Source organism: Accipiter gentilis, chromosome 30 (assembly GCF_929443795.1).
Source record: "Accipiter gentilis chromosome 30, bAccGen1.1, whole genome shotgun sequence".
Classification (NCBI taxonomy): Eukaryota; Metazoa; Chordata; class Aves; order Accipitriformes; family Accipitridae; genus Astur; species Astur gentilis.
The window spans coordinates 9,441,788-9,575,892 of NC_064909.1; the positions used below are offsets into that span (position 1 = coordinate 9,441,788).

Consider the following 134,105-nt stretch of genomic DNA (forward strand, 5'->3'; position numbering starts at 1 on the left):
GCCGATCCGTCCCTCTGGGCTGCCGGGGTAGCAGGCGTGCTTGGGGACCCTCCCGCACGCAGCAAGCTGGCAGGAGCAGCAGGGCTGTGACCAGCTCCTCATACTCGCTCCTGTACAGCTGTTTATCTGGGAGAGATGGAGCCTTCAGAGGGGAATGGTCGCCTCCAGCTTTTCCTTTCAGGGCTGCCTGCTCAGCCTTCGGACGTGCCTGAGTGCCATGATCTGCGAAGTCTGCACGCAGCCTGCTGAAGTCACCGAGGCGGCAAAGCAGCTAATAATTAAACAAGCTTTTTTGATGTTACTGCTGGAGAAACGCTTCTGTAGCAAAGCACTAAGGAGAATACAATGCTCATTTACATCGAAAGAATATCCAGATACCGGAGGTAAATACTGGCCTGCATTTAGCATGCTAATTTCTGTGCTGCTATCTACTTTCCCTGACAGTTTCAGTGAGATCAGCAAGTTCTTCAGCCCTCTTAAAAATTCACAGGGCTGTTGCCGTTAAAGTGAAAAAGGGAAGTAGTTGCATTTCCAAGATGGTCTCTGTTTGGGAAATTTCATATGACCACAACTGTAGCATAAAATGTGCACAGGCATCTATTTGCACACAATCTTGGCAATTACAAGCGTGGTCATCTTCCCTCTAACTGAGTGACTGTTAGAGGTATCAGTTTAGGGCACACGTGTGCACACGCAGAATAGATACAGTTCAGGAGGAAGGTTAAGAGCAAGGATTCCTTCTTTCCTAAGTCCTGGGAAGACACTGTTGGCTGCCTGGTGCTGGAGACTAGTACAGTGGTCAGACAAACAGTGTAATAGCCTGGGCTTTATTTGTTCCAGTAAAAAAAAAAAGTAGTGGGACTGAAAAATACAAAGGAAATGGAGCAGACAGACAAGATGGAGCAAAGACAGCAAGCGGGGCGGGGGGGGGGGGGGGTCAAAAGCAAATAATAGGCAGAGTTAGTTATTTTTACTAAATCCAAGGTTCTTGCTTCCTTCTGCCAGCTTCACTTGTTTGTTGGACAGCGGGGGCAGTTTCTACAGGTTTCTCTTTAGCTAAAACAACTTATTAGTAAGATGTATTATTTGTAATAGGCATAAGGGTATCATTTTATAAAAACATTCTTCTTCAGGAAGTAATAAAGCACTTGCTCAGTTTAAAGTCTGTCCTCAAGTGTTTTTGCTGGATGGGTGTTATATTCATGTGGCTTTATTCCACTGAATCATCCCCAGGGACAGTAGAAATGAGGGATGGTGGGGAAAGAGGTTTGGAAACAAATAAACACTCTAAATCAAAAAGGCAGGACTTTGTATGCAACCCAGGCCACAATAGCATCAATGGCTCCCACAGGGCCAGGATTCCTCCTGCATTTACAATCGAAGGACAAAGCCTAATAATCTTGCCCTAGCTTTGCATACTTCAGCAACTTTCCTCAGTTGTTTGCAAACCTCTCAATTCATCAGTGTCTGACATATGGCAGCTGTCTCTCAGAGCTGCTGAGTACCCACACTATCATCCTTCTGATGTCACCCAGACCTGATACATAAAGGGCTTGTCAGTGGGGGAAATGCTCAGCATTTATGTAGAGCTTTTAGTAAGACAGTTCCTATCGGGTTATATTTTGCCAAGAAGGACCGGTTTCTTTGGGAATCCCCTATCCTTCACAGATGCTCTAAGGGAGATGCAAGAAAAATTTACTGATAATCTCAAGGGCAAGTTCTCAAGTTATTGCTCAAAGGTTGATCATAAGGAGCTGTAGCATTGATATGACTTTAAACCCTGACTCAGAGATTCTCACATTAAAGACTCCTGCCTAAACTGTGTAGTGTCTTCTTGAAAACTAGTCAGCAGTGATGGAAAGGTTTCAGGTCATGGATAAGCCATCTCATTCCCCAATATTCTAGCCCTGCAGTCTGGCTATCCCCTGGCTGCCAGTGTCTTCTGGCAAGAGCAGCCACAATCACTCAGGTCCAGGTATTGGAAATGTTTCAGATGTAGATGAATAAAATATGAATGAGGATCAATATGAGAGACAATCTGGAAGTAATATGCTGCAAAGAGATGACCCTAAAACAACAGCTGAAGGGGTCAATGGACTTTTTATTATGATATTTGGCCCAAATTTTGCAAAAGTTTCCCCATAACTCACAGGGAAGAAGCGATTGTGAAATGGGTCCTAAATGAGAATTCTCATTTGTAACACCTACCTTGTAAAAGCAATTACATGGAAATCCTTTGCTTCCAACAATGCTGAATTAGGGTTAATGTTTCTACCATCCCAGACAAATTACAATGAAACCCCAAGTAGCTGTAAATAAACTATTGTTGTTTAAACAGCCACTCTCACTCCCAGTGCCAAAGGAGGATTAGCTCAGACAAAATAAAAAAGGGGGGAAAGATATCAAATACTATTATTTGATACCTCCTCAGTAATGTATATAAAATTACTTAAAATTACCCTTCCTTTTTGAAGAAGTAACCACTGCCTAAAACAAATAAGCAAGAGTGACACTAGTCTGAGCAACCTTGCTGAGAAAGCAGAGCACCAAGTGCATATAGGGACAGGCTCACCCTGTTAATTCAGAGTGAACTTCCTCTCCTGTGAAGGGAGGAAGTCAGGCTACTGGGCTGTCAATCAGAAGGCTGGTATTAATTTAAGTAATAAAATTAGAGGGATAGAAGTTGCCATGGAGGGATTTCCAGTTTACCTAGTGGCCTGCACTGGTGTGTTGCAAAGGACAAAATAGCTGTACCAAGACAATAATACATCAGTGTGGGTTTGTTTCTACTAGCTACACGCTTAAAACAAACCAAAAAACTCACTGCCAGGTAATGCAAGTTCCAAATATGAGTTTCCTTAGAACAACTCCCAGGCTGAGAAATGTCTAGTGTTCTTTTCATGCATTTATTATTATTTATTATTTACCAAGGGCAGGAAGGGACCTCACCCGTTATCAGGGGTCTTAAATGTGTTGCGTGCAGTTAGGGACATGCAGTGCTGAGACTGGGTACATATCCTGTTTCTCAGCACTGCTGAGGCTGAAACAGAACAGGATGATTTACAGCATGATAGAGAGTTCTCCTGACATTAAATAAATGAGCAGCTACTCTTCTTCCAGGCCAAGTCACCAGGGAGAATGAGCCTGTAAATGGGCAAAGAGGCTAACTGTTTTGCATTTGCTTACTAAAAAGAAGAGTGGAAGACAATTCTGTGTTTGCATATGGTGAAAGCTGTCCTTACCATTGCAAAGATTTGATTTTATTCAGTGCTTTTCTTGTTGATGCTTCAGATTTTCTGTAAGAGAACAATTGGTGATTTTACTGTAGGATCGCTAAAAAATATTTGTTCACAGCCTGGAACTGTGGGATACTGGATTAGGACTAAAGCTGACAGCATCTCTGGTAGTACATATTTGTATGATAATAACAATAATAAATCCATGCAAAACATACATAGTTTTTCTCCAACTTTGTACCAATACCAATTGGTTACATACAGTATATCTTTTCATGTCCACTAATAACTCCAAAGTTATGAAGAGTTAAATAAAATTATTCAGCACGTACATATCTGAAAGTACTTCACCACAGCATAGTAATTTCTTCAATCCCACTTTATAAGGGTGATTTTTTTTTTTTTTTTTTTTTTTTGAAAGTTGGCTGTTTGCCCAAGCTGAAGATGTGGAGAAACAGCCTGGTACGGAGTGCAGGGGCAGGACCTGGAGCGAGCCTTTAGAAACAACTCCCATTTCTGACAGAGAGTTTTGCATGCAACTGAGGCAATGCAGATATGTTAGGCTACTTGCAAACACTGCAAATCATTGCAATAATGCTGAGCTTAGAATTGACCTCTGTAGCAAGTGCTATTTCACTTCCATAAAGTGGCCTTGCAGATGGAATCTAACCTGTAAAAAAATAGGATTAAAAAAGGAAGTGACCATTAGACCATCTGGTCAACTTGAGCCAGGCGCTAGGATTTTATATAAGAAGTTACTGCAGAGCCAGATTTGAAAACAAAACTCATGGTTATTGCCTGGCACAAACCCAAGGCTGAGTTCCCTGGCTGGGCTTTGCCATTCAGTTGAGCTCATTCCCTGGAGCACCAGCAGAAGGCCACACTTCCAAGGCGGTGATTAACTCACTTCTTCTTGCCAACAATTAACTGTCTGGTTTGCACCCACAGCCATGCCAGCAGCAAGTGCAAATTAGCAGCAGTTACAAGATGAGTCTTCCATGGATTCTTTTAGCCAGAACATGAGATGGCAAAATGAACATGGAAGGAGGTTAAAAACATGCACAAGTGAAGGCTGTGGTTGCTCATACACAAATTCCATTCTAAGCTTCTGAAACACGGTTTCCAGGGCTCTGCCCAGAGAAATGCCTCAAACTTGGGCAATGCAGTGTCTAGATTTCAGTCTCTTACTTAAGATTAGTAACTAGAAAATATAGTTCCATGCCCTTTCCCCTTTTGATAACACATGGAGCTCCACTGAATGCAGCTTTGCACAGAGGTGATGTCCCCCTGTAGCCTCCAGTTCCATCTTGAGACCTCAAGCACTGAGACAGGAATTTGGCTTTGAAAAAGAGTGGGAAATTTAGAGCAGGGAATTTTACTCATTGCATCTTACACAGAGATTTAGTGACGCAATCTTGGTTGCTTACCTGTATTCATCACATTGCTGATCTGTGCCCATCACATTGCTGATCTATGCCCGTCACCTTGCTGAAGCTGACTGAATTAAGATTGGTGAAAAATGATCTTACACCTGATGAGAGTGAGGCCCCAGCCTGCCTAGGCAGATGGATCCCTTTGAGCACATCATACAGCAGCAGTTCTCTGATCACACTTGTCCCTCTAGAAACTGGCACAATGGTGAGATTTTCCTAGCTTTCAGTTTACCTGGGGAGAAATATTTAAATGTGCCCTAAAGGTAAGTCTGTAATAATTCTCATAAAAATATGTTATTTTTCCAGTCAACTGAATACTTCCTTGATGATATCATTTTCTTTAATGCTACTGCTTCCTTCTGCTTTTAGTAGCAACCACAAAGTACTTATAATCCAGTACAAGCTAATTACGTGGATCATTGCCATAGGAGGTATTTGCTTCACCTCCCAGGAAATCATTGTCTGTCATGATCTGCCATTTGCCCTGATGGCTTTGTTTATGTTATCATCCATGTCTCAGAAAGTCCATATTATCTTTCCCTAGTGGCATCTAAAGATTGATTAGTAGTAGTCAGAAGAGACTTTACATGGCAATTAGGACTCAAGTCGGTCAGTGACTTTAACATTTGCATTTGCCAGGGAGGGTTTTCTAAACCTGATGACCTAAATAGCCATCTAGCTCTGGGGTCACTGGAGTGTTCCCTGGTGGTCTAGGAAGAGCTGAGACGTCAGGCAGATAATATTGCTTCTGTTTGCAATTGGATGATAAAACGCATTATGAGCAGAAAAAAACGCATTCACTATTCCCTAACACTACATACAACTCCAGAGAGGTCTGTGTGATGCCCAAGCTTGCGAGAGGGCTATTGATGTAATTCTTGTCAAGGAAAGTCCGATTTGGTAGAAGCTAAGATTGAGAGCTCTACCTAAAGTGGCTGTCTTCACTTCTGTTGAGGAAGATGGATCGTTTGTTCCTGTTGTGCCTTTGGCAATGCTCCTCCCCAAATAGCAAACAAGTGTAAGTATTTACAAATGTCTAGTATGTCTAATGCTAATGAAGTTGAAGTCCAGCCAAGAGTTCACTGAATTTGAAGGAAAGCTTGTCATTGGCTTTACTGCACTTCTGTTGTGTCCTTGGGACTTCAACTGACACAAACACATGCAAAAATTTATATTATGTATACTCTTGCTTCTGATGACCTTGCAAGAGCAGGACCTGCCAGAAGAGCTGATTAAACAGTAAAAAAGTATTTAGCAGCTATCTTTGCAAATAAAAAAGTTTTTCAGATTAGTATGAGTAATGGAAAAAAACCCCTAGCTCTAGCCAAGTATTCAAGCACCTGCTTAAGTACCTGCCATAGTCTTCATAAATCTGCACGTTGCATAAATTTTACCACAAAGAACTACATCTGAAGGTTGATAGTGGAAGCTGCATTATTGGTTATTACTCACTGAATGTCATGTCCAAGTCAGAATTTCAGCTGTCAAGGAAGTAGACATAATGCATTGAGACCAGTCATATATTCACAGTAGAAAACAATGCAGTAATAACTGGGCCCATAAATTACCTCTGCTTGAACCAGTAACAAGCATCATCCATCAGTAAAAAATTAAAGCAGTCAAAAAGGAAAGTTAATTAGCCAAAAGTTTTCATAAATAAGTTATGTTTTTCTTACCGAGAAAGAGCCTACACTGAAAAATAAGACTATCTGGACCTAGCTAATTCTAGGTGTCTCTGTAGCCTTTCTTTTCCCTTTATATCATAAAACTCTGTCATGAGTCCATTTTGTAGAATACAAAGGATTTTTTTTCCAACAAAGCTTCATCCTTTCATGGCAGCTGAGCCTCAGAAGTGCACTTTGCCTTCAAAATAGTATGTCAGATAAAGGCACTGTTGCCTCTGGTATAGTAACTTCCCAGCATTGCTGATCTGGCTGAAAGCAAGATTAAATGGAAAAGCAGTATAACAATATGTGGTGTTATGCTATCAGTCTGTGGAGCTTTTTAAAGTTGTAAAGATTAATATTTAACTATCAGCTAACTTTTAAGGTAAATATATAAATAAAACTCACTTCTAATACCCAATGTGGATTATACTGTATGTAGCCTTAATTAGGCCAAAGTCTTCCACGGTGCTGAAGTGCCTATTAAGCAGGCTCCCAGGGCAGGCTTCAGCTTCTACGCCCAATACACTAGCTTTATAGCTACTAGGATTCCTCTGGCTTCCCACAAATTACACAAGGAAAGAATAAGACAAAGACATGACCCAAAGGCTGTCACTGTACTATTACTGGGTCCAGCTGTATTTTAGACTATGAACGCTAAGAAGCATTGCTTACTGGGAAACAGACTTCATCTTTATCAGCACAGCAAGGGGTAACACACAGGCGCTAAGGATGACGAGCAGCATAAGTGAGGAGCAGTCTCTCTTTTTCGGATGAAGACAAGAGCAATAGCAGGGAGCTTCTGCTCTGCACTGTTTCTTGTACCTGTGGGTAACTGCAGGAGATTGAGTCTTGCAGTGAGTGCCTGTGAACCGGCTTGTGCCACTGTTAGGACCAGATCGCTTCCTCCGGGGTTACTCACCAACAGTAAGGCAAAAGTGTGAGATTCCCTATGATAAAGTGTTTTATAATTGTTCCAGAGGGATTTATCTCTCCACCTCTTCAGTGATATAGTATGGATGAAATGACCTATTGATATTTATGTTGAGGAAGAAGCTTGATAGTCCTCTATATTTACACCTGATTTCCTCTAAGCATTTTATCTGCCCAGCTAGCCAGCACTTTCACACCATTTAAGTGCTGTAGTCACATAGAATGGCCTGCTCAACTGACTGCAGAGGGGACAGTTGACCAGGCTAATCATTAAATAAATTACTTTGGTAACTCACCGCTATTTTCCCAGTAAATTCCATTCCCTAGTACGTGTACAGCTGTCCAAAGCAGAAGACCAAAGTGGTTGCACCACTGCCACCAAAAATCTGCCCAAAGTGCAGACCTGTACAGCATCCTAATGTTGTCTCTGAGCACCCCCCTGTGATGAGTCTGTTACAGAAGGGAACCTAAGGCCCAGGACAAGGTCACATACGAAGGCTGGAAATCAGAGATCTGCTCCACATTTTTCAAAAACGATGCAACTTCCCCTCCAGTCTATCCTTGAGCTAAATTATATTCTATGCATATAAAACCTCTGTAACTTCAGAGGTCACTTCTATATATCATCTGTGTGCCCACAACTATACATATTATTAAAATTCCTGATATCTATATTAAACATCAATGAATTTATCTCACAACATTCAACAGAGTACACCATTATCATCCTGTAAGGCTTAAGCTGTACCATACACATATGTACAAATTTACCTTCACTTCTAAGAGATAAGTATACCCATCAGCATGATGGTAATGTTTTGCAAGCACTCTATAAGCAGTCACTATTCCCATAAATGTTCTATTTATTTTCCGGAATATAATTGAAAATTACATCCTGAATATGATTCCAATGCTACACACATGCTCTGGCAAAACCAATTATGCCTTTGTAGGAAAATGTGAATTTCAGGATTCCAAAGCAGAAATCCTGAGAGAGAACGAAGACCATCTCCAGGATGCCTTCCCCTATGTTTGACAGATACTGGTTGGAAGTTCTTATTTAAAAAATCTCAAGAAACACTGCATTCATCATATTAGAGTGATAATACTTCAAGAAGACATTGTGAATAACGCAGTTTAAATAGCTTGGTGCTACAGCTGTAACTTAAGCTGTTCTAATTTATTACTGCCATTGTGATTGATACAGTTTGCACTCTCCATAGCATTTCTTATTCATAATAGTGTAATTGTTAACGAGGACTTTGATTCAACTATTTTTATAAAACATGCATAAAAGATGCAAAATGGCAAATTGGAGATAATTACAAGTAATTGCACCGGCAAGTACTAAAGCATCTGTAGCCTAAGAAAATCAGCATCTTGCAGCAACACACTTATGATTTTCTGAAACAAAACAGGTAAAAATATATTTAAGTCAGATCTTAAATTTTGCATGAATGTATCAATAGACTGAAGGAAATTGCCAACAATTACAGGGCAACAGTGCCATCTTGAGGTCAATAAAGAATTAAAGGCAGAGGAAAGCTGCAGGTATCACTGAAGGTATTTTACTTTTAAATGCAGAAATTATTTGTTCCATCTATGTGTTCAAAGAAAAAAAAAAAAGACTCTCGACCCATTTTCTTAGTTTGGTCTTGTTAAAAACAAAGCATTTGCAAACACCAGCCATTTCACAATGCAGCCTTTCCTGAATCAATTACTAATTTATTTTCTTCATTGTTTGGTTTCCTCCTTTCACTAATCAGTACCTGCATTTTGCAGATGACAAAGCATGCAACAAAATTCTTGCATCCTACATATTTTTTTAGATTAGACTAACACCACTGCATATTCTACCCTTTGATGTTTTATGGGCTATACAATAAAGATCCACACGAAGGCCAGTGGAACTGCATTGCAGATTTTCCGGTTGAAGCACAGAACAGAAAAATCTGAATGTACAAACATGGTGAGAAAGCAGGGATTCACCCTCCAAATACGTGTGAGAATCTTCAACAATATGAAAGAATGCAGAAGGAAAGCTACACTGATCCATATAGCACAGCTGCTTTGGCTGTGCATACCTGCCAGACATTTCAACCACACCTAGTGCTGGCGAATGGCCACCAGAATAGTGGTAGTTTTAGACTAGCAAACAAAATGGTCATATTCTAATTCTTTTAAGCAAAGGATGTGGTGAAAACAGTAACCACTATACAAGCAAATATGATAAGCTTTGCTGGGTGGTTAGGAATCTGCTAGAGCAGAACTATTGTTTGGTAACACAAGTACATGTCTATCAGCAAATATGCCAAATTAAATTGATGTTTCAAGTAAGAGTCTCTTTTTTCAAGTAAAAACCACCTAGAATACCTCCTTAGATAACATTCATAGCCCAATACGGAAACAAATGTTTTGAAAATTAGCTGCTTTCTAAGAATGTATGTTTTATGGCATTTCAACCAAGAGATGAAAATTTTTTATGTAAAATATATGCCAGACTTTTTTTTTAATTCGTGAGTCTGAGTGAGTTCATGAAACTTACACCACCTTAAGCAAGCAACTCCCACTCCAGCAGAGAATCGTGAAGGGAAAGATGGAAACACTTCATAAGCCTCAAAAAAATTAGGATTTGCTATTCAAAGTACAATTGCCCCTCCCCAAAACACAGGTGCTAATACTCTGGATGGTGTGTCCCTTCCAAGACAGCAGTCTCAGGAGATCAGGTTATAACACAGTTTCAAGACAAACCAAAGAAGGTATCGTTTCAAATGCTATGCCCTGAAGCAGGCCTTTCAGGAGCTGATGGAGAAGCCATTCAGCTGCCCAGGCAGAAAGGAGTATAAACTCATCAATTATGCTGAGCTGACCCATCCCACTCATTAGCCAAAGACATTACACTAAATGTCTGCTTTAATAGGTCACCTAGTTAGTAGGAAGAGATAACATAAAATCTCTTTTTGCTCTTTTGATAGTTAAAAAATATTTACAAGTGCAGACAAAAAAGCCAGTTTTTCCACATATACAAAATATCAATACTTATTTTACCAAGTACTGTACATTGCATACAGCATCATTTTAACCTACAGATTATGAATCTCTGTACATATTTCATCTGAAAAGCTTTTCACAGCAGATTTAGGAAAATCTGGTTTACAATATTCATTCTTTATATTTGCAAAAGAATAATGTATGGTAAACAGGAGGACGAAAATATTTTTTTTTTAATAATACAGTTTGTTCAGTTTGTTTGATTTGGTATCAAAACTACCTGTTTTTGTAATGTAATCTCTTATGCCTTTATCATTAACTACCTATCATAGACTAAGAGTTTGTCTAACAACAGTTAAAATAAATTTTCAGTAGGTTCCAGCTTAAGAGGGAGGCACAAATATCTTCCTAAACATTTAATCATTTTTAACATCCATGTTACAGTTTCAGCGCATGCCCAAGATTTGTCTGCTCTTTAGTTGATAGTTTTTTTCCAGTTCAGACAGTGCTTGAGCCCGTAGATTTGCAGCATATAGACGTTTCTTGAGATCAGAGCATTTCCCTTTAGAAAGGGGATAGTTTTCCAAATTAACAGGAGGCACAGCATTCTCTTCACTTCCATCAAAGTGTACTTTCTTTTTGTTTGCAGAAAAGGGGAGCAGGAGTGCATTATCTTAAGAAACCAAAAAATAAGTAGTGAATTAGTGCATCTTTCAGCATTCATTGTTTAGCTTATGTCTTTTAAAGCTATTAACCATTTTGCTATCTACCCTACAGCTTTAAGCAATCTAATTAAATGCACTTTAGTTCATAGCAACAATTCTTTTCCATTTTTTTTGAGGAAAAATTGAAAACAAGGCTTTTAAATGATTGTGGTAAAAGGATATATGCCAGTGTAGTTTCTACGGTGCACCTCCCAACACCTAAGGAAATATTAGTTTACATAAGGAGAAAAGACATGGCCTTTCTTCTGAAGCACAGAAATTAAACAGTAACATAATCCAGTTCCAAAAGGAAATGGAGAATTAGGGTCTCAGCTACTGAAAAACCTTGCCTTTCCTTCATGGCAGGGGGCAGACCCAACCTGTCCAGAGGTCTTTCTACATTACCCACATTGTTCCAACTCTAACCTTGTATTAAGTCAATGGGGTACAAACTAGGCTCTGATTTCATGATTAATGAGTTTAGGTGCATTAAAAATTAACAAGTTACTTTCGCTTCAGCCTCCAGAACAGGAATTTTCATAGTATAGCTGTGTTTTAGCTGTATAGAACTGCCACAATCAAAAGGCAGTTAGTTTGTTTTGGTTTTAATGACTCAGGGTACAAAAACTACCATCAAAAGCTATTAAAACAGCTGAGTTGCCTATCATAAGAGGCAATTTCACAAGGCTCAACTTAAGGTGTGATTTTTAATTATTCTTTTTTTAATCAAAGGTCTAACTATCCTAATCTTAACACTGCTGAAGCCTTAATTTTCAATTAATTAGGCTAGAGCAAGAGTGGAATAAGCACAAAAGAGTGAGCAGTACCAAATTGAAGAGGCTAGTGAATGTTTCAGCATTTTGTTGTTTCATGTCAGTAAGCTATATCTGTTTTAACATTAAATCCTTCCCTAAGAATCAGAACATCCCTGCAAAAATAGGGTAGTGTCTAGCAATGCTGTCTTAGAACCCAGGATTTTTGGTATTCCATTTCAATATGAAGTGAACCACAAAACTGACTTTGAGGAGGAATTAGGGATCCAAGAGATGTGCAAGATGCAACCCAGTTGTGAAAAATACAGTAATATTTGAGAAACTAAAGATAACAGAAGCAAGTGGTCTTGGTAACATATTGGAGAAACACTTAGTCCATTCCTATCAGAACAGGGAGAATTTGAGAAACACTATTACAAGAGTACCATGGAATGAATTGGAAGTGTAGCAAACATTGTGACAAATGTTTAATCAAGTGATCTACAGACATTGCAAGATTTAGTCAGTCTTGTAATAACCATATTCACTTTTCTGCATTGTCTGTCTTGAGGTTTTAACTACTTGAAGTGGTTTTGCCCATCTTCAAAAACTAATACCCCTGTTAAGGTCAAAGTATCACATAAAGGGGTAGGAGATGCAGAAGAGAACAGATGCAAATGCTGAAGCTCATTGACCTTCAGTCATCCAGTGGTAGAGGCAACATCAGAAAGCCCAAGGCAAGTTTATTCTTAATTTTGATACATTAAAGAATATAAAGTCAGACAATATATTGAGAAACAGGTGGAATTCTCAAAATTGACAGGAATGTTAGAAATGGATCAAGTACCACTAACTTCTGGTGGCATTTTACTTGTGTTCTTTCCTGCTGTGATAGGCACTTCTTGAAAAAATGCAACTTCAGTTTTATTTGTATGAGAGGCAGTGACATGCTTATCCTGTTTTATCTGACCAAAACTAAATGAAGAGACTGTTGCTGCATGTCAAAGAGTGTTCACATTTCTTTGTTCTAGAGTACTACTTAGGACCCAGCCACTTAACTATTCTACCACTATTTCAAAATGCATTTCGATACTTCAATCATTTTTACTATTAAAAGGTGGGTGCAATGAACAAACAATGATAGTAAGGACAGAACAACTGAGGCCAAAGTGAGTGTCAAATACTTGTCGGGTAATAAACACTGTAAAACAGATTGGACTACAGCTAGTCAGGAAGCATTATAGCACATTTTCAAAACTGTTTTGGTTTTTGTTTTGGGTTTTTTTCTAGTGAGTTAAACTGGAGTATGATAATAGCAGTTTGTATTCTTCAGAACTTACACAATGCACCAATCACAGCTGGGTCACTTGCAACAAATATTATTTCCCACCTTGAAGTTTTTGGAAGTTGAACTAAAGCTGAAGTGATTAGACATGTGCAATTTTATTAAAATTAACTAAAACAAAGGTCTATAAAAAGACATTCATAAGTAAAATAAGTGCAGCTCAGAAACATTTGGGTTACAAGTCAGCACTTCCATTAGCTTACCATAAGAACCTAATTTTCAAAACAGCGTAAGACCACAGTGCTGACAGTGGTAACTCATACTCATGGTTGAGCATCATTCATTAAGTCTTTTTGCAAAGTAGAAAATCAAGAGTCTCTTCCCAACCATGCAGAGATAATTGGGGTTTGTATGGCTACAATGGGACTAGGTACAGCACGCTGAGCATGAGGGGCATTCTTCTGGTCACACCAGCCTACGTTTATCGGTGCAAGTGGCTTCTTGCATATTTCCATACCTGGACCATCTGCACAAGCTAATGTCCTCTGCTGTTTGTAGAGATTGTAGTTCCTCATCAGGTTTTCAGCTCTGTTTTGAAAAGAGAAGTTTAAGCTTTTTGTTGTAAGATTGTAGAGTTTCTAATATAGGCAATTATCGGTTAGTAAGATACCTAGCAAGTTTGTCCTCTGCCAGTCTCTCTCGAACACAGAGTTCCCGTTCTCTCTCTGGAAGTAGAAATATGGTAGTATGCAGTGTTAAAATGTAAATGTTAAAGTTAGAGTGATTGTGCATGATGGATTTTCTTGCAGAAAAAGACAGCAGTAATAAACTGTCAGATGCACCATTTCTGCTTCTATGGCTCTAAACAAGAATAACTGCTGTGTAGATATACCTTTGTCAATGCACCGACAAAGCACTGGACAAGTACTCTGAAATGCCAGGCACGCTCCCCCCGCCCCAAACACTGCTATAGCTGCAACAGTGAAGCTATAGCAGCTTTCTATTCTGCACATGAACTCATGGCACACATGACACCAGTTCTAAATATTTAGATACCAGATACTGTAATTCAGCTATGACTAAACACCCTGTTTACGGCAGCAGCAGCTGTTATTCAGGCTCAGAAAACAATATATATGGTTAAAATCTGTATTACAGAGACTACTGCATATACAAAGACATATTTTATATGGGCAGGAAATCCCAACACCTGAAGACCAGCCGTCTATAGTTTCACAGGTAAGCTACCTGTAGGGTACAGCTTTTATAAAAGCTGTTGACAGTTTACTCAAGTATATTTTGCTCCAACATCAGGCTCACCTTAGGTTATACGTTAGTAGAGCCAATATTCACTTACACAGAGTAGGTGAAAAGCAACCTACACTGCACAGTGCAGAACTATATTCATACTCCATTTTTCTGCATACTTTCCTGATTGCCACTCATGTTTAATAATCTTCCCAAACCAGACTTCTATATCCAAACTGTCAACTATATCTTAAGTAACTTAAAACAAGAACTACTATCTATGAGTAAAAGCCCAAGCATTCTTGTTTCAGTCTTTAGACAGAATTTTAGTAGTGAATGCAGGAGTACAATATCCTTGTGCATTAAAATGAGAGTTTTGAAAACTGTCTACCTTTCCTTCCTCTGCACTTATTCTTTTGAATCAGAATCCCATTGCCACCCCCTTCCCAAAGTGGAATATCATACGCTCCAATCGTTGCTCTCTGTCTTTAATGGCTTGTTCTCGCTCCTGTAATTGTTGTTCCTTCCGTTTCAGCTCATTCACTGCAGCATCTGAATGCTGCAGCCTTTCTGGCTCCCATGATCTCCGGCCTCTTTTATCAGAATTTTGTCTTTGTTCTTCTGTCACCAAATCTGCTATCAAGGGGTGCTGCAGAATATCTTCAACAGAAGGTCGGCAATAATCCTAAAGGAAAGACATTACCAACAGGTTCCATCCGTAACCAAGAAACGTTAAGGCCAGGGATTTCCAAGCAAGACCCACTGCAGGTAGAAACCAGCTGAGGTGCTATACAGTGAAGGAGAAGTTGGAGAAAAATGGAATTAGGAAGGGGTAGCACAGCCAGATGACAAAAGTTGAGGGAGAAGGCTGTTACCAGCCTTCAGCTCCAGAAGCTCAAAGTGGCTCTCCCAGCCCAGGCACCTGCTCCTTTTAGAGCCAGAATGGGGTGGTGAGCCTACAGAGGCAACTGTCTATAGGTTCTGGAGCTAACACTCCACATCTCTGCCTGTCAGTTGATTCTTGAAGGATCCATACCTGTTGGAGACTTGGGTTCTTGTTACAGCTTTGTTGTCTCATGCAGTATTCTTCTCAACATCCCCATGCCAGCCGTGGGGGGCGAGCTATACATTAGCCATATGAATCGAAACCCGAAATGGAGACAAAACAACCCCTTCCAACTTCCAAACACATTGGAACCATTTTAGCCCTGAAGTTATAAGGCCTTGTTAAACATGCTGTTATGAAATTCTCTATAAGCCAATACTGAGACAGTCTTTTTGCATCCTGTGAACCTAGCATAACACTTCATCTGCTGCCTTTGTTTAATGGACTCAAAGCACAATTCCTTCCTCCTTCTCCTACAAGTGATATTGACAGTGATGACAAGGTGATAGCAACCACAATTTCAGATCAGTATGTTTCTTAATTGAGAAGAAAAACTAGTATTTCAGTACTAGTTCAAATTATAGGTGGAAAAAATAGTAATTGACTCTTACCTTTACATTCAGCATCTCTTTGAGAAGTTCATTCAACTGCTCTGAGTAACGATATGGTATTCGTCTGAACTTCCCTTCCCTTATCTTTTCTGCCAACTCCTTTTGGTTGTAAGCTCTAAATGGAGGCCTGAAGAAGAACATTTTTCTTGTATTCTTTCACTAGTTTTACAGGACTTATTCTCCATAAAAATGTATCAGACTAAAAAAAGCCACAATAAAAAGTTTGTTTTGATGTCAAGACCAATACAGAAATAAAAATCTAGGACTCATCTCTGAAACCTTTAAGCTTTCATCTATACAAAATTTAATGATACACGCATTAACAGCTAAGTTTCCACATTAACTACCACACTACTATACTTACGAGAGAGCACATAATTCATACAGGAGACATCCTAGGGACCAGATGTCAGATTTTTCATTGTATGACATGTGGTTCATTTGTTCCTAAAGAAAGAGAACAATCGTAGGTTTATTAACCAAGACATTGTTCTACTATTGCAGGATAATCAGCTACTGTTCAAACCTAAATTAAACCATTACTTACTGGAGTTAGTTTTAAGATTCTAACTTACTTAATCTCCACAGCTACTCTTACTAGCAGGATTTTAACAAGTTACGGCAGTACTACGCTGTAGAAGACTGAAGTGTTGCACCAATCTTCAGCTGATACAACACCATATTTCAGTCAACATTCATCTTTCCCTCACAAAATGCACCATATCAGGGAAATAACTCATTCTTGCTCATTTCCACTACAAATTAAAATCCTACCATCAAGAGGTAATTTAATAAGCTCTTGACCTTAACACTATGAAACATAAAAGTGCTCTAGCTTCCCTGTTCCTTTTCAGGAACTATATACTCCAACATATCTCTAATATTGCAAGAATACATCAAAACTTACAGAGTGAAGAGCAACTTTAATTAGAAGGCAGTGACGGAGTGGGGAAGAAAGATAAAAATAACTGCAAAATAACCTTGGTCTCCAGAACATATAGACTCCATGAAAAGAGTCACCTGCATTTAAGACTAGGAACTCTTCATTAAAACCTCCCAAACGTTCATGGACTCTGAGACCAACACTGAAGAAAACAGATCTTGGAGGGACAAAACGGAAGATAAGGCACAGAAGGGAGGTCTTACTGGAGACATATAATATGGAGTTCCAACAAAAGTTTTGGCAAAGCTGGTGTCATGGTGCAATATTCTAGCCAGTCCAAAGTCTCCAAGTTTCACATTCTGCTTGCCATCTAGAAAGACATTTGCCGGTTTTAGGTCACGATGCACAGTGACTCCACCATCACTCCGTCTGTGACATTCCTTCAAGGCCAATGTCAATTGAGTCAACACTCGGAGAACAAAGCTTTCTTCCAAGTAATGCCTGAAAGATGAACACATTGTTTAAAAAAGATATTCTCTGAGCATACATCAGTTTAAGTAGCTGCTGCCAGTCCTAGTTCTGTAACTTTTTAAATGCTATTATAAAACATCACTGAATCAACCCCAGCACCCTCATAGAAAACTAACAGCAACAGGCACCTACATATGCTATTTTAAAAATGGAAATTTAAAAAAAATCACTCCAAATATGTTGGAAGACATCTAGACTTTTGTTGCAGCATCCCTGTAATATTTCCTTCCTCCTACAAAGAGTCTAACAAATATGTAGCATTTCCATTACTTACAACACAAATATCAATTTGATGCTTTTGTGATGAGATCTGTCCCTCTCATCACTTATAACAGTATATTGTCAGCTGTTCATAATGAGCAACATACAACAACAACAGAGCCAAGACAGGACTGATTTTTAATATAGCCTTCCTTAAATGAAAACACTGATGTTTGGGGACAACTGCAGTACCATTTTAGACTATTCTTACAAAGTGACACATGTGGTGTCACGTACTTGTTTAACCCAAGAATGTGAAAACAGGTATTATACTTAAATAGGCTGCTAAGTCTAAGATTAGACCAAGGTAAAGTCTCATCAACTTGGTGTCTCCACACGCCTTATATACAGGCACATAAAGTAGCTTTTAACATCATGTTCAGAATCACTTTTCCCTTTCATGTATTTTGGCCTTCTAACAAAAAATAGGGTGCAAGTGGTTTTACTGACGGGCAAACCAGAAGTACCTCACAGATCAAGCTACCGATATGCAAGAACTATGACTTGCTAGTTTATGTTTTCAACCCCATGTATAGCATGGCATCCAGAAACCCTTCAACAGCTTCTGCCTTGTAATAGAGCTCAGGTTTTTTACTATTTCAACATAAACATCCAATCAGTTGGTGCGTTCATTGGCACAATTCCCATTGGTGTTGTAAATTTGTACAAAACCTTTCACATTTCAGAAGAGTTGTTCGGTCCAAAGGATTAAAGTTATGAAAAGGAGATACATTTCACTTTTCTTTTGATTTCCCAAGATACTTAATGCTGGATACTCCAGCACTGCCACAAACAGATTCCACGTGCCTTTCTTTTGTGCACCTTGCAATTAAGCTAGCCAGGTCACCACCATCACAGTACTCCATCACGATGTACAGGGTGGTGCTGCTTCTGTCGATGATCCGATCGTAATACCGGACGATATTCGGATGTCTCAGCTCGCGAAGCAAATTCACTTCCGAAACAAGCATTTGTTTCTCTGCCTCTGTCATTGAGCCATAGTCAAGCTCCTTCCACACCAAGATCTAGGGAGGGAAAAAGCACCTTAGGGAGTGAGGCTTTTATACACGAGCCAGACCTCTGCGGGAGCGGGGAAGAGGGGCTTTCAAAGCCGCTCGCTTATCTCGGAGACCCGCCAGCACCCAGCTGAAACGGACAGCACCGGCACGCTACGATGCCGATGCCCCAGCCCCCACCGCCGCCGCCGCCGCCTCACCTTGCCGTCGGCCTTGCGGCGCACCTTGCGGCACTTGCCGTAGGACCCGGCGCCGATGGTGAGCAGCACCTCGTAGTCGTCAGGGCGGCCGGGCATGGCGACGCAACCGCCACAAACTCGCGGGGGACCGGCCTCGGCACCCGCGCTGTTTAAACGCGCCGCCCCTCCCTCCCATTGGCCTGGCATCCCAGCGCCGCCCACGTGCGTCGCCTTCCCATTGGCTACGCCGCCGTAAACAGCGACTGCCAGGTTACGGCCGTTACAACTGCCGGGTGGCGGTGCCAGGGAGCTCTCGCGAGAGCTGGGGCTGCGCTATTTCCCGCTTCCCCTCCCCGCCCTTCCTCCCTCTGTCCCGTCCCGTCGCGTCGCGTCGCGTCGCGTCGTCGCTCCTCGCCGGCCGGGGGGCTCCGGGGGACGCCCTGCGGGCGGGGCTGGCGGCGGCCCGGCGGGGCAGCCCACCCCGGCGGGTAGGGCACGGCTGGCGGGGGCCGCCCCGGAGGCGGGCAGCCCCTTTCCCCGGCGATTTCCCAGAGCGAGGCGGGCAGCGGGTGAGGCACTAGGCGGCCTCTCGGGGTTCCGTCAGGTCGACGGCTTCTGGTGTCCTTTCTTTCGGGTACTGTGAGGAGAACAAGCTCTGAAATTACCGGCGAACGAACTCCTGGGGTTCCCCTCTTAACTACAACGGCGGGGGGTCGCGGCCCCGAGCCTCCCGGCACCAGACCCAGACCCGCTTCTGCGTTGGGGCCGTGGCGGCCCCTCCCCTCGGCACCCCCGTCAGCGCCGTTCCAAAGGGGCGGTCGGCACCTGGCGGGGCTGGGTGAAGCGTCCTGCGTGTGGGTGTAAGTAACGTAGCTCCTCAGGAAGAGATGTTGCTTCCAGTAAAAATAACAATAAATTGTCCCGTTTCCTGAAATACTGACGTCTGCTGAACAGATACCGACAGAAAAACGGAGTATCCGAACAGAGTTTTTTAATATTGAGAAGTGCTTAAAAAAACTCAAGCTATTTAAAATAATAGAAATTGGTTCAGGAAAACTCTCCTTTAAAACCAACGAGGAAAAGTCCTCATGGTTCTTGGAGAAATTATTCGTTAAAACCGCCAAAAGTCGTGGCAGCTTTACTGTTACACCATATGCAAGTACCTGTACTATACCATACACAAACACCTTCTGAAAATAGACCGAATAATGGCTTAAAGTGTAAGTTTGAAAATAGGAATGCATGGGTCCATATCCAAAAGTTGAGCTAGTAATTCTTACGGTTACATCAAATGGCACTAAATGACACCACAATATACTGAATAACATTACAGAAATTTTAAGAAGCGTGTAGTGTATTTTCTAGCATAATTTACAATCATTCTGGAGTGATACCAAAGTGCAGTTCTAGATTCAATTTAATCTCTCTCCATGTGGGAAGTGGCTGTGACGGAAAGAACTCCTAGTTCTTCAGCAAAGAATGGTAACATGCTCGTATAATGCCTGAATCGGGTGCAAAAGGGAGCAGCTGTATTTGTTGACCTAGAAATTCAGCAGTAGGACAAAGTAGTTTCTCATCCTGCATCTGCACATGGTCTCATTAATAATTTCCCCATTTTATTTCAGGCTTTGAAAAAGGTTTGAGGGGGATAGGTATCGTGCTATTACTGAATATTTATGAAATATATGAGTCTTTAGAAAAATCTAAGCCTTTGCTTTCATCATCAGGAGGCACAAAAGCTCCTCTTAACCATTATAAAAATCCTATAGCTTTCTATCTGTAGGTAATGTCCATTCGTTACAGGAAAAAATGAGCAAATGAATTATACAGTGTAAAGACATTTTAGTTTTTTGTTAATGGGTAACAGGGTGTTCTAAACGGTTCATTTTTATCACTGATTTTAATTACCTTAGAAGAAAATCCTCACATACACGATGAACATAGTAAATAAATTATGGCATTATGCAATAAAAATGACAAAAAGTACAGTATGTATTATTCAGGCTGTAAGCTTCATTTCTGGTTTCAAATATCCCCGTTTCAAACTTCTGTACTTTTAAATTAGCAAAAGGTCATCATGCATTCCCACTGTTATCAATGGAAGTCTTTATATTTCAAAAGAAATAGAGTAGGTTTTCAATACTGTGTTTTGTCTAGGGACTATCTTGAAAGTTTCTTTAGAAATGTTGCTTTGAATCAGAGAAATGTCAAAATGTCATGTTCCAAAAACCAGTAGCACAGTCATTTTACTTCTGGTTATACTTACTTCTTAAGAGCTGGGTAATTCTGAGAAAAATGCATTTCTAAAATTGGTCATTAAAATTTTCAGTAGGCACTCCATTTTCTTTCTTTCTGATTTTCACACTGGCCATATAAGAGAACCCAGAGTCCGATTCCAAAAATACCTATCGTGTTTGAAATGGGGGCCCCTTCTGTCAGGTACTGTATTTTCAGCTCTGATCTCTAGTTCAGGAGCAACTCTTAGATTTCTAGTCTTGAAAATACATGTGTTGACTTCAGGTCTTTGAAAACTACCAAATAGTTTTCAATAATCTATTTATAATATTGCTTGTAATATTTTATTCTGCTTTTTTTTTTACATCAAATTTCACTAATAATTTCCCAAAATTTAAAAAACACACAAAAAAACTTATTCTGTAGTTCTCTGCCACAGTTTATCGATTTTTATGACATCTGTCATTTGTGCTGTAAGGAGTACCTTTTCCCTTATTCCAGGGCCTAGTTATCTGACAAAATATTAAATGCTGACGATAAATGACGTGGTAGGTAATTTGATATTTCTCTTAGATATTTTCTTTTTTGTGCATGGAAATAAGTAAAAATAAATGGCTAACACTTTGCTGTGTGAGTCCGACACACTATAATTATACAGATTAATAGCAAAAAAGCATTGTAAAGCACTGCAGCAAATTAAATTACGTTTCTGGCAACTTTGTTAGTGAATTAGAGAAAATGGAAATACAGGCTCAGAAACAGAAAAGAAGCTCAGTAGGAAAAATACTGAAAATAAACACAGAAAGAGGATGAACAATGAAAAATAAATGCACTTTATAAAAATAATAGGAAAAGTATCTGACAAAAATCTTGTTCTTTCTCTTCAAAGAGGTGAAAGACATGTAAAATGATATTCCAGGATCTCAGAAATGTGCCAAAGTCTTCTAGCAAAAAGGAGCAATTGAGTATCTAATATTAGCAAGGTAAGAGATCTTAAGGATGCTTTTAAATGACAAGAAGAGGAATTATAAATATTGGAGTGACTGAGACATGAATGTTTTATTTTTAGTTCATTTTCACCACAGAAGTAGTTTGGGTTTTTTAATATTCAATTGCATTTGTCCTTACACGTCCTTATGCACATTGCTGGTTTTTTTCTCACCTTCTCTCATTTGGTGCATGCACAGAAATTTACATTTACCCAGGACTATTGTACACAGATAACACCTTTCCCCCCCCCCCCCCCCGCCTAATTTTCTAGTTGCTGACTTTAATGTCAAAATTCATATCTAGGATTGACACAAACATGTAAAATGCTGGGATATTAGACAGAAGCACTGTCTAAAAAGTACTAGAGGGTAAAATTTCCTAGTATGTTTCCTCTATTGGTTTGAGAGGGAAACAAAGAACATGTTCATTGAAGAAATTTTGCACAACACAGCTGAGGACAGGACAGCAAAGGAACAAAGTTTAGAAGCATGAATTATAGTGCTTAAGACCATGCTACTTTTCATTTTTTGTAATGTTAGGATTCAGAGTCAAGTTGGACTCCAGAAGCAGTATGTGCAGCAGACAGGCTTCAATAAGGGAGTTTGTTACAGAAGCTGTACCTTTGTGGTTTTGCATTACAAACCATTAAAATGAGGAAAACAAACTCACATGAAATAAATTCAGCAGCAGGTTAAGTTTTTACATGAAGCACTGAAAAAAACCTAACAGCATGGGAATTAATGAGGAGGAGACTGAGGAGAGTAGAAAAGATATTTTTGCATTCAGAGAGGGGAGCATATAAATTCTACTAATTTCAGATTTGCTTTTTCTGTTCCTTATATTCTGTAGAGGAATATTTAAATACAATACATGGCTGGACATTTTGAAAGTATATAATTACTTAGCTCTGTTTCTTGAGATAACAGCCCTATCTATTATATATGGCTTCATATATATGCTAATTTTCAAAATAGTATTCATTTACCTTAAGAACAGAAAGTGCTTGAATTGATCTTTAAGACCATTATTCAAACTGCCTAAGAAACTGATTTTTTGAGGTGCATAGAACTTCAAAAGTTAAATTCCTGAGTAACTTTAAATCCTAAATTCATCCAAACCTGAAGAATTGGAATTGTCTCTAACCAAGAACTCTAATATGACAATCTGTGATTTCTGTTCTGGGCTTGCTTACTAACTCAGTCCTAGGAAAGTGACATGTTTAGACTCTATGCCTCAATTTCTCCTCTTTTGAAAGGGAGGTAGTATACTTGCCTTCCAGATTAAAGTTTATATAGTACCTCTCAAAACATTTGACAAAAAATGCTTTAAGTGATAAAGTGATACAGTAAATATTTTGCTGACTTGAGCTGTCTAATTTTTTGAAAAGCAACAATATTAGGATTTCTTTTTGTGGAACAGTCAGTCTCTAATGTTTTTCCATTAATTTATTTGTACATACAGTCCCTTCAGATATATTGGGAGAAATGTTTTCAAGTACAGCCATCATCAGATCTACATGCACCATTATTGTCACAGATATTTTGATTACCAGGCCAGTCATTATCTCTCTAACCCCCCATGTGTATAGACTCATGCTATGATAAGAATAATAGATTTTTCTCTGCCTTGTTTCTCCTGTAGGAGAAAAATGCACAGAAATCACATTAGACATTAAAGTGATATCACTAGTAATGTTTGCAAAATCTCTTCCACATTCTCTCCCAGGTCATCACACCTGCAAAGTGTTAAGCAGTTCAGGCTTACTCTGAATCCAGTACTTTTCTGTCCACTCAGAGGGTAGTAAGGCTGTAAGCGTGCAGTTGCTGCCAAATACCTCCTGCCTTACAAGCCACCATGCCTGAAAATACAGGCAGGAGAGCCTTCAAATGGAAGGCTTCAGTATACTTTGGGGCACTCTTTAATGACACAACAGCTTCTGCAAAGTCTTGACAACTCAGGTTTTAAGCTTGGAGGACAGCCAAGCCCTCTCCAGCTTCATTCACATCACACTTCCTTTGGCTGAAGCATGCACTTACTGACCAATTTTTAAAACCGACTGCCAGCAGAGACACAGTGTCAGCCCTATTCCTGTTCTGTTTAGACAAAGGCAGAGTTTTATTCTCATCAGTCCTACATTTTGCTTATTTAGTAGCAAATGGAGAAGATAAAACCAGTTGTCTATTACAAGTGGAATACCTGCTTCAGGTATTTTTTTTGTAGCAGATACCAAAGGAATCAGTTTGCATACCATACTGATCTCAGATTACAATGCGTAGTCTTATTTAGGCACTGCCCATAATACACAGTCAGATTTTGTAATGTTACATATTACAAGTGCGTTCGTTAGATGGGTTAGAGACAGTATTTTCCATGAAGCAAGATCCATAAAGAGCTGTAGCAGTGTTTTAACAGGTGGCACCTGTCACAGTTGGGACTCTTTGACAGTACAAGTACATGACATACTGTAGCCCCCTGTAGAAACACGCAGAAACTGCATAACAATCCTTTGCTTTGAGGAGATGAATAAATTCCTGTGCCAAGAATATCAGTTATATCTGGTGTAATTGACTGTTAAGGAAAAAAGGCCATGTGGTTGGAGCAGAGGGTGGGGAGACAAATTTTTGGCAGAAGAAAAATATTCTGGTACCATATGGTACAGAACTCCCTGGTGTCCCTAAGCTCAAATTACAGGAAACTGGCTGCCTGATTTTCAACAGGGAAGATTTGAATTCTGAGCTGCTGAGCTGCTATGCAACTGTAACACCTATTGCCTTAGTGGGGATCCTAGTATGTGGGTTTCCCAGTGATGTTATCATAAAAAAAAAAAGATTTTGAAAACAAGACAGTTCTAATGCAACCATCTGGAGTGGCATTTTCCATTGCAAAGGTTTAAAAGCCAGTGTTTACTTTGCGTAGAACTGATTTTTTATCCGGTTCCCTATGGAAGTGGAACTTAACTGATCATATCACCTATATATTTCCATTAGTCTCTATATTCCTTCCTCTCCTACAAGTTCGAAGAAGATAACTCAGCAGAGAGGGAAGAAACATCCTAAAGTGCTCAACTATATTATCAGATCAAAGAATCCACACGGATGATAATGATGATGAATGGGTTCACTGCTGGGAAAACCTTTGACTAATGTGTGCTCTTGAGACACCAGAGAATCTAACTATGAGATACAAATCCACAGGAAAACAAACTTCATTAGCTCCATTGCTTACTGAACTATGTATATTTTCAATGTAATGTATTATTCTGAAACCAAACTGAAATCTAGTCCTACTTATATTACAGTAAGGTGATTATAGTGAATAAGTGCTTTCATGTGGAGAAAATGCCTGGTACTTACAAGCTCTTTAGACTAATGGAGAAAGGCATAACATGAACTGATTTTCAGAAGATGAAGTCAGACAAATTAGGGGAAAAGGCACAGATTTTTAGCTGAGAGAGCAAGTAACCTTAGGAGCAGACAACTACGATGAGTGGAGATTCTCTGATTTTTTATGTTTACAAATCAGGACAGTGTTTCTTTTTGAAAGATAAACTTTAACCATATATAGATTATTAAGTTCTATCCATAGTAGCAGGGTGAAATCTTCTAGTCAGGAAGTTAGACCAGATGAGAGCGTGTTTCTTTCTGGCTTAAACTTTGTAAGCAAGCAAGAGGTGCGCAGTGAGGCTTGTAGAGGAGGCCCACTGTCATCAGTGGAAATAACAGAAGGGAAATAACGTGTCTGAATATAACTCTTTAAAGAACTCACTGCCTCAGCATATCCTTTGGGTAAGACAGGGCCCATCTATTTTAGGTGCCTGTAGAACATTTCACACCTGACAGATACAGTTCAACAAATTTTGCCTTCATGCTCAAATACGTTTAAATATTTTCAGCTGTCCTCATTTGAAACAATCAACAAATACAGTGGTTAGAGATAAGTCTTTAAAGAGCAAGGTGGCCACCTTATTTTTTTCCTCACAATTTTTAAGCCTTATTTCTGTAGGAGGATTCTAGGAAGAGACTTAATGACATTAATATGACCTCTTGCCTAAGGAGCACCAAGTTCTGAGTGGAACTCATTATGGAAAAGATAGACATAACATATTCAGTTTAATCGGAGAAAACGGGAAGCCAGCTTACAGGCAGTTACAGGGCAATATGGTTCTGAAATCTTGTCCTATTCTTCAGATTTTGTTCATACAGAAATATCTTGGGGAGGAGCACTTCAAAACAAAAGTATATATAAATCTTGTGCAACCAAAATTTTGATTGCCTTCAGAGGTACTCAGTCGGGCTGTTTCTTAAAATCAGCACAGCCCTTTAATGTAGGATTCTCCAATACTCAGAGTATAGTTGATTTTTCTGTACTTCACCCCTGATCCTGAATCCCATCCTGTAGCAACAGCCTTATTTATCATCTCAGAGCCCACACTGATGTGTTGCCTAGATATACATTAAGCTTACTGCAGACAAGAGGTGTGAGGCTAGGACTGGGAAATTAGGCTCAGAATGCTGTCATTCTTCAGTGAGCGAGTTAAGGACACCTATGACCATACATGGGAGAACATTTGCAGTTTCTATATAGCCATAGGCATCAAGCAGGCTCAGCACTAAAGCCATAGCAATATGACTCATGCTACCCACTGCACTTGCCAAACAGTGAGACTTAGCTGCTGGTGGCAGGCGTCAGAAGTTCAAGGTTAGTCTTCCAAGTGGAAAAGAAGAAACAGGTCATAGTTTTCCAGGTCAATGAAGCTGTTCCTGCCTTGTTCGGAGGAGTTATCTTGGCACTCAGCAAATCCAACAATAGAAAATGTCAAAAGCTACCTGGAAATATCTGGGACCAGAGGGAGAACATGCTGCATGAAAGATCTCTATTCAGGGCTGATATCGCTTTCCAGGCGATTACCTGTTCAGTAGGATTATGTGCCCTCAGCCCTGTGACAGACTACAGGGGGAAAAAAAAGTCACTGCAGCACGAGATCGTTTTATATCCACATAAAAATATCTATTGTAAGGTTTTCCTGGAAAGACTGGACTACACCATCAGAAATTAGAGACATCTCAGAGTGCTTAAGTAAAATGTCTAATAGGGACATATTCATACAGCTGGCAGATGGCTATGCATCAGTTGTCTGGAGTGGACCCTCAAACAGAGCAAGGGCACCTATAAAAAGAGCAGAACTGTCTAAAGAGGATAAATCCATCCAGAATGACTGTGTGAAGTTTGGAGTGAGGATGAGCTCCTAAGACAGCATCCTAAACCAACATCAGTCCTTGTCATTTATTGCTTAATGTTTGAGAGCATTATCTCAGAATCATGTCTGGTTGTCATATCACATGCTAAACCCACTGCTAAGGATGACTGGGAAACGTAAAAAGTGGCCCACCAGTGTTTCGCTCTCACTCCTTCATGTTGTCTCAGAGATAGTTTCTGGGGAGGAACTCCTCCATCTCCCCCCAAGACAGATGAAATTTGATGGAATGACTCACCTACCTCAAAGACCCCAAGGCCCATCAGCTGGATGGCAGGCTTCTGGAGGTAGAGCAACAATACCTCTTTCATTCTTTAAGGATGCCTTCGTGTTCAGAAACCTCTTGTCCTTCAATCTGACAGTCACCCTATCAACCTCTTATGGTTATGGGGAAAGCCATAGTCTTGGATATGTCAAGGTCCAAGAGAATGTCTCTCCGACTGCTGTTAATCAGGCCCTAGGTTCTCATGTTGAAATTATACAAACTTCATTTTTTTTCCACACACACCCAAGACTAAAACCATGCTTGATCTTTCATGACAGCTGTCTAATCATACATCCAATAATTTGGGCTATTCTAGCTGTTTGGCATGTCCAGGTGGTACATAGCCTCCCTCCTGCTGCTGTTGACATGCATTGGAGCAGAAAATGGGAGGGTTACATGGCTGAGATTTTTTATGTGGTAGTGTAGCAAAGGGTTGCAATCTGCAGGCTCAGACCATGGTTGTGTAACACTTCCCCTAGCGGTCTGGGTAGCTGTGGGCTCCTGAGCCTCTGCTGCACATGTCACAGTGCCTTGGGCATCATTCTCAGCTACTGGGCCTCGACCAGGAGTGCTCCTGGGTATGAACAGAGTCACTAGCTGATGGATTTGGCCTCATGGTGCCTAGCAAGGCTTTTCATAAAGGACCCTGAAGATCTACCTGCTGTGTCAAATGGTCTCCATAGTAAGCCCCTTCAGCACTTTGCAGTAATATATGACTGGTACTCTGTCAAAAGTCAACTTGATAGGAACTGTGGTTATTACTTGTCAGAACCTGAGTTCTTTCCTCCAGGACACTATGCGTACCATGTTACCACAGAAGGTAATTCTGTAATTGGTCACAGCAGCACACAGCAAATAGCTTGTGCAAGACACTTAAGAGATTTCTATTCCCAAGGTCACATTTTCTGAAAGCTACTGCACAGCACAGTTTTAAATTGTCTTAAGAAAAAGAGAGAGGTATGACCTTGTCTTTGGGCGAGTTTATTCCTGTTTAAGAAATCTTGGTGCTGGAAAATTTTTTTAAGAATTTCATCACGATGATTTTGTGGCCTGGCAGAGTCCCTTTAAATGCTGGCAGTAATTCTTCTTTGCCCTTGCTGTCTGTCACCTCCAAAATACTCATCAACAACCGCAGCTACCTATCAGCTGCTACAGAACCATCTGTGCAGCCTTTGATCATGTTTTTTTTCCTTCCAGATTTCTATCATCCTTCTGGAAACTGAGAATGGGACAAAATGTTGCAGCAATGTTACACAGTAGGGCGAAATACTGTTAGTGGCTACAGTATAAACCAAAAAGTTTAGTAGTGGCTGCTGACACCTCAGCCAGACCACAGTCCCCAAGTCTGCAAAATTAAGATAATAACAATTATTGTGGTATGCAACAGACAAATACTTAAGGCCATTATGACTTTCTCCCTCTGAATGTGAAATCTGATTTCGACGATACTTCATTCAGTTTTGGAGGGGCTCAAGTTCAGAATCTGAGACTATTTTATTTGTTTCCATTTTGGTGGTGTCAGTATCATCTCAAACTTAGCCTGAAGCCTGGAAATCTGTAATAAAAATCCAAACTAGAATGTAATTTTATGGATCACATTGATCTGATCTCTCTTTTTCTACTTGAAAACAAAAGACTACTTGTACCTGGTTTGTTGGTTACAACTTGTTTCAAAGATCCTGATTACTTCTGTCTTTCTGTTAGAAGCTTATCTCATCATTAGAAAGGATGAAGAGATATAACAGGCTGTGAGGATCAAAATTCAAGAGCAGCCACACAGGTTACTGATGATTTAAATAAGAAAAATAGGGGAATTTTGTAGAAAATAGATGAAGAGTTTCAGTGAGAAAAAGAAGCAACCCTGATGTAGGTTTGCAACGTTAGCTAAAAATAACATTTTTGTGGTCAAATGCCTGTTTAGTTAATTAGATCATTTGTTTCACAGAATATTAGTTTGAATAAATACAGGGCTCCAGAGCACTCTGGAGCTCATTCCCTTTTGTCCTCAGGGAAGTACCCACATGGTGTAATCCCAGAGAAGACAGCAGCTTTGCCTGGGTCCCCAGGGCACAGAGCTCATCCCTTAGCACACATGAGTGCATGAAGTCCCTTACTGGCTGCCATCCTGAGAATCTGCTAATTCAATTTCTCAGCGTCTTCCAACTTGTTCTCTGTAATCTTCTAAGTCCTGAGAGTTCAAGCAGTTAATGTGTTCTCTGCTAGAGGTGATTATTATATTAATTAGTCATGCCCCAAAGCTTTATATGGAATAGACTGAAGCCTTTAACAGCCAAAAGTTACAATGCCACGTCCTTGAATTATGTCAAAGTGACCCCACAAATGAAATCTTCACCAGAGTTGCTCACCACAGAAAAAGTGATTCTTCCTCTGGCCACAGGGAGCCACACAGCCACCATTATGAGCCCAGGGAAGAAAACAAGGGAGAGGGCAAAATCTGCAGTCTCTAAACTCTGTGCCAGGAATTAAAGGGGTTGCTCTCTCCTTGAGGTGAGCCTACTAGTTGCACCTGGGCTCCTGTTAGCTGTTTTCACACCAGCTCCTGCTGAGAGTCTTGCATTGTTTTTAGCCAGGCATGTAGAATGCATATGTAGCAAACTACTTGTACCTACTTGCACACAGAGTAATTAGTGCAGACTGTCATCATAATTTCTAAATTCCTTTTTGACTGCAATTTTAAAGTCACAAGATGGAGGATGACCATTAATCTGTGAAGCCTTAAGCAACAATAGCAGTTGCCTGACCCCAGAGAATAATCCAGGTTTTGTGTAATCACCCCAAGTATATGACTCTCAAACATTTAATTCTGTCAGTACGGTACACCACTAGCGTCATAGAACAGAAGGGGCCTAATCATTATTGCCCACTCCATACATCTAAGATAGTTCTGGTATTAACATACAGGTTTGGTAGCACTCAGCTTCATAGTGCTTTCTAGACAAGACCATCACATGAAGCTCATTCAGCACCATTAGCTTCTTTCTCAAGACTTCTAACTGGCTTTTAGAGACAGGACTTGTGCTGCACTTTCCCATTTTCTCCTTCAATATGTTTCCACCAAATCTCAATTTGATAAGCTGGGGAATCCAAGGAGATCTCATGTAGATCTTCAAGTGAGGGAAGAAAAAACTTAAATGAACCATCAATTTGACAGAGAGGCATCCAGGGCAAAACTGATTAAGGTCCACTGAGGGATCAGTTTCCCTTGTTTTCTCTTCAGCATATGCTCATCTTTTCCTTTCTCTAGACATAATATGTACACTACAAAGGTAGAAGCAGACCTCTTTGGGGATTTTAATTCTAACTAGACATCTAAATAGATGTTCTTTCATTTATTGAGATACTTAACACTCATTGTCATGCAATATCATTTATCAGAGTGCTTAAACACATATCTAGATTTTGTCTAAGAGTTTAAATATTGAGATAGTTAGTTTGGACTAGAAGGTCTGCTGTACTGATTCTCACTGTGCTGGATTAGAGAATGAGTGGTGATAGCGCCATGGACCTGCCTGGTGTCACATGACAAGTTAATTGTTGATCCAGAAATTGAGCCTGCAAATGCTGAATTTCAGTCTGTTATCCCATCTACTGTTCTTTGCTGCTCTCAAATCAAAGTATAGCTGATTGAAGGTGCAGATTTAGTCTGTAAAACTTGTGTCTCAGTCCAAACGTTGCCTCATCTCCAGACATCCCCAGCTTTGTGTGAATGCTGATACTTCCTAAATAAAAAGCTCCCTCTATTTCTCTATTTTATATATGTAGTGGAGATGAGCAAGGACTATTCCTCAGAGGACTTTAAAAACACTCTTTGACCAAATGATATTTGACATTTCCTTTGCCACTCTGCAAGGTTCCTCAGAGGGCTGAACTACTCTCATTTCTGCCATAGAAGCAAAGCCACCATTTCGCTTCCCTCAAGCTAAACAGTGTATGATGGGCAATAATTCAGAATTAATTTGACAGTAATGGAGATGACAACTATTACTGTGAGGTATTTCTGCTATGAATATTGTCATCCTGTCCTCATTTCACCCCCCACCCCCCAAGTTTCGGTGTTACAAGGAATCTCTGAACAGCAGACGACCCCATACACAATGCATATACACTGCTGTCTAGGCAGAACAGCAACTTTGGACTTGGCAGCCTCTGTGGATACAAGAGCCCTAAAGTCCCACGAAACTGCAGCTCTAGCTTGGAGACAGAAAATGATTAGCATGGGTCTACAAAGTGCGTAACACGCACAGGTCTGTGGGAAGTGGCAATTCCTTCTAAACAGGAGACAGGCATAGAATCATAGACTAATTTTGGTTGGAAGGGATTTTTGGAGATCATGTGGTCTAACACATTGCTCAAATCATAGGACATCTAAGGCTGTTCCCATCAGGAAACAGGAACACTTTTTATTTTTTTTCTGACTCTTTTTCCACTAACAATGCCCAAAACAAACCAGCAGTGAAAGGATGGATTCTGTGTACATAGCTAGGAAAAACAGTACAGGTTAAATTTAAAATATCCACAATTTCTTTCCTTCTAACACTGGTATCAATGAAGAATGAAGAGCATTGAGGCCAGTATAATCAGAAAAACAGACACTATTGGCTACAATCCCTACACAGTATCAGAGCAGATCCTCTCCCTATCTACAATGATTTGATGTATTAATACACACATGGTAATTAATACACACAGGGTAATTTAGGTCTTGCAACCCTGAGAATGAGGGCAAAGTCCTGAAATAATGAATGGCCCAGGGTGAAGAAAACCAATCTGCAGTCTCTTTATACCTCACTCAAAACAGCCTCACTTCCCTTTGTCTTCTCTTCCCCTTTCTAAAAAGAAATGTGATCTCGAGCTACCTTGTGTGAGCTTGGCTCCTGCCATGCCAGATACCCCTATCCAGCAGAGAGATTTATTCCACCCACTCTTCTACAAATACCCACAGAAAGCATAGCACAGAGCTGCTCTAGGCTCACTGCCAGTTTCTCAGACATGGCCTCTCCTTGATCCCAACATGCTGTACATAATGACTTTGTGATCTTCCTGTGGAGAGCCAAGCTAAAGACTGAAGCTGGAGCTGGCCACTGAAGAATTCCAAACATGGCAAAAATGCCAAGAGGTGTGAGGACAGGCATTACAAGCAAGGGAGAGGTAGGTAAGAGGGTTGGGGAGAATAGGGCTCAGCCCAATCTGCTCCTAACTCATTGCCCTGATAGTCTGTTAGCTCAGAAAACATTTTAGGGCTATTAATATTTTTACAAACAACATGGACAGGTTCCTATCCAGCTGATGAAAGAAATTTCCTTAAAGTTTGATATCTTAACAGCTGAATTTGTAAAATCAGAACTTAATGCTGTACTGAGGTACTAACACAAAGTATCAGCTCGATTCAAGTCATTAGGTGCCTCATCTCGGACTTCACTCTGAATAGCTAGTGTAGGCTTATTTTAGTAACTAGCTGTATCACAGTGACTATAATAAAAAGACATCATCTATAAAAATCAGTTTAAGTATGATGCTTGAAAAGCTTCAGGAAACTAGATGATTTCAGGGGGCTTCTATAAACGTAACTTCTACAAGAATAACAGAATCTCCTACTTGATCTAACAAGCAACATATTTGCTACTTCCAGGTAGCAATTATTTCAGTAGACTACAACCAGAATACAGTCATGTAGCTCCAGTTTTGACTAAGTCCTTCCTTTCCTTTAAACAAGGACAACAGGAAGGTCAGTTATCCACATGCTGCTATTAAAAATGGTGAGGCTTGTTTTTACTGAAACCCTCCCTGTTGGTTTTCCTGTGTGGCCACAAGCATGTCAGGCACAGTGGCTGTGTGTCACTTCTGTTTCTCTGGAGTGAAATGAGCTCTGCTACCAACCTCACAGGAGACAGGTAGTGATCAAGATTTTGATCTTTTGACAGGTTGCAGCATAGAAGAGCAAGATGCTTTTATTATTAATATTCTCATACATTTATCCTGTAGTAATTTATTGCACAAGCCAAGAATTATTCTTCAAAGAAATGTAGAAGATAAATCCTCTCAAGTTATTTTATGAGCAACAGAGTCAATGAATGCTGGATTCCTACAGATTTGAGTTCTTTGTCTCCTAAACTCTGCTTCTCACCCCATAATAGTAGCTCTGCTGCATGTTCCCCTGAAATGCCCACTGGGCATAGACAGCACACGCTGCAGTTGCTGTGCAGCCATCCACAGATTGGCCAGCTGACCAGGTTATATAAAATGCCTGTATTCTGCCTCCTTTTTTCTCATGGGGGTCATTAAGCTGGGGAGTCTGCCCTCCATGTAGCTATCAATTTTTCAGTAAAAAACCCTCTTAGGATCACATTTGAGACTTCTACATGATTTAAATGCAACTGAGTATGGCCAATAGGCCTGAAAGCTACGGGGCAGGGTGAGAACAGATGGATCAACCACAAAAATAATCTCTCCTTAGGAAACTGGGAATGTTTCTCCCATCCCTAATGTATGGCATGGAAATGCAACATCAAGACTCCCAGACAACCTTCTGTTTTATAGCAATAAAATGCAATACAATACTCTAAAGGCATTTTCATGTTTTAAAGGTAATTTCCCTATGTTGTCACAACAGAGCTGAATCCTTTTTCATGTCCTAGATAAGCCTTTAATAATCTCATATCTTAATATAATCATTCTAGATTTTAAAACCTTTTGGTTTGGGGATAATCCAACATTCCTAAGCTTATTTTATTGCAAATTGCTAACATGATAGGGTGGATGGAGAACGTAATTTTGTCTATACATTTCATAATGAAGAATATCATGTATGGATAAACTACATTTCTAATGCCTTGAAATTATAAAGTATTGAGCCTAATTTTAGAGCTGTCCTTTGTCACAATTGAATCTAGCTTTTCAGTCTTAAGATCAGTATTCCATTAAGCCACAGGCTAATGAAAAAAGCGTAGGTAAAAGTACAAGAAGCCGCCTGTTCTTTGGCCTGGCTAACTGCAGACAGTCCAAATAGTTATTTTAATACATTTTACGCTTTAGGAGAATTATAGTGTAATGCATTTGTGCTTACAATGTTAGCATTGACAGGAAGGTTATAGGTAAGTTCAGGTTTTTTTCTGAGTATGCTTTTACCTAAGCTAACAGGGAGACCCAGGAAGGCCTACAGCTGTATGTATGCCAAAAGGGTGTAGTGTTACTGTGAAAGTGCCATAGCAGTAAAGGTGTTAGTTAGGTCAATTAATGTTAGTCAGTGTACAAATGTCATTTATGGAGGTTAAGTGATAGGTTAGTGTGTCCAGTTGGATGTTATCAATGACTCACTTCAGAAACAAAAGAGCAAGGGTACAATTTAAATGGGTGTTAGACTTTTATTGTGAACTTTTGGGCATACAAACCACTGTAATTTCTTATTTCTCTTACATTAATGTGTCTGTTAGAAGTTGCCTTTCAATCACTTCCTTACATGTTCAGCTTAGACATACCCACAGCACACTTCCTGTAAGCTTCATGCTTGCTTTGCTGCTGTATATTGTGTCAAAGAATCTAAAAATGGATTCTTAACTTTCTATAGATTGTTGCAACTACATGGATATGACTCAAGCAAGATTGTAGGAAGATAGTACTTTTATTATTCAGTCTAGTAAAATACATTTCTTTTCCCAATAGGCCTTTCCTAATGTCTTTAACAGAAAATCATACCATATAGTTATTATGTGACTCCTAATTAATGAGAATTGGATCTGAATTCTTCTGCTTAAGATGTGCTGGCCTGCACTGCTCTAAACCAACAACTTTCATTCAGTAACTTCAGTAACGGTGTGACCATTTGCTCTCTGCTTCTCAGTGGTACAGATAACTGAATTCTGCACAGTCCCTGTGAAATCAATCAATGCTGTTGCCTGTTGGCTCACACAGAGCTTAGCTCCCTGAAAGGTTTCATTTTTTAAATAAAAAATTCAGCTGAAGATTGCTGCTTTAGCTGTCTGCAATTCAACTAGTTGTAAAAAATAGCTATGTCCTCTAATATTCATTGATTGAATAGTACTGGTTTACTGGAGTGATAATCAAAGTAAGATAACTTGTAATGAGTGAAAATAAGGTATCAGTGTCTAGAAGATCTGAGGACACAGTTTGTGGTTGCATGGGTTGTGCAACAAGGAAAGAGGAAGCCTAGAAGACATACCACAAGATGCAGGACCCCAATTTAAACCTCACTTGAAATGGAGTTGTTAATCCAATGTTTCTGAGGTGAAAGTCATATTGGTCACATCCAACGGGAAACACTGACCTGTTACTTAGCCTCTGTAGGTTCACTTCAGGCAGAATCACAGAATTTGGTGTTCATTTGATCCCTCCACAAGCTAATTCAGCATATTGTGCTGGCAGAAAATATCTAGTTTTTGTTTGGGTGGGCATAAGGTTTTTATAAAGCAGTGTTATTCAGTGCAGAACACAAAAGCACAAGTAGGCAAAGTCACTTGGTAGGCCAGAGGGGCATGGCTTCCAACTTGCTTCCAATGCCAGTCGAGTGGACTCACCACAAGGCTTCATGTGTTGTTTAAAATATTGAAATGGCCTCCAACATTTCAGTGTCAAAATCAATACTATTCTGATGAATTGGGCCCTTCTTTTTCTTCTCCCTCCCCCCTTCCACATTTTTAATCTCTTTCTCTCTGCTGGTATACTAAATATGTTTTGAGGTTTCAGACAAACTCAGAACATTTTCATTTTTAATTTTAATTAGTTGAGATCAGAGGACCTGACCCCTTTTATAATAACCGGAAGGGTTGAATAATTGAGGTCTGAGTAGTCAAGGTCAAAATATGTTGCTTAATGTACATCTTACAATTATTTAATACTGACTTTATAACACCACAGATGTTAAACTACAAAATCTTCAGAACCTGAAGACCTGTTTTTATTTTATGAACAAATTAAACAATATATATTTTTTTAAATTGAAAATTATTAATGGAATCGTGGCATAACATTGCATGTAGCAGCAGTGCATCTGCTCATGTTTGGGTCTGTTCACATTAGCAATAATACTTAGGATAAAGCTGCTTCTGTCTTTAATACAGGATCTGTTATGTCATGGGAGGTTCAGTGTCTGCAACACAAGCACAATTACATAACGATGCTTCACCCACAGTATCTATTAGTGTGCATTAGTCAACAAGGATGAGAGGCGTACTCTTATAGGGATCAATGTTCCTGTTAACACATTGCATCCGAGATAGGACAGACACCCCCAGGAAAACGGGTCCAAGGAGCAGGTGACCTGGTTTTCTTAAGACATTGTTCTCATTCTCCCTAAAAGTAAGAACGAGATCACCTCTAGTTATGTTAATCTGTTTTCACATTTTGATGCAATCTGTCAGAGCAGGCTATTTTACCATTATAACAACTTTTAACTCAGGGTGTTACTTCTGCAGTAATGGATGTAGGAGAGAAAAGGGAGAAATTGGTCTTCACGCAGAGCTGTGCAGCAGCACCAGTTCAAGGTACTGCTTACAACAATGCAACTAGTACATCTGGAGATTTACAAGGAACAGTGGAAGCAGAGCAAAAAAAATGTGCTTGCACATGCTTGAGCCAGTTTAACTAAATCACTCTAAGCTTGTACATAATTATTTCTACAAAGCTGCTTCCTATCTCTTACATTCAAATTAACTGCTTCAGTCAAGTAATTATTTTTCTTCAGATTTTTGAAAAGAACAAGCTGGAAGTAAGGGGCTTATAGCAGAAAAGAGTAATCAAGGCAGGAAGAGACACATTGTAATACAAACACTATGGGTCCCCTAGCAAGGAACAGTTCAGAAGAGGGCAGGGTACAGCATTTAATTGCTGCTGAATGGGCAACCAATCCCCGTAAAGGTGAATACTGAGTATTTGTCCCATAACCTGGTCTTCAGTAGTGAGCTCACCAGACCCATGTCCTAAAGTCTGGTTTTTTTCTTCCTGGAACTTTTCTTTTCCTCCTCAGGCTCTGTGTTTGGTAAGCCCTCGGACCAGTGCAGTAAGATCCGACAAGCATTATTAGTCAGCCCTCTGCTGCCTCAGTTCTTGGCCTGGTGGGTTAATACAAACTGAAATCAGGGCCCATTGAAACCAATATGCCACACTCTGAATGTAACGTATGAAGGCATACTGCCCATCTACAACTTTTTAATGTAGCGGTCACCACTAGCAGAGAAACTGAAAGGTGCAGTAGTAAGTTCTTCATCTGCCACAGATAAATCAGATAAGGACCATGAATTAAGACCTCAGTGCTCCCATCCACTGGGGAACCTGGGGGGACCCAGTACTGCAGATAGGAGAGGTGCTGCTGTGAACAGGCAGCTTCAGAAGCTGCTTTTCACTGAGCGCACACATCACTAGGAACTGATTGCAGACCGTGTTTTAAACATTACCCAGTGATGCAGACTTCGCTTGGTTTGAGAGATTGTGTTTGAGCAGTACTCTTCAACAGGGCATCTCACCCAAGTTAGGCAATCAGGTGTCCCAACTTCAGCCTCAGGCATTTACTTTGAAATTCATTCCCTCCCTGACACATCTTTTGTTTTTGTTGAGAAAAAGCCATTACACAATATAAAACAGGAATTAAACTTCAACACATTTGCTAGCCCTAACATTTGCTCTATACATAACTAACCCTAGTCCTAGATTCCTAATGACTTAAAAAAACCCAAACCATAAAAATGGATGTTTTTATAAAGCTGGAAGAAAAGACTTCCCCATACAGTGCAAAAATGTAATGCATCCCTCACATCATGTTTACTCATGACTTTAAACTAAACAGCTGTAAATGCCACTCTTCTTTTTTGTTTTGCCACACATGCACTTACTGCCTTTTCTTTTCACTTTTATGCAAACGTTAAAGCAAATTGCAATCTCTGAATATCCTTCCAAGTCTTTCTTGTAGGTATGTGACATGGCTGAATAGAAGTACCTTCCCACCTCTGTGTTTTATGGTGCAGCCCTGAGATAAGCAAGTGAGCTTTCTCCTCATGTGAGGCTTAAGTATTACTTAGCTAAAAATCCAGAGAGAACATCAGCAGAGTTCTTCCCCAGCTCTGGGATGGCATGTAGGCAGGGATAAAGTGAGGCTAATGAGAAAGCAGCTTCTCATTGGCTATTTAGCTGAAATGTTTATTGTAAAATATCTCAGTCACTGCTTGAGGACAAGCTCAAGATCCCACAGCTATCAATCTGAGAAATTCCTATTTGGGCAGGCCCAGAAAGCAGTATAGATACTAAGCCAATGTCACAGAAGCCCAGGCCTTCCTAGTAAATCTGGTTGATAACCAGTTTAGCAAAATACCTGATATCTGCCACAGATCAGGTGAACATAACATAATCAGTAACCTGCTACATCACCAGAGAAAACTAATGACAGCAACCAGTCTGAAAGATCTTTTAAAATAACAGACATGTCCAGTCCAAAATTCTCAGAACAGATGTAATAATCCTCTTACTTATACATCTCCTTTGGGAGGGGATGAAGGACTCTAACATTGCAGTACTGGAAACTTCCACTGATGATGTACGTTGGAACAAAGATAGTCAGTGTCCTGAAGGACTGAGGTAGCAGAGCCTCTGCGGGACCACAAGCAGGTGAGGTAATACTGTCAGTCTGCGCTATTCGGATAGTAAGGTATTGAGCAATCCAGGTGCAGCTGGTGGCTACGAGCTGTTATTTTAGAGATGTTCTCCAACCTTTAGACAAAAAATTAGACAGAAATAGCAGGTTTATCTCTAGCTGAGGCAGATAATTTCTGGAAGGATTTTACATTTAATAAGTATTTAACAGAGACTTATCGTCTTAAAGGAACTGTGGACTTTGCCAAAAGTCAAGACTCTCCTACAGGCTGGCCTGTGCAATTATGTTTGTGACAACATTTTGTTTGGAGTCCAAAGAACAAACAATAACCAGCAAGCAGCCCACAGCCTTGTGCAAAGCTGAAACCATCATTTTATCCTTCATGCTAAACTTTAGTCTCTCCATGTGCTCTTAAGCTTCTCATTTTCAGCCTAAAACAGGATCCTGGGCAAAAAAATAGTAATCCAAATGTTAAATCACCCAGTTTTTAGTACCATGGGGATTTGCGTGACTGAGGAAAGAGCAGAACAATTCAAATCAGACCCAGTTTAACTTCTGCTGACATTAATGCCACATTCTGATATTGGAAAAATCCTGGTCTTATCTGAAAAGCTAATATCTAAAAAAGACTGAATTATCAACTGTTATTATAAATCCCTATAGAATACTGGGATTCACCCTACTTTCTCAACTAAGATTAATCACGAGAAAATATTTTGTCCACACCAATGCTTCTATTGCAAATGATTCAACCAGCTCATGCAGCATAGTGGGGGGGCACTTCATTATCTTTTCAACCCCCTGGAAAAATGTACCGGAATACAGGGACCTACCAGAGTGTGCCAGTTTTTTGAGTCACATATCCAAGGAGATGGTGCCCTGATGAGATCCAGTCATCCTAAAAACATATGTAACTTTGGTCAGGTAAGGATGAAAGCAAATTAAGTGTGAAAAGTTTTATAAAAGTTTATAAGGACAGGAGAAAGAGTCACACTTTACTTTTGTGAACCTAATCCTGAAGACATTCAAGGGCAGGTATTAAGCTGACAAACTGTCGATTCTGGGCCTACCCACTTAACCTAGCATGTGTTTTCCAGGCTAGCTTGCATTTGCAGAGAGACCCCAGGTGGAAGAAGCAAGCTAGCTTTCTATGCCCATCCTTTTCTGAATGAGGTTTAATGATCCTTTAAAAGCTTTGAGTCCCCTTTCCCATCTCTCAAGATGTAGAAAGTTGTTTTGACTTTTCCCACTGATTCGATTTTGTCTGCCTCCAGCTTTTCAGAAATGCAAATGTCTTCCTGGCAAAAAGGAGATACCATCTTCGCTGTCTGATTTAATTACTAGCGGTCAGTGCACAAGGCAGGAAAGAGAGTAAGCAAATCTCAGTGCGGAGCCTTTCCGTACAGAGAACATATGCATAAGCCTGTGAGTCAACTCCTACTACTTAGGGAAACACATACCCAAGACTCCTGCATGCGCCTTATTGCTTGCTTATTAATTTAGTCTTAAGTAACAGTCATCATCACAGTAACAGGTCTGGAGTAACTGACACCCAACTTCGTCTTCGAGGCATAAACTGACAGCAGTGATCTAAGAACATAGGCTCCCATTTCAAAGACATGTGGGGTGGTTTTCCTTTCTTTTAATTGAAATACCACGGTCTTTCTAGGAGGAAAGTCTATGTACTACCTTGCATCTTGATTCTGGAAGGTATGGGTGTTCAATAAAGCATTTTGCATTACCAACATTTAGTCTCTTCACAAAAGCACAATGCTTTAAAATTACTCAATAATTAATTTTTAATTATTTTTATAGGAATCATAATTAATCATCAATGCAACCACAAGCATGATAGGACACATTACAAAGAGCCAGAAATGGATTCTCAGTTGTAGCTTATTCAGTTGTCAGGTTTAGGCACAGAAGCCTTATTGTTTGAGTTTTTTCTGGTTTACATTCAGTCTGTAGCCTGTGAAACTGCTGTGTGGTGCCGCCTTGGGGCATCCTCTAGCCGAGTGCCATATACAATAATGACAGTGTAATTGACCACTTTAGAGATTAGATTGGGCATCTCTTAATTCCTTACAACCATCAACTGTCTTTAATGAATCCCTGACGAAGTTAAAACATTAAGCTTATATCCCTTTTGTCAGATTGTGATATAGAGGAAGACGGATCAGTTGAAAGCTGCAGTTTTCTACAGCTCCTTTTTTGTTGTTGCCTTTTTTTTTCTTTTAACAGTTTTAGCCCTTCTTAACCTTCAATAGCAGATAATGTAGCAATTAGAAGAAATAAGTATAATTGTTAGCAAAATATATTTTCTTTCCCTCCTGACTTGCAAACACCAACATATTAAAAAAAAAATAATCTTGTCATACTAAATTTCCTAGGTGGGTGCCACACTTGTACATTACTTTATCATTGTAATACATACTTTTGACATCAAGTAAGGGTTATTGCTGTAACCTGCAGACTTCCATGCAGTGCTGCGAAGGAAGGAACTTTTTGTTCCTGCAGTTTTTTTCATTTAGCTATGGCTCTGGCCTGTCTTACTATGCAGCTTATTCCTGACTCGTCTTCTGAGCTTACAAAATACGAGATAAAAATAGATTATTGTTCTATCTAAATTCCCATAATCCTTGTGCTCATTAAAAATAAAGTCAAGTAACTGTTCTTAGTCAGGATTGCACTAATTAGTGCAATTGGCACTTCTGACCTTGTGATATCTACCCTTAACACACTGAGGTTTGCTGTGCTGCCTGCGTTACCGTACACAGCATATATCCTTATGCAACAAAGTGCTGAAGAGAGACATGCAAACCAGAAAATAAAGGTCAGGAGCTTTTTGCATAGCAATATGTAGTTTTTCCACATCCTCACCCTTTGGCTTAACTGAATATTTTAGATTTCTTTTCATATAATAAAGGGCCACAAATAAAAAGCAGAGGCCAACTTTTCATAGATCCTTTAGGGAGACAGCTGTTCGTTCCCCAAAGAGCTCTCAACCAGTGGCTCTGGTTCAGGGTAGCAGCATGTTGGTTTCTATAAACGACTGCTTGGGTCTCAAAGATTTCAGGGAGATACAGCAGAAGCTTATTAAACTTAACCTCATTTGAGTGGTTTTTAAAGACAGACAGACAGACTAGGATGAAGGAAGTAAATTCCCTGCTTGCTCACTTTACCTTATGGAACACCTTTATCTTTTTAGTCTTCTTTACTATGCATTAAAATTAAATGTGTCTGTTTTTGTGCAGGAAATTAAAAACTATTGGCAGTAGGTTTTTTTGCTGTAGCTGCTAACATATTTAGTGTTTGATTTATATATGTTTCACTGCAGTCAGGAAATCACTAATGGTAAATCCATTAATAAATCTAATCCTCTCACCATCAAACTGTATTTAAATAAGTATTTAAATAAATTATACTGATATGACAATCAATTCTCTGAATGTTACAATAAAAAGCAGAAGGAACTTAACTATGCAGGTGATGGATCTACCAGAATGAGAACAGAAATTTAAATAGTCCAGAGAAATCCTCAGTCATGGTAGGCTGACAGGGGTATATAAAACCAGGAAAGCCACAGAAAAAAGCTACATCAGGCATTTTTTTGTTTAAGCCTCTCATAACACAAAAGGGAAGGAAGGAACAACCGATGCAAAACCAGAACATTTGCAACGAATGAAGCTTCTTCTGAAACAAAGTGGATTTTTGAAAGAGCTTGTAAGTGGCCTGCAGGACTCATTCATTAACCTCCCCAAGCTCAAAAATGTATCAGGACAACAAAACAAAACTGACACTGAGTAGGCAAACTAACAGGAAAACAGAATAGGAATATAATTTTCAGTGGGCCAGGACATAAGCCAGCTTCTAATAGAGGGATTAGGAAGAAAAATTCCTATATATAGCAAGGTTATTCGATGCTTGTCCACTCCAGGGATCCTTACAATTTTCCCTGAGGCACTTGTCCTGGCTATTCTGAGTGTGAGGATAATGGCTCAGACATATCTGGGGCCTGATTCTTTACGGAGCTTCTATCATCTGTGTTTACATAATAAAGGAAGGCATTTTAATAGTTACTCCAAATATGAAAATTATTGAGTAGCCTGAAAAATTAGCGTTGTATTTTTTGCCGTTTCTTGCCGAATCAGGGTCTTTGTAAGCCTGGAGCAGAAAAAAACATTGTGTTGAGAAGTTAAAAGCCTAAAAAAAGAATTGGCCATCTAGCTACTAATAAAATTCTAAGTTTCAAGGACTTTTGGGCCAAAAACCATAATGACTATCATGTAGTTTAGTTACCTGCACACTGTCGGTCACAACCTCCCACTGTAATTAGACTAAACAGTACCTACTTCTATTTCAGCTCTGTAATAAAATATTTAAGACAACAGTTTTGATTTCAAGGCTTGAGGGATGGAGAACCGAACACATACCCCTTCCTTATTCTGAACTCGGCTATGTTCTGCACTGACCTGCTGCATCTTAAATCCTTTCTTCCAGACTGGAGTCCATGACTGAGAGCACTTGCCAAGTACTTGTACATAATAGAATTGTATTTTACTTACCCTTGGATCAACTAAGCAGACTAGACTTTATTCTTTCACTTAAGTAAGTTTTTCCAGATTACCTTTTTAGCTTTAATTGGCTAGGGTCTTTTAGGGTTGGGTTGGTATAGCTTCATTTTCAGTGTGGGGAGAAGGCTTATTCAATGACTAATGCTAAAAATTGATATTAATCTAGATCATTCCCTCAGCAGAACTGAGACTTGTGTAAGGGGCACACAGTAGTAGGTGTTACAGGCAACCTTTGGAGACTGTCCTCCCATACATGTTCTCCTGCCTGCTTAGCAAATACTTAGCTGTCATACTGTAAACATAACACACACACCACACCTTACTAGTATTACCGTAGGGCAACGGCTGGAGTAAAAAAACCCACCAGTTACAACTTTAAGTGACAATAGAATCAATACTGAATATTGGAATAAACAGAAGTGAGAGAAAATTTATTTGCCAGAAATTAATCCAGCACTGGTTAATTGACATTGTTTCAGCAAATATTACTACAGGCTTATGGACAATGAACAGAGCTGAATTTTAAGACTCTACTAGTCTATTAAAATAATATTTATACTTATTTTTGTCATCAGTTTTGACTAAGAAGCTTCCTGGAAAAACAACCCCACCTTAATTATAGCACATGAGGTTCAGCTCTGAAGGCTTTTAAAATTGTGTTTGTCAAGTGTGGGCCCTGTAAGTTTGTATTGGTTTTGTTTGGCAAGGTTTTGGTAGTGGGGGGGGGTTACAGGGGTGGCTTCTGTAAGAAACTGCTGGAAGCTTCCCCTGTGTTCGAGAGAGAGCGAGCCCATATTAGCCGGCTCTGAGACGGACCCGCCGCCGGCCAAGGCCGAGCCAATCAGTGATAGTGGTAACGCCTCTGTGATAACATTTTTAAGAAGGAAAAAAAGTTGGGACGGGGAGAAACTGCCGCCGGAGTGAGGAGTGAGAACATGTAAGAGAAACAAGCCTGCGGACACCAAGGTCAGTGAAGAAGGAGGGGGAGGAGATGCTCCAGGCGCCAGAGCGAAGATTCCCCTGCAGCCCGTGGTGAAGACCCTGGTGAGGCAGGCTGTCCCCCTGCAGCCCACGGAGGTCCATGGTGGAGCAGATCTCCACCTGTAGCCCGTGGAGGACCCCACGCCGGAGCAGGTGGGTTCCCGAAGGAGGCTGTGACCCCGTGGGAACCCCGCGCTGGAGCAGGCTCCTGGCAGGACCTGCGGATCTGTGGAGAGAGGAGCCCACGGAGCAGGTTTTCTGGCAGGACTTGTGACCCCGTGGGGGACCCGCGCTGGAGCAGTGTGCTCCTGAAGGACTGCACACCATGGAATGGACCCATGCTGGAGCAGTTCGTGAAGAACTGCAGCCCGTGGGAATGGCCCACGTTGGAGGAGTTCGTGGAGGACTGTCTCCCGTGGGTGGGACCCCACGCTGGAGCAGGGGAAGAGTGTGATCAGCCCTCGTCCTGAGGAGGTGAAGCGGCAGAAGATAACGTGTGATGACCATAAACCCCATCCCTGTCCCCCTGTGCCGCTGGGGGGGCTTGGTGGTGAAATCCGGGAGGGTAGTTGTGCCCGGGAAGAAGGGAGGGGTGGTGGGAAGGTGTTCTGAGATTTCATTTTACTTCTCATTACCTTGCTCTGGTTGATTTGTAATAAATTGAGTTAATTTTGCAAACTGAGTCTGTTTTGCCCGTGACGGTAATAGTGAATGATCTCTCCTGTCCTTATCTCGACCCGCGAGCCTTTTGTTATATTTTCTCTCCCCTATCCAGCTGAGGATGGGGGAGTGATAGAACGGCTTTGGTGGGCACCTGGTGTTCAGCCAGGGTCAACCCATCACAAAGTTACTGGCTGTGGTGTAACAGAGCAGAGCATTGCACATAAAATATTCTACTACTTCTACCAGCTGCAAGGAAGTATTTAGTCAAAGCAGTGGCCAAAAAAATACCCCTCAAGCCATCAATTCTGTTGTACAGATTTTAAGTTAGCCATTTTCAATGCAGGAAAACTACTGTCTTGTCCAGTGGAGAGATTTTTCTTTCTTTTTCAGAAGGATGCCTAACATCTTGTGCACTTCAAGACAGAAGTGCAGAAGGACGCCCCTATTAGGTCTAGGTTTCTCCCCTTCAAATACTTTGTTGAGGAAGACCCAATGTGTCAGCCTAAGAGAAACACAGAGACAAGGGAACACAACAAACACAATAACAAAAGCACTTTCAGTGTTTTCAAAAGTGTGGAGGGAGAAGAAAACCCAGCAGCTTCACTTTGGGGGAAAGCACTGGCAGGTTGGGGGTTTCACAGTGCGGCTGTACCTCCCACCTCCTCCTCAGAAAAGGAGATGTGTGCAAGAAAAAGGAAATAGGCTTGCGGACAGGACTTGCTGGTGGCAGCTGAGGGTGTGACCAAAGTTAATCAGCAGGAGCGTTTAACATCATTGCATCTGAACCTCAAGTTTCAGCTTCCAACCTCTTGTGTGATGGAGTCTGCTGCTTCTGAGGGGAGAAACAGTGGATGAAGGGGAATGATTTTTCCCTAAAAAACAACCAAGATTGTGGGGCAAAGAAAAAAAAAAAAAAAAGAAGGTCCAGGGTGTAGCAAGCAGATTAGTTAGACAGCCATAGCTCGGAGCTGGGAGTATGCGGTTCCACCAAAGACAAGACAGCTGGAAGGACCAGTGAGCAGCCAGCTACCCCTCAGAGGTGAAGAAAACCTTATTAAGGGACTGGGCAGCATTTAATTCAACTCAAAGTCAGCCAGCCAGCCATGCCTAGCCTAGAAACAAGGACACTGTGGGGACAGAAAGACTGGTTTAGAAACTTTTCTTATTACCTAGCCATTTTGAGTCAATATATGGTCTCACTAACGCTGCAGACAGAAATCCTATTGCCCTCTGCTCCTACTCGGCATATCTGCTCAAAGTGTCAAATCTGCCCTTTTATGTATTTATATGTACTTACTTACAGTGGAGACTCATATGCAGCCATCAGTTGCCAGAGTCTCTCAACTCTTCTCAGTGTCACTGTTTTCTGGGATAGATGTTTATCAGGAAGAAAAATTATTCCTTGTGGCTAGATGACCTTCCTTTTGCTTACTATCAAACACACCCTTTACTAAGTGATTGGGACTAGTCAGTGACTTGTCCTCATAAATAACAAATTGGTAGAATAAAGAAATTGCATTTTATTTCATATGGTTTATGAAAATATTGTACATTGTTGAACAGACCTGCAGAATTATACTAGTCAATTAGCAAATGGAAAATTTTTCTCTTCAAAGGCAATTTAGTATAGATTCACCTTTTATAGTTTTTCCTCCTTCAGATTCTCAAGCAAGATTACAAAACCTCAACTATATTCTGTCATACAATAATCAGCCACATTTGCCATCTCATCAAGTTTGGTCTTGTAGTTTTGTTTAGCAAAGCCATTGTTGCTTTTTCCCAAAGCCACGCCGATGGGCCTTACTAAAGTTAGCTTATTATCCACTCATTGCATAGACCTAGAGTTTGATCTTGTTTATCACTGTTACAATGTCCACTTTTTTGGAACTTTCCCCATTTTCCAAGGTAAACTTAAAAATCTGTACATCACAATCCAGTGAGCTCCTTGCCATCTTTAGTGCTCATAGATCAACTATCCATTCTTGTCAGCCTTTAATACTTGAGCAATCATGTAATTTACCACAAATTCCACAATTTTTATTTTTTTTTTAACTAAAAATATAAGCAGCCTTTATTCAGCTGCCCCAGATGCTAGCACTAGCTGCTCTTAATTCCCTGATGTATCACTTCTCCAACCTCAAGGAGAAGTCTTAATCAAACCAACTGGCTAACTTGGTACAAAACCAGACTGATATTAGAATGGACAACTGCCCAGAGAGGCCTCTTCCTTATTCCACAGAGAACCTAAGGACATATGGGAAATTTAAGTACAAATGGATGCTGGCTATATAAAGATACTAACAATAAAACTTTTTTTTTTTTTTTTCCAGAAGGAGGAGATACTGTATGTCAAAAGTAGAGAAAAGGTTGCTACAGCACACAACATGTCTGACCATCTCAGGCACCCATTTTTGTCACGCTTCAGACTCCCAGTCCATTGTGAGCCCCATTCTTACAGCCCTGTCCATTACTCTGCAACTTCTTTTAAAAGAAGCTGCCCATTTACAATCAGCTAGAAAGCGATGTACTCTCTCTGCATCCCTGACGAGCTAAGCATGCTATTTTATAGTATATTTGAAGCTCATAGCAGCTCTCAGAGGCAGGGGGAGGAGGGAGAGAAACACCCAGCACTGGAACCTCACCGCAGCAATTCCCCCGTGCCCTGAGCTAACCTGCAGCAAGCCTTTCAGTACATTTCACAGGCTGATATATTTATTTTTTTTAATCAAGAAGAGATGTTTCTCTGTAAACTGGAGTGAGCACACATGACATTCACATACCTTTTTTTATTTACTGCCTCAGCTGAAATTATTGATATTTAAAGATGTAGAGCACCCTTTCAGAAAACCTGCAACAGTTACCAGAAGAGTAAAAATACAAGATAGAGTCCTGAGAGATAAAAATTTATTTATATCTGATCAGCATGTCATGATATGGTCACAACTCATACAGCTGACATTCTCATAGCCAAAAGAGCGATGTTTTTTCTTTTTAAAAATACATTTTTCTTTCCAGCAGGAAGGATTTTTTAAAACATTTCATACTAGGCAGGAATTAAAAACAATGGCTTTTTCAGTATGACAACCAGCTGGTAAGCACTGGATCCCCCACCAGTGTTTCAATATTCATATTTCAAGCTTTCCCTCCCACTCTTTCCCTCCCCGATTCCCCCCACCCCTCACAGAAAAACACCACACAGAAAACCAAGACAAAATCCAGGAGGGAAACAAAGAGGTAGACATAACTACAACCATGGCGCTGTTTTGGAAATTGTGCAAGATGTCTTACTATGCTCCAAGGAGTTCCTTTTTATTTTGTTATATGCTGCAATATTCTGCACCAGCAGTTAACACAGAAGGTGACACATAGCTAAGAGCTACTGTTAGCAAGAGATGCCAGGGCCACCGAATGAACAGCGCTGTTTCACTCGATATTGCTGTGCCTAGCTGAAGTTGTTTAAAAACAGACCACTGTTAAAAAAATATAGGTATCTACAAAGTGATTACAGCCTTGCTTGCAAAAAGGTTGGATTCACCTCTTTCTAGGATGGTGGCAATCCAGGGCTGATGGGGCCCCAGGTTCTGCTCTTCGTGGGCCCTCAACTCTCAGAAACTTCAAGAGGACTCATTGCTACGCAGTGACCCCCGGAGAAACTCTGCAGCCTGAGCACCGGCACAGTTTCCAGCGGTGCTGTAACGAGGGAGGGCTGCCAAAGCTGCTTTCCCCTGTCCTTACTGCTCCACTCCTCCTCTTACCACTACTGGCATAGAAACATTTGTCTCTGTCTCCTTGATGAGAGCTCTAATAACTAATGTTATCTATCACAAATTAACACTGCTGCTGTATAGTGAACCAAAGTGTTATTTTGCTATTTGTAGTGTTTATGGTAAGCACAATAGAGACTGTGTATCTATTAGATAAAAGCACAATAAATACACCCAAAGAAAATAATCTCATCTATTAAGGATTAGAAGCACATGAAATAATCTTGAAAAAAAATCAACTTTATTTTTGCCACACACAAAAAAAAAAAAAGGGAAAAGACACCTAATAATCTTTGTAGAGAAATGCTTCTTCTTGTATCTGTCTACATTTCTGAAAGACATCTTGGCTGCTGGAAAGATTTGATAAAAAAATCCAATGAAATAAATTCAGTAAAATAATTCCAAACACGACCAGCTCTTCGCAAAAATCATTGAGAGTCTCTACAGGCTTCTGCATCCATTTTATCATACAAAACAAAAATGCAGGTAACACAGGAGGGAAGGAGAAAATTTGAGGTGAAAATAACTGGTATCAAGAAAACTAATTTTTATCCTACAAAATGAACACCATCGTAGAGTAATTTTAAGGAACTAACTCACTTTAATAGGACAGTCTTTCAGCGAATAATTACTCCATTATCCAATGATAAAATAAAAGGTTTAACTTTAAAATGCATAGAATCCTTTTAAAGATGTCTTTTGTATCACAGCCAGGTAGTCTACAGTTTTTAGAGAAAAAATAAAGCTGATCAGAAGTGTTCATAATGTATGCAGACATTTTAAACCAGAGTACGGTTTCAATTTTGCTCTTCCAATTGTTATGTTTTTTAAAAAAAGTGTAAAAACTATCAAATATGCAATTTTGCAAAATAACCCTTTATTTCATATGGCTCCATTATTTCCAAACAATACAGTACCCCAGATGTATAATTATTTTGTGTGATTGTATCAGATCACCACAAAATCTCCAGCTGACTATCGAGAGAATGCACCCAACCCCGGTCTCATGATTTGGAAATGCCAGTTTTAAGTACCTTTGGTCCCAAAAATTTTACGTCAAGGCAAAGTGGAGCAGTTGAATTCTGTCACACACAGTGTTCGGTATCTGTATTATCTTGTACAAACAGGTGAAAAAAGTTAACAGCACTTTATGGCAGTGTCAGACAAAAAAAAGTTATATCATTTGCAAAACAAGTGAATAATGAACAGTACCACAGTGATCATTGTATTTTTACTGCAATTAGATGCATCTGATTTTTGATGCTGGGGGCGGAGGAGGGAGAAGGAAGCCTTTAATTTTCCAGTGAGCAAGGTAAATTGAAATCTTGCTTTTCAAAATACGGTGAGAGCAACTTAAAAAAAAATAATCCCTCCTGCAAGAGACAGCGTTGTTGCAATACTTGATAGAACCGTACGCAGACTACAAGAGAACCTGGAAGAAAGGCACACTCACCAAAGGGCGCTGAAGAAAACACCGCTCATTGTGAATGGGCAGATACTCTTCACGTAATGGGATTCGAAGAGCAGTAATGCCAAACCATTAGGACTTACACCATTTCAACTGTAACAACTTGTTTATGAACAATTAAATATAGAAATGTACAGGTGTTTTCCGTGCAACCCTGGCAGAGAACCATCTTTATTCACAATACACTTCAATTGCTATGTTTTCACTTGTGTGCAACAGCTTTCAGTTAGCGTTTTTTCTGTGAATTTTTCATTCTTTATCACTTTATACATTCTTCCATTATATTTTCCCTATTATAAATTCAAAATTATATTAATTAACCATTTTGTGATCAACTGCATGGTTCATTAACATCATTTTCTATCAAATGCATTTTGAACTCTTCAGAAGAGGAAGCCCATGGATGGCACAGCAAAATGCCCGCTACATCTGTTACACTAACCAACTGCCAGAAGGTAGAACCGAACTGCAACCGACAGGAGTTTACGTTTTACAAACTAGCCTGCTAAGCTCCAAACAGTCTTGACCAGCACCGTATTTTTAGCACAGAATTTCCTATATGTCATATCCATTTTATATTTTCCCTTAATGGAAAAAATTCTTTTATCCAATTTATTCTCTTTCATGAAGCAGCATCCTAGTTCATGCTGGGAGGGTACTTCAGAGTTCCTTCACAGTGGTTTCATTCCACTGTCACCTACAGCAACGCGGCCATAAGAAGACACAATGTCAGGCTCTCTTCACATCTTCCAGTGCAGGTAGGAAAGAAGCCTAAGACCTAATACTATTTACTCACCCTACCAAAACAACAATCAGTGCTTGAAAACAAACGTCTCACAATAGTAAGAACTACAGAGGAACAAACTGAAAATGAACAGGACCAGATAAATCAAATGATTATCTGAAACATTATTGCGCATTACTAATTTCTTTAGGCAGCACGTGAACACTCGTTATTGACCGCAATCCACTGGAAAAAAAATTACTGCATTTGAATAAACAATATGCTCTTACATGGAGTTCACGGGGTCTATAAAGAACAATCTCCTGATGTGAGTTACTGCTGTGCAATCTGCTTATATAAACTTCCCTTTTTATATGACTCCAGTCTGTCCTAGCTCAAAATAAAACCAGCTGTACTATGGGCATCTCTGCAATTCTGATCAAACTACCTGGTGGAGGACAGAAGTAAGTAGCTTGCCATCTGCATTTTGCAGTTTTGAGAGTCCGTTTACACCCATGTGCAGCAGACATAACCACTTACATGGCAATGGTGCCAGGCTGCCCCAACACCTTCCTGTAAAATGGCAGATTAAATACATTCATTCCATCAGCTGTACTTCAGCAAGAGCAACAGGAAAAAAAATACTCCCAAGACTGCCTCCCTTTCAGGGCATACCTCTTTTTAATGGATTTTACGTGACACCAGAATTCAGGTGTGTGACTGGATGTAAAGAGGTGGGATTTAGAAACAGTATCTTACCTAAACCATGAAGCTGCAGGCAAACACTGTCCCTTGTCTCCCAGCTCTAGTGGTTCTTTTAAGTCAATGAGGGGCCTCACAGTTAGGGGAGCTTACTACGGTGTAGCATTTTGCAACCATCCCCCACTGAGCTATCTTAGGATAAAAACTACTGCTTTTGGGCGGATAGAGGTGGCATATTTGACTAGGTATTTTTCCATTACGTCAGGGAAATTGGCATTGCCACATATTTTGGTATGCTCTTAGCTCCTCCCCCAAAGGGAACACTAGCTGGGTTTTGTATTCTGCACACCACTCACTGTGATTCATGTAGCAGGAGAGGGAGAGAGAAGGGGGATCAATATTGCTAACTGAAGCCACAACTACTGAGGGCTTACTTGTTCTCAGTAAAATTACTCTCTAAAAGGCAGTATGCCAACATCTGAAGTTCTGGCTATCCTGCTTGTATTTAGAGAGATTAGTTTTATTTTAGGAACAGCTCTCTCAAATCTGTGTATAATCACATAAACACAATGCCAACTAGACCTGCCAGAAGTATCGACAGCCTTTCAAAAGTATCCTATGTCACACATCTGAAAGTGTCTTCTGTTGCAGTTTGCCTTTAAATTCAACTCACCCCCCTCTGAGTAAGATTTCAGCACAGTGGTGAGCTAATTAATACTGCCCTCCATGTAGTTATTCGGAGTATTTACCATACTTTATTTTTTGCAGTAGTATCTTCCTATAGATTTATGATAGCAATTATACCTATTTTTTCTTTTTAAGAAACTAGTTTTTCTTCTATTATTCCTTAACAAAACATTAAGATGGTTGGCATTGAATTATTTAAACTCTCCCACAAGTATATTTAGTGCTGTTGCAACTAGTGGGGAGAAAAAGGCCTCTGTAAACCACTCAAAGGTCACCTTGGTTGGACTGCAGTATACAAAATACAAAGGTGGCTAAAAATCACCAGCAGCACCAGCAAACCTTCAGAAACAGCTAGAATTGGTCTGGCTTCCAATGCGTGACAAATAAAGCTTTCCCTGTTCCCTAAGTTTTATGTCTTTCCTTCACTGTATTTTCACCTTTAAAAGTGCATTTTGAAAATTGATAGTGATCGTTGAGATGCATTCTGAACAAAAAGGGAAAACTAACCACGTGACTTTATATTTTCCAAGTTTCCTCATAATACGAGATACTGGCAGCACACAGAATTCGGAGAGCTGATGGTAAGACCACAGCAGGGATGGGCTGATTCATCAAATGTGGATAGCTTTTAATCACACTATGATGCTGCAATGCTTTTTTGAGGACTGATTCCTCACAAGACACACCTGACACTGGATCTTATTTGGGTCTTGGTTTTAGATCAACATGTCTAATACAACAACTGCTGACTGCGTAGCTGCAAAGATACTGCCACCAGTTCTGTTGAGCATCTTTGACTCCAGCACAATGAGTTGCAATAAAGTACAAGTTGTGCAGATGAGGAATCTCTACCACACCAATGCTGTACACACTACTGAAGAGACAAGTTGCTGAATTTTCTGAGCTCTAACTACAATGCCAAGAAATACTTGTGGCGACAGAGCTTTCTTGTCACAGACATTCTTCTACGGTGGTTGTACAATTGCACCTTTTGTCCAAATGCTGAATTTGCTTAAGGGTGGGTGAGAGTATACATTTTCAAAAATACAGACAATTCTTAAAATACATCATCAGGTCACTATGTTACTGATCTTCACTTTCAGTGGAGTTAAAATTTCCCCAAAGAGAGGTATGAGTCCATCCAGTATTTTCCTTTACTCTTGAATATTCACATTTGCACATACAACATGATACTCATTTGCAAGAGCCTGGATTCCCATTGTGTCCTCAGGTCCCATTCCACTTTTAAAATAGGCAATGATAAAAATACTGAAGGATGCAGTACCACATACCGCCTGACAAAAATGCAAGTGATTGTATGCCAACTAGCCACAGGTTACTGAGGGTCATCTCCCGAGAAATAGCTTTTGTTTGACCCCGTGGTGGAGGAAAAGCTCCTAAAACAGAAAAGAAAACACATTTAATGCTTCTGCAGCAGGAACGATAGCCTTAATGCATGATTTTTTACCATCACTGTTTCTCCCAGCAACAGTGCCCACAAACGATTCATTGGTTAGTTCTGTATTATGCTGTTAAACTTCTAAAAGAGTCTCCAGCATTAGCAGTTATCTTCAAGAAAATAAAAAAACTCCAAAACCTCTTATCTTAATAATTAAGAACAATTTTCATTTCATTTGGATATAAACTTTAAGCATAAACTTCAAAGCATTCCTTAAAAGCAGCTATCATCATTGTATTCAACCTTTGCGGGGAGATCTGACTGCCAACTAAGTTTTCTGTGTTATTTTTGAACATTTATTAACATCTGTATGATCAAATTGAACGGATTCCATATTAAATTTTACAGCTACTTGGTAATGATTTTTTATACTGTGAAGAAGAAACACATATATACGTTCTTCAAGGTTCCTTTTGAAAATATAAATATATACACACATGCTTGTTTTTTTAAACAACAGTTTCCACATGTTTAAACATTCATTGGCCAGTCAGTCATATAGATTAAGTAAACATTGTAATTTGCCATGTAGTTTTCCAGAAAGATTTTAGTGAAATGCCTGTTTAGATGAGAAAGACTGGCAGGAGATACAGCTGACAATTAAAAAATTCATTTTCCCCCTATTTTGACTTTTTTTTTTTTACTTGAAAAAGTAAATTAAATGTTCTGAATACATCAGAGCTTTATCATCATAAGCAAATTGTTTGCATATAGTTACATCAGCAAATTAAATAATTTGTGTTACATTTTACTGAGATGCAGAAAACCTAGATGATATGAACGAGTTTTGTTGTTGTTAATCCTGAACAGTGGATATAAAAACTCTAAATAGCAGAGAAGATGATGTATTTGCTGCAGCATTATCGAGTCCCAACTACTCATAGAAGAACAAGAGATGAATGATACAAATAGTAAAGATACAGCAGTGTCAATTTTTAATCTTGGAAACCACACAATTTGGGCAATTAGATACCATCAGCAACTTATCTCTATGCTTTGCATTTGCAATCACTGGAGGAACTGCAATCAAGCATTTAAGACAAAGCTTTTCTTCCTGTATGAATGCTCTTAAATTACAAAAAAAAGTGTCTAAAAAAAACCCCTTGATGAGTCCCATCCTTCTCTCACTGATATGTATTTTCACACATGGGCAGATTCACCACACCATTTATTCCCCAATAATTCTCACTGCTAAGCTTCTATTTGTCCACTTTACGCTACATTTGCTCTTCCATGGCCCATTAGTTTTTCTGTACCAACACTGACCTTTGGTTTAAATAACTCTCCTTCTTCCTTGGTATAGACAGCAACTGTCTCTTCCCCCTCTCCCAAGCCAACGTGTATCTTAGAGAGAAAATGATCCTTCATTTTCCTAGCTGAGACAAGCCAAGCACTTTTAGTTGTCCTTCAGAGAAATTACTCGTCCTTCCCCTTAATCATCTTAGCATCTATTATCTGTCCCTCTTCCTGGTTCAGTTCCTATTTCTTGAACGGGGATGACGGACCTGTATGCAGAATTTCCAGATCAGGTTTCAGATTTGGTAGAATGAAGAGTATTTCCGTAGCACTGGTGAAAACCCTCTCATGTTGCCCTGTATGACACTGCTCACTTTTTTAGTTACACCACACCAGTTGGCTTATGATCAGAGTGAGTGAGGAGCATGATGACTTCAGTATACAATTACTCATTTCCAACTGATAAGCTCCTAGTTTATAGTTTGGGGGTTTTTAATTAGTCTCCAAGTGCTTTTGTCCTGCTAAATGTAATCTCATTTGTGTGACTGCAGCGTTCAAGGTTATCCTGCTGAAGACTTCAGAGAAATCACGAACTTGCCAATACAAGCTTTCCACTAGCTGCTAACATAGAAGTCTTTGTGTTGCTTATACCTACAGATATTAAGTGTAAACTGTTTTAATTTTATAAATGAAATATGTAAAATGCACCTGTAAGAAAGGATGGGATAGTTTCATATTCAATTTTAGGCAGATACTTTTTTGTTTAATTTTAAGGTGTCTAATATTACAGGTTTTCCCCAGATCAGTTAAAGTTCTTAACCCTTTGGAATACAGCAAAAAGGAAAAAGGTGGTTTAGGCTTTGTGTCTTACTCTTCACCCCCAAAAATATGCCAAAAGAACATACTCCTACTGATGATATTGTCAATGCAAACTTTTAAAGTTTCACGTAGCATTAAATGTTACTCCACCTTTATGAAGTAAGCTTTAGGAACTAAGACAAATTCCTAAGCAGTGTGTATTTAAATAAATAAATGAATCAATCAAAATGCTAAAACAGCTCTAAGTCTTAGGAACACACCAACTTGAGACAACGTAACACATCAATACAAAGCTAGCTCTTGAGCAGCTTCAGGGATTCCCCTCACATGAGGCCTCCCCGGGGTTTCCAAAAACCACAACAGTACTTCTGCAGTAAGCCAACAAAAGCAATGCAAGCACGTTCTCAACTGGCATAAATGGTAGTAACTTTGCATTATGCTAATTTATGCCTAATAAGGTCCTATGTCATAGCATTTACATTTAAAACATGTCTTATTAATTCATACTGATTACATTGGCAAATTATAACCCATTATCCTATTTTGGAAGCACATTTCAATGAATAAAACTGATTATATTCACTATACTCTCTGAAATTCTGGTCTAGTTAGATTTTTTGGGTATGACTTATTTTAATGGTATTTGTGAAATAATGTCTCAATAACATGAATTCTTTACCTCCTATTGACTACACTTGTAGTTTTAAACAGATTCACAAAGTTATTTGTCTAATAATGTCCAATATAGGCATTTGAATGCAATTTATATAGCAGAGTCTGACTTTTGCCATCAATGATGGCTGAGCGACAGCAGTATTTCATAAAACAAAATACAACTTGGCATTGTTAAAGAATTCTATTACTCTTTTTAAGCACTACAATTGATAAATTAAGCACTCAAAATCAAATTAAAGCAGTCTTTGCAATAAATCATCTAAGAGAAGTAGCGTCTTTGTTTAACATAGTCACTCTGGAATATTAAACTTGGTTGACTGGAGAGACTGAGTATTTTCCCCCACTCAACAACTGTGATACTTGCTAATGAAATGATTATTTTTCTTCAGAAACAAGTTGCATTATTTCATCTGGAGTCTTCCTACTCAGTCTATGTTTGATAAACTTCCTTTCCTGTATATCAAAATAAAACTCTGTTTTTTCCTCTGGATTTTCTTTTTTATTATGATGAATTCCTCTGCTTTATATTCTGAACAGACACCCCCCCGTCACTCTCCCCACCCCCGCTGGAGGGCTGATGACATACTTCAGTATCAACTGGATGGAAAACAAGAGCCTTGAGGAAACACTTCTCCAGCTACAGTTTCAAAGTATTTACCTGATATTTTAAATCACTTGTTTGCCAGTATCCCTTCAGTAACGTTATTAATGCCCTAAGTTCATTTAGATTCCTCTGATCCATTAACACTGAAAGTATATCATGATAGAAGTGATCCTCAGTACCTCACAGCAAGGAGGCCAGTACTGACAGCACAGGGCTGCACATCAGGACCCCAGAGACTTTATGCTATGTAATTCTTCCAGATCCTTCCACTCATAGCATCTTTGTTTAGCTTAACAGGAAACAGAAGAGGACTATGGTTTTGGATTAGACCTGCAGACTACTTAGATCAGTTTTTCTCTAATAGTACAAGTGCCAGAGGAACATGCTAAACAGCCACGCTAAGCAGATAAAATAACCTGCCTCCCATAAGAGTCTTATTTAATCCCTTTCAGTCAAGAACTTGCTCATTTTAAACGCTGAAGGTTTTCTATCCCTTCCAAACTTAACATAAGCTCTGAATACTTTTACTATGCATGTAAATGTTCACTACCTCTTTGCATCTTGCTTAATTATTCCACTCAATGAAATCCCATGGCAGCAAGTTTCACAGCTGAACTATATGTTATTGCAGAAAAAAAAGAGGATTTCCTTAGATCCGTTTTGAATGTGCCAGCTTCGAAACACTACCCTGTTCTAATGTTACCTGGATAATTTACCTGTCCTAGATAATTTTTTTATCATACTTTTTTGCCACATAAAAAGTAGTAATTACATCTACTGTATCTGTGTGAAGAATGTATACATATTCTTAAACCATTTTGAGATCCTTGTAAGAAAAGACATTAACAAAGCACAATTCTCTTTGCTAGATACCATCCTACCTGTTTCATAGAAATGTGTCAGGAGATCCTCCTTTTCAATGAATCGTTGGTATAGCCAGTGTGTAAGAGCTTCAGGCTCTGCAGGTACATCTTTAACTGGAAAAATCCTACCAAAGAAACAAACATAAATTAAACCTTGGAAATTCATTCTGTATGTGAAGAACAAAACTCTTCCCTTCTACCCCAGCTCACCCCAAAACACAGAGAACAAGAGTTGGGTATAAATCTAACTGCATGGTTCATTCTCTCTCCGATTCACAGATCCCATAGGTATTAAGGACACAAAACTGGACCATTCCAGGTTACCAGCCAGATGCACACAGAAGACATAGGCATTATTAGCTTCTATCAAATGCTCTACTACAGCATTTGATCAAAGCTACTAAGTTGCTGGTTTTTTTTTTAAATAGAATACCACACTATATTAATATCCTAAAAAAAAAATACAAACCAAGAAGCAATAAAATTCATGGACCGAAATAGAAAGAAATAAAAGACTAAGAAGGTTCATCCACAGTTTTAAAAAAACAGTTCTTCAACAGGCAGAAGCCACGTGATGACATCACTAAGTACCAATAGCTCTTCTGTATCCCAGAAAACGCATCCTCTGTGCTTTTCAAAGGATGCCAGCATCTTTGTCTGAAATTTCTAAGGCAGGTTTTACACTGAAAACTGACCATGTAACTAAGTGTACTCAAATATTGCTGCTCTGTTTTAAAAATCCCAGTGGAAGAATAACCACTGTTTTGGTACTTCTACACTGAATACTATGTCTACTTAGAAATTCAGATATCCAGGGCAGAATTCACTGAGATACATACATACAGAAACCCCTGAATAACACACTGGATATCCCTCACTGGATTTTTTTCAAAATAGAATGTCAAGTCTTACAGGAATTGTGAAATGTCCTCAGTAGACCCTAAGTGCCTTTTGATATATACAGGAACTTATATATCCACTATGTTTCACTGTGAGGCCAGTGCAGAAGAGACTTGTGTATCAGGCTAGCCTGAAAAATGCATACGGTGAAATGTAAGACCTTTAATGTATGTTTCTCTTTTCAAGTGAGCTCCCACTTACCCTGTCATCTATGCCATGCTTCTGTTTTTGTTAGTGGATTTTTCATTTAAGTTCATTTTCAACACAGTCTTGACTGATTATACTGAAAAGAATTTGAAATAACACCACAGACATGTGGGCAGTGTCTGAACAGATATGGGAATGTCAGACTACAGAAATAAAAGACGCTTCTGCAGAATGCTATTGTTGCTGTTACTGTTTTCAACATCTTCACTTGCTTTGTTGCCAAGTCATTTGTACCTCCTCCTTTCAGTTTGATGCACGTAAAAATAAGTGGAGGAGAAAAGCAGCAAAGCATTGCTCTAATGAGCAAATTAAAAATAATGGTGCTTCGGTAAAGAGAGATAACATCAATATAAGAAGATGAACAGTTTTATTTACCAACTATGGCATCAACATGAACTCAGATATTTCTGTAGCCCTTCTAGCAACTCTACCTACATCTTTCTCACACTGCGGCATTCTTTGTGCTCCAATAAAGCCAGTCTTGGTAACCAGAAATTAGCAACTGTTACGTCAGGTAAAATACAGTTTGAAGAAAAGTCTTTGGCCAAAGACAAACGTTATGAAATAGCTGGTGGTCCAGTAAATAGCTCAAGTCCTGAGCGTGCATATTAACAACAAAGACAGATAATAAAGAACTATTTTATTTTATGTACAGGCAAGTAAAAAACACTGCCACAGAGATAGGGCCATTTTTGTTGAGGGTATAACACTAAGAAAGACTCTCTGTCCCCAAACACAACTGAGCTGCCAAGCACTATTTTCACTCTCTTCTGCCTATCTGTTGTGAAGAGATAGAAAGACTCAGCAACCGAATATTCTGTTTCACGGTATATTTTTGAAGGACAGATGCTTGCTTACGCAAGTTTGAAGATGGTTCAGAACTAACAGAACGCGCGTGTGGGCTCAGGACAGAAGTTTAGGGTTACCTGGCTTCATACGCAGTTTCCATTGTAAGCTGCAGATATTCTTTACCTCCACCTTCACTTCTCAGTTACCTAATGGGTAACAACTCTACAGCTCAATAACCTAGTTAAGCCTGGTATTTTTCCAAGATTGTACCTTCTAGTCTGAAAACATTATCACAAGATCTTACAAGATACTCATTAGAAACAATTTATGAGCTGGAACTTTAGTGGAGTAGCAAAGTAGTGGAAGTGATACCACTATTGTGAGAGACTAATGGAATGCAGCACACCACTTTCCGGCTTGAATCCATCCAGGCTCTTGTATGAACCAACACAGTATCAGAATACTTGAATCTCTGGATATAAACTCTGCTTCTTAAGAAGTTTAAGAAGCGATCACCGTTACACCCAGTTTGAATGATTATTAATGTAGCGTGGAAAACAACTGATTTTCCAATAATGCTACACTGGCTGTTACAATTTAGCAACGCTAAGTGGTTGTGTATCTAGAAGCATTTTCAAACATACTTTTAGATTATTCAGAGTTATTTTTACAAGTGGAATATTCTTACTACTGACGGAGCTAAATTAGAGATGATATGTTTAAAAAAAATCCTTAAACTCTGGAAACAACCCCTTCCTGTACTAGATAAGGTGAAGCTAAACCCCCCTGTTTTTATGCTAAACATACTGCCAATATCGTCATTCTCTGCCCGTCAGATGGCTCAGTTGGCATCTGTGTTTTAAAAAAACACTGTCTTTAAGGAGACTGGGTTCGGGAAAGGTAACTGAGAAAGTCTATTGTTACAAAACTCTCTACGCAGACGATCCAAAACAACAGTGGAAAGCCATTGCTCTGACTGGAGCAGGGTCATCCTCAACCATCGGCTACAAGGTCTGCCAAGTCTAGTGTTAAAAGATGCAGAAAATAGTTTCTTCTTTTCAATGAGATACGTAGACTGTTGTCAATGTAGTCACAGCATGAGCATCATCTTGGCTCTACCCCACCTTTGGGTATCCAGCATCAGCAACGTCACTAAAAGCGAACAGTTTGCCGATGTCCTCAGGAAAATAAAACATTATCACCACATAGAACTGTCCTGACAAGGAACAAGGTCAATGTGTAGTATCTGAAGCTTCTGGATTCTCTTGGGCACTTGAATCTTTCTAGCTTTTGGACAAAACTAACCTCACATTGCATGAAAATAAGAGTGCCTTTGTTCTTGGTGTGGCAAACAATGAATTTAATAGCACTGAGTGAGATAACTTGACCAGAAAATTCAAGTGGAATGGAAATACCTCCTTTCATTTCTCATCAAGGGAACAGCTACTTTGCTATCATAAGGGGAAGTGGGGAAGGGGCTAAACTTCAGTAAAAGCAGTGCCACCATGGGCTGCACCTTGAGAAGTTAAAAGTGGTGGTGGAATTAAAGATGTACTCCGATGGGAGTCTGCAAATCTGTCTCAGTAATGAAGCATTATCTTCTAGCTGAAGGTTACCTATCTGCAGCTGCAAGGTAACAACGGCTGTGGGACACTCCACGTAGCTGACCGAGGGATGGCAACTTTCTTAAACCACTACACAAATGTGTATCCATGTCCCAAACCAGGAAAGAAAAAGTTCTTTATTACCCCCTACTCTTTCTAAATCATAATACTGTTTTCTGTTTCAGTGACTCTTTAAATAAACTCAGCATGATGGCTTGTTGGTAGATCTCAGGCATGACCAAACGCAAGTTACTTGCATAAAAAAGCTTATTAAAATATAATGCCAAACTGGATGCCCTTCACCGACATTTCTGCAAAACTCATTCAGCAACCACAATGTATTCCATCTTATAGCCGAGTCTAGTTTATTTCAGTAAATCTGTATCAATGTGGACACGAAAAAAGAACTTTCTCAGTAGCTGAAAGCTTGTTTCAACAGCAGCACAGTACAAAAACTGGTATGAGAAAGAAAGGTGACATAGTACTCATCTGCATTACGACACAGCAGCTGAGTTCGCTGGTAATAGCACGGTACTTTCATGCAGCATAAATGCAACTATGCTCTGCAGCAGAGGCGACTGGCTGGCTCTGAATTCAGGGCCTCTACACCACAATCACTATCACATAGTGCAAATGCCAGATATGGTCATAGAAGGGTATGACCCAGCGGGAAGCTAATGCAAAAAACCCCAATCCCACGCCATTCTTGATTGAGGGGAAGCTAAGTATCAAACAAACTTTATACCCAGGGTTTTTCCAATTTTTAAGTCTTGCGTTTTGACAACAGAACTGCTGTACATGTGAAATCTTAATATTAGAGAAACGTGGACATCAGCTGAGAAACACCAAGTCAGTGATACTAAGAAAGTGACTGGTGTAACAAGAAAAGAAATAATCCCAAAACTCAATTCACTGTGGGGAAATGGTGGGAGCTGCGAATAGTAGCCAGTATACGGTCTTGATCTAGAGACACCAAACCATTCAGCTTATTTCTGCTGAGTGTAACTGCAGTGAATCTGGATTTATGATCAACGTACATCACAAAATGACCCAAGCATAAAGCTAAACCATTCTGAGAAGAGGAAACAATCCTTTCCAACAGACTCATTAAAAGGTGCCTTGCACCTTCCACGCTTTTTTTTTTGGTGCTTACTGCTTTAACAGATGGGTTGAAATTTCCCCCCAAAATCCCAGTGCTGTTTGACCTGGAAGAAGTTAATTAGGTATTTTCCTTGAGCATTATCTTTCAGGGAGCAAACCCAGTTTTTCAGCACTTTCCAATGTCCCAAAAAGACAAGTCTGTCAATGTCAAAAAATTATTCGCTAGATATAGTTAGAAGGGTAGGTTCTCACAGCTTTGTATTTTGAAGAATCTGAAACTTGGTAATTGTCCTTTTTTCTAGGGGTTTCTTTTGATATCCTGAGGAAAATCAGGCCGCAGCTTAGCCTAATTATGAATTTCTGAAAAACATGTCATTTGTAGTGAAAACTGAAGTTGGAAAAGCAAGGTTCAACTCATTATCAAAATTGAGCTTTGAAACAAAAAAAGATTACTGGATTAAACTGATCCTTCTCTGCCATTTCCATCAGGTAGAAAAGAATCTAAAAATGAAAACATAAGGCTGCTTGCTGTGTCCCCTACACCCCTCTGTTGCTCCCGAAGTAGGATGAAAAAGAAATAATCCTGCAGTAAAAGGACAGGCTATTAGAAAACACTAGATTTGAAAGATCGTAAGGCAGAAAGAGACAGGTTGTGACGAAGGGGAACAGCAGAAAGGACTGACTGAGCGACCAGAACAAAAGAGGCTCTGCAGTCTCCTCTGCTCCAGTTCGAGTAGCACAGAAAACGTTGCTTTTTTTCCTCACTGCTGTCATACATCAATTCCTCACTCCAGACTACTCTAAAAGGGAAAAAAGCATGTTTAAATCCCAATTCTCCTTTCATACAGTAGAGATGGCACCTGGACAAAACTATTCTTTATTTTTCCAAAGGGGCGCTTTTTTTTTTAAATTTTTTTTTTTGCTATAACTCATTTAAAAGAAATAATAGATGAGGAACTAGTGTGCTAGAGCACACAGACTCATGCAGAACTTTCTCTCCTCTCAGTTATTTAAAAATTACCCTTAGATTTGATTTCAAATGTAGTCTCCCAAGACATTCCAAATTACAAACAACGAGCAAAATTTTATTGCACTAAATGAAGGAAAATGTGGGGGAATAACAACAATCCAGACATACTAGATATACGTTTCATGAAAATTTCAGAGGACATCTATGTCAAATGCAGAAAACCAGAAACACCTCTGACATTTTCCACCTTTGGAAGACATTTTTCATATTCCCATCTTTTTAAAGATGGAATCCACTTTACCTTTGGGTTTTCCTTTGCTAACTGAGTTTGTTTCAAAGAGTTACAGAAACACACCAACTTTACAAGGGACATCTCAGGGCTCAACACAGCACAGGCCTTTCCAAACCTCAGTCACTGATTTAATCCTTGCCTACATTGTTAAGGACAAAGAATAGTTAATACCCAATTGTTATCAAAATTAAGAATTATTGAAGAACCACCTTGAATTTGTGACCTGCAGAATAAGCGCTGGCCTTCCCAGCAACAACCCCAGATACTCTCATGGCTCTGTTACAGCAACGTTTTGGTCTCCACACGGAAGATGAACTTGAAGTAGTAGTTTAGGATTACTGGTCAAGCTGTACAGCTACACAGGTCTCGTGTATCACCCTCTGCCCCACAGCTTGACCAGCTCTCCAGGAGCAACACTGCACAGAAACCTCCCAGGACACTTTTCAGCACGTTAAAAGGTAGCTCTGCGTTTCTAAACAGAAATGCCAGGGATGAGAGGAAGGAGATTGACAGGGCAAGGATCAGCTAGCTGGTCACAAAGTACAGCTGTTTTAGCATGCACTGTTTAACCAGCATAAAGGGTTTTGGTGGTTTTTCCAGAACTGCTCCTGATTAAGATCTGATACAGAAACAGGCTTGAGACATCACTGTATTTTCAGACAAGTGACGACACCACCTAGGAGGCACACATGCAAAGCTCCTGAGAGACAGTTTTCTACTGACCATACCTATAATTTCAAAAACAAGCTCTAAGAAATTGATGTCAGCCCACTGGGCTTCAATCATCCAGCTTCCCAATCCTGGACAAAGTTCAATAAAGCGATAGCAGAGCTGAAAGGTTTTCTTTAACACCAGAAACCCTCCAGGAAAGAATGGTTGTTCCCTACTCTTCCTTGTCTGCCACCTCTAGTTTTCCAAGCACATACTCCATCTTCACAGGTTCTCAGTGGTACCAACAACGCTGTTCAAATCATCAATACATGATTTAAAGTTGTCAAAACCCTGAAGGTGCCCATCAAGTTATAGCATTCTGCTAAAAAAAAAAAATAACCCCTAATGAGTAAAGACAGGTGATCTGGGAAAAATAAAATAAAAATCAGTTGCTGTAATGCCCTGAAGGGAAATTTCTGTATAAGCAATAGAAAAGGATGATGCAACATGAGTAAATTCATGTACACATGCTGTTCAGTCGCTCTCTGCTAATCCTGCCATGGATAAATATACCCTTTACATAAAATAGAAAAATACTTTTAAAGCCACACAAAAATATCTAAAAATAAATTTTATTGTCAAAAACACTGAAGGTGAAAATTGACCATATTCATTCCAAACTACAGCTCTAATTGCAGATTCAATAAAAGGTCTTAGCATATCACAGCTAGATGATACACTAAATCTGGAAAAAGGGATATAAAAGCAATGTGACTTCTTTATATATTATTATATATATAATATATATATATTATTATTCTTGGTAGTCACCCTCAAGCACAGCTGCACATTGTATCAAGGTAAATTGTGTAAGTAAGTATAAGCAGGTTAAAAATGGTATTAGACAATTTCACAAAGCCCAGGTCCATCAGCACCTACCCAAAGAGCAATCCAGATGCGACGCCTGCTCAGAACATGTTAACAGCCACTGTGTGTTTATGCGCAGAGGGAAGGTACGCGGGCGGGCTGCCTGCCCATGCCTTTGCTGCTACTGCCTGCTGTCAGAGCCAGGGTACTTTGTTAAATGCATCTTTAAGAATTGCTACTCTGCATCCAACTAAAGCCCTTACAGTCCAGAAGACATGTGCCTAAACTTGAAGTGCCAATTTAAGAATTACCAGGACTGGAAAGTTACCCAAAGCTCCAGTTAAAACCAAGACACTCAGTTCTCATTTCAGAGGTAGTACATACAGCTCTCAGCCTTCAGAGACATACCGCTGCATTAGTTTCCAGTTAGGGCATACTTCAATTTTTTTTTTTTTTTTTTTTTTTTTTTTTAACAAGGTCAGCCATAACAACTAGAGGTTATTTAAAAAAATATATAAAATAATCAAAAAGAGAGGCTTGCCCCTTTCCCCTGTCTAAACCTAGTGATTTAGACCCTCTGGAAGAAAACAACAGACCTACACCCAACAACAAATAATTTCTAATATTTTTTCTTAGAATTTTAGTACTACAAGAACTGTAACATTAAAGTTCAATGCAGGGAAGGTTACATCATCTTTATGGTCATGCTCAAAAATAGGTTTTGAATATACACATTTAGAAGCAGGAAGTTAATTCAACTTAAGATAACATTCTCTCATTTTTAAAGGAAGTATTTTTGGAAATACTCTTTAGTAAAATTCTAAATACATTCAACTTGCAATTATCCCAGAGATCCGAGTACTAAGGTGACCTGAATAAAGCACAATAGATATTACGATATCTTACATAAACTAGCGTGTAAGTATGTTCACCTTCAAAAAAACTTGAAGGAAGATTTCTATAAAAAGCAGGGACAGATTTAAACGTGGCCATGGAAAGGAGCTCCAGTGAGCAGCCTGTACTCTGCATCACACAATACTGACACAGCAGTGATGCTGGAGAAGGTCATTACCAGCTGCACTGCCATCCAGGGGATCCACACAAGGATATCCAAAAGCTTACTGTAAAAGTCTAAAAGCTCCCCAAATCAGCAAAAGGGAATTAAGACAAAATAATGTAATTTTGGGATAAAATGTGATCAACATATTTGGTATAGTAAGAATGTTAAAATATTTCTGGATATTTCAGACTTGCAATTAACTGCAAAACAAAAGCAAAATGCAACTTCTCTCTCCATTAGTTTAGGTCTCGAGACAAAGAATTGCTGAGGAGAAAAGTTTTAATAGTATCCCATCCTAGGTGCCAATGAGATATGCTATTATTTCCAGAGTGTTGCTCTGCTGAAATATTAAGAGTATGCTTTGAGTGAAAAAGCTGACATTTCTTTGTCAGAAAGTTAAATACAATATAAAATAATCTCTCAGGAAACCTGTTATTTAATAACAAAGTGATTTTTAATTTGTTGTCATTGTTTTTTAAAAAAAAAATAATCAAGCTAGGTTTACCAGCACCTTAACATTAAAGTGGAAAAGATGACCTAGCCATCAAATATATTCCCCATAACTATATTTAGCCACAGAACATTAGTCAAAAACCTAAATGTGCTAAGATATAGAATGGTCACTGAACTTTTCAAAAGAAAACCATGTTGTGTTTAGATAATACAAGTAGCCCACGTGTGAAACGCACATAGAAAACACATTGCTACTGATTTCCCATATCCTGAAACATGACGTTACTAACCTGTGAATTCTTGTTTTATAACATTTTAGTTCAATGTAAGAGCAGATTTATTTCCTACCTGTAATGTACATGTGTAACCGTGGGTTGTCGGTAGCCAAGAATCCAAGTTTGGATGTCGATAGGTTCACCTTTGGGATATGCAATGGTTGTATCTATCACCCACTGGAGGCCTTTTGATTTGCTCTCTAGGAACAAAAAGAAACATGGTATAAAAAGTAATCAGAAACTGCATGTCACTTATTTGATAGTTACTCCATTTTTATATTACTTCATGACGTATGAGGCACAAATAAAACAAGATAGCCAAAAATCAAATGCAGATTTCATTACAGAGCACAGAGGTATTCTTACAAACTTCAGCTAGACCAAGATTTTACTTTCATGGTTATTTCTGTTGTTCTTACACATTGTAGTACACAGAATAGAACAAGTTCACTCACTGGGTATGAGTATAGTCACATAACACGTTGGCCCAAAAATTAGGTGCTTCCTGCCATTCACCAAAAGGAAAACTTCAAAGATAAAAGTTCAATTTTCTTGGTCTGCATTTTAAGCACATTTACAACTGGGCCTTTGTAAGAGCTCGCAGTTGCAGCTCACTGATGAAGCAACAGCGATGCAGATCCCTCAAAGGTTCTTAAAAATCCAAGTTACAGGATAAAGAGGAAATACACCATTTTGTGTATTAGAAAGCAACAAATAGAAGATGATCAGTTTTCACAATGAAGAGGAGACTGCATCCACAAGGTCCCAGAAAGACTGATACCAGTACATGTTCATATGCTGCTCAGCATATTTAGAAAATGAAAAAAGGATCAAAGGAGGTGAAAATATTTGCTATGAAGATTATTCAGGAGCATCAAATTTAAACCTGAACATAGGTTACAACGAGCAATAGTCAAGGTCAGATATCAACCTAGCCATGCCCTCTCCCTGGCATGTCTTCAATTCACAGGTTTGCAAAGAGGGAGAGCAGCAGATTTGGAAAGCAAGCCAGGAAAGAGGGGCACATTGCCAAGACAGCACTTTGAGTTTAGCTTGTCAATTTTATAACTGTTCTGTGGGAAATGGAGCTGTCTTGTAGCTGAAGTCATGTTATGTTCAGGCTAGTATAGTAATATGCTTACTTAATGTTTAATACACTAATGTAGTAATATGCTTACATCACACCCAGCAATTATCTTAAAGCATTTAGAAAGTTGACCATCAAAACCAGTCACCTGTTGGCAGAAGCATGTAAGAGGTGTTAGGTCTTAGTACAAAGTACAAAACGCTTCAAGCCTGCAGCTGAGATAGCTATGAAAGAAATACGATAGAGGTTGACAAAAAACACTTAGCGTGAAGAATGTGCACAGGGATAGACTGTTCACCATCTTTCTCAATACAAGAATAGACATATTCAAAATGAAACCAAGAGGAAAAGTTTTCAAAGCAAACATAGTGAAATGATTCTTTGCGTACAGGGGAATAAAGCTGTGGGGAACCCCTTGCCAAAGGTTGTCAAGAATACCGAGGGTTGGGTTCAAGAGGAAGTTGGGCAAGTAGATGGAAGAAATCTGTTGAAGGGTTAACTAAACAGGCAGAGACCCCTGTCTGGCTCGGGAAACCTACCCCACTGGAAACAGTCAGAAGCGAGGAGCATATACAGGAGAAGTATGATGCATGTTTGTTGTGTTCACACTCTTCCTCTGATACCCACCTGGAGTCATGGACAAGATGTTGAGCTAGACAGATGTTTGGTCTTGCCCAGAATTGCCACTCAAATTTAATGAAGAGCTACCACACACATGAAGAAATCTGCACCACACAGTCTTGAGGTGCACTCTAACAGCCAAAGTTATTAACACCAACTAGTACACACATGCAAGGACTGACTCAGGAGTTTCTACCAGCATTTAATTTGCATTTAATTTAATTTGCATCTGAATTAAGTCTGAGAAGACAATTACAGCAATGCTATCACATATGTCTATTATTTTAACAAGCAGCTAGCGTTTTCATGGCATCTAATCAACAATGGAGTTGTACTGCTTCGTTACAAATGCACATACACTACCTGAATAAGGCTAGACAGTATTTCCTAATATTTAGGTTATGAGTTATTAGTAGCATGCAATGTGATATTCCAAAATTTGACCAAGAGCAAGCTACACAGGTCAAGCTGAAACATCCAGTGTCACCTTTTGGAAATACAGTATTTTAAAACCCCAACAGACACGTGAAATGAGAACACAAAGTCCCATTAGAGGCTGCAGGCTTGCCAGCATCGTGACAGAGTGCTTGTCAAGTCTCTCTTACGAAAAAAGCTAACTACAGAGTCCTTAATTTTAAAAGTAGCAATGTATTAGAGAAAAGCCAATATGAAATTAATAGTAAATCCACAGAAGTATTCATTTAGAAATGGATTTCGGAACAAAGCCATTCAATTTATTATTTTCCCAGATGTAAAGTGAGAATGGATAAAGACAAGTAAATTGTCTAAGTGAGTAAGCAACAAAGATCATTAATTGCAATTGAAAAGTGCCAGATGAATATGGGCCCATTATCTTATTATTTACAGTAAAATGTTTTAAAATAATTTATTAAATATTTAGCTAGTATTTCAAACTGTTCTTTCAGTGGATAATGGTTCAAACTTCATTATGGGAAGACTCCTGCAGTCCTCTTCTGTGATGATTTCCTACCTTTTGCATTTGTGGAGCAGAGCTGCTGCATGGATTCCTCAAACCAGCTCCAAACTCACCTCCAGTCCCTTCCAGGGCAGGGTGGGGAAAAAAACCTGCCTCTGACAGCCTACCAGGAACCCCGGGGGGGTGGGGGGGGCAGAATTCAGAAGGTAATGTCAGCCTCCACAGACCCTCCTTTAGAGCAAGCAGGTCAGTGCAGCTACCTCCACGTGCAATTACTGAGACATGCTATCAAATCATAGTCATAGGCATATTTCAGCATGCTGTGGTTTAAATTAATTTACATAATCATCCAAGGTGTCACATTGCCAAAAAACCCTAAGTCACCAAGGATTTCAGAAAATTGATTTTGAAATAAATCTTGCTGTCCTTTTTTTTTTTGGGGGGGGGGGGGGGGGGGGGGAAGGTATACTGTGTTGTGCCCTCCTCATAAGCATATTTATTTTAAAGCCACGAAGCTCTAACAGATCCTGAAACTGAAAAAGAAACAGACAACTGCATACCACACAAACGGGTAGGACCTTAGTATCTCCAAGGATGCTGCTTTCAAGCCTATGCAGATCTTTGAACAAGAATAAATCCTATTATTTTTTAAATGGAGCACACTAGCAGAAACTCAAAACAGAAAGATTGCTGCATAAGTTATAATACAGTGTGAATCTCAGGTCTAGCATTTGTAGCTAAAAAAAAGGGAGTTGCATATACCTGTTCAAGAACAACTTTTGCCAAATTCAGGTTGGCCAACACAGCCACAGATGTTTCTGACAGCCAAACCCTTTTGAACTTTCTACCTACCATTAAGAGACACCCTCACCCTTCATTTTTAGTACCTGCTGAAAGATTGAGGAGCCTGGCTGCCAGACACTTCAGCAGAAGAAGCCTCTGTAGAGGCCAAATTTAAGCTATCTCTCCGAGGATTTGTTTTTCTTCAGTGATGTCAGTCTGCTTGCCACTTTCAGCGCAGATGGAGGATTTTGATTTCTCAAATTGCCTCAAAATGTTAGCAGTCTGATTCTTTTTAAATAGCGCATAAATGCTCAAAACAGGCCTGCAGGCATCTGTCCTACACAGCTGCACCCAAACCATGCAGTAATAATGTACCTTAGTATGAATGGTACATACTTGTTTCATGAGTGCTAACACAGACAAAAAAAAAAAAGAAAAAAGAAAAAAAGAAAAAAATTTAAACAGTCTCCTAACTTGTTGGCTTTTTTTTTTTTTTTAACCAGCAGAGGCAAATCTTCATAACTAATTTTTTTTCCTAATTTTTGTTCTAGCTGTGGATTCAGTGATAGTAAGTTGCTTCATACTTAGTTATGAAACAACTTACCGTCAGTGTCTTCAAGACATTCAGTGCTCTTCATCCTCTATGGTCCCCTCACAGCAGGTACTTAACTGTCTACAATCACAAATTTTGTGGGGTTCAGAGTTTCTTTTTGTCCTCTCTATGTCCTCCCAGGGGTTACTCTCAACCAATGCTAAAAGCCAGATCTGACTATGCGCAGGACTCTTCAAACCCACCAGCAGACCATCAGTGTTTACCACTAAGAAAAAGAGCAAGTTACAAAGACAGGTTTCAGCAGGAAACCTTGCCTCCAGCCAAGCTCTAGGTGGTGTAATACTGCCGGATTGCATCCAGAGTGGAAAAGAACGCACCAGAGAGGCATGAACCTGAGGACCTCAGCTTCCACTTGAAAAACAAAATATTTACTAGCATTCACTAGTATTCAGGTGTGGTTTCCTGAACACTCACATCACTCCAAATGCAGCCAAAAGAGGCTGTTACCTCTCCCTGAACAGCAATGGGTTCTTGTAACTTGCCGCTTGTCCTCTACTTGTCCTCATGTGATCAACTGGACCACTGACTTGAAAATTAACTCTTTTCCCATAGATTAGCTCTCAGACTGAACATCTCACTCTTCATCCCAAGGTGTCTCCATAACAAATCACCTGGAACAAAACAAGATGCCCCTTTTCCAGGATAAAAAAAAAAAGCCTTCCCACATTTTATTCAAGTCACATTCCTCATATAGCAGTGAATCAGAAACTTTGATTAAAAAAAAAATCAATTATGAAGCCCAATGTCCAGCTCTACAGAAGGGAAAATTGAATTTCTCTGAGAAAAAACATCAGAACTGAATGTACTGTGCTGCATTTGAAAACAGTAAGATAAGATTTCAATATGGCTCTAACCAAGCTCATAGCAACCTCTTATCAAACAAAAAATTGCTGCATGGTAAAATAAAGCAGAATTAAAAACCATACTAGAGGCAAGGGTGATCAAAAATAAGCTCTGGAACACACATCTTCAGTGAACAATTGCTCCAAACTCCTTTGAATTGCCAGCTGTTTAGCACTTAGAATATTTTGCTAGTTCTAAAACTCACAAGATAATTCTTATTAACTGAAGAAACGTTGTACTTGCAACTATGTCAGAAACTAAGTGTTGCATTAAAAAATTAAACAAACAAACCAAAACCAAACCATAAAATACCACCCCCCCAAACACACGCTGGTCCCTACAGGATTAAGGTGACGATACCTATGCATCAAGTATTTTTATGCTGCCCATATTTCCATTCTGCACTAAAACCTTCTCCTGTAACATAGGCACTGGCACCAGCACTCTGTTTGGGGGGCACAGCACATCTGGCCAGAGAGATGCTTTCATCACCCACCAGAATTAACTTATACCATCTTTTCAGGGACAGATGCCTCAACTACATTGTCTGTACTTTCTAACTTCAAAAGCACTCAAGCCATCAAGGGATAGTACTACCTTTCCTATATGTTTTTCCATCCTTCTATTTATTCATGAATAAAATTGTACAATTTCATAACAATTAAACAAGTGTTTCAAAAGGCAGCAAAAGCAACAACTGTTTTACTCATTTAATTTGGTATTTACCAGCAGTAAGTTAAATCTCACCCCGATGAAGGCTAGTAATTGGGACTTTAAATATGAAAGAAGCTTTGGAAAACTGTTAGGAAGAAATTAAGGAAATATAGGCTGCTTGCCTTAGAAAAGCAACAGATGAAGAACTGATCAGTTTAAGTACAAGAATAATCAAATAGTATTGATCGTATCACTCAGGAACATTTTTTCTTCCTGTCACTTTACAGAAGAAGAATCGGGTAATAAACTGTGGGAAATTCCTAACTAGTACAAAAATAAACTGAAAAAGGGATTTGGTGTTAAGAATACTAATATCATAATTAAGGCTAATGAAATTTCGGGGAGGCTACTGAACCTTGCACTTCACAACATGAACCCACCTCTACCAAAGGGATGACAGAATTCAGATTAGCAACCTTATAGAAGAAGGACAGATGATGTAGCATTTAGCTGTTGCACAATTCTTAACCTACTATTTGAATGCTGTAACTCCAGTGACATTTGATGGACAAAAGCAAGTTAGTGGGCTGGGAAGCAGGGGGGGTGACATGATGAAAGAACTGTATGCAACTTGGTTTGTACCAAATTAGGGTGCAGCGTAGCAGTATATTAAGAATGAACCACCTTTTATTATAGCTGCTTTTGTCTTTTCTTCTTTCACCCAGTATTATACACCATTCCAGTTGAGAAAGTAGAATGGTATAAAAGCTACAAGGATAATTCTAAATGAATTAAGTACTAATAAAATGACAGCACTCAAGAACACCGCAACTGTGCATCATGACTCATCATAACATAGCTACTCAGGAAACTCAACAGGAAGGGGACATAATTTTTGATGATGAGGAGTTACTCTTAATCTATAAACCAATTTAACTAAAATCAGATGGGGGAGGGAGGTGAACCCCCATCATTATCAGTAAAGCTTGGTGGTAACAAAAAGATTGAGAGAATGATAAATAATGGAGAAGAAAGCTTATTACAGTAAGCTGAATAACTTTGTAACCCAGGGCACCATGAACATTGTTAAATAAGAGTATAAGGCACAAGAAGTGGTGCAGAGGATAAATGTTTTCAGTGAACCATGAAGTTCAAGTGAGATGCTAATGACACACAAAGCCACTTCCCAAGCAAAGGAGTACAGTAACAATGTACAAAAAGTTTATATGCATTCTTTATGCAAGACACTGGTGAAACCTTTACTATATATACCACTTCTAGCACCCACAACTCAATGATGGTAACCCAAAGAGGACACACGCAAGTATCGCTGAACCAGGTTTTTTCATGTGGTTAAAAAAAGGGAAAGATAAAAGAGAAAAAGTAAAGATGATCACTAACTTGTTAGGCTTCTAACTTTATAATATAACCTTATCAATTTATACAGTTATATTTAACTCAACAAACATTCTTCAAAAATTTTCTGAAGTGGCAAGAGTACAGTAAAAGCATTTGAAAGGCAGAAGATTAGAGGAAGAATCTTTTATACAAGATATAGATCAAGAATTAACCTTTTGTACATCTCTGAAAGAGAAGTTTTACCATGCTAGAAACATTTTTGTGAGCTTAGAAGAGAGGACATTAAAATACCTCAGCTTCATATGTATCAAATATCACTCTCTTGTAGCATAAAAAAAATTTACTTTCACTTCTCTTTTTCATCCTTTTAATTATGTTTTCATGTCCATTACTCTGAAAGAATGATAGCTAAACCCACACATTTCTTTCCTATTTTTGCCTACTTATCTTGCCTTCTGTCTTTTGAGTAGGATGGACAGATGTGGTTCCACTGTATTTCTGAGACAATTCCTTTATTTTAGTACCCAGTTAGGTCAGCTACTACCAAATGCTCATTTCTCCAGAGTCTGAATCATGCCACTCTTAAAAAAAAAAGCCAGCTAAGTTGATAGCAGTCTAGGAGTATGAAAATATAAAATTGGTATTTGACAACTGCTTTTGGTCCCCTTCCAGAATTAGAAGGCCTGTAACTCACATTCAGGGAACTTCTTACTTTTCATACCTTTCTGCCTTTGAGACAGGAATAAATAAAACAGGAAGAGGCCAAATTTTTCTCCTTAAAAAAACCAAACTGTTAGCAAGGACTAAGGTATTCTGTTTCTCTTTTAAACCTAAAATCTCCTAAGACAACAGGGGCTTTCTTGAGCATTTCTTTTCTGAATGTAGCCAGGAAGGAAACATTCTGATGCATTCTTCAGCTTGATTTTCAGTTCATTTAAAATCTTCCCTCCACTCCTGCAAGAACATAACCTCCATTAATTTCCTATGTTCACAAGATTAACTGCATAACTAAAAATCTGGAAGCAACTTCTGCATGAGGCTTCCTGCTAACCCTGAAATTTGAACTTCAGCACAGAAAAAATCTGAAGTAATCTGCATATGTGGCTTCATTAGGATGGATCTTTGGTTCAAACTGCTAAATGATTATAATAATTTGGCTATGGAAATGCCAGCACCACCCATTAATAAGAAACCACCACAACCCCTAAATCCATTGTTTCTATATTAAGTAGCAGAAATCCACAACTAGGTTAAGTAAGATCTAACCCTGCTCTCTGAATTAATGAAATAGTTAAATTTTAAAATTGAGAGACTAAAAGCACCAAGTCCCAAACTAGTGCATTATTTATATCCCAGCTATACTCTCCCCTACAGCCCAGGCATCCCAGAACAGTAATGCTGCAGGAATATTCTTATTCTGTCAAACTCTTCTAACCTAAGACAGCCAAAACAATCCTTCAAATCTAGTCATCAGTGACAGTTAACTCCAGCAACAAAGGGGACAATCATCACAAAAATCTGTAGAGAATAGAAGAACTCAATAGAAAAGAGTTCAAGAAGAGGAATGAAGTATACAGTACTGAATGCAAAGAAACTTTTAAAGCCAGGAATAAAAATTTGAACATGGTTTGCATATTTCAGAAACACTTTTACTATAGTTCCATACTACCATAAACCAGTGCAACTCATCAATCATGCTGAAAGAAGCCCACCTTCTTGCCCACTCCGGGTGCTCATTCCAATATCTGCTCTACCCATCACATGTACCAAGACAAACATTCATGAAGCCACACTGTAGACTAAATCAAATTAAAACTGAATTTTTCTTTTTTTGTGTGTCTCAACATAAAAAACAAACTTAATGGAACTAAAAGCAAATATGAAAACATTTATATAAATATGATGGTGCTTTATGGATGTATTTGACATTTAAAGAGTCCAATTCAACACAAGATGTTTTGCTTAACTCAAATCTTGGATATTCAATTTGCTTTTTATCCACAAGACTGAAGTGGTCTTTACCTTTTATCACAGTGTCTCTACCTGCTGGAGTTCCATTTTCTTGCGGTGCTACAAGCGTTTTCAGAATTACTTGTGTTGCTCCAAGTCTCGGCAGGGTGACATGTTTAAGAAATGGCAAATTGTTTTTCTTGGCAAATGCCTGGCTTGTTTCTCTCCTTTTCCTAAGAAAGCCACCCTCTGGAAATAAAACAATCCATTTCCGATTACGACTCCTGTAATATTTTTCTAGATGCTCCTTGAGTAACACAAGCTGCTGGTCACGGTGTGCTCTTCCCTATAAGGATAAAACATTACCTAAATAAAACGAATGCTTAAAAGAGATGACATTAAGACAGATAATTATTACATTTCTATGACTTCTCTCTCTTTTCAGAGATACAAATAAGCCTTTATGACAACACAAAACAATGTTCCCAGAGTACCCACTGGTGGCTGAGTTAATGCTACTTTACAGAAAGGCTGAAAAAAAGCCCTTGAAATTGAGAATGAAGCTCCCGATTTGAAGACTTCTCTGCAGGAGCAGCATCCAGACTGTAAAGGGGAACTCCACGTAACAGGAGGATGTATTTACAGAATTCCCTAGTTGGTCCTGGGTTCCAAGTTGAATTTACTAAACCAAATTCTGCAAAGACAATCTATGATTTGGAGGTCCATATATCGTCAGTAATTTCTGCAAGCCAAACAGCATCTTTGCTTATGTATCTTCTACACATCTCTCCCCACATCCCCATATTAGAATAGCAGAGGTAGCAGAAGCCACAGCCAGACCTCAAGACCGGGCTTGAGTTTGGTTACCACAGCAGAAACACAGATTTTTCCAAAATCTGCACTGCTTGAACACTTAGTCTCAACTGAAATCAGCACACTGATGGAAATACTTATTGTTTGGTGGTGGTGGGAAAGTACTGGGCTGTGATATTTGCAGGTTTTCTTCCTCTAAGAGAAACTGCGGAGTAGGAAGTGATTTTATTTGTGTAAACTTAAAGAAAGCCTACAACAATAAAAATGAGATGCCCTAGCCAACAAGATATTGTATGACACCAGCTTCTAGTTTGATAATTATCTGTACATACAATATAGCCAGGTGGTAATTAAACCTGACAGACCAAGGGGAAGAGAAAAAACAAAACCACCAAAACCCACAAAAACCTTAATTTCTCCTCTTTGATGTACTAGCACAACTTTTTCACTTAAGACAGTAAGATTTGTCCTTAATTACTGCAAAAATATCTTCAGTATCTTAAACAACAATCTTTTCTCTTCCCACTTCCACACACAGCAAGAGAAAGCTACCCAAATTTTCACAGTAATTACGTCCATTACTATTTTTGAGTGCTCCAAAGTGACTTTGCCAAATCGCTCAAAAGACACGGGAGCCCAAAATTTAAGCATCCCTCAGCAGAGGTGATTTTAATTCTCTGAAATGACAAGAAAACTGCCACAAACCTTCCACTCTGGTGGGTTTTTTTGGCAGGGAAGAGGGAAAGAGTGGGGTTGAGCGGAAGACAACAAGAAGCAGTATTTTATTGAAGACAAGTTTTGTGAAAGTTTCTCCTAGATTTTGAAATCTCACGATTGCAAATACTTCCAACTTACCTCATGAAAGGGAAGGAAAAACCTCTACCTGCTCATATTAATGCAATTAAAGAGCAATATAAAAGTTCCTCAGTTAAAACAGCCCTTTCCCACCACACCACAGGACTCCAGGATAGCACAATAGTTAAAAAAACCAGCAGCCAACAACAAAATTTTCACACATTAAATATTAAACCTCTCCAAAACCTAAACAAACCTAATGAATATGACTGGTGGATAAATTGCCGTTTAGCAAATACCGTGAGGTTTAGGATGCTGCTGTGATACAGGAAAATCTACTGGACTAATGGGGAAGAGGGGAGTGTTTAAAAGCAACTGTGACTAGCGGAATACTGAAGAGTCCTGGAAAATAAAATGCAACTAACATACTGTCCAGAAAGAAGAGAAAGTAAGTCATACAGAAGCAGAAGCAGATCCTTAATACAACCAATTCTTGAAGACCATGGCTAGTTGATCACTATCACAGGGAACGGTCTCAGCCTTCTTTCCTTTAAAGAAAACAGGTAGCAGCGGACTGCTGACAAATTCTTTAGGATGCCATGCACTTTGCATCACCAATGTGACAAGTTACTGACACTCTTGGTTTCCAGTAAACTTTTCAATGGGAGAAGAGAAAACACTAGTCAACTTCTGGTAGACCTCAGAAGTGTTCCTCAAACTGCCATTGGTGCTGCTCATGAAGATGAGGCCAATGTACATTTTTAACAAATAGGATGTATTGTACCATGATCAAGTTACATTATTTTACAGGGAAAAAAAAAGAATTATTTGCTCATCCAAATATTACTAGAGCCTTTCTATAGTTAGGCAAAGGATCATTACTCACTCGCCTTAAGTGTTTTTGCTACATCCAAAGGCTAATTAACAGCCAAGAAACATTTTATTTTCAATTGGTTTGTATTTAGACTCATGATGACATTATTTTATTTGTGATGTATATCTCAGCCACTTTACAAAAATGAGGACAAGCCTTAGTTTTTGCAGCTCAGTAATGGTGTGGTTTTGTAACTGGAATTGCAACACCACATTCAGAAATTACAATTAACAAGCTGACAGCCGTGTGTACCTCAAAATTTGTATCTTGTGAATTTTAACTACTGAAATAATTTATATTTTACAAAGTGTCAAACCCTGTTCCTTTCCATACTTTCAGAGTACACAGTTGTGTTTCTCTAGAGACCTTTATTTTATTATCTAATTTTGCCTGAGGTTTTCTAACCATGCCTCTAGTCTTAGCGAGGAATCTCACTTTAGCTGTGCATAGTTGTGATTAAGTATTTATTTATTTCATTCTGAGTAAATTAGCTTCTCCTTCTCTGTAAACTGAAAATTCATTAATTCTCTCTGGCTGCCCGTACATTTTAAGTCCAGACAAATAAAAACAAGGAGAGCAAAGAAACATGTATGCTAGATGTCACAGTTCACATAAGTGGCAGCAGGTTCATGCTTATCATTGTACTTCCAAGTTTCTACTTTTACAGTGTAGTTTGATCAAGAGCTACCAAACAACAAAAAAAAAAAACAAATTGTAAGAAATAATCTGAGGTTTTCACTCCTTAACATTTGAGATGCTGAGCTCAACACACATTCTTTGCTGATGCTCAAATAATAATTAACCTTCAAGAATCAATTAATTACTATTATGCAGGCCCATTACCACCTTAAACTGGTCTACTACCATGTCACCATCAAAAGGGTTGGTCCTGTCTTTCCTTATCTGAAACTTTGACAGTCAGAACGGTGACCTAACCAGACTCATTGCACAGTTTCAAGGTCACTAAGGAAAGAAAAGAGGTGCTAACAATGGGCAGTCAGAAGCAGAGAGACAAAAAGGACTGGTCATGTACTTTGCTTGTACACCTCTCATAAAAGGCTCACATCATAATTGGGTTCCATAAACATTCATGTCTGGGCAAATAATAAAATAAGCTTGAGAAAAAAGCCATTTCAGAATAAAACTCTACCCAAATACACACATTACAGCATAGTTATTTCATCTTGCAAACCATCCAGGAGGTAATCAGTAAGTCCCATAACACCACAATGTTCCAAATATAAGGATAAATCAAAGCACTATTTCGTGTTTCCATTTACCTGTCTTATAAAGAAATCTCCATGGATTAGAGACACAATGCCAAAATTTGTATACTTAAAAATATGATCCATGAGCCACATCATCTGACGGACAACCTGAAAAGTTAAAAAAAAAAAGTTTAGTAAATATTGAACTGGTCACATTCTTGTCACCCTTGCAACAGCAATAAAACTAGCAAATATAAAGTCCTTTTTGCCCAAAAGTATAAAGTGGCACAGGTGCTACACTTCTCCCTCAAGAGTAGGATTAAATAGCTGCCTTTTTGTAATACAATATACACTTCTATACTATTCGCCGTATGCTAGAGTAAGTTCTACTCTGTCTTCTCACACAAGTAGTGTAATGCTTCTTATTGACATACCACCACAATTTTAAGCCAGTTGCAAACTAAAACCTTTTTCAGTGTTTGTTAAAGTACACAAAACAATACATATCTGTATTTGAAATCTCCAGCTGTTTTATGTCTACCACAAAACCACGTTTCCTTATATTTTTTTGTACTTGGTGATTTTGGGGATGAGATCATGTTGTTCTTGTGCTTCTGATGTGCACATGCTCCATACATGCTTACTCCATCTTTGAACAGCAGCATTCACTGAGACCTATCTACCGCCCACATGCCATTACCGATTTCTCTCATGGCAGAGTAGTCACATGCATCCCTGAGAATTTCATTAAGTCATGCTCCTTGTCCTGGCAAAGAAGCACGGTGAGAAGGCAAAACCAGAGGTTGAGACATTAGATTCTCTTTGACCATCACCTCTTACAGGACAGAAGGCAGACACTACAGCAGTTCAGTTCTTTGAGATTTAACACAGAATTACTCCAGAAGAGGTAAGTAACAGAAGGGAAAAGCTTCTCTCACAAGGAGATCTCTATAGCTCTACATGTACACCTACATATAGATTTTGAGAGGGGTAGGTATTGGCTCTTTACAGCTGGAAAATCCAGTGTCTCTTCCATTTATCACTATCAAAAAATGATATGGAGAACCACAACGTTTCTCTGGTAGTCAGAAGATCATTTTTTGAATCTTAAACAGGCACCTTCTGCTTGGCATCTTTCAGTTGTCCAAGACGCATAATTTGAGGCAAAGGCACAAAGAAAGCAGTCTAAGAAATATAGATTTCCTCTAGAAAATACAATATATTGTTCATGTATTAGTTGATTACATGTACTGCTAAAGTGAACTCTACACTTCTCTCCAAACACCAGAGACTTGCACAGTAACAGAAATACTCAGAATCCACATCCATGCTTTCAACAATACTTCTAACAAAATAGTTTGATATAGTGAAAGATGGTGGCTTTTACCTCTTTTCACATCTTCACATGTCTAGGTGGAATTTGTAGAAAGCAGATCATATTTCACAAAGGAATTCTGTTTTGTAAAAGCAGCTCGATAATTTGCAATTTGCATCTAGAATTGCATGTATCAGTAAGTCTTTCTTCCAAAGAAATCTAATCATCTCTTGGAGTGCTCTGATTATCTATTCTCCCTTTTGACCACAGAAGCTATAAATGAATCCTGGGTTATATATTTGGAGGAAGGTAACTGTCACATACCCTGTTTCTTAAACAACTGTGGCCGGATGCTCAGCAAAGTGAAGTTTTTCCACACTTGCAAGAACATACCTGCCAAAGAACGTTTAAGATACTTTATTGCCTTAGACATATAGCTGATCTTCCAGCAAAACCTGAATGTCACATTTAGAAACTAGCTATCCTTGCCTAAGAGCACATTAAGAACACCTCAACTTTTGTGGTTTTTTCATACTAGCAAACTTTCTATTTGAAGATCTTGGATAATGCAACAGCACCCATTTCTGGACCCTCTAGCATCACTGGAAGTGGAAAAGGAAACCATGCCTGAGAGAAAAGGACAGCTCTCAAAGATATCAGAGGTTTTGCTTTGTAAACAAGCATCCATTTCTTCTCTGTGACGTGCTAGTATCCTTTCCTGTCTGCCAGTGATATTTCTCACTGGATGCTACATCTAAGGGAACAAAGACACGTTACGTATTTGTGAGTGATAAAAGAAAAATTAGTTCCTAGATGTAACTCACCACTTGAAAATAATATTGGTGAAATGGTTTCTCATACAGCTATCCCCGGGCCTTTGTTAAATAAAAGAGGCTCCTAAAGCAAAAATTCTTCTCTGCAGAGATTCACATTCTTTCCATTTCAGTAAATTAGAAAGCCTTAGGAAGAGGAAAAAAAAAAGAAAGAAAAGGTATGCCCTAAGGACAAGAGTTAAAAAAAGCATCACTGAGAGGTGTTATTGCTCTTCAAGGCACTAGAATATCGTAAGTTCATGCCCACGCACCAGCCCAAAGATGACAGGCTAGTGTAGGGAACCATATCCTTTGAAAAAAACACCATCAAAATTCCACTGATGATGACTTAGCCTGCAGCAGTACCCATATGACTGTCAGTGTTCATCTACTACTTTGGCATTTTGATGATTATTGTTCTATTATATCAAGCAGAAGTTAAACCAACATAATCTATTTTACTGCAGCAGATAAGCAAGCTTAATAATCTGCTTCCCTGAAAAGAAAAGGTTTGTGTCTTTTGAGGAATCAACATCGTTCCCTAGATGTTCTACAGCAATGCTGGAGGAAGAACTCTTGCTCAGCAATGCTAGTGCTTCTCTCCTCCCACACCACTTTTGTCTTTTTATTTAGATGATGGTAGGTTTATCCTCAAAGTTGATCATTGCTCTGCAGACTCTGAAGTCCATCTCACCGTGTTTTAGGTGACACAGGCAGGTCTTCTAACTAGCATCCCTGGACTTCCTCAGTCTTTTTGAGAAGGGGTGATGCAATTGTGTCAAAGATCAGTGTGACATACAAGTTGTAACTAAGACAGAACATACAGGCAGTTTGCTGCAAGCGAGCTACAAAGAGACAAACTCCAGAGCTCACAGATTACAAATCTGCCTATAAACCTAGGCAGTGGTAAGAAATACGAAGAGGAAATATTTTTATGTATTAATGAATATATACACAAAATCTAACAAAATCAAAAAGGAGGAGTTCAAAGAATAGGACACAATTATCTTGTTTCCAATTAAATGGCGAACTAGATTAATGGATATTCATTCTGCTCTGCTACCAAGGGCAGAACAGACAACACTACAAGATATTGGTGGTGGCTCTTCCATTTAATATCCTCAGGAACAAAACAACGCTTATCAGATGAGTCTCATATCACTTACGTTTCAAGGAGGTTTGAGCAAAGACATTCAGAAGTATTTTGAGCACAGATTCATAGTTGTTGTTTACGGATTGAAAGAAATTTTGGATGCCGTTTCAGGTACTTTTTGCTTCACTCTTCCTGCTTAAAGAAGTTCAGACTGTAGAAAAATCTTTTACCAATTTTATAAAAAAATCTAGGTGCCTCCTATTCTCAGGCCCACTTTCATTTCACTCTACACAGATTTCATACCAAAGCAACCTGAAGAGACTGACTTACATCTTTCAAGCACCTCTAACTTAACAATGAAACCTGGGAACGCGTGTCTTGAAATTTGCACTCAAACAGCCACAAGCTCTACTTTTTCCTCTCCACTGCACCCTTCCTGGTGCTGCTTTCTGCTCTAAATCATAAAAAATAGCCACATTTATCAGTCCTGATCCAGTCAGAAAGCAGTAATAGCAGCATTTTAACCCACTTCTCTTTGTTAAACACATAACCTTTAATGTTTATGAGACCCCAACTAACCAAGTTTGTTTTAACACTTACTTTCACAAACAAATTGGAACAATTTCTTGAACTATATAAAAATGAAATTAGCTCACTTCCGATTCAGCTGAAACCTTGCTCTGTGTAGCTTATCTTATGGTAACATGTATTAGTCAAACAATACCAGTCCAGTCCTTCCATTAAAATGACAACTTTTAGCTAAGTTCCACTTCCCTAATAAGAGATCATGTTTTCCTTATTCACATAAGTCAATGTGAAAGACAAGAAGCATCTTAACACATGTATTTTAGCTTACTGCTTAGTGAGATTAAATTTGCTTAAAACAGATAGGCTACACGATCATTTGTGTATAAGATTTTATAAAATACTAGAAAAAAATACCATCACATTTCCTGACATGACCCTTAGGAAACATTGTCAAGTTGCAAGAACGTTTCAGTATTCTACCTCACTGCACAGAAAAAACATAGAACTTTAAATAAAAGACTTGTGATTTTTTTAAGAACAATTTTAACATTTAAGATACTGAAAACATTCTCATTTTTTAAACAGTAAGTGTTTGCAAATTACATCTGGTTTCAGTCTGCAATGGCTGGCAAAAGCAAGCAATAGAAATGACGGCCTGCCACAGGAGGAAGGTTTTCCTAGTTCTGCCACTGCACCATCACCTCTGAAAGGCTGCCTTTGGTACGCTATTTTACTTCTTTGTATGTCCTTCCGTGTGAAATGGAAGTGAGCTTTTCACCTTCACAAAATACTTTGAGAGCTAAAAAGTACTGTCTGAGTGGTAAAGTGTTTAGGAATTAGTGCAGCTTAACCATTTTAAACAAAATAAAAAATTCTTCGAAATTGCTATCTTGTTACTAACAGATGAGTAACAAGGTTGTGAAGGACTCCATGTTAAATGTAAACTGTACTTAAATAAAATCGCCTAATTTAAATAGTTGCCTACTGTATAATGATTTCTTTTGGACAGGTATGTTTGGGTTTTTTTTTTCTCTAGTGGTTTCACAGTCACTCAAAGTAAAGACAATTCTCTTATGTTCAGAAATATGAAGCATGCTATTTAAAAACACCTGATTCAGCCAGTTCTATCAAGGATAAACTATCCTGATCTTCCTCATTATTTTTAGCCACTTGTACTACTCATGCTGAATTTTAAGCATGTGTTGAAGCTCATATATTTTTTTATTTCTTTATGAGCTAAAAACATTAAAGCCATGCTAGGCTCTGGACAGGTATATTCCAAGGGCAATGACTGCAATTATTTAAGGGAAAAAACAGTGATTTTAAGGATATTTTGCTTTTCGAAAGACCTGCAAACCTAACAGTTTCCATAGTGAAGATTATTTGCCATCTCAATGCCTTTCTCCATTTTTAACACCTTCTACGTTCAATGAAATTTACTCTGTCTTGACTGAAACTTTTTAGCTATGGAGTCAAACAGGATAAATACAGCTTAGATTTATATATACACTAGTATACATAAATGAGTCAATGAAGCTCTGCAATATTTGAAACACCTGGGACATCACTAGTCATGTTTATATGCAATACGTATCCACAGGACTACACCCTCACAGTCCTATCTTTATCACAAGATTGTCCTATGCATAATTTTGATGAAGGGAATTAAAGAATGTTTATTCTGTCATTCTACTCATTGGGGTACAGTACAGAATACCATATACACCTAACTTCCTCAATTCCTAAAGAAATTAAAGCAATTAAAAGTACTTTTAAAACACAGTCTTCTCTAGGCTACAGTAGAAAGAAAGAAATTAGTCTCTGCTCAACCTTGAGTGACATTTTCATACTTTCTCTTTTGAGTTTGGTTTGAATTATTTTTATCAGCTCTGCTGTTGTAAGAAAGACCTGGAAAAATCTCTTAAAAAAAAGTTACATCACTGGTAGAGATACATTGTATACACAATCTATATTAATATACACTAAGAAAAACAGTGCCAGTTAGAAGTTGTGCAGATGCAACAAAAAGCAGTTGTTCTCCTTGTTTCTTCACCATATGGTCCCAAGAGAGAAGATAACACTGAGATACACACAGTTGATGCATTTTTTCAGCTTGCCAGGTATGTTTCCCACCCTTTGTAGCCTAATCACACATACCCCGATCCTCCCGATTTGCACACAAATCTCAATTCCTGTTTAGATCCCATACTCTAGGTTTTCAGCACTACACTCCCTAGACGTGAATCTTCTGAACAGCAACGGGTAAAACAACTGACATTAGTTGCACTTCTCACCAAGAAATCCTTAAGAGTTTGTGAAATAAGAGCTCAAGCAATTTTGACCTTAGCTGGTTACCTTAGCTTGGACATGCCCTCATAGGGAAGTCACTTTCAGTTTCTGAACTCCTACCAAAATCCCATACAGAACTTGCTTCTAACTTTGAGAAAAATCCCATGCTGGAATAAAGTCGTAACCAAGAAGCTAGACCTGTGTTGGTTTGAGCAAAGTTGGCATGAGCTGCACAAGGGCATGAGGTGAGAGGAAAAAGTCAAGTACATGATTACCTGAAAGGGGATCTGCTTCCCTCTATGTTAACCTAGACTGGATGCACACTAACACAGCTTGTATTTGACGTTCTTCAAAGGCAACATTTATGGTCTAAAATGTGCTCCAAGCTACTGGCTGTCACATTAAGCCAAATCTAAACAAAAAGCTTCCTATTCAGGGCCTTGAGATTATACGGTGGATTAACACACAAAAGTCAGTCATCAGTACCACACACAGATGCAAGCACACCCAAGGTAACAGATCGCATACACAGAAGCTATCCCACTCCCCGGCTGTAGCCTACCGTGCCTTTATCCTGAAGGCACATCATCAGAGTGCAGACGTCACCCGTTGCTTGATGGTTCACCAGCACCATGGCTTCATCTTCTGACACTGCTTTAACATCATCACCCCATTCCACTACTATTAAAAAAAAGTAAAATTAAAAGGTAAATTTTACAATGACCATATGGAAATTTTACTATTAACAAAACAAAAACCCCAAAGACCCCCACACCCAGACAATTACAATAAAGAAACCTACATGCTACATGTCAATTTAAATTGGCACATAGCATAAGATAGGAATATTAGCAAGACCGTTTTTCCAAGCAGAGGGTATCCAGCTTAGTTTTAAATTGCATGCACAGAGTAAGAACAAAACAAAAATACTCTACTAGAACATATGCACAGAGATTGATCTTTTTGTGTCATTAGACTATTCTATATTTAGGGTCATAAAATTACATAAGCTTTTGACGCAGCTTTGAAATTAAACTGTCTCACTTCATTAGATTAAAAAAGCGTATTGTCAAAACATGTTTTTGTTGTTTTTTTTTTTAAACTTAGCAAGTTTGTTTCACTTCTACACTTACTATTATTAACTACTCTGGTAAACGCAAAACAAAAATCCTGTAGTTGGATCATTAGGTTTAAAATGCTACATTAAACCAACTCAGTAATTCAAATCGAAACAAGCTGGCTATAGGCAAGAAAGTGGGTTCAGAAAACACTGCTCAGATGACAGAAAGTATTAGTCACTATTTTGTAGACCAGAGATCAGATACTCCAGTGGCAAGAATAATGTCAGGAGGAAGCTACAGCTTTGATCATCCAACATTTACACTGACTAGCAAAAATATGCTGAGGTGAGGAAAAGGGGTTAAAATTGCTAGTTCCATCATCACAAAGTAACTAAAGAGAGAAAGACTGTCTCCCAAAGAAAAATGCAGGGTGGAAAACTAGAAAAAAGTCTGTTGTAAATTAAAGAGCAGAATACACCTAATGCTGTCACTGGGGCAAAGAAACAAGCAAGTCAAGTCTGGCCCCCTTCAGTAAAAGGGATGGTTATTGCAATGCAGGGCAAAGGGAAAAGATGGGCAGGCAAAGTAGCTCTATGAAGCTGAAAAGGAAAAGTAAGATGTATTGCCCATGCATGTAGGATATGATTATTTTTCTGTTCAGTATATTAAGTGATTCTTACTGGCTATTATTCTCATTTCTGACATCAAAGGAAATATTTCACTTCCACTACTGAATCTTTAATACTGTTATTAACAGGTCTCCAGACAGTCAACAACTCTCATCACAGGACAATTAATTACTTTACTACTATCTGTCTTTTAAGCAATGGTTTAACTGATGCAAAAGCAACAGGCTACACACTGAAGACAAGAAGCAATAACCCCTGCATAGCTTCCCTGTCCTTGCAGAAATCTAATTAGCATCACACCTTTGAAAACTGCCACTTCTATTACTTTCTAATGGCTCCCAAATTACTACTGAATTGAGCCTTGAACACAAAGTAAAAAAAAAAAAATGCTGTATTTGGTCACAAGTAGATAGGAATAGACTAGAGATATGAAGGTGGGGAGGACTATTCACTCCATAATATTCAACCTCCTTTCCTTTCCCTGGGCAAGCTAAGCACAGATCCTTTCTTCTTTTTCTCAACGTGAACTTGGAAGACCCCCTTTATCACTCCTCCTCAATTGTGCAGATTGTCTCCAATGCCCTCTCTGACCCTATGGAAGTTGGAAAATGCCTGGATATGGCAGTCATTGTTGACTTTGCGCCTTCCTTATCAAGTATTTCACATATCTACCTATGGCAGTACCCCCCCAAGGCAAGAAACTAAGATGAAATAAGAATTGTTTTAAAGGGAAATGAATCAACAGCATACTGATTTTGAAATTATTTTCACTGTTTTTAGTAAGTAGCCAATATACAATAGTCTTACTGAACTGTGGCTTTCCAAAAGTAATAAAAACTGAGTACAAAAATACATTAAGCATCTGCAAAATAAGGTTTCTCACAAGTAGCTAATTATTTCCAAATAAAATTATTTTATTTCTAGATCACTCAGAGGAAAAAAATGGATTACTTTACTATAGATACTTCCCTGGAACCTATCAATTTATACTACTAATAATTTCTACTATAGCGCAGTTGAAAAATCTTCAGCAGTTTTTAATCTTCAAAAATGTTTCACAGATCTAATTTTAAAATAAAGGATTAAAATGAAGTTCATGACTGAAAAATGTAAGCCATGAGAAGTAGCATGCAATTGAAAACAACTAAAGAGGAGAACTTATGAAGCTTGATTTGCTACAAAAAAGTACATTTTTAGGATACTAGATGAAGACTAACATCTGACTTTGAAACTTTCAGCTAGGCCCCAAAGAAAAACAGGAAAAAAGCTTCTGCTGTTACCTAGAGCATTTTACCTACTCTTTAAATACAATAGAGGGTAAAAACACACAACCAGCTTACAATGCACTAACAAGTTTCAGCTGAGAAGTAGTAAAAAGGTGGGCTCTGTTATCCTACCCCAAATGCAAGGTAAAAAAAAAGTTTTATTTAATTCTTTAATTTATTTACTCAATTCATTTTATCTATCAATTGGCCAGGCTAATAGCTCAACTTCCACGGTTCAGCTGACAGGTAGTAAGTTATTAAATCACAGTGATTCAGCTGGACATCTTCTAGTTTCTTTTCCCTCTGTCATTTCTCCTCAGGCAATCAGGCTGTCTCTTGTGCTTAATAATGCTTTATGGTCAATTGATTGACCTGATTATCAAGGAGAAAAGAATCAGTTCATGCAAGTCCTTCACAGAGCATTTCTAGATCGGAAATAGAACAGCAAGCCACAAAAGTGTGCAGAAAAACTACTGCCATTACCACAATTTTTTAAAGAAGAAGAAAACCCCTCAAATATCTAGAATTTTAAGTTTGCAGTGTCCCTTTAAACTCTCAGTGGGGGGAATAAATACTCGTCTTCAATTTTCTCACCACACTGAAATTTTCAAAAGGAGCACTTTTTGCTTTAAGAAATACTTGTGCTATTACATTCCTCCACTGCAGTTGGAAACATTCAAATCAAAACCTCAGCTGCATGGCAGCAGAACCAGGCACACTGCTTTGCTCCACTGTGACAAGACAAAAACCAGCTCAAAGACAAGTATTTGTCACTCAGGGGCCTGAAAACCAGCAAACATTCTTCCATGGCTTCTTCTATTGCCAGGACACATTTTATAAGGATACTGGTTCTGTGTCTACAGCCTTGCAACAGTTAAGATTTCTGCAAATGCAGTTCAACATAGTGAAGTAACATATAGGAAGGAAAGAGCAGGAAATCAGTTTAACATGGTAATTTGAAATCACCATAGTCTCGGTACCAAGAAAATCCAGTAATCCTGATTAGTAATGTCATCTTTTACCCACAAGATTGAGACAGAAGTGGCTTAGCTGTAAGAGATACTTCATTTGTGATTTAGTGTTGTAAGCAAAAGGCTTCTCCAGGAAAGGATGAAGACAAGTTCACTTGCAATTGCATGCACTGTAAGACAGAAAAGATTTATCCTTCTCTTATAAGTCAAAGATGTACACAAATCTCTAAAACATCGAGAAAATATTTCATATAACGAGCTGCAAACCGAGCTTTTTACAAGCTAATCCTTGCAGACCTTAAAGAAGAAAATGAAAGCAATGAAAAGAGTTTTTTCCACGTTTTTCCTGAACTATTACACATCTAAACATGGCTATTGAGAGTTCTCAGAACACTTGGCTGCTCTGTAACCATGTACTTAACATAACTGTGTTCATGTAAGTGATGCTATCAATAAATATACAAGCACTTTAATTGCAGTATGTTATTAGCTAGGCAAATGACCACTCAGCTAACTAACAATTCAGTAGATTTCTTTTATACTTTTGAATATACCTGACAAGAATGGCAGTCTGGTATTCTGTGCAACTGCCTAGCAATTACTATGAATGACTTTTGATACTGCATTTTAAAACACACAAAAGTGTTCTAAAATTTTTGACAGTCTCTTCTTCGTTATGGTTAATAGTTTCACTACAGTGTGCCGTAAGAATCGGTATAAATTTTATTAGCATCTTATCAACTTAAGTTCTAATGAATACTTGGGGTTATTATTTCAAAACGTATTGAGTTTGACTTCTTATTTCTCCACTGAATTGGAAAGCAAAAAAAAGTAAAAATAAAAGCCTCCTCCCAGAATTTCAACAGCCTTTAGGAAGTGGGCAGTGAAGGAACTAGATGAAATTCTCATGCTAGCATCACCCAAATCTAAAAGCTATCATACTAATCCCATAAATAAAAAACATGAAAAGACTGATGCTTTATGGCAAGGTCAGGGAACCTCTTAAGTGTTCTAATCACAACCCAAACTCATAAAACAGCTAGATAAATCACCTGAAAGTTATGATAAATGTAAACATAATTGATTTGGATTTCCACTTTATTTGCCACTTAGATTTGAGCCTACACACAATATTAACAACTTTCTCTAGAAATTGGAGAAGTCAAGAACTTTTACTCCAGAACCTCCCACTCCTTAGTTTATTTTTCTCCTGATCACTTGTAGGCACTTGCATCCACAAGGCAAGACTTCAAGAAAACCTATTCCAAGAAGTTGCAGGTTGGCAACACTTAGAACTAAACAGTACCACCTTTTGTCAATCGCTTGAAAACCTTCAGTAACAAACAGCATTATTAATGGAAAGCCTCCTTTGCTTCCTCAAAAGCCACCCTGTTTTCTAAAAGAACAAACATTATTGTTAGGTATTCAATAGTGACCAACTCATGACAACCAGGTTTCTATGTTTTAAACGTTCCTTCTCATATTCAAGCACTTGAGTCTGGCAAGTTGCAACCCTGCTTTACTGTTATTCACAAATGGCTTGTCAAAGCATGTTTCAGCTAGAGTAGCTATGTGCAGCTGTTAAATTCATTTGTCTCTCCTTTATAGATGGGATTCTATGATAGCTGGCATTAAGAAATCCCAGAAGTGATGCCAGAGGTTAAATATTACTTAGCATGCCTAGACCACATTAAAAAAAAAAATGAATAGAAGACATGCTAAAAGGTGCTTTTTTCCCCTTAACAAAAAGGTTAAAGGCATTTGTCTCTGCAAATTGGTTGCCTACGGTGAAAACAAGGAAAACAAACAATGGACTAAGCAAACCAGCATACAGTTAGGTTTTTTACATTTAAGTGCAGATTTTAGGGTTTGAAGACATTTAAAAACACCTATATAAAATCAGACACATACTATTGGACAGAGAAAAATAGCTCTTCCTATCCCACCCATTCCTTCAAAAATTCATACTGCCAAGGAAACCTTCATACATTTTCTTTAAGTACATACAACACGTACAGGTGAACAATAAAAGTACAATCCAGAACAGGAGGGAAAGAACATGCATACAACATCATATATCATTAAACACAGCTTCATTTACCATGTTATCTGTCTTTTTCTATTAAAGAATGTACCCTTACCAACAACAGTATTGTCAATTTCAATGCTATTACAATATACATATCTTAGGGTGGTAAAAATACAGTTTCAAACAAGATTTTGATACCAAAAAAGCATCTTTTACAGCTAACTTGATTCAGACTTTTATGATGATAATAAACTGACCTGCACTGAAAATTTTTTCCTTTTAATTCCATCAAGAAAAATGCTTATCATAGAGAAGTCAGAGAAGCAGCAGCAACTGGGGAAGAGAAGCCTGCAAATAAAGGGAGATTGTTCCTACAGTACGTGTTAATAAACCATGGCTGGATTTAAGATGTCCCAGTCATCATCTTCATTGTTCTGTGACAAACCATTTTGCAGACCTCTACACTTCATTGTAGGAAACAATGCACATTTCCTTTAGCTTTCAGTTCCATTCTTCTTAGCTGCCACCCTTTCTTTCTGCAGTTTACAGACAGATCTGCTTTGTGGAGAAGAGGACTTGAGCAGTCACAATATTTATGCCCTAAGTCAACTCACACTCTTACTTCAATTAACTGACAGTAAGAGGTGTTAAAAACAGGAGACTTACAGCAGAAATGCCCTGGCTCTTTCATCTTTCTCACCAACCCAAGAACCATGCTTTTCCCTAAAGCACAGCAGCTCCTTTTGGAAATAGGCCCTAGTGATGACTGCTTTTGAAGACTGACTTAATTTTCCTGGAGTGCACATTCAAGACCTCATGGGTACATTTTGCTTGAGTTCTATAATTCACTGGCACAAGAGATGATGCTTGTGGCTGAAGAAAGGGCTCCTTTTACCCATATGTGACTGAGAATCAATAAAAGCAAAACCTTAGTTCACCCTCAGCAAAGCAAACTTCTTCCACCGATTTCAGTACAGGCAACATCATTTCAAGAGCTTCTCCATAATTATGCTAGGCAAGCAGTTTATATAAGAAAACTTTTAAAGTTAACAAATTCTGTCAGGATAGACAAGCTATGCTCACTACAGATATTTAAGGAATTATTCCAAGGTATCTTAAGTCTTACAAGAATGTATCTTTCACTGGACATAGCCTCCGCATTTTGCTGGAGGTCTCCAACAGCTACTTTATTCTGCTCCTACAACACTGTTTGAATTATAGAGGCACTGAAGTCCTACAGCTCATAGTTGAGATCATCCAAACTGGAACCCCAGTCGTACATGGTGGTTACTGCTTCCAAGGAGTGTTCATAGCCACACAGGCAAATGTGGACTGTGAAATGTGAAGATTGCGATTGATGTCAGCTTTCACTATACTGGTAATACACTGTAGCAGCAGAGAAAAAACTTCACTGTCTGTTTTGCTGCTTCTATTATTAGAAAAGCAACTGCAAGACTGAAGAATGGGATGGAGTGCTGAAATCCTTTTGAAGTACCTCGAGCTCATGAGTCAGACCACTTGCAGAAGGAGCAAGCTGTACAGCACATTCCTCCCTGGTGACAGACAAAATACATTAACTACCCAGAGGAACATCAATGCATTCATGAACTAATATCCTAATGCTCTAATACCTTACATACTCCAGATGTTATAATGGCCAGAAAAACAAATCAGTTTGAAGCCTAGAAGGAGAAGCAAAACAATGGGGCAGTCTCAATTTTTTCTCCTTATGAAAGAATACTTCTTTACACTTTTAACAGACAGGAAATAAAACATCAGAACAACAAGTAAAGTTTATTAAGGGATACTGAAAATCAAAAGTTAAAAACAATCCCAAGAAGTTTCAAAGTATGCACAAGAAATTAGCTAGTTAGAAGCACATTGTCAACAAGGTCCTAAAAATACAGAAGAACCTGAACTGACAGTAAATATACTTCAGATTAACTCCTATCACTACAGTTTATATTTAAAGCTGATACTCAGTACCATTTTCACCATTCCTAGTTACATTGTGGAAAGAAACACTGTCAATCTATGTTCAAGAATGTTTACTTCCAACATCAAATAAAGACAAAGTTTACAGGACTGTCTTTAAGATGACCATAAACCAAAACCAGGTATATAAGCTAGAAGATGAACTCTTGCCTTTTGTTGGTTAAAAGCTTCTAAAGACTGTGGGGATAACGAAAAAGCTGTAACACCCTAAGTGACAGAAGCAAAGAAACATATTTCCCTAAAACAAGCATTGAAGAGACTCTGAAGAAAAGGATCTCAGCTAAGTTGTTACATGGAGCAAGACAAGATTTGGAGTTCACTAAGACTGGCACAATTTTACAGGGCGAGAAACCTCCTTCAACTATCACAGGGTCACAAGACAGCTTGTATGAAAAAATGTCCCAATAAATTTTGGTCCACAGATGTTTTATTACTCCCTAGACAGATACTACAGATTTCAAAATTTTAAGGAGAACAACCAAGACATACAAGTTTTTTTACCACTTTGCACTTTCTGTCATTCAACCCCAAGGTCAGAGACAACAATGGAAACACCACAGTCAATCCCTCAATGCAAAGAACCCTTTTTGTCAGACAAGGCTGTGGGTCCTACATTTCAGTCTCTTTATCTACAAGGATAATTTTTACAAGTGAGAAAGGATTCTCGCCACTCAAGCACGTGACTTTATATACTAAATCCACAGAACACTTTTCCATTTTTTTAAAATGCAAAAGTCAAACCCTTGCAGTTTCACCAGTAACACTGATGTTTACTCTTAACAAGAAGGTAGCCTAATATTGAATTTGCATAAGTTGATACCACAGTCTTAAAAGTCCTGGTCAGTGTATCATATATTGAAACTACAGTATTTTAAGTATGTTTACAATTGAAAATACATCCTAAGCTCAAATAAATTTATATCTGCAAGACTGCTATATGAAAAACAGACTGACTTTTCTAGAATTAAAAAGAAAAAGAGGAATTTCAGAATACAACACCATTACAACAATTCAAGCATGTTTCTCTTTGTAAAAGGTTAAGTACCACAGAAAAGCAGTGAGAAGAGGAAAGAGAGTTTCTTTTCTCTGATAAAAAAAACATACCAGTGTGCAGCTGGGTAACTAAAAAATGCTACAAATACAGAGCTTGCTATTATTGTTACCCTTATCACCCTTTCAGGCAAAGAAGAGTTGATTGTGACTCTGTTTTTTTAATAACCTGAACCCAGCAGGTTACTACAGTACTTTACCCATACTCGTCTGCCCCATCACTGCTGCTGTGCAACTAATCAAGCAGGAACAGAGCTGACAAGCAGGGTCTGACACATCAAACACCAACAGACAGGAACAAGTCAATAAAAGTGCCATGGCGTTTTTGTTTTTATTTTCCCTTTAAAAACTACAGGTATCTTTAAACAAAATCCCATCTGTTCCGTAAGCTGGAGCACTTGTTCCCTCCTGGATTCAAGTCCAAAAAAGTCAGATGCAGGCTTTCCCTCTATATATATCTGAAAAGAATGAGAAATAAAACAGGAGGGAAGAGGAAGATTAATTTAGAGCACAAAAAAAAAAAGGGGTAAGCTAGTCTGAAATTCAGTATGTCAACACTGGGACTTGAGCGTTAAGAAGGAAAGCTGTAGGAGAGATTCGTCATCTCCAGCAGCACAAAGCCCAGCTGGAGGCCTGTCACTAGGGTTGTATCCCGGGGGGTCGATACTGGGACCAGTACTGTTTAACATCCTCATTAGCAACAGCCTGAACAGTAGAACAGAGTGCACCCTCTACAAGTTTGCAGCAAGCTTGCAGACAATGCAGAACCAGGAGGACTGGTTGATAGACCAGATGGTCATGCTGCCATTCAGAGGGATGCAGACAGGCTGGAGAAATGAGCCAACAGGAAACTCGGAGAATTCAACAAGGGGCAGTGCCGAGTCCCACACCCGGGAAGCAGCTTTGCAGAAAAGGCCTTAGAGTCCTCATAGACAAGCTGACCACAGGCCAGAAATGCATCCTCATGGCATGGCAAACAGAATCCTGGGCTGCATTAGGAAAAGCACTGCCAGCAGCTGGAGGGAGGTGGTCCTTCCCTCCGCCCAGCACTAGGGAGGCCACATCTGGAGAACTAGGTCCAGTTCTGGGTTCCCCCATAAAATAGAAGACGCAGACTTACTGGAGTGAGTCCAACAAAGGGCCACTAAGATGTTTAAGTGACCAGAGCATCTTCCATACAAGGAGAGGCTGAGGGAGCTGGGACTGTTCAGCCTGGAGAAGAAAAGGCTCTGGGGGGGAATCTTACTCATATGCAAGTACCTCATGGGGGTGCAGGGAGAGGATTAAAGACGACTTAGCCAGACTCTTTCCTGCAGTATCCAGTGACATGCTGAGACGCAACGGGCACAACTTGAAATACAAGACACCCACATCAATACAAGGGAAAAAAAAAATATTTTACTATAAGAGTGGTCAAACACTGGCACAGGTTGCAGTGAGGTTGTGGAGTGTCCATCCTTGGAGCTATTAAAAACCTGACTGGACATGGACCTGGGCAACTTGCTCTAACTGACCTTGCTTTGAGCAGGGGGTTCAACTATGTGATCCTCAGAGGCCCCTTCCAACCTAAACAATTCTGTGATCTACAGCCTGATACCAGGAGAAAAAAACATAGTGTTAACAGAATTCTTTCTTAGGGGACACCTTCAACTACAACAAAACCTACAATTTCATCCTGCAGCATGAAAAGGAACAGCCTTTACAGTCACAAATCACATGTTGCAAATACAAACTGACAAGGTTTTTCTGTCTTGCTGCTGCAGAACTGCAGCAAAGACATAAATTTGAAGGATAGTTCAAACCTCAGTATGGAAGAAGCAGAATATGATTCACCTAGGATCATCAGACTCAGGAAAAATGTAGGACCAGTAACCAATACCACAAACTTGAGGCAATGACGCATTTTAGCCTGAATAAGCCATTGTGTTCACTGCTATGAAGTCCTGAGATCTTCATCCAAAGACAGAGATCTTCAGATCTTCAATTTTATCTTTATCTGTATGTTTAGCTATGTTATGAAATATTATGGCAAATTAAACTACTCTATTGAGACTGTTTTGTCTGCATGTCAAACACAAAGTATGCAAGCAGCTAAATTCAAATTGAGCTACTTTTAGTTACTCAAACACCAAGACATTCAAATTACTACTTAACACTCAGATACAGTTACTGACACCTACTTAAACATAAAATTTAGATTAGAGTACTAACAAGTAAACAAAAAACCTCCAACGTGTAGAATGGGAAAGTCTCAGTTATTTCCCCTACTATATTTATCTAAGATATTTCTTATTTTTCCTATTTTGGGCAAGTTGCTGTAATACTTGAGAAGCAAAAGACAGCCACTGCAACAACATGTGAGCATCTGTTCTGGTGGAAAAAAAACAAAAACAAACCCAAAACAGAAGGGGCAAGCCAGCACAACCACAGCTATCAGAAGAAGATGGGATGATGGGGCAGCAAGCACCAGGTGGAGCAGAATGAATCCTTATGGAACACTGCAGTTTGCTATGCTGGAAGACCTGCTGGGCAAGTCTGGTTGGCCCAAGGTGCAAAGCATAACCAGCACGAGTCACCTAAGTTACCTTCAAAATTGCTATGAATTTATTTTTAAAACAAACAAACAAACTTGTTAGGCATGTTGTGGTCTTTAAAGCATAGCAAGCATAGAGTTTTGTAATTTTAAAGAACACTATAACATGTTAAAAATGTGTAAGCCCCCACTCTTCCCTGTAAGCTTAAGTACAAAAGAGAAAGATGAATGTCCTCATTACAAAAATGTTGTAGCCATGTGCCACAGACACTACAGAACAACTATTTAGCTGTCACAGAGTGACAGCTGTTTGATTTTAGTGGGCTTTGGATTTGTTTGAGGAAAGCAAGTTAAAGAAATTATTTTTCTCCCTAAGAGAGCACTCTGAAAGCACACCCTCTGTCACAGTAGAAGTACTGCATTGTAACAATAACCTGAGCTCTCTTTGCAGAGTCAACTGCCTAGGCAGCAGAATCTACCCAGGGGCAGTATCAAAAACTACAATCCTACTACTACAGCTTCCTTTTGAGTCACTGGCAATGGTATGCATTACTAGTTTGATCCTGTTGCTTGTCTTTCCAGATGTGAAATTCCCTGTGATGCCAAAGAGTCATTCATAAGGTACTTCACTTCCCGCAACTGTTAAGGTAGCTCAAAAAGTACAACTACAGTATCATACAGCCTTAAAAAGCTAACAGATACAGGACAAAAGCAGATCTTCCCAGTCAGGTTTCATGGCAGACAATGTCCAGAGAACACACTCAGGTTCATGGCCCTAAGTAAAGGGATACTTTTCAGATTGTGTAATCAACACCAAAAAACAGTATATCCAAACCAACTGTGTGAAAAATCCCATTAGAGTAATGGTCTATGACTTGTGAAATAGCAGTCCTGTTACCTCCACAGAAAGGACTACCTCTTTCAAAGCAGGGGGAATGGTTGAAACCTGCTTTGCAGCCTCAGCTGTTAACTCTAAGGATCTTGATCAAAAGAGAAACAGAAGAAATGCAAGATGCAAACTAGGTGGTCTAGTGCAAGCTGGCTAAAACAAACTAATAATTAACAAGCCATTGTACAGGATCACAGCACTCCCATTGTTTCCATTCAACTGTTCAGCCACTTATGCAGAGCTGCACAGCAACACCAAAGGACTTTCTGTTAGGAATCAAACTTTCTTCTGTATACAACAAAGTAGAGTCTCCACAGTATGGTCCAGGATAATATAAATACTGGGGAAACTGGACAAAGACTCCACTGGAGAAAAATGCACCCACAGGACAGAAGCAAGCCTTCAAATAAATAATTGGGGAAAATCTGTAATTCTGTTTCAATAAGAAGACACTAGCAGAGTCTGATAGCTATAAAGAAATAAAAATAAGAATAATCTATTATCATAAATAGGTAAAGTAAAACTTGAAGGAACTTGTTACAGAAAGTTTAAGTATATTCTGTGATAACTGTTGAACTGCCCAAAAGACTGCACAAAATTCACAACATTTTCACTGGTATTTAAGAGGGAGCAAGCTCTATTACAACAACATTCTGCAAAAAATTGCTGTTTAGCTCTTTAAAAAAAAGTGAAGTATTTGGAAAGCCACAGTTTTAGCTATATGGAAGATTCTCCTCCTACTTAGTCTAGACTTCCAAGTCAGGCCAGTTGAAAATATGGCTCTAAAGAGCAAGTAACTGGTGGCATATAGCAATGAACCTGCCCAGGAAGAGATGGCCATTTCCTCCCCTTTTAAGATTTGTAGATTGCAAGCTTCCTATGTCATTCCAAGGAAACCAGAGCATCTAGAAAAAATCTTTTCAGATGCTTTTCCCAAAAAACACAGCTGCAGAAATATCATGAGATATTCAGCAATTTTACAACAAATATCCCAAGGCCATGAAGTATCAAGTCTTTCTGGGAACAGCAGAAGAACTCAACAGAATTTAGTCATTACCTACTGCAGAAGGGATTGGAGAAGCTAGCTAGCAATGAAAAGACATGAGTTGGAAGTCTCATTTTCATTTTTAACTGCAAGTTTTAAGTTACTTTGTATTTTGGGACCATAAACTTTTCAGAGCACTATACAAGAGGCGCTTTGAGGTAACAGACATGCAGAACGCAGAAAATTGGAACTGGATTGCACAAAGAGTGAGAGCCAATTCTCATAGGAAGCTGATAACGCATATTATTCTAGTGCACTTATATCGTAGCTAGAGAGGTAACTAATCAAGTGTTTTCTTGGTACCCATTAAATTCTCTGAAGTACCTTGAGGTTTATCAAATACAAGAACCAGAAAACTGTTAATAGGGCTGGAAGTGAACAAACATTACTTTTTCTTTAAACAAGATGTGGAACTTGCCTGAAACTTTAAGTGAGAGTTTGCATTCATCTCTCCCTACATACCAAGCCTAATCAAATACCATGGTGAAAAAGCTTGATGGGCCCCCAAGCATTCTACTTAGCTCTAGAACTGTACCACCAGAACTGGGTGCAGGCAAGGGTTACAGCCAAAAGGGTACATATTAAGAAAAGCTGCCAGAGTGAATACAGGTAAGAACTAAGACTATACATTTCAGAAGACGTGCTAGGTTAAAAAAAACCAAAACATAATTACGCTACTGAGCAAGGAAACTGTTTTCCCAGTGTTCAAATCCAACTGGGCTCAGAAAAACATGATTTTGCATATATCCTTTAAATAAGTCATATTGATTCAAAAAAAATACCAGATCTTCATCAATTTTTCCTCCTAACAGAATCAAACTGCATGACTTTAATCACTAGCTAAAGGTTCAAGTCAAGAAAACCAACAATACTATTACTGGAATCGAGATTCTGCATTTGGTAAGACCACCCAGATATCCCAGCTCTGGTCATTACCTTCTGCTTATCTAAATCAAGTTCTGTTACCTCGCAGTTACCTCTTCATATTCTTCAGATCTTGCCTAAGTTACTACAAAATGCTGTTGACACTGTCTTATTATACAGCTGACGTTTTTCAGCCCAGCTCACGATACAGGACAAATAATTACCACATAAAAGTACTGCCAGATATATCTGGAAACCCCTTTACTTTTAGATATCTCTGTTAAATGGCCCACACGGGAAAGGCAAAAGGCCATTCTGTGCATTTATTTACAGTCTCGCTACAATGACCTCAGAACTGAGGAGCTTGTCTCCATTTGAGGGACATTGACAATTTGAACCTCTTCAACTCAGTCAACTCTAGACAGAAAAAACAGAGCTCCTGAGTGCCTGAATGATCATAAGAACAAGAAATACATATTGAAACAGTGTATTTTGAGCTTGCAGAAGTAGCATTATCTAAAAATCAATATCATCAAGCAATAAAACTGGCTACTAATCAAACAGCTGCAGCATTATTCTCTTCTCCCCCAATACAACCCTGCACCATCCTCCAGTTCCAGTGGGCTAGCATTGCTATATACCACAAAACAGAACCAAGTCATTGGACATTTCCAAGCTGCAGTGTGGAGGAGAAAACTTAATAATGGAAGGCATGCAAAGAATCAAAAAATAACTGGATGCAGATGCAAGGTAGCAGAAGGACAAACCTTTTAAAAGAAGCCTTTAATGTTTGCACTGTTAGGTTTCAAGGACTTTATTAAACTTCTCACCCACACTACAAACAACAGTCTTTTCGACAAAGAAGTTATAACATGAACAAGAACTGTAAAAACATTTCCCCTTGAACTTTTTAGATACTATGTTCATTTTTTTCCAAATAATGGATTCTATAAAGGCCGGGGGGAAAATGATGTTCAGTTACCACAAATTTAATCAAAATAATTTAATCATAAAACAATAAGAAGCTAATGATGCAGATTAACATAACAGCAAATTCCCACATTCATTTTTATGTTTCTGTTTATGCAAGTCCCATTATTAAAACAAGAGGCAACAGTAAGTTTGAAAAGCGTGCTGGAAAGTGTGTGACAATAATTCTAGCCCAGAACTTAAGCTAGTACTTTTACTGGTATGATGCAGCAAATGATTCAAGCCAACAAAGCATCTTACCATATTTAAATTTACCCCAGGTTATCCTACACCAGTTCAGCAACTCTTAAGAATTAAGTGTGTGGCCATGTTTCAGGTTGACAGTAAGCACAAGTCCATCATCATAAAATCAGAAGCAACACCTTTAATTGCACTCTCAGGCTATCACAAATGAAGTAATTAGCAGGAAAAAACAGCCTCTGTCATTAGATTATTCTAGCTGATGTACCTCAAATGCGGCTGTAGAAAGTTTACTGTTCCTAATTTTAAAAAAAGTTTAGCACTCTGGCATCTGTTACTATTACAAAACAAATAATCCTCTTACACCTGCTGACAACTGCAAAAAATACCTTGGATTTGTGGCCGACAGTCTTACTGGGACTTTCAGCACTACATTCAGTAGTACTTTTGTCCTGGTTTCTATTGGGATAGAGTTAATTTTCTTTCTAGTAGCTGGTATAGTGTTATGTCTTGGATTCAGTATGAGAAGAATGTTGATAACACACTGATATTTTCAGTTGTTGCTAAGTAGTGTTTATACCAAGTCAAGGATTTTTCAGCTTCTCATGCCCAGCCAGCAATAAGGCTGGAGGGGCACAAGAAGTTGGGAGGGGACACAGCCAGGACAGCTGACCCAAACTGGACAAAGGGGTATTCCATAACATGTGACATCATGCCCAGTATATAAACTGCAGGGAGTTGGCCTGGGGGGGATTGCTGCTCAGGAACTAACTGGGCATCCATCAGCAAGTGGTGAGCAATTGCATTGTACATCACTTGTTTTGAGTATTCCGATCCTTTATTAGTATTGGCATTTTATTATTGTTATTATTATCATTTTTAGTTTCTTCCTTTCTGTTCTATTAAACTGTGTTTATCTCAACTCACAAGTTTTACCTTTTTCCTTCTGATTCTCTCCCCATCCCACTGGGTGGTGGGGGAAGTGAGCAAGAAGCTGGCGTGGTGCTTAGCTGCTGGCTGGGGTTAAACCACGACAACTTTTTACTGACATAAAATGGTTGGACTCGATACAAACAAATTTATTCAACCATTCTGAATGGCTGGCTCCAACACCTACCCTTCGTCCTCAGTGCAAAGACTAATATTCGATGCACCTTTCAATGAAATACCCAGGTCCCAATTTTGAAATATGCTGCTGCAATGACAGTAATTGAGGCTTCTCTTCTCTCTCTTCTCCCTCCTCAAATTAAAAAAAAAAATTCCACATCTCAGATCAAAAAGTTTTTCTATACATTGGGAGCAAATGGTAAAAATGACAGCAGAAAAACGCTGGGGGAACAAAAAAAAGAAAAAGAACAGACTTCAGAGTACTTCAATTAAAAACAGTACTGTACTGCCGAGCAGTTTCTCTGGAGAGCACCTGTAAAGGGGTTGAACAAGACAGTTGTGAAAGAGACTGTGGAAATGGACTTCTTTTCAAATACAGCAAGGGTGCCACAAATGCAAGAAGATACTATGAATCTCAAAACTGCACTTTACAATTACATTATTAATGTGAATAATCCTAAGTTTGTAGGTAGCAATAGGCACTGTAAGCACTTTACACGCAACTTGTCATGATCTGTGGCTACAAGTGCCTTGACTTGCTCATGAAGCACTTGCCAGAAGTGATACAAATTATTCTTTCCTCAGACAAAAAGAAAACTAGGCAAAACCAAATTCATTCCAGCTACAAAAGTCTAGCACTCCCACAGAGTAAGAGCTTTGGTCAATACACTTCAAACATCGAATTCTCCCTATCCAACTAAATCTTCCATACTTTGCTCAAAGAAAGCCTGCCTCAAAGCAAACCCAGTGAGTGACCAGACACTCAGATTTACCACATTGTTTTTGCAAAGTATCAGGAAAGAGTGGTAATGAGACTGGAAAAGGAGCAAGCCACATACTATGTTTCCTTCTTCATCATGGCAGCCACCCAAATAACCCTCAGCCTTCCTACAGTGATGCACAGCCACCACTCATGGTTATGCGAACTCAGCTCTACATTTTAGCTTTTAAAGTTTAGCAGGCTCTTAAAACATTTGCAAAGAATGTAAGCAAAGGGGGTCAGGGGGAGGCATGTTTCAGTATTTTCTCCCTCTCAAATAGATGATGGACAAAAGTGTTTCTCCAGCCTGTAAAAATCTTGTCAAACTCCAGAAGCCCAAGGTAGGCATCAATCTTTAAACACATCCAAGACAATACAATTACCTGGGCAAAGGCCTTGCTGTTGTCACATTCCCCTCCTAAGTTACTAGGTTAGGAGATCGAAGTATTAGGTTTGATGATATAAATAGAAGTCTCAAAAAAAAAAAATTTCATCAGTTTGTTTTCATGTAATCCACTACATGCAAGAGGCTTAAACAGACATTTATATTAACTGTACGTGCATCCAAAAGCATTTTTACAAATGTAAACTGAACTTTATAGATCTTTCATGTTATATTAATGTATACACAGGCTATGGTTATATTTATTTCCAAGTAAAGCTGTTGCTAGGAAGAACAACTGAATTTTATGCCAGAGACAAGCACAGGAAATAAAAATGGATTATGAAAGAAGAATGCATTTGGAAAGGAAATTGGCAGTTACCAGAGTTGGAGTTCTGCCAGGCCACCTACATATATTTATGCATATCAAAATAGACCAGGTTCAGGTACAAAACTCAAGAGGCCACCTTTCTAATGTAATGCCTTCACACATGCTGCAGAGTGGTACAGAACCCTTCTTGACAGACTCTAATGCTGCTGACCACCCACACCATTGCTCTCTCCCAGGTCTCCCCAAATACACTCAAATACACCTCATGTTTCTACATGTCCCTGGGTCAGATTCATAATGGACTTTTTCTTTAGCTCTGCCCTGTCTACAGTAATCTGAGCATCACTGCTCTTTCTTGAGAGTTTCAGCCAGGTTGATGCCCCTCCCTCCAGTCCTCCTTTTAGGAGGCTACGCCAACTCCTGTTTTACATACAGAGTAGAAACTCTTAAAAACACAATACTTCAAGTTCTTTCACCACCTTGTCCTTTTTCCTAATATTAAGACTAAAACAGTTATCTGCATATGCCTTTTGGATCTAAAAGGCTATGATAAGCAAGGTGGATTAAATATCATCTAAAGGAAAGGATGCTGCTTCACACACTGTCTGCCACTGCCACATTAACACATTGCTCCAGAAGCAGAAATAAGAAAGCCTGGTTTCCCAAAAACTTGTCTAACCTCCTTCTCCTCAATGGGCTGGACAAGATGTGCCAGCACTGTGGCAAACCCCAAACCATCGATGCAGTGGTTGGACATGCAGCAGATGCCAAGCAAGACATATGATGGCCAAATCTGCCTGTGCTACCCTCAGCTGAGGCACTAACTTGGGTCTCTCTCTTTCCTCCGTTCAGCTGCAAATTTTCACAAAACTCATGAGAAGACCATTATGTCTGAAATCTCAACCATATGGTCAATCACAGACAGATTTGCAAGGAGGCAAATCAGAAGTATGGGAGAAAAAAAAGCTGTTAAACAAGTAGCTTAAACCCATCAGGAAACTATGCTTAAAACACTGTCACATTTATCTACGTAGGTAATAAAATACCCAAGTCACCAAACTGCATTAAAATGGTGTTCAATGGCCCACCCTAAACACCACACTCAAACATAACTGACACTTAAATTAACCAAAACCACATATTCTTAACATTAATGGTTTTTTCCCCAGACACTACAGACTTTCACAGAAACTGCATGTACTTGTAACTTCAGGATGCTAGAAAACAAATGAAACTAAATTAAAAAAACTCAGACAAAATCCTCTTTTTCGCCACCAAAAAAACACACCCACGAGCACTCATGCCGTTATCGTCATGAATCAACTTTCCAGAACCTGCGTCCTCCCAAACAGCAGCAATGCTGGCCCTTGCTCTTAGAACACCATTTCTATTTTTAGTTCTACGTAACTGAGAATCAGTAATAAAGATATTAATCCTTCCTCTCCCCCTTAAATTACAAAACTGAAGTGAATCTCTAAGCTAGTTTAAACTATCAGACTCCTTAAATAGGGACAATTCCTTACCTTTTAGAACTATAAAGTTTAAACAAGAAGTTTTCAGGTTATGTTGTATGACTCAAAAGAAGTAACACCATTGACACTACCCTGCAAAATCAGTATTTGTGAAAAGACATAACGAAGGTATTTAAGAAAAAACAAACAAACAAAACCCCCAGGCACTGCTGACAGTGTGTGTATTAAATCTTAAAGACTTTCATTTTCTACCTTCCAACAACACTAAAAGTCCCCTTCTTTACATAGAGGCAGGGAGATTGCAACTCTTCTACTCTTTAGGAAACAGAATCACTGAGTTGTCCAATTCAGTAAGGATTCAAGTTTGGCTGTAAATGAAATTGTTCTGATTTTATTTCAGCTTGCACTAATGAAGCTGTTGACCCTCTTAGAGCCCTTTCTTAACTCTTCAATAGCTTTAAAACAACTGAGACAAAACCAGCAAGTGTGAAGTTGAACCACTGATATTTTTAATATTATTGTCCATCTTGTTCTTTATGTATTTTATAACAGAATGTATAGATGTGCACTGAGCCAAAACTTTCCCTAAGCTCTCCACCGTGATACTAATCTCTTTCCTAAACTGCTACTTTACTTAAATGTTTATTACTTTGGACTGCTCAAGTCTGAACAACAACTGTGTTTTGTTGGCTATTCATACAGCTTAAGTACTTTTGAAGTTCTTTACAATTGTCTCTGTAGCTGACAAACTCAAACAGTACGCATACAAAACTTCAGAGGAACCCCACTGCTAAGCTTTCATCAAAATGAACACTGGTCTTTTTATTCCTTTATCAACCGTTTTCAGTTTACGATAACCCATTGTTCTCATCCTATGCTTAGTTTTCTTCTCTAAAGGAACTTTGCAGAAGGCACTTTTCCAGTCTCAACACTAACCAGTTAACAAAATAGTAAGAAAAAGTGAAGAAGTCTACTTCATTGACATTTTATTCACATACTAGAGGCCCTATCCTGCACAGGACTGTTCTCTTGAATAGGGGCCATAAGCAGTAGTTCAACAAATACATTAAAGTTGGTACTGTCACCAAAAGATGCAGTGCCTTCCTCTTTCCTTTTGCTATACACACCCACCTTCTTCTTTCACCACTACCACAAAATGAACCGGGTTAGGGACTGTGTTTTGTCAGTCACTCAGCAAAAAAAGGGGGTGGGTCATTTTAGTGTGGATCAGGGCTGTGATCCAGATCACCACACAATCATTAAAATATTTGGCCAATAAAACTGAAGCAGCAGTGGTAGGATGAGTCTGAAAGGCTGGGACTGGCTTTCTTCAGTGGTGCTCCCTGCTTGAAATGGTTGAGAGGGGACAGAAGAAAAAAAGAAAACAGAAGAAAAAAAGAAAACAGAAGAAAAAAAGAAAAAAGAAAACAGAAAAAAATAAAAAAGAAAAAAAGAAAAAAATAAAAAAGAAAAAGAAAAAAATAAAAAAGAAAAAAAGAAAAAAGAAAAAAAAAAAGAAACCAGCCTCATATGCAGAATCCCTCACGGGTGTCACAGAGTATTTTTAGGAATGCAAACAGATCAGCCTTATTTATTTCAGTAACTGCATATACAAACGGCTGGACTATTATCTCAACCTTGGTGACTGCAACAGCAGTGCAATTACATGCCTACGCAATCCCACATTTGACATGTCATCTTAAGCATTAGAGTTTATATTCCACTATAATAAATGCAAGCAGATGATGTATCTTGGAGCTGTATTTTGGCTCAGTTCATGCTGGAAAGTTACACCACTAAGCTTATATTCTATAAAGGATTTACTAACTAACCTGTCTAATTAAGCTTGCGCAACTTCCATTTTTAAGATCCTGTTTTCAGTGGCTTAAAACCTTGTCAAACTAACCTTTGGCAAGACTTCTCTGTCCCTCACACATACCCAACAGAGAAAGGGAAAGTGATATATTCTGTTCAACTGTTTGAGTTTCATTCTAAAAAAGTAATTTCCCAGTACAAAATGACAGAGAAAATAGGTTTTATCCACCTTAAATATCCAATTTTTTCTCCAGTTTTCTTGAAAAGCTCTAAAATTTCTATGCTTTAGAACGGTTACATTAAATGAGAATGAGAAATTGTATCTCTGACATAAAGGCATCATCTCCAGCATGTTCCAATACAGATACAATCATATTGTCAAAGTGGAAAAAAATTTCTCCTTCAATACACTCTGCAAAGAATTTGCGGACAAAGAATTTAACTACCTAAGATTTTGCTTCTCCAAATCAGAGCTGGACAAAAGCCTTCCTGTAATTATTTCACATGGTTCCTAAAAGCCTACCATCAAGAAAAAGAAAAAGAAAAGTTACAGAGAATGGAGACACATCTCTGAGGTATCCTTAATCATATCCTCTCAGGCACTCAACTAGCAACAAACAGAGAAGATGATTAGTGTTAATAGATACACTAAAAACAAAGGCCCAGAAGAACTAGGAGGGAAGAGAACATACCCTAAAAATAGCAAACTCTGCCATAAGCAGGAATAGGACCGAGAATTCCCAAAACTTTGTCTTCCTTTGGCTGTTAGCACATAAGCTAATTCAGAAGCATCCCACAGCCGTTCCTGGACTTAAAAATAAATAATCACACCTTTCTGTATAGGTATTCCTCAATACTTTCATCTTTACTATCCTTAGGCAGATGTGACAGATTTGGTATGCTTGCAATAGTTTTTGTATTATCCAGAGTAGGTGAAACAGGAGCAGAGACTAACCCACTTTAAAAAAAAAAAAAAAAAAAAGAAAGAAAAAAGACATAAATAGCAACAAACAACAAAAATATCACTTAGCAAAAAATCAACAGTGTGTGCTTTTACTCTACGTTTTGTGCCAGAAGGCAGTAGCTTTCTAAAAATAAAATTCAGAGAGCATTTCAATACCTAATCTTTTGGAACGATCCTTTATAGTTAAATGGTACAACAGGAAAATGAAAGATAAGCTTTACTGCTTTTTGACATGTTGCTGACACTAGATGGACTATAAAAAAGTATGGTGAAGCCTGTAACTCATGCTCCAAAAAGGAGAGATGGGAATTTCCTGGTGTGATTTTACATATTATTAAAATAGGACAAGGGTCACTGTATAGAACTGTCTACAAACAGACACATCACTTGCACAAAGTTGACAGTAAGTTCACTGTACTGCTTACCTCCTCTTATGCAAAGGCACGATGAGCCTTTGCTCTGAGGCCATGGTAGAAACAGCTCCAATGTCCCCAACTCATTCAGCTCTGACCTTTTCTTATCAAGACAGCTCACAAATTACACATGAACTTCCTCTTACAACAGTAAAATAAATTCAAAGATCACTGCTTGATCTCAGCATAACCTACACATAAATCATACACATCAGAGAAAGCTGCATTTAAGCCAAGGATTACCTAGAAACTCAACACACAGCCACAGCATAAGCTAAAAGTTTCTGTGTGTTATGTTGCCATTCAAATCTACTGAGTCACAACAGGTATTTTTGCACATTTAATGGAAACACAAAACAAGAACAATTTTGTTCCTTCATTTCATGTTCTGCCTGACCTCAAAACCACAAGTTCCTTCCCCCATGACCCTCCCTGCCCAGTCCTTAGAGTAGTGACCAGTCCCGAAAACAAAATATTGCCAGTTAAAAATCACACTGTAGGAACAGAGGAGGGTAGGAAACAATGGAAGGGTTAGAGGCACAGACAGGTCTCCTGAAATAACACCTCCTGCCTTATTTGGGGCAAAAATTTACTTTATCTCATCTGCTCTTCTCCAGCTTCTGCTGCACTTCCTGCCCGAGGAGAGGGGCCAACTTGTTGTGAGAAGCAGCACAGACAGTGCACTGTCTGCACCAAGGAAGTGTTCTTACAGCAACTCAGCCTGTATCTTTTACAGTTCTGGAAGACAAAAATATTCGCATTCTTAGCGGATTAGAGGACTTGAGGCTGTTGACTGATGAAATGGAAACAAAGAAGATTTTACGTTAGAGGAAAAAAAAAAGTATGACTGCTGAAAAAATAAAGAGAGTGGTCACTACTTAATCATACATACACATCAACCAATACATTTTAAATCATTTGAGGGGGGAGGAGAGGGGACACAACTAAAAATCCAAATCTCAGTTTTACTCTGCTTGGCTGAATACCAAAGAAAGAGGAAAGGGAAATTCTCCTCACTTGACAAAACTTTGACAATTCTTACACTCTTTAAAGGTCACCTTCCCAGTTGGCACAGAACAGTAACAGGCAATACCACAGGATTAGTTCACCTTTTATTAAGCCACTCACACCACTAAGACTTTTTTGTGTGTGGTAAGAGAGGTGTATTACTCTTCCTTTCATCAGTCCACAGCCCACCAACCTGTCCAACATTATTGCAAGACTGCGTGTGTTGGCAAGAGGCTGAAATATAAGGTTTTGCCGAGTTCTCCACTGCTGAAGTATGAAATACTCCAAGCACAACTCTCAAGGAAACCCCTTCCCAAGATGCACACAACCCTGTTGACCACATGCAACACTTCTCTCCCTCTGGTGTTCTGACAGGCCGAAGAGCGCTGACGGTTGCTGCAGACAGAGGACACACACCCTCCGTCAGCTCCTCCCTGTCCCCAGCGAAAGGTACAGGCTGGGCACACACCACCGCTCCCCTACAGTGGGACTGAGCTGTACGGAGCAGAGTGAAACACAAGATTAGCATCATAAGTATCAGGACTGCATTGCTAACTGATTACTCTGCTGTCCTTGACTCCTAATTGCAATACTGCATCAACACTATCACAGACTAATGCTAGCTTCTGCATTTAGACAGCAGGAGAAATCAACAAAACAGTTTGTCTAAGTGTATTTAAGCAAAGCAAGCTTTTATCTAGCACTCCTATTTTTAGTGGTATGATTTGATACAGGGATATTAAACTTCAGTCTGCAATAGTCACTTGCCCAAAGAGGTTCAAATATAGAAGATGGTTGCTTTAAAACTAGTTTTGGAGGTAAGCAGGAGGTCATCAGAAACTCACCACCACAGATATGCTCCATCTCCCTCCCATTACATCCACTGCACTATTTAGCGGTTTCTGGTTTACTTGTATATTAAATGACAAATTATAGCGTAGGGAAAAAAAGGTACTTGCCAACAAAGGATCAAGCACTCTCGAGTTTGCTTTTTTTAGAATGCATCTTCCAACAAATGCAGGAAAATATTTAGAAGTGTTGTTCAAAGGTGCCTTTCAAATCACACTAATACGCAGATTCCGATTGTCCTAACTGAACAGCTCCTACAACAAGAGCAATACATTATACAAAAAGCCTTAAAAAAAGAAAAATGCTTAAAAGAATTATATAAAGGCCTTTCTTAAAGCATATAAAAATAAAATAACATTGCTAGACTATCTGAACATTCTTCATAAAAAGACATTCAGTTTTCATTTTCATAAGAAACACTACAGAGTTCAAGAGAACATAGATATTTATCATACTCTGCCCTTTAAAAATCAAAGACAACCAATTATACCCAAGTTCTCTCTCATACTTGCATCTTAAGAATAAAAAGATTAGGGAAAGGAGAGTAACCTTTACAATTTCTCTTCCCGTTCCTTCCTTTATTTGGCTTGTCTGGTTGTACGCTATCTCTTTACATAACATCAAGTGCATCTGCAAACAGAAACACCTATGTTTATCAAAAAGCACAGATTAGAGCTGCCGATATAGACACAGATAATGTAATCTCTGTAAGAAATCCTCTAGGATCCTAGCACAAAAACACAGGTTTATGTAGGGGTGGGGAGGAGGACAGGCCTAGTTCATGAGTTTTCCTCAGCTCTTCCAGCTTTATTCAATAAAAAATACCAACAATTATGCAACAGCAGCAAAGCCCAAAAGGAAAACCTAGCACTCACCGTATTTTCATTTGTTTTTGAGCTCTCTCCTACACTTTACATACAAACTTACAGAAGAAATAAAAGTCCACCCTGAATCTACTTTGCAGGCTGAGTTTAAGTCCCTAATTACAAATGGTTTATGTCACTTCTCACCCAACAGATGACCCTAGCTTGGAAGGGGAAAAAGTAAATACATTAAAAAACTGAAACACACCTGAAGCAGAACACTACCTCCACTTAAAAGACAAGTAAACTTACTTAGCTGGTTATCCTCTCAATCAAGAAGAAAAACAAAAAACAACTCACCAACTGCTCTGCTACTCAAAAGAAAAGAAAAATCCTTAATCATCTCAATGAACCCATATATACCCACTATCTTGTATTTACTTTTGCAAAGATGGAACATATTGAAGCCTATCTTTGACTTCATTTTTTGAATTGAAAACATAAGAATTCTGGAGCATTGCCTCTTTCAGATGCACCACTGCAATTCTTAGACACCAACTATTTAATAAAGTAGTATTTTAGTTCTGAATTAGTTATGTTATGCTCTACAAGAAAAGGAGAACTAGCTACAGTCTTTTATAAACCTATCAATCTGGAAAGAGACACATAAATTACTCTGTGTATGTTGAAGCCAGAAAGATACCCTTTCCAGGTTTGTTCTGCATGTGGTGGTGAGCACTGATGAGGGTAAAGAAAGAACAAAGTAGTAAGCTATTCTTGCTATTTTTCAGCTTTCAGTATAAACTATGTTAATCATATAAAATAAAACATATTTAAACTGAGAATTCGTACAAGCGTTTGCTTAAAATCCTCCCCAAAACAAAAGCCATGCTTTATAGTGAAAAACAGAAAGAAGGGCCTCCTTACCCATACACCATCCCAGAAAACACTTCTGCGTAGCTGTTTATAAATGATACTTCAAACAAACATACTAAGGCATTTCAAGACTATAAAACAAATTATTTCAAATTGTCAAGATACATCAGCAACACCAATCAACAGATGCTTCAGGAAGACTCTAGAAAATGCAGATCATGCTTAGACCACTTTCCAAGCAATAGGCAAAAGAAACCACACAGTTCTGCAGTCAGCAGTAAAACTAACCCAAGGAAACTGCTTTTGAAAATGGACAACCATATCATCATGGGACAATGGCTTGAATTTTAACTAGCACATTCAATATACACAGCGAATCCCCGGGGTCATATGCCATATGACTTCAACATTACCATTACACCCATAAACTTTCCCATTTCCAATTAATAATACACACGACACCTTGAAAGTCAATCGTTCCTTCTGGAAGGCCTTTATGCTTTAAGGCATAAAACAGACTTTTTAAAACATACCTGCCACTGCAAATACTATGTGGACTTCTTTTAATGAGCAAATACAAACATATGAAAAGATTTTTGAAACAGCATATCTGGAAAAGCTTGAGCTGTACCAGGCAAGGCAATTTTGAAGCAGTGCAACGTTGCAACAGTTCTAGCCCGACAGACCAGAATCTAGCTTGCTGCTGCCACCATCTCCTTAAGAAGGACTGGAAGCTCACCTAGAGTATCCACAGAAACTTTGTGCATCTCGGAAAGGCACATGACAGGATACCAAAAGGAACATTATCACAGAGGCTTCAGCTCTTGTAGCCTAACAAAAAGAGCACTCCATCTGGGTCAACACTGACTTTCTGACTAATCAGGAGTCTGACCAGACTCCAGAGCTGTGTGCTGCCATTCCTTTTTTTCCTTGTTTACATGGACAAGACCTGCAGATGCAGCCTGGGCAGAAGAGAGGGAAAGAATTTTAGGAAGGCTGTTCATATTTTGCACTCAGTAGATTCATTTCCTCCCTTTCCAAGGTCTAAGCACATACAAAGAATTGATGGCTGTTTTCTTGCACAAAGTGCAGTAGCCAGGATGAGAATCAGTACATTCGAAGACAAAACTGGAGCCTTCCTTTGTATTTCAGTTCAGTCCATCACCTCAATGAGCCTATAATTACTACCAAGCAAAAATAAGTTCAATAATAACTGCAAAGCAAGCATGCAGAAGAATTAACTCTGCTAATAGTAAACGAAGAGCCATACAATCAAGAAACATTGTGTATCACAATTTGTATGAAAGAGGTTCCCTCTGTTTCCCTCCATTCTGAAGCAGCAGCAAAGACAGTCACTGTTGCAAGGAACAGAAGACCTACTCTTCTAACATGAGCCTCACATCAAACTTCCTAGCCTTGTGTCCTGATAGTTTTAAGGGGAGACGATTTAGAGATGCATAAAGAAAAGTTTAGCTCTGTCAGCTACATGCACAATACAAATTAACTCTCTTTTGAAAAGATGTACCTTTTTCATGTAACACTAAAATAAAGTGATCAAGATACTTAAGAAAAACCATATTTCTGATTATACTAAGACAAAATATTGATTGAGAAACTCTTAACACACCGTAAGTTTGTACCTATGATTTAAAAACACGTTTCAGTACACTCAGCATCTCAGTTGAGAAATACAATGCATCTGTGTAAGAAACCCGAAAAGAAAACATCCCCCACATCCACTGTATTTAGATATTCCCCTACACGTCCCCATACAAAACCATCTGTGTTTCAACACTTATTTACATCTTTGTATCTGTATATTTCAAATTAATAAGACGTTCTTACCTGTATATCCTGCCCACCAGCCCCAGGAAGCCACCATAGCTAAAAGCCACTTAAATAATACTCCTTCGATATACCAGAAGCTTTTACTATCCAACACTCGGAGAGGCTGCAGCATAATTAAATACAAGACGTAGGACGGAATAGCAACCAGGTTATTGGCGACCATAAAAGCGAACCTGAGGAGTGCTTTCAGACAGGTATAGCCCACCCGCTGGGCCTGCTCTAGAGTCACGGCCATTCTCTTCACAGCGGAGGGCGCGGGACCGTCCTACGGGCAGAGGAAAAACAAGGCACAGGTAGCGCTTTCCGAGCGGGGCGAGGCGAGGGTGCCTGCCCGCCCGCCCGCCGGCCCCGGAGCCGGCCCGCTCCCACAAGCTGCCCGCGCCTGCCTCCGCCGTTAGCCACCGGGGAAGGAAGCTACCCCCGCTCCAGGGGAGCGCGAAGGGAGAGGCGCGACCCTCCCGCGGGCGCCGCAGCGGGGGCCGCCTCCCCTCCCCTCCCCTCCTCTCCCCTCAGCGGGCGACAGGGGGGACCCCAGCCCACAGCTCCCCTGACGGGGGAACACGCGCGCTCCCAGCCGGCCTCCATCTTCCCCCCAAAAAAGGTCGCGGGCGCTAACGCGGCTGCCGGCGGCCTCTCTCCCCCCCGCCCCGGAGCGGCTGACAGGAGCCGGGGCCCGCGGGCGGCGTTGAGGAGAGCGGGGCGGCGGCGGGCCCGGCCGCGGGACTCACCTCCGGCAGGGCGGCGGAGCGGCGGCGGAAGCAGCGGCGGGGCTGGGGGAGCTGGGCCCGGCGGTGGCGGCAGTCCCGGCTGGCGGCGGCGGCTGGCGGCGGCTCATGGACCCGGAGGTGGCTAGCCCGGCCGCGGCAGCTCTACTCCCCCTGCGGCTCCCTGCGGAGAGAGGGGGGCGGCGTGAGCGCGGGGGCCGGCGGGCGGGGAGGCGGGAGCGCCGGGCCGGGCGGGCAGGCGCAGACCGCGGGTTCACCTCAGTTCTCCCACGCCGGCGGCCGGGCCGGGCCGGGCCGGGCCTGGCACCCCTTCCTTTTCCCTCCCCTCTCTGCCTGCTCGGCTCGGCGCGGCGCTCCGCGGGCGGGACCGCGCCGAGCCCCGGTCCCGCAAGGACAGGCGGGTGCCGCGGGCGGGGGGAGGACCCTGCACCTGTTGGGGGTGGGGGCCCGGCCCGGTTCGGTCCGGCCCGCGCAGGGTCCGTACCTCGGCACCGCCGCCTCCGTCCCTGCTGCGGGCAGCGCCGGCCGCCCGGGGTTCATGCCGGCCGCTGGGGCCGCGCTCCCCGCCCCCGCCGGCTGCGTGTCCGCCGTGACCGCCCGCTCGCAGCCGAGGAGCGGGGCTGGCGCTGCAGCGAGCGCCGCCCCCCGCCGGAGAGCGCGGGCGGCTGCGCCCCCCGCCCCCTCAGAGACACACACACACACACACACACACACACACGCACGCGGTTGGCAGCAGGGCGCGGAGCGGGCTCCGCCGCTCGGCTGGCGGCTCCTGTCGCCCCCGGCAGCGCCTCCCGACCCTACCCCCGCTCCGCTGAGAGGGCAGAAGCAGGGGCTTCTGCTCCCGTGCCGGAGCCCGGGACGGGCCGGGAGCAGCGCGGCCCGCCCCCCCGCCTTGGCAACCGACTGCTTCAGTCCTCCGTCGCAGCTGTCTGGGTTAAAGTTGGGTAACGGGGGAAGGTGGCAGAGGGGACACGGGCACAGGTCCCCTCAGCACGACCCTTCTGGGCCGGACAGCAACAACACGTCTTGTTTCGTCGCTGTAGTCCTGAGTCCCTTTCACGTGCTTTTTATAGACCAACATTTCCAGCCTTTTCCTTCTCTCTCATCCTTCCCCTGCAGCCACAAACACCATCTTCCACTTCAGAAACCCCCCTGTGGGGGTCTGCCATCTACAGTGACACTTGACCCCAGCCAGAAGCAGCCGAGGGGGGAGACTTCACAGCCCCCTCTAGACAACCTGCAGGCACCCCCACAAAACTGCTCCAGGGCGAGGAAGTTCTGCCTTCTGCATAACTGCATCATCCCTTGTGGCAATAGAGGACTGTTGCCTCTCGTTCGTTCACTGTGGTTGTCAGACACGCGATTGCTCCCGTCTTCTCTGTAACGCCTGTAGAGGCCTTGGAAGAGCACTGCCAGACCTCCTTCAGCCCTCTCCAGACTGACCGGGCCCAGTTTCCACAGCTTAGCTTAACTATTACAACACCTGCTCTAAGCAGGATGGCTTCTACAAGTGATTTTAACTCTAGGTTCTTCAGGAAGAGAAGCAGATTTAAAAATCAACTACAGTTTAGGAGGAGACATGCTAGAAGATCTTTTATGCTGAGGGAAAAAAAAAGGGGGGGGGGAATTTTCAAATTGTAATACTTAGAATGAAAACCTATCGCTTTCACATACAAACCATGCCACGTGTAAAGCTAGTCCACTGCTTCCTAGACAATGAGTCTTCAGAGAGGACTGTACCATCAACAGAATTAAATCCCAATCTCCATTGCAGGAAGAAAACAAAGTTGTTATTGCAGATAAATTTCATTTGAGAATTTAAGAACATAAACAACTGAATAATGCCATCATGTTCTACTTGAGCAAAACAAAACTGCTGACCTTCTTCACGAAAAGGATGTCTTACATAAGTGTTTCCAAGTCTGCGTGTTTTTCTATGTTATTTTTATTACTAGGTTAAATCTGACAGTTGCACTTAGTAATCATTATGGAGTCAGCTTGAGCTGTTCTGAAGTGGTACCAGCTTCAGTAAGACTTGGGTTGTTTTTGTGTTTGTTTTGGGGTTTTTTGGTGGTGGTTTTTTTTAACCTCATGCAAACAACTCTGGGCATACACTTCAACTTATTCTCATCAAAATTTTGCTCCAAAATCCTCAGGTAGGAAAAGGATAATTTTTAGGCCATAATTAAAGTTACATTTTAATTTTTACATCCCAACAGCAAAATGAAGCCTTGTTTATATATTATTCCAAGATAAAAATATGAATTATAATTAATTTTTATACAATTTGGTATCTCATAATAATTTTATTTGCACTGTACAATTTGGAATAATATTCTCAAATCTGATGCATCAAAATGAGGGACTGCAGAAATTATGTTAGACAACTAATGAATTAGGCAATTTATATTGCAAAAAGTAATTGTACATGGGGAAGCAGGCATACAAAGCATGCTTTGTCAGAGTGACTGCCTTAAAGCTTAGGAAGCTGTGGTTTAGCATTTTGCTGAATGAGCTAGTAGCAAAGACCCGCCCCTGTTCCTCATTTCCTGGTCTTCACATGGACAACCCAAGTCCTAGGAAGCGTCCACAACAAAATACCCTTTACAGATCTTGAGACACCTGCTGTCATCTAGTCTGAGCCTTTGAAGAATCCTGTCTAATATAAACTAACACGTACATGTATATATGTGCCATTACTGCAAACAAAAAGAATGAAACAACTAAGCAGTAGAAATTTTTTTTCATTTGGTCAATAACCGTTAATGCTGAAGCTCAGAATTTCACAACTGGTTTTTGGTTCCGTTTTTTTTTTTAAATTCTGATTTCTGAAAACAATTCCTCAATCTCTGAGCTTCATAAGCTTTCATTATATGTTGTCATTTTACTATCACAAATGCAAAAAAGACAAAAGATTAATATAAGCAACTCTCAATTTGTGGCCTTTTTAACCATTTCTCTGAAGTTTACGTACTTTTTGAGTAAATACGCCCCTGTGACTATGTCTTTTCAGCCTTGTGGAAATACTGACAGGGATGTCACTGCTGATCATTGTAAAAATACATTTTAATGTCCTTATTAATTGGTAGATACAGATACTAACATTGGTAATATTAGGTGATCAACGATTGCTGAGCAGATAATCAAATATTGGAGTTGTCTCCCACTCACCTCCAAAAAAAACTTACAGACCAAAACCACAGAAAAAGGTTAGACTTATTCCTGCCTATAAGAAGGAAAAATATTTTATTACTGAGGTGGGGAGGTTACACAGTAAAGAACACACACATTGTTACATTCAGTTACTTTAAAAAGTTATCCTAAATAGCATATAGGTTACTGCAAGGGAGCTGCACAGTCTGGAAGATACTTAATTCACACAGGCTGGATTTGATCACTGCATCTGGCTGCCAAGATTCAAGTCAGGTTTTAGTAAAACTCCTTGAGAGACTTTTGAAGCAGATAACATTTTTTGTCTCTGGGTATACTTCAAGAAGAGATTAGCCACTGTCATTCTCATACGCTACAGTTCAATGGCACAAATTTGCATTCCAACTTGCTGTAACATTAGAGCTGCCTGCAAGCATAGCTGTGAGGAGGGAATGCATTGCAGACATTCAAGTAGTCCACAAGTCACAGAGGCACGAATAACCATAATGAAATCCAGGTTCAAAGCTGTAAACACCAAACCAAGTAAAAGATTTGTTTCTAGAGTTCAGAAACAGCAAGTTTTGGAATGCTTTTGAACCTCTGTCTGGGTCAAAAATGGGGACACAAAAAGCTGCTCATTTGTCCCAACCAGATTCCACAGTTCTCCCTGCTTGCTTTCCTTGTAGCAAACTGAAGTCACAGATGCCATATGGTTGTAGAAAAACGGGTTAGGAGGATGCACTTGTGTGCTGATGACACTGAAACCAAAATGGCCTTTAAAAATCATAAAGGTCTGTCATACAGAGAACAAAGGCAAGAAAATAGCCTGAGAAATCTCAGAAATTCTACTGAGCAGAAAGCTACTGTTTCCAACCTCTTAGAGCAATTTCCTACTCAGGAAATTGTATAAAATTTTATTTAAAAAAATAGTAGGACAGAAAAGATTAAAATAGATAAAACTGCCATGAGGAACTACAAAGATGGGAGCACGTGCAGAGCACAGCCTGTTGGAAGATGCATAACATGAAATAGGGCATACTCATAAATCCATAAAGTATCTGAAGCGAGTTAAGTAGTTTGCATTGGATTTGGAAAAATAACAGTTTAAAGAAACACCACGAAGAACTTAACAACTATGTTTTCTATAGACTGCCATAAAGAAAGAAGGAAAAAGAACTGGTAAGAAAAAAAACCCAAACAAGAAAACAAACAAAAGGGAGGAAGTTGTGGGCAGTTTAAAAAAAAAGGTATAATTAAATATTAACTTCTGATTCTGAGCTGCTTTACAGACACAGGGCTCAGTCCCCTACCAAGCTCCCTTCCCTTGCCCCCACGCCTCAGATCCCCCATGCAATATCCCTCACCAAGATCAGCCAGCTGCAGGCAAGTCAGCCTTGCCAGTTCCTACAGCTCTAGCATACAGATTTGTCATTTTTGCCCATTTTCTCTAATATTTTAAGCTCTTGGATGACAGCCTAATTTTTTTCACATTAAAAAATTATAGGCCTCAGAGAAAACATGTCATAAGTGTGACCAAAAGTTTCAGGCTCATGATAAATGCACGCTCCCCCCCCCCCCCCCACTAACTTGAGTTGACATCAGACCTCAGACAGTGTTAGTTCTAGCAAGACTGCAGGATGCCAAGTTAATGCCTTAAGTTGTTTTAGGGTAATTTTTTTCATGGGAGAAGGTGGCAAAGAAGATTTCCCGGTTTTAAACAAACAATTTCTATAGACGCAAAACCAAATAAACCAAAAAGTTATTGCTAAGGTAAAAGAGACTAAACAATCAGAATGTATTTCTTTTGAGCAAATAAAAACAGCACTGAAGTAGCAGTGTCATGTTGTTTGACCCCAAATCTCTTTTGTTTTTTTTAATCAGGAATCATTAAATATTATGCAAGTTGGATTGTTACATAGTTGAGTTAATACTTCATTCCAAAATTTTTGTAAGCCTAAATGAGACCAAGTAAACATTTTATAACCAGGTATTATTGCACTTGTAATTTTGCTGTAGGGAGTTTTATATAGTTAGACACTGACAGAAGAACAAACTCTGACTCCAGTGAGGAAGCATCCCCTCACCTTCCACTCCAGTGCAATGCTTGAAATTCTGTCCATCAAAGTAAAAATCAAAATTCGACACACAGCTTCGGGGCAGAACAGGCTGAGCCGTAGCCAAGGAGGCTACATGACATGGAAGACACAGGTACACTAAATCAAGTACGAGTACACATTATCAAGTGTGAAACTGGGGAAGAGAGAAGACTACTTGCATCTAATGCTGGGTCTGCCTACAGTCCCATCACTCCGCCTAGTTAAGTCCTGCAGCAAAATGGATCTTTATACAGCAAGAAACCTCAAGAACATGTGTACTGCACTCTCCCTGCTCTAGTTTAGATTGAGCTCATCTGTTGGATTACTGCTGCTCAATTTAATTGGCCAACATAGTTGGGTGCTTTCTACAGCAATGTATTTTTGTCCTGTTTAATAGCTAATTCTTATTTATCATGTGTTTTCCAATGGTTTCCTAAGGCCAAGGCAGTGTCAAAATAGATTTGCTGGGTATGCACACATATAAAGTGACAGTTCATAAACCTTTTCAGGTGGAGGTTATATTCTAAAATTTAGAAGTACTCTGTTATTTATGATTCGTCAAGGATTTGTTTTTAACTATTTTTAGACACATAGTATGCATTTTATGTAGCATAAAAGCCATGTGATAACCAGTATCTGTACTACTTTCACCACAAAGAATCTAAAGAGACTCTAAACATAAGCTACAGAGGCAGACCAAGCCATATGATGCCTCAGTTGAGGCCATCCTGATGTCCCAAAAGGACTTGGGTAGATTCATGTCTGAATGTACTTACTCTTTCTACAGCATAGGAAGACCAAGTCAAGGAAGTCTGGAGCTGGCTAAGAATAGGACACTCAATCTTTGTTAATGACCTTCACCATTTGTATGAAAGGTGAAAAAACAGAATACATCACACTTGAACAATTTGCCAAGACTAGTAGAAAGTGAGGTAGATATAACCATCTCTCCCTTTCTTCTACGAGCTATATGCAAATTTCCTAATTTTCCACTTAGGCAGAGCTTGTTAGCCTTTACAACAAGGCCACTCTTGGATTTTCCATCTCAATCTGTTTTACATTAAATGTATACATCATCTTTATAATTTTTTTGGTTCCTTTTGGTCTAGCATATCAGGAATATAAGGCCTCTTGTTGCAGGTACATGTTCTGTAACTCATACGCAGATCCAGTAGGATTACTTGTATTTCACAGTTGTCCAAATCAATACCACCTTCAAAAATGGAAAGGCTAGCTCTCAAAAAAAAATTTTTTTAAACAGCTAAACCCATCAAAAGATATTTCAATGTCCTTAAAGATGCAGAAGTTAACTTGAGGGACAATGCCTTGAGTCTCAGATTTGTAACTTTTTGTTTATTTCAACAAAATACACATTTTGATGTGACTCTCAACATTGCAGTAACCCAATATATACATGTCCCAACAGGAAAAAAATTGTTCCTGCTATTACAATGCCATTTCATACCATACTAAACTTTCCCATACCAACACCCGTAACTGTGAGCTGAATAATTCAGATGTTTTGAGGTTTTAATTTCTCATTAAAACTAAACTGATTACTTTGACAGAGACCACTTACTAAAGATAGATAACAGATACACAACAATGCAACCAGATGGTCAGTGAGCAGCACTTTCATTTGTTACTGCATGCAACGTGTTTCTGCCATACTGTGTGTGTCAATCAATGGGCTGCTTAAGTAGAGCACAACAAAGGTGGGTTCTCATCTCAGTTACATGGGTGTTTTTCACCCATTGACACTACTATCATGAAAGGTAAGTTTGAGCTGAGGGTATGCTTTTGGTTTGTCTGGGGCTTATTTGTTTTTTGGGTTTTTTTGAAAGAAAAAAGCTCTGGAGTTACTCCAACCACTCATTGAATCTTTAACCTCTGTGTTAGGTTAGTTATGAAATTTTTTATCCATGACATTGATTTAGTTCAATCATATCTACAGAATCATGTTACTTCAGGCAAAGACGATATGCTGATTTTATATAAGCTTGCACTTTGCAAGATTTTTATAAGCCCATAAAGTTTGCATATGGAAGCATGGTACAAACCCAAAGACGAAGCCAACCCGTCTTTAGGCAGATGGTACTTGTAACATTTTCTAGCTATCACACTGTTTTGCAATTAGCCATTTTAAAGAAAGAATGTAGTAAAAATGGGGACTTGACTGTACTGAATAAATCTCTAATATTTTTCTCCATCTGTACTGGCAAATTAAGCACTACACTGCATGGTCCCAATCATAAAGATCACATGCTGTGAGGTCAATCATCAGATGAAGCTCCTATTTCTTCAAACTCGTTCAAGTTCATTTCAATATTTACCAGACTGACTGACTTGGGTTTTGGTAAACTCTTATCCACATCAAGCCAATGTTTGTAGATCAAACTGCAAATACAAGACAACTAAATAAATACTTACTGCTGTTAAGATGACTCTTACACTTATATCCTTAGTGAATACCTTGTTATAAAATTCAGATTACTTTACCCTTCTCATGTTTGTTGGATTCTGTATCATTACAAGCTAAAATTAATATTGATGTTTCAGAAAAGTGGTGTTTATTCTAGTTGAAAAAAGAAAGTAAAGAGTCCAATGTAACAACAATAGCCACCTTTATGAGGGAGTCTATTTGTCCATGTGCTGAATTCCAGTGACTTCAAACAGCACTGTGCAAAGTGCAAAGATTCATCCCATTTGAGCTGACTGAAGAACTGGGGACAAACTAATCAGGTCTGATCCAAGGTCCACTGAGCATTTCTAGGAAGTAGGTATTGTAAAATAAATACCATCACTGAAATTTGATTGGAACCAAGGTCTAATAAAAAAAAACCCCAAGCCCCCCAAAACCCCACACTTCATCCTCCCTCCCCAATTTAGCACAGCATGCAGCCTCCTTGTCTTATGCCATATGCAGCTTTGCAACTCTTTTACTTAGGTTCCTCAAGACTATGTTTAACGTGGTTACTGAAAGACAGTAATGATGAGTATGTCCATGCTGCAGGCTAGTTATGCAGTTTTTGCACAAGTAGACTGAAGAAATAGTGCAGCACTGGGAAATCCAAAAGGAGAAGCCATGTCATAATTTGCATTTAAGCTACATTCACCAATATTCTCTGCAGTCTCACTACCTGCTTGTTTCATGGCTGAAAACAATACTGCCGTCTCTGCTGAACGTAGTAGAATACTGTTGTCTGTTGTTAACAGCAATTAATTATTTCCTTGGGAAAAGTTCAGTTAAAGCTATGGTTGACATTGGTTAATCGGTAATCATTAAGTTAGATAATGCTATTAGACATTAAAAGGTAGCCTGCTTTTTTTTTTTTTCCCCCTCCAGAGTTAAAGATGTAGGAGGAGGTTGAATTCCTTATACATCTTAGCTGTAGTTTCACATTGTTTATGATCCTAAGCCAGGGACAGTCCCAACGTGCATTGGAGGGAGAGGAAGGGAGGAGGCTACATTACAGCTGCCATGTCATATGACTGGCATCAACAAGGCCCCTTCCCATCCTCCCCACAGCAAATCCAAGCTAGGCCACTTTATCCCGATTTACATTAGCCAGCAGCAAAGACTTAAGCAACAGTCATCATCAGTTGAAGAGGGATGATGATGAGAGAGATGAAATTAATGCTAGAGAGATGAAATTTACGCTTTTATGTACTTTTTACCACAGACATAGAAGATCAGTTTCCTTAAGTCTGTGTCACAGCACAGACATGTTTGTAAGGGACAAATACTCCATATTTTCATGCCACAGAGTCAAGTGCTGCCCAAAAGCTCTGCAGGTTGGCAGGTGCAGTAAGTGCTGGAAATTGTTCTTCCTAAAATACCACAATTGTTTATCATTAGTGCTATTGATGCATTTCAACTTAATAAAATGTTATAAAAGCCATTACACCATTGTTAACTGCGGCTAAGAAAAGCAATTCTAGTGGCATGGATGAATCCTGCCAGACCACGAGGGATTATACAGCTTGATTTGCTCAGCCTAAGTCTCATAACAAAAGGCAGAGGGAAACAAAACTAAGGTTTCAAAATGATCAAGACATAACTGTAATGCTACTTTTGCTTAAATTTACTGATCTAGTATGCCTTTAGGAAAAAAATTATTAAAGAACATAAAAACACAACAGAAACTCCCTTTACTACATAGAAGTGATGCAAGGGGAAAAGAAAAAAAACCCATTCAAAGTTCGATGCTAAACTATTATCCCTTTCCCCCCCTTGTATACAAATAGTCTGCCCTCAATAGTCCCAGTTTCACTGAGCTCCTTTGGACACACATACACCCTTGTTGATCCCACTTGACCCAGGCTGTGGCTGATCCAACCTACCAGCGTTTCATGCTTAGTGCCTCACACTGTCTCAAATATAACAGTTTCTTTCACTGAAGTCCCAGCTTTCACCTCTTACTGCTCTACAGCCCCAAGGGTTTGAATGCAAGCTGGTGCCAAAAGAGCCCAGAGCAGGAGGCAGAAGAGCACAACCTGGTCTGAAGGCATATATGAGTAGGACATAGTTCCTGTAGCACACTTACCCCAGGACACTCACCATGATGTTCAGGTGGGGATGCATCCCCAGCTTCGAGGGTTAAAAAATGGTAGTTAAATGAAGTTGTGAGGTTGATAAGTGAAGTCTGCTTATTGGTATAACTTGGGTCTTTTCACTTGCTTCCACTGATAATCATCAAGACTGACAGACAGCAGTGAAAGCCACTATAATCAGATTGGGGGGCAGGCAGAAGAAGAGGAAAAGAGGAAGCAGGCTGATGTGTTGAGGTTCTGAAAAATTATCAAACAAGAAGTGCCTTGTGTTAATGCTGTGTGGTAAAACAATACATCACAGCAAATTCAGTATCATAGAACCATAACTGCTTATCACACTAAGCTGTGAGAACTTTGTACTGACTTAATTGAGGTCAAGATTTAATTGCATGTCTTTTAGATAACATTTCTAAATGGCAGCATCTGTCTCAAGAGAAGACATTAATTCAATCCTCTTCGGCCAAAAAATTACAGAAAAGCAGAAAGTTCCAGTCAGAGCAAGAATATAAAAAAAGTAAAAAGTTACCTTGTCATAAAATGCATCTTGATTGGCAAACTGTAAGTAAGGATCAAACCAGTAATATAGTGGAGAAATAGCTAGATACAGCAAAGTGTAGGCATAGGCATTTAACTTACTATTTAATGTTCTTTTCTCTGTATTTGTGTATTCCAGGGGATTCCTGCCTCCTGAAACCAGCCTAGCATCCTCTTTTCCATTGTTAATACTCAGTGATGACTGGAGTTAGACCCTTATTAAAGCAAAGCTACTAAAGATAAACACAAAAATAAAATCCAGCAGTTGAAGAACAAATTGTATTGGATTTGCTACAGGCTGTTAGTAAGGATTGTCAAGCTTGAGTGGTGAAGAAACAGTACATACTAGGGGGCAGTACTTTAATTCCAGACTGTCTTGGTTCCTGAGATTACCAGCTGACAGTTTAGTAGGGAGCAACCCCGAGCTAGAGCAATGTCTTGGACATGGGAATCTGCAGGAGGATCTACCATGCCCAGGTATAAACCAGTTTTTTTTCCTGAAGGCAGAGAGGAGCAGAAGCAGAGGCTCGACACCTCCTAGTCCTACATCAGCTATTGCTCTCTTATGCTGGGTTGGAGACCAGTAATTTGGAATATGCAAATTACATTGCACAATCCACTCCCTACAACATATACTCTTATTGTGGTAACTTCCATCTCCGAGTGGAGGTAGTATAGTTGTTGTTACATACCTTAAATATTGATCATCTCTCCCCTAACGACAGGGTACACATTACAAACAAACAAAGAAAAACCCCAAAATAACAGCAGTTATTAGATAAGGCCACAAAACCATTCCCTGGGCTTCACTCTCATAGATGGCAGAAGCAGTATCTATGGCTGCAAGCAAGCATAAGTTATGCAAGTCCCCATCTATAGCAGAAAGGCTCACAGTCCAGGTGAGGAAATGCACTTAGATCTCTGCTATTCATTATGCTGCCAACCACATTAACACTTGCTCCTGGCCACTAAATTTTCCCAGTGAGATGTAAGCAAGGAAGAAAGCAGCCCTAGCACAGCCTGGTCAGGCAGAGGGTGTTGCTCACTGTAAAGCAGCAAGGGTGATCCCTACTGTTACCCCAACATACACACACTATTTCCTAGCTCCCTCTGCTCTTCCTTCTCTCTGACATAATTTCCCAAGTCTCACAACTTTTGCAAAGATAATTTAAGAGAATGACAAAAAAGAATCACTAGGTATATTTGGAAGGACTGGGTGCAAACACTGTTGTACAGGATGACCTGTTAGAAGCTACGGGTTATGACTTGAGGAGATGGATGAAAAGATGCAAGTTAGCAGCTGGATAAAGTCACAAATGAGTAGAAATTCACTTGTGGTTCACAGTGAATTTCAGCTGAATCATTACAAAAATCCTGCAGGATTTCTACAAAGGTCATTGCAATGTACACAGATGTACATTCATTTATATCTTTTCACCATGCAAGATAAACAATATGAATTACTGATTAAAAACAGTTCATGTGAACCCAGGTATTATATATACACCAGAGAAGACTTTCATATAATCTGATTGTACTAGTCAATGACTTCATTATGCAGGGAAACATGAGCTGGAATACTCAGATTTTTCAGTCCAGTCTACAGTTTCACTTACAGAGCCATTTGCATGCATTCAGTTCTAGTCTAAGCATACTCCTAACTACATCTGTTGTCTGCAAACAGAGTTCAATGGAGTTGCCTACATAAATGCAAAAAAATAAAATTTGGAATTTGTGATACAATGCCATTGGATTGGTCATTAACAAAAAAATAATCAAAAAACGAGCACAGGAGCACGTAAATTCCAGCTATTGCTACCAGCTAGATTAAAAAGGATGCTTATGAACAAGATTCCAGTTTAAGCAGTTCAGAAGTACTTAAAAAAAAGGCAACTTTCTCTTTGTCCCTTCAGTGAAGCTATACTATCAAAGGATATTCTGGATCCTCTTCTCCAGTGTGCCTCCCTAACACAGCTAATGCTCTTTGCAAGCCACATTATGAGTATTCTGTTGCAGGTGTGATGTTTGCTTTGTATTTATTGATTATTGCTTCAAAGACCTAAAAGCAGGGAATTTATTCAGTAGTTCTGTTTTTCATTCCTCATTCTAAATTGTTACATTAGACTTGATCATCAAGTACACTTAAATTAGTCTTTAATCAGTAAGTTTAATGACTTAACATATGCTATTTGAGTGTATTTATTAAATGCACTGTTAACATCTCTTCCCCCCCAGAAACTCAACTACCTCAAGGTCCTTTTCAAATTCTTTTAGAATTCATCTTTAATCTTTGCTATTACAGAAGTACAAATTTGTTCAGTTTTTCTTTTATCTTCCACCCCCCTTCAGAGTAGCAGTTGCTTACACACACACACACACACACACACAAATAAGCTTTCATGCATCTCCAACATACTTTAGCAAGTGGAATGCTCACTCAGCTGTAGCTCCTTCTACTCCTAGGTAGTCCAGATGATTAAAGAAACAATTTAAATAATTATATCATTAATCACAAGTAGCATTCTTTGCAATGACTGGATTCTTTGCCATTGCCTGGATAACACAGGTAAATATTTCACTGCGTCAGGTTGTATGTCCTGCCAGGCTTGTAATTGAAGTGGCCTGAAAGTTTTAATATTTTAGAGTGGCACAAATGAGTCATGGTCTCGACTGCCTCTGCTGAGCATGAATTATGTACCTCATTTTAACAGAAGTACAATACAGAACTATAGCAGAGATCCTGTGCCCTGTGTCAACCCTACTACAGCATTAACAGGATTTGTCCTACATTGAAGGAAACTTGTGCCTACAGTCCGTTTTGCAATTTGATTCCTGTGAATGGCTTGTGAATCCATTTAGACTGTCAAGTAACCAAATCACTGGCAAATAAGTTATGTCTCAGGCAGCACAGCTGTAGATTTCTGCTCTCTTGCTGGACAAGGCTCTTTCCATCTGTCCTGTAATTTCAGCTGTCAATTTCTCATTACCAACACCACAACTAGTACTAAGAATGGGTACAAATGAATCGGTGCTCAAACAGCTAAACTGCTATGACTAACCCAGGCTCCATATCTTCTTCAGAAAACTGGTCAGAGTCTTTCCTTGAAGGTAAAAGACAAAATGGGTTATGTTTTCATACCCAGTGACCTTAATATTTCAAAACTTTAATTTACTGAATATGTAACTTTATTAGTGGTAATCATTTCTATGAGCACAATCAGAGGGTGTTGAGTTTTTTTTCTCTTCCAAAATGCGGAAATGAGAAAATAAAACAGGTGATAATTACAGTGATACATTTTTAAATTGCTAACTCGCAATCAACTTTTGTCAACTTGCAAGTCTCACTCAAGTGCTTCCTACCTCCCACTCACACTTCCTTTTCTACAGGTTTGAGTGGAAGACACTTGCCTTGTAAAACTTCTATTAAGTTCCTAGTCTACTGTTCCTTTACTCCTTGAATGGCCAAATGTCAGGCACAGCCCATCAAGACCAGGCATTTGAAGGCCAAATCAAAGCCTTGAATTGTCTAACAATACTGTTGGAAGGACAGATTTTACTGAACATTTGGTTCTTGGTATTTTTTAATTTTTTTAAAAAAATTATTATTATTTAAGCAACACTTCCTGGAGTTGAGTACTAAAAATAAAAATGAAGAATGATATTATGAAAAAAATTATTTATGGTTATCATGATTACGGAGAAGCAGCTGAAAGTAAAAGCTCAAGAGATTAAAAGTGGCATTTTTAAAACTCATTCAGATTGCATGGCAGAGTATTTGAGGTGGCCAATGCCAACTTCTCCCTGGGCTGCCTTGGGGCTGCTGGAAGCAGTCTAAGATTTACAGCAGGAAGAGGGCATCAAGCTTCCAGCAGCTTTTCATTTCAAAGAATACTCTCATCTCTGCCAGCAGAAGGTAAGTGGTCAGACATAGATGAGAACTCATGAATCAGAAAAACTACATTACATCATGGGTAAACAGTGGCTGACTTGGCCGTAGATTATTAGCCTGTAAAAGCTGTTATTAGCCACGACAATAAGGGTAGTGCCCAGAAAGCAAAAAGCCCAAGAGAAGCAGAAAGGCACATTTCAGGTGGTTAGGCAGGCACTGCAGAGGACTCTCCCATCTGTCTTGTCACAGCAAGAGCTCACTATGTTTATACTACAGAATGGGCTTCACTAAAAACAAATTTTAAGCTACCATATCCCTCTTGGTAAGCTGTTTTCTGGTGAGGTAGTGTTTACATATGTACATAAATATATTCAGTGAATCACCAACATTCCCATCTGTCATTTAGTACACTCATATCATTAAAGGACAGAGCTGAACACGAGTACCTGATCTGCCACACTTTTTTTGCTGAGAAAAGTTTCCATTAAAAAAAAAAAAAAAAAGGGAGAAGGATTGATTCATCAGCATGGCATTTTAAAATAGTTTCTCAAACGCATTATTGCCATGCAAGTTCTGCACTCGTTTTGTTATCTTGCCAAGTTGAACTGCTGTACGTATTGCAACACAAAAGTCATGGGTTGGGACCTCCTTTTTCCTATACAAAAAGAAAAAATATCCATCCACAAAATAGCACAGTATTTTGTACTTCCATAGGGCCAATGAATTTCTAAAACTCTGAACAGCAAAGCATAAGGAATTAAGAGTTTTGTTTTGCTGGTTTTGTTTTTTTTGTTTAAATGGGAAAACCAACACACAATAACTAGGTGCTTTTCTTAGGGTCAGGCCAAAATATCAGGAAGACAACTAAACTTAAAGCCTTCAAGCTATCCGTATGTTTCACTTATATTGCCCCATTCCCCCCAAAAATAAAAATCAGAGTATATTTTTGTTCTTAACCTAGTGTACACATGCTAACAGAAATACAAATCTCTCCAGGGGATCTATCATGTGGGTTACACTACCCAGATGCACTCAGCATTAATCCTCTCAGAAATTCCTACCCAACTCACAAAGACTTTGTCCACACTATCATGCAAACAGGCGAAACAAGGAAAGGTTCTGCATCTCTCTCTCACAGGACACTGAATACTATCAGGTAAATCTTCTCCTCTGCAAGGATGAAAATGCACATCAGCTCTTCACTGGTGACATACAGACACAAAGGAAATAAGCTATCAGAGTTTGTACATTGCAGACAGGATCAGTTCACACTGCTTACGAAAAAATGGGATGGCCTCACTATATGAGTTACAACAATTTGCATAATTAACTAGAATAGCTTTTGTTCCTCCCTCATGAAATGAGGGAAAGAGACTTTCTGAAGAGGTCAGACAACATTTTTGTGAGTTATTACAACTCCTGGAATTTCCTATCTGTCTGAAGTGGGTGACTAGCTCCGAGAGGTCTCCATCCACGTAGCTTTTCACTTTACTCAGTGGACAATGATCTAGTTTGAACATTGTCATTTGCACAGACCAATTTCTGCAAATACATACCCACGAAACTAGTGCCAGTGGATTTAAGATTAAGTTATAAAAGCCTGGCTTTAGCCAAAATTTCAAAGTTGTTGATGTAGGAATAACACCAGTATAACTAAAAAAAATGTGCAGTCAGAACCTTGACATCCACATACTTCTGGATTTTGTGAAACAAGGCGAGTCAGACAGCTGTCATCACTCACAACTGTTAGCTACTGCCCACGTACATTGCTGGCAAATCAGGACACATTCAAGCACACCTCACCCACTCCAGAGCAAAGACTGACAACTCACTGCAGGCTTGGCCTCATCCACTGCTCCACAAGGACATTTCTTCTCTTCTGCTGCCTCACTCATGGGTGGTGACTCACAGCAGATGGGAAGGCTGGTAACTACTGCGGTGATCTCTGCCCTCTCAAACTGTCCATGCAGAAATGCCACAGTTCAGATCTATGTGAACAGATTGTTCCCTCCAGACTTGTGTAAAATACAGAAATATATCACAGATGCATAGTCAGTCAGTCCAACAGTTGATTATTACTTGTAGGTCACCTGATACATCTTCCCCAGCACCTTCCTTGTACGGGCTCTGTTAATCAAGTTGCTCCACAGTCAGCCAAGACAAACCTGCCAATTCAGCTGAAAAAACAGCCTAGCAAAATGAAACTGTTTAAACTGGATAAACTCATGATCTGACACAATGAGCAAAGACTGAGGCAGGAATAAACAGCAGAGAGCGCCCCTTTCAGCAACACCACACACCTAGACTGTGTTAAATGAAGCACGAAACTGTACCCTGAAGATTCACCCATCATCTTTGGCAGAGTCCACCCATCCACATACCATTCAGTTTAATCTATCACAGACAGTCTCTTCTAGTTCAACTGCTACTCATTGGTTTTGCCCTGTAGTTAGAAGCTGTGTTAAGCATGGACAGCTATTAATTTCAAATTAACTGCATTCCTAAATTTAGTACTTCTAGTAAACAGAGAAGGGATCATTAAGATGGACTGCCAGCAAGTCACATACTTAAACTGTTGAGCAAAGGTATTTTAAATCAGCCAACCCACACAAGTATTTATTTTATCTTCTTTGGAGCTTTGTAGTCACCACTGATACCCACAAAAAACTCCAAGCAATTCCTTTTATTAATCAGAGTTTTAAAAGACTTCTTGAAAACCCTATCAAACTCAAATTTGAGGGAATGTGAACGTAAGATTCCCTATCCACTGGGAGGGGAAAAAAAAAGGGGGTGGGGGGGTGATTTTTTTAGACCGTGAAGTGGCTACAGCCTAAGTTTTATTTCTACACACTAGAACTGCAGTATCTCCTTGACTGCTCTACTGGGTCACTGGTTCAGTACTGACAAAAAGAAGAATCAGCTTTTTACTACAATTAGGTGTCCAATAGACTAAAGAGTTTAAGACATTGCCACAGTCTCTTTCTAGCCTGAGAAATATTTTCCTCCCAAAATTCACTGAACACTCTTCTAACCTTGTCTAAGATCATTGGATCATGAGGCTGAGGCTAATTGGAAACTCCATTAACACACAGCCAAGCTGTCCTTAATTTTGATAGCATTCCTTTGAGGTCAGCAAGCAAAAGGTAGATAAAGTTTATCCTAAAAGCAAATGAGAACACCAAGAACATACTTCTATTTCTCAGCACTATGCTGGCAATCAGCAGAGCAGAGCAACTTCCTAAAGCATGCAGAACAACTGGGATGACTGCTCACTGAAATACATGTAACCTGTGATTTCAACAGCAAGTTTGAGCAGCTGCTGTTTGTCAGACATCCCTTGGACTACAAAGAACTCAGGAGCTATCTAGGGTCACCACTAAGATAGGCCTGCTTCCCAGTAACACAAAACAGGACCTGACTTAAAAATTCACAAGGGGAGAAGGTAACTGCAACACTGAACAATATTCTTGTAAGAAGTGCAATGTAACGCTTGTTTTTTCCTTGCTTTCAAGAAGTGCTTTTGTCTCTATCACTCTCTCTGCTTTGGAGGTTAATAGGCCAAGGTTCTGGATAAGTCTCCTTTTGCTTAGCATCTAAGGTTGTGTCCTTAGAGGCATCTATGTGGGTGACACAAGAGCAGCTCCAATAGTGCTGGACGCTGCCTTACAGCAGTCGAGCAAAGAGAATTACCAGTTCTTGGGCCCTACTAAACTCAGAACTGCTTTGTAAGCTTGCAGGGCTCCTAACCCCCCCCCTCTACCCTCCTTTATTCCCTCCCCCCGCCTCTTGCTTTGGACAACGCAGACACCTGACTACACCTGCACTGCCACAAAAGGAACAGATTGTTTGGAGAAGATGCTGATAAAAATTAGAAAGGGACGTGTGTAAATATGCTGACCAAGGAGACAGCAAAGCACTGTAGGCCAGCAGAAAGACAGCAGCCAGAAAAGAAATATAGCTACTTCAAAGGCAAGATGTTTCCATACTGTGTTGTATGAAATCTCTCTTTCTCTATGTACACAACACACACTGAATATCATTCAAGAGATTTTAGGAATGCAATATAATTCATTCAAATCCTATAAATTCTGTCAATAAGGTTTTTTTAAAAAACTAAAGTTGTGACATCACTAAAGAAAATAATTTTAAAGTTTATGCATATGTTTAAAGGACTATTGAACTTGTTTCTAGACCTGTCCAATTCTTGTACAGTTTCACAGGATTTAAGTCAAAGATATACATATATCCACTACCAAATACAAGAGCCTTAGCTAAAATTAAGGCATTTCAGTCCTCAGGTAAAATGAATGCATATGCAAGGAAACAAAAAATGGGAAGAAAGGGAAGTCTAAGATGCCATGAATACCTATGAGTGCAACTTCAGGGAATCACTTATGAAACACACTTAAATGACCTTAGCAGAAGATTACACTCTAAATTCCAGAGGAAGACAGAATTTGACAGGGGAAATTCCTTCCCTACCCCTTGTTGAGCTCCACATTGCCTTGAGCAAGAGATCAGCCAGGAATCTAGAAATGACACTTTCCGGTATGTCTGAGCACAGGTTCACAAGAATGTGAGTAGTAAGTACTTCTGAGAGTAACTGCCTACATCATCTACAGAGAAGTCAGGTTAAATTCTAGGCCTAAGCACTAATTACTATTGGCTTAATGCAGAACTGCACGTATTATGAATACCTCCAGTCATCTTAATTCGATCATCTTCACCCTTCCCCAGCCCAAGAATTTATCAAAGTTAGAAGAAAGCATACCTTAATCATTAAGACTAGATAATGATGTAGCTGCCTGCATAAGCCTTTTTGTTGTTTGAATTCTTAGCAGCAGCCTCAAAACCAACATCTAGCCACTGAATATTTTCCTTCTTTTGCCATTAAGTGGAAAAGACCTCAATTTTCTTCCATTATCAGTGTGCAGCTATGCTTAGTGATCAAGTTACTGCTTTGTTTAAGATGATTTAACTTGGGTCCGTATCATAGAATTACTTTCTAGATTCTTTGTTGCACATCTTCAAGTATGGGCACCAGAAACAGGATTCAAGCAAGATAACCTCCCTGCTTCTATTAATAGTC

General features: G+C 39.4%; 2 protein-coding genes and 1 long non-coding RNA gene across 5 annotated transcripts; 1 reads left to right on the forward strand and 2 right to left on the reverse strand.

The window, feature by feature from the left end:
* Window positions 1-9,787: 9,787 nt before the first annotated feature.
* On the reverse strand, window positions 9,788-18,911 carry NEK2 (NIMA related kinase 2). Its single transcript, XM_049833492.1, has 9 exons — window positions 18,635-18,911; window positions 18,226-18,443; window positions 16,890-17,127; window positions 16,108-16,190; window positions 15,744-15,870; window positions 14,712-14,931; window positions 13,669-13,723; window positions 13,516-13,586; window positions 9,788-10,930 (listed from the first exon to the last, which is right to left on the reverse strand). Exons 1-9 carry the CDS (start codon window positions 18,818-18,820, stop codon window positions 10,704-10,706), a joined length of 1,425 nt encoding a protein of 474 aa, XP_049689449.1. The 5' UTR covers window positions 18,821-18,911; the 3' UTR covers window positions 9,788-10,703.
* A 150-nt stretch (window positions 18,912-19,061) lies between these two features.
* LOC126052607 (uncharacterized) lies at window positions 19,062-46,916 on the forward strand. The gene is made up of 3 exons (XR_007510102.1): window positions 19,062-19,833; window positions 21,738-21,831; window positions 46,853-46,916. It is a non-coding gene; the product is annotated as an uncharacterized LOC126052607 (long non-coding RNA).
* A 1,163-nt stretch (window positions 46,917-48,079) lies between these two features.
* LPGAT1 (lysophosphatidylglycerol acyltransferase 1) lies at window positions 48,080-115,401 on the reverse strand. Of its 3 annotated transcripts, XM_049833494.1 has the most exons (9): window positions 115,275-115,401; window positions 114,794-114,953; window positions 114,063-114,330; window positions 86,499-86,617; window positions 79,972-80,067; window positions 76,282-76,555; window positions 67,436-67,562; window positions 58,212-58,318; window positions 48,080-53,934 (listed from the first exon to the last, which is right to left on the reverse strand). In XM_049833494.1, exons 3-9 carry the CDS (start codon window positions 114,298-114,300, stop codon window positions 53,783-53,785), a joined length of 1,113 nt encoding a protein of 370 aa, XP_049689451.1. In that variant the 5' UTR covers window positions 114,301-114,330; window positions 114,794-114,953; window positions 115,275-115,401; the 3' UTR covers window positions 48,080-53,782. The 3 variants fall into 3 exon arrangements, with proteins under 3 accessions (XP_049689451.1, XP_049689452.1, XP_049689453.1); XM_049833495.1 differs by lacking the exons at window positions 114,794-114,953; window positions 115,275-115,401 and adding an exon at window positions 112,957-113,179 and having other exon boundaries at window positions 114,063-114,127; XM_049833496.1 differs by lacking the exons at window positions 114,063-114,330; window positions 114,794-114,953; window positions 115,275-115,401 and adding exons at window positions 112,957-113,179; window positions 113,274-113,288.
* Window positions 115,402-134,105: the final 18,704 nt, after the last annotated feature.

Coding starts and splice junctions, on each gene's coding strand:
- LPGAT1 (XM_049833494.1), bottom strand. CDS start 114,300: ATGGCCGTGACTCTAGAGCAGGCCCAGCGGGTGGGCTATACCTGTCTG. Junction 80,068..86,498: donor GCCTTCAGGATAAAGGCACG/GTAGGCTACAGC, acceptor TTAACTTTTCAG/GTTGTCCGTCAGATGATGTG. Junction 67,563..76,281: donor TAGAGACACTGTGATAAAAG/GTAAAGACCACT, acceptor TTTTGTTCCTAG/AGAGCAAATCAAAAGGCCTC.
- NEK2 (XM_049833492.1), bottom strand. CDS start 18,820: ATGCCAGGCCAATGGGAGGGAGGGGCGGCGCGTTTAAACAGCGCGGGT. Junction 18,444..18,634: donor GCCGCAAGGCCGACGGCAAG/GTGAGGCGGCGG, acceptor TTCCCTCCCTAG/ATCTTGGTGTGGAAGGAGCT. Junction 16,191..16,889: donor CTCCATATTATATGTCTCCA/GTAAGACCTCCC, acceptor CTCTTTCTTTAG/GAACAAATGAACCACATGTC.